At 38.2% G+C, this 122,506-nt stretch overlaps 6 protein-coding genes, 1 long non-coding RNA gene and 2 other non-coding genes across 9 annotated transcripts; 6 read left to right on the top strand and 3 right to left on the bottom strand.

Annotated features, from left to right (window-relative positions):
• Positions 1-23,541: 23,541 nt before the first annotated feature.
• Positions 23,542-25,945, bottom strand: LOC127080843 (methylesterase 17). Its single transcript, XM_051021133.1, has 4 exons — positions 25,526-25,945; positions 25,294-25,434; positions 24,424-24,558; positions 23,542-23,989 (listed from the first exon to the last, which is right to left on the bottom strand). The coding sequence occupies exons 1-4, from the start codon at positions 25,793-25,795 to the stop codon at positions 23,708-23,710; spliced, it is 828 nt and encodes a 275-aa protein (XP_050877090.1). The 5' UTR covers positions 25,796-25,945; the 3' UTR covers positions 23,542-23,707.
• A 17,784-nt stretch (positions 25,946-43,729) lies between these two features.
• Positions 43,730-43,836, top strand: LOC127088567 (small nucleolar RNA R71). The gene has a single exon (XR_007790398.1). It is a non-coding gene; the product is annotated as a small nucleolar RNA R71 (small nucleolar RNA).
• Positions 43,837-56,302: 12,466 nt separating this feature from the next.
• Positions 56,303-56,409, top strand: LOC127088403 (small nucleolar RNA R71). Its single transcript, XR_007790241.1, has one exon. It is a non-coding gene; the product is annotated as a small nucleolar RNA R71 (small nucleolar RNA).
• A 23,441-nt stretch (positions 56,410-79,850) lies between these two features.
• Positions 79,851-83,050, top strand: LOC127080842 (uncharacterized). Its single transcript, XR_007788054.1, has 5 exons — positions 79,851-80,225; positions 80,898-81,852; positions 82,021-82,068; positions 82,239-82,443; positions 82,533-83,050. It is a non-coding gene; the product is annotated as an uncharacterized LOC127080842 (long non-coding RNA).
• A 1,157-nt stretch (positions 83,051-84,207) lies between these two features.
• Positions 84,208-88,265, bottom strand: LOC127079480 (uncharacterized). Its single transcript, XM_051019857.1, has 3 exons — positions 88,086-88,265; positions 85,736-86,816; positions 84,208-84,287 (listed from the first exon to the last, which is right to left on the bottom strand). Exons 1-3 carry the CDS (start codon positions 88,263-88,265, stop codon positions 84,208-84,210), a joined length of 1,341 nt encoding a protein of 446 aa, XP_050875814.1.
• A 3,989-nt stretch (positions 88,266-92,254) lies between these two features.
• On the bottom strand, positions 92,255-96,843 carry LOC127079479 (uncharacterized). Its single transcript, XM_051019856.1, has 3 exons — positions 96,757-96,843; positions 93,237-94,109; positions 92,255-92,413 (listed from the first exon to the last, which is right to left on the bottom strand). Exons 1-3 carry the CDS (start codon positions 96,841-96,843, stop codon positions 92,255-92,257), a joined length of 1,119 nt encoding a protein of 372 aa, XP_050875813.1.
• Positions 96,844-103,375: 6,532 nt separating this feature from the next.
• Positions 103,376-105,906, top strand: LOC127079478 (uncharacterized). Its single transcript, XM_051019855.1, has 4 exons — positions 103,376-103,683; positions 104,190-104,205; positions 105,094-105,180; positions 105,259-105,906. The coding sequence occupies exons 1-4, from the start codon at positions 103,376-103,378 to the stop codon at positions 105,904-105,906; spliced, it is 1,059 nt and encodes a 352-aa protein (XP_050875812.1).
• Positions 105,907-107,671: 1,765 nt separating this feature from the next.
• LOC127079477 (uncharacterized) lies at positions 107,672-108,909 on the top strand. Its single transcript, XM_051019854.1, has 2 exons — positions 107,672-107,750; positions 108,284-108,909. The coding sequence occupies exon 2, from the start codon at positions 108,292-108,294 to the stop codon at positions 108,907-108,909; it is 618 nt and encodes a 205-aa protein (XP_050875811.1). The 5' UTR covers positions 107,672-107,750; positions 108,284-108,291.
• Positions 108,910-117,302: 8,393 nt separating this feature from the next.
• On the top strand, positions 117,303-119,485 carry LOC127080841 (COP1-interactive protein 1). Its single transcript, XM_051021132.1, has 2 exons — positions 117,303-117,358; positions 117,892-119,485. Exon 2 carries the CDS (start codon positions 117,900-117,902, stop codon positions 119,319-119,321), a length of 1,422 nt encoding a protein of 473 aa, XP_050877089.1. The 5' UTR covers positions 117,303-117,358; positions 117,892-117,899; the 3' UTR covers positions 119,322-119,485.
• Positions 119,486-122,506: the final 3,021 nt, after the last annotated feature.

Here is a 122,506-nt window from a genome sequence, read left to right as displayed (position 1 = left end):
CTATTACTTTGGTGCAACTCTCGATTGCACCCTGATTTGGTATTCTAACCCGTTCGCTGAATTTTGCAAAGGTTCATATGTCCCGGGAAAAGATTGCTGTTTAGGTCTCCCACTTTATTTGTGGGATACCTTTGTGGAGACTCACCCTAAGTGGCCTAATTAATTTTAATGTGTTCATTTTAATGTCTTAATTTTAATGTATTAATTTTAATGTATTAATTTTAATGCATTGATTTTAGTATGGACTTAATTACTTAATTGACTTTAAAATATGACCTTTAAATAAGTGATCTTGGACCTCTCTTTGCTGCCTTACGGTATTACGGTATAATGGTCATGTCCCGCGAATGTGGGGATACACTTAGCAAAGACCCTTCGATTAAATCATCATAAAATAAATCATGGTCCCTCGGATGTTGCCTTCGAAAATACGATTTTGTCCCTCGATGACCCTTCGGTGTAGCCTACGGTTAAATGATGATCGTCCCTTCGAATGCTAAGGTATCCTTACAACTGTTGCCTTCAATGACCTATCGATGACCCTACAATGACCCTTTTACATCCCAAGGATAAAACTACTTACTTCTCAATAGTCAGGACAGTTTTACCCTCATAAGGATAGGAAATGCCCGGAAAGACCTCGGACAGGTATAACCTTAATTGCTCATTCATAACAAAAAAATACTTTTCACACCTTACACCTTTCAAACATCTTTTGGAAAATCATCACTTAGCATACATCCGTACTAGGATCATTGCCGAGTTATATTTTTCTAAACTACTTTCAAAAACTATACGAGATAACCACTTTGTATACATTCATGCAAGAATCATTACAAAGTTAAATTCTCATTTTCAAAACATTTTTCACACATTTCTCAACCACCTTTTTCAAACTAGAAAACATAAATGATTGAGCAATTAAGAGCCCATGGATAACCATGGATACAAAGGGTGCTAATACCTTCCCTTTGTATAAAGTACCTCCCGAACCTAAGAATTTAAAATTAAGGTCTTTCCTGTTCTTTTCCACCTTTCCTTATTGGATAAAAGAAAAGTCGGTGGCGACTCTTGCTATCCGCGACATTGCGATTAAAAATCCAATAAAGTCCAGTTCACCGTATGACAGAACTGGCGACTCTGCTGGGGACTACAAAGAGAGGTCCATCTTAAAAAAAAAAAAAATATCATTTATGTTTTATTATTCCTTCTTTTAAGGGGGCTTTGAATGAAAGATCCTACACCCGGATCTAGTGTACCTTAGGTAAGTAGCAATAGATCATCGCGACTATCCGGCGTATACTGGAATGGTCAAAATGATAGCTACGGTTAATGTGACACTTTGGTTGTCCTGATGGTCCTCATGTTATTTGAGGAAAAATTTGGCTTCCGCGTGGTGTCATCAAAGCATTAACCAGACCTTTAGAACCCTAATTGACTCATCCTAGCCATTAGAAAGTAGTGAGATAACTGGCTTCGGTTCCGACTGAGGTTGGTTGATACTCGATACTACACTCTTTGAGATTGGACTTTAGGGAAGCTTCGGTCAACCACTTGGTGTTGCACTGAAGTGGACCTAAAGAAAGATCGATGATCTGAGATCCTTCTAGAACCCGGTTACTATTCTAGGACAGGTTGAACCAACTAAACTTCAGTGGGGAGGGTACTTACCTATGGAACTCATGCAAGCCTTAAAACTTAGGAATGATTGTTGTGTGACTTGCTTGTGCTTGTTATTTATTTAACCTCATAACATCATAACATCATAACATCATAACCTCATGACATCATAACATTGTACTAACCATTTCAAGGACTTAGGAATTTAGCTTTGCTCTGTTGAACAGGTTATGGCTTCCAGGAAGACCATCCGGATCAATTTTGTAGCAATCTCTCCTCAACTCAAGGATTTAGTGTCAGAACTTCCCGATCATGCTCAGTTCAGCAAGAAACACGGTCATCTCCTCAATTTAGTTACCACTGGTTTCAAAGAAGATATGATGAGAGTCCTATTCCAGTTCTTCGATCCCAAACATCATTGCTTCACTTTCCCAGATTATCAGTTGGTACCCACATTAGAAGAATTCTCCCAGCTGCTTGGGATACCTATCCTGGATCAAATACCTTTCAGTGGTTTAGAAAAGAGGCCAAAATCTGAAGAAGTTGCCGCAGCTTTACACATGACGAAGTCCGACATCGAAGCTAATTGGGTAACAAGGAGTGGAGTTAAGGGTTTACTTGCCAAATTCCTGACAAATAAGGCCCGAGAATTCTTAAAAGTTATGAACGTCCGTGCTTTCGAAGACATCCTGGCATTGCTAATCTATGGCTTGGTGTTATTCCCTAATCCAGACCAATTCATAGACATGAATGCTATTAAGATATTTCTCACTCATAACCCTGTACCTACCTTGCTGGGAGACATTCTGCATTCCCTCCACACTCGTACCATGAAAAGGCAAGGGACTCTCATGTGCTGCATACCTCTATTGTCTAGGTGGTTTATTTCACACCTCCCTCAATCAGTCTTGAAGAATGAGCAAAATCTGAGATGGTCTCAAAAGATAATGTCACTCTCCCATTCAGACATCTGTTGGTGTCCTCAGTTCAAGGAAAATGTTACCATCATTGATCGTTGTGGCGAGTTCCCTAATGTACCACTCCTGGGGATAAGGGGAGGTATTACTTATAATCCTGCCTTAGCCCTACGTCAGTTTGGGCATGCTCGAAGAGATGGTCCACATGAAATGATTATTCAAGGTACAGTGTTTGACTATGACAATGACTCTCAAGGTCTCCGCCAAAGGTTTGTACGAGCTTGGGGCATGGTGAAAAGAAGCAATTTAGGAAAGAAAAATTCTATTCCTATGGAGCCTTATCTCAGATGGGTGCGCGCCAGAGCTCGCGAACTTGTCATGCCATATCTTGCGGTCGGACCATTGACTGTTGAATCAGAGGCCGAAGGAGCTACTTCCCAGATCATTCCTTATCCAGATATGCCTACTGATGTTGAGGAATTGAAAAGATCCTGGACCTAGTTGAGAGAAGAGAGAGATACTTTCGAAGCTCAGTTCAATGCAGAAAGGAAGAAAGTGTTAGAGCTCACCAGTCAGCTTAATGAGGAACGAAGACTCAATGCATATCTTCGCCCGAAAAGAAGTCGCCCCTGGGAGACTTGAGCTTTGTATTTTTACTATTATTCCTTTTGTAATGAACATTGAAAAAAGTAGCAATAAAACATTTCCCTCTTGTTGGGGATTTATGCAGAGTAAAATTCCAAAAGTCCTTGAAAACATTTCGTACATTGCATCGCATAACATAACATTGCATAACAGGTGTTCTAAAGGACCATATTCTCACGGTCTGCCTCTTAAACAGAAAAATGGATCTCGAACAGACTGTCAAAGATCTCCAGACTCAGAATTCTCAATTCAAGGAGATGATGTTAAGCTTATCCAAGGGGCAGGAGGAACTGAAGGCTCTGTTGTTCGAAAAGAAGAAAGACAAGAAAGCCGTGAGTTTCGTTAACCCGGGAAGAAGGCGTAAAGGACAGGCTACGGGAATCAAATTTGGAATCCCGAATGGTCCAGAAGAGGGGGCGGAGAATGACTCAGAGGAAGAGAATGCTGATTTCTCCAACCCTGAGGATGACGACGAGGACTATGAAAATGAACAGTACTCTCCAAGAGATGATAAGTACAAATTGCTGGAAGAACGCATGCTAGCTATGGAAGGTCAGAAGACGCCTGGTCTAGATTTCGAAAGTTTGGGTCTGGTCTCCGATGTGACCATTCCCCGCAAATTCAAAATCCCCATTTTCACTAAGTACGATGGTGCATCCTGTCCTCAGATGCATCTAAGGGCTTATGTGAGAAAGATTCAGCCGCACACTACTGATAAGAAACTGTGGATCCATTTCTTCCAAGAGAGCCTGTCTGGCACACAGTTGGAATGGTATTATCAGCTCGAGAGCTCTGACATCCGCACCTGGACTGATTTAGCGACAGCCTTCTACAAGCAGTACCAGTACAACTCTGAGTTAGCACCTACCCGGCTACAGTTGCAAAATATGGCCATGGGATCTAAAGAAAGCTTCAAAGAGTATGCTCAGAAATGGAGAGATTTGGCTGGCAGAGTCAAACCCCCTATGACTGATCGAGAGTTAGTGGACATGTTCATGGGTACACTGACTGGCCCATTCTACAGCCATCTACTGGGAAGTTCTTCATCAGGTTTCACTGAACTTATACTGACAGGTGAACGGGTAGAGAGCGGCATTCGAAGTGGAAAGATACAGGCAACTACTTCTGCAAGCACCAAAAAGTCCTATCAGGGAAAGAATGAATCAAATGCTGTGTACAGTGAAAGGAAGCATAACAAGAAGAATCGTGACCATATTGTTGGGGCAGTTACAATTGCCGCCCCGCCAGCTCAAAACTTCCAGCAAAGACCAGACAGACCAAGAAGGCAGTTTACCAAGCTCAATATGACTTTAGCACAAGCACTGCAAAGTATGCTAAAGGGAAACTTAATCACTCTCAGAGGTCCTCCTGCAAATGTCAACACTGCTTCGCCTCGTTACAATCCCGATGCCAGGTGTGCATATCACTCCGATAGCCCCGGGCATGATACAAATGATTGTTGGTTGTTGAAGAACAAAATTCAGGATATGATCGACGCTGGGGAAATTGAGTTCGAGCCTCCGGAGACTCCTAATGTCATCACTGCCCCTCTGCCTAATCATGACAAGACTGTCAATGCTGTGGAGGATACTGATAACGATTATGACTTGGATAGCTGGATTCTCCCAATAATTGATGATGGACTCAATAATTGGAAGGCTGAAGACACTATCCCGATTTCCTTTAGTCAGGAGTAATTGTTATTGCTATTTTAGTGTTTCAAAGCATTGTGTCTAGGCCCGGGGCATAATAGCTAATTTTTCAAGGGTTTTGTCATTTTCATAAGCATATTCATATTCAATAAATCAATGGACTTTTTGCATTCAAATATTGCGCTCTTTATCTTTCCTGTCATTTTTCAAACAAGCTATGTTTTCTTGCACACACCCACGTAACAATTTGTCGACCCATATCCACTCTGGATCTTGTTGATAATAGTTCTACTACTGTTCATTATGACTTTGAAAATCCGATCTACCAAGCCGAGGATGGAAGTGAGGAAGGTTGTAAAGTCCCTAGAGAACTTGCCAGACTGTTACTACAAGAAGATAAGACCATACAGCCGCAGGAGGAATCAATTGAAATTGCAATGGGTACTGAAATAGACAAGAAAGAAGTCAGAGGTTTCTTGGGGCACTCGAATTACATTGCCCGATTCATCCCGCACTTGACTGCAACTTGCAAACCCATCTTCAAATTACTAAAAAAAGAAAAATCAAGAGATGGTATGGAATGATGAATGACAAAATCAAGAAATATCTCCAAGAACCTCCAATTCTGATGCTGCCAGTTGAAGGAAGACCTCTAATCATGTATTTGGCCGTGTTAGAAAATTCAATAAGGTGTGCCGGGGCAACATTACGAGTCTGGTCGAAAAGAGCATGCCATACACTGCCTTAGCAAAAGGTACCGACTGTGAAACAAGATACTCACAGCTCGAGAAAGCTTGCTGCGCTTTGGCTTGGGCTGCTCGCCGACTAAGACAGTATATGTTGAATCATACCACTTTATTGATTTCTAAGATGGATCTTATCAAATATACATTCGAGAAACCTGCTGTCTCCTGAAAGAGTTATCACTGATGATGGTATTAAGCTGAACTCTGCATGCAGTTCAAAATAAAACACCATAACTCTTCTCCGTACCGGCCAAAGACGAACGGCGCCGTGGAGGCTGCTAACAATATCAAGAATATAACAGTAACATACAAATACTGGCATGAGATGTTACCTTTTTCTCTTCATGGTTACCGCACTTCGACAGGGGCAACCCCTCTCTCTTTAGTCTATGGAATGGAAGCCGTTTTACCAGTGGAAGTTCAGATCCCCTCTCTAAGAATTGTGAAAGATGCAGGCTTAGATGAGGATGAGTGGATTCAAACTCGACTCGATCAGATAAATCTGATTGATGAAAAGAGGCTTGCGGCTGTTTGTCATGGGTAGATATATCAGAAGCGCATGACCCAGGCATTCAACAAAAGGTCAAGTGACGAGAGTACCAAATCGGCGACTTAGTTATCAAGCGTATCGTTCTACCACAAGGTGATCCCAGGGGCAAATGGACTCCCACACACGAAGGGCCATTTGTAGTTAAGAAGGTATTCTCTGGTGGAGCCATGATGCTTGCTACAATGGACGGCGAAGATTTCCCGCATCCTGTGAACGCGGACATAGTTAAAAAAATACTACGCATAAAAGAGACCCGCTAGGTCGACGTACCTAGGCAAAAGTAAGGGCATCCCGGCAAACCAAAAGGGTTCGGGCAAAAATTAGGGATATATAAAAAAAAATGTACACCCGGCAAGTCGAAAACCTGAAAAGGCGGCTTGGGCAAAAAAGGGTATCCTGGTGGACTGAAAACCTGAAAAGGCGGTCCAGGCAAAAATTAGGGATTAAAGCGTATGACTATGCCCCGTTCTCTGTCAGCTTCACCCAAGTTTCGAGGGATTGACCAAGCCAATCACTTCTATCCGACAGCAAGGGATGAGATGCTCGAAGACATAACGACAGTAGTAGGCTTAAAATCAATAGGACTTCTTCCACATAACTTTCTCTTTGTTTTCGGCAATTTCCTCTTACTAGGATTTCTGTCTCCCTTACACAAGTTGCCTGTTTATGGGCCCTCTTTCAAAATCAATACAATTTTATCTCCAAAAAAGATGCTTTTGTTTTCACTTTTTCTGTTTTGTTTGCGTAAATGTCCATTGATTTAATTTGAATTGACTTATGCATTTGAATATGATCAATATTTACCAAAAATACATGCCTAGAATAGTAATGGCAGTTACTAAGAGACTTCAGGATCGTGGATAAGGTCTAACCCTGCTTCCCAATGAATTCGTTGCTAATTCTATTCCCCGGCAACGCCAATTATTCCCCAGAAGAGGTCGGCACCACCAGATAGACAGGTCATCTCTTCCATCCCCAGCCAGGCTCTGTTGAGTGGTTCCATCGTCAGACAAAAATCAAGTATCCCCCAGCTAAGAAAGGGTCGTCAATACAAATATCTCCGACCAGAAGACTGAGATTTATTCCCCCAGTAGAGTCCCCTGGAAGAACGTTTCAGACGCATAGTGCATTCATTACATCATTTCACATCACATACCTACATACAATTTTCATTCCGCATCATATACATTACATCATTTCATAACATATACATGCACACAATGCTCGCATTTATTCCAGACGCATAATTCACTCATCACATCATTTCACAGCACACGCATGCATACAACATTTGCATCTCATGCATCATGGCATGGCATGAAGCTAACTTTATTTTTCAGGTTAACTATCCTCTTGATACAATCAACACAAAGGTCCATTCAGACGGACATCTGTATCAATTACATTCAGGATTCAACTACACCTTTCAGATATACTCCATGTCAACATTCATTCTGACATCCTCCCAACGATGGCATCTATAAGCCCATCCCAGACATTTATCGCCAATACAACATATACAAATACTATCAGATATAGCCTAGCGTACGGTTCATCCTGATTCAGCTCAACATATGACCCCTTCAACTCAGATACGATCTAACGTATGATCCATTCTGACCTTCAACAACTCAGATACGATCTAGCATACGATCCACTCTGATCTTCAACAACTCAAGTACGGTTTAATGTACGACCAAGTTAAACCTTCATCTTCTCAGATGCTACCTTCGGACAGGTACATTTCTGAATGGTAGTCTAGTATACGGCTACTCCCTTACTCAGATGCTACCTTCGGACAGGTACATTTCTGAATGGTAGTCTAGTATACGACTACTCCCTTGCTCAGGTGCTACCTTCGGACAGGTACATTCCTGAATGGTAGTCTGGTATACGGTTACTCCCTTGCTCAGGTGCTACCTTCGGACAGGTACATTCCTGAATGGTAGTCTGGTATACGGCTACTCCCTTGCTCAGGTGCTACCTTCGGACAGGTACATTCCTGAATGGTAGTCTGGTATACGGCTACTCCCTTGCTCAGGTGCTACCTTCGGACAGGTACATTCCTGAATGGTAGTCTGGTATACGGCTACTCCCTTGCTCAGGTGCTACCTTCGGACAGGTACGTTCCTGAATGGTAGTCTAGTATACGACTACTCCCTTGCTCAGATGCTACCTTCGGACAGGTACATTTCTGAATGGTAGCCTAGTATACGGCTACTCCCTCTTCAAGCAGATTCGGCCTAACGGACGGCTCTATCTGCAACTCAGAAACGATCTAGCGTACGATCCGTTCTGATCTTTCATCCCCATCAAAGTCATCTGCCTAACGAACAGCTCACTCTGGTATTCAGATACGGTCCAGTGTATGATCCATTCTGATCCCTTATCCCCAGCAGTATATAGCATACTCTGACTCCCCAGCGAAGTCAACAGCATGATGGGTGATTCACTATACGATCTAGCGTATGACCCGGTATGACACCCATGTCTTCAGACATTGTCTAACGTACGACGCAATCTGGGAATCTCCTCTACCTGGATGGCATCTTTAAGCCCATCTCCACCAAGACTAAGTGGCAAGTGCAAAATTTTGGGGCATTCTAGTGTTCAATAATCTTTCACCTCTAGACCACGAACGGCACATACCATTCTACTCTCTCGGTTCAAGAATATTGAACAGGGGCAGCTGTCATACCCCAAAATTTGCCCATTAATATTTCAAGACATTTCAGGGCACTCCGACTCATTTTTATGACACTTAAAGGATCAAAGGCCCAGCTCGCGAATGACCCAAAATGGCCTACTCGCTACACGCTCACCTAGTGATAATATGAAAGTGGTTTATTTGGAAGCGGAGGAAAAGGGGTGCAAAAAGGAAAGAAAACGAACCAAACAGCAAAGCCCAACCCAAAGTACAAGAACACGGGCGTGGCATCTGTGACGAGCGTCACAGAGGCTGTGACGAGCGTCACGCCTCACACACCCCTGTGACGGGCGTCACACATGGTGTGACGAACGTCACACCATTCCCCTACTTTGTGGGCGCAGGCAACGCTTCGGAGACTTGAAGATCCGTTGGGCCCTATATCCACGTACGTGTTGAAGACTTTTTTTTTTGGCAACAGGCATGACCTAATGACAACAATATAAATAGCCGCCTTGAAAACCTAAAAGGGGGAGCTCTTTCCGAGATTCTTTTTCCTTTGCCGTTTTCGCCTTTGCATTTTTTCTTCTTTTCCAGCAGCTTAGGCATTGTGTTTTACAAGTGCTACACTATTTCTTTTGCAATTCCGGATTCCCTTTTGGTATTTAGTTAATTCTTTTCGCACAATAGTTTCTACAACGGAAACTATTGTGTGCCTTTTTACCGAATCTAATCTTACGGCGGCAGCAAGGTCACCTCCGCTCAATTCTATCCGATCGGCCAATTCAAGGTTGCGACTCAATTGCAAACAGGTTTGCGTTACTATTATCGCTTTATGTTCCTAATTCACATGTGATATCATAATTGAGATTCATAAATATATTTGAGGCTTTGCATGTAACTTAAGTATGCCTGGATACTTTGAATTGTTGTAATGGATGCTGCTGTTCTTCGTCCTATTTTGATCTTTGCCCATCTGACCTGTTTTATCATAACCATGCTTTGTTTACCTATTACTTTGGTGCAACTCTCGATTGCACCCTGATTTGGTATTCTAACCCGTTCGCTGAATTTTGCAAAGGTTCATATGTCCCGGGAAAAGATTGCTGTTTAGGTCTCCCACTTTATTTGTGGGATACCTTTGTGGAGACTCACCCTAAGTGGCCTAATTAATTTTAATGTGTTCATTTTAATGTCTTAATTTTAATGTATTAATTTTAATGTATTAATTTTAATGCATTGATTTTAGTATGGACTTAATTACTTAATTGACTTTAAAATATGACCTTTAAATAAGTGATCTTGGACCTCTCTTTGCTGCCTTACGGTATTACGGTATAATGGTCATGTCCCGCGAATGTGGGGATACACTTAGCAAAGACCCTTCGATTAAATCATCATAAAATAAATCATGGTCCCTCGGATGTTGCCTTCGAAAATACGATTTTGTCCCTCGATGACCCTTCGGTGTAGCCTACGGTTAAATGATGATCGTCCCTTCGAATGCTAAGGTATCCTTACAACTGTTGCCTTCAATGACCTATCGATGACCCTACAATGACCCTTTTACATCCCAAGGATAAAACTACTTACTTCTCAATAGTCAGGACAGTTTTACCCTCATAAGGATAGGAAATGCCCGGAAAGACCTCGGACAGGTATAACCTTAATTGCTCATTCATAACAAAAAAATACTTTTCACACCTTACACCTTTCAAACATCTTTTGGAAAATCATCACTTAGCATACATCCGTACTAGGATCATTGCCGAGTTATATTTTTCTAAACTACTTTCAAAAACTATACGAGATAACCACTTTGTATACATTCATGCAAGAATCATTACAAAGTTAAATTCTCATTTTCAAAACATTTTTCACACATTTCTCAACCACCTTTTTCAAACTAGAAAACATAAATGATTGAGCAATTAAGAGCCCATGGATAACCATGGATACAAAGGGTGCTAATACCTTCCCTTTGTATAAAGTACCTCCCGAACCTAAGAATTTAAAATTAAGGTCTTTCCTGTTCTTTTCCACCTTTCCTTATTGGATAAAAGAAAAGTCGGTGGCGACTCTTGCTATCCGCGACATTGCGATTAAAAATCCAATAAAGTCCAGTTCACCGTATGACACCATGATAAAGTTCAAACACGAGGTGTTTGTTGAATTTAAGAAATTCAGAATCAAGGCTGAGAAACAAAGTGGTCAGACTCTGAAGATTCTCAGAACTGATGGTGGAGGTGAGTATAAATCTACAGAGTTCAAGAAGTTCTGTGAGGAGAATGGAATTGAGCATGAAGTGACTTCTGCATATACTCCTCAACACAATGGTCTTGCTGAAAGGAGAAACCAAACTTTGCTTGATATGGCAAGGAGCATGCTGAAAGAGAAGAAGCTTTCTAACACTTTGTGTGGAGAAGATGTTACCACTGCAACATATGTACTCAACAGGTGTCTAACCAAGAAGATGAAGGAAATTATTCCTTTTGAGAGATGGACTGGAGATAAGAAAAGTGTGTGTCACTTTAGAGTATTTGGTTATGTCTTTTGTAAACACGTTCCAGATGCTACTAGAAAGAAGCAAAGTGATGTTACTGGTGTGGTATCACAATATAGGTTCCAGATGAAAGTCAATGAAGATATTCACTTTGAGTTATTACAGTTTGATGATGATATCATGATTCTAGAGGAATGATCTTGGTCTAATTTATGTAGTATTAAAGAATTTTCAGGGGAATTGAGCTAGCTTCAGGGTTGGATGTTAACTTTCATAAGAGCAAGTTCTTTGGGAGCAATATGCATGACTTCTTTCTTGAAAAAACTTCTTCTTTTCTATCTTGCAGTATTAGTAAATTTCTTATCATATTCTTGGGTATTCCTTTAGGTGCGAATCCAAGGAGAAAATGAAGGAGAAGAGCGATCCAAAATGCAGCGGAATTAAAAAAATTTCTCCTTTAGTGATCCTTACGAATGAGCATGATCAGTGATAGAATCGTTACCTCTTTTGGTGATTGAAACCTTTGATGCAGATCTACGGAGCGATCACGAATGTTGAATGGTGACAACGCCTCTACTCAGTCCACATGAACAGATTCCTTCAATCTCAGTGCTAACTGCTACGAGTGAAGGCTTTTAGTGTGTGTGTGTGTGTGCGTGTGTGTGTGTGTGTGTGTGTGTGTGAGAGAGAGAGAGAGAGAGAGAGAGAGAGAGAGAGAGAGAGAGAGAAACGAAGTTACAAATACACAAATGCTTCTACACAAGGGTTCTATTTATAGAACCACTTGTGTGGGCTGCAAGCTAAAAAGCCCACTTAAGTGTATGTGGCCCATATCTTATGATATGCCAAAATCATTTAAGTGTATGGTACCTTACCATATTTCGTATTCTACTTAAGTACACCATACCTTACGATGTTCTACAATTCACTTAAGTGCACCGTACCCTACGGTGTTCCTTAGTTACTCTATCTCTCATCAATTCGTCCTTTTGTGTGTGACCCTGTAGGTTTTCGCGACATTATCAATTATATTAAATCACGTATTTAACATAATAAATAGTGAGAGGTATCTAGCACACATCACTGCTACCCGAGACACGAAAATGTCATGTGATTTGACAAATCCTTTTCTGATAATACTTATGTGTATAATTACCCATTTTCCCTTATGTCTATATTGAACACAAGGCATAGACCGTGTTATCCTAGTCCAATTCAATATTGGGCCCATAGACATTTATCCTGTTATGCAGGATCGGCAAATTCCATCTAGGTCACCCATGTCCCTCAGCATGTTTCGTGGAGTACCCATCAACTGTCTTTATGGTCATCCAGTTACGAACAATGTTTGATCAACAATAAGGCACTCGACTCTACATCTAGGGTACATAGTGGTTTCAGGTCAAAGGGTGGTATACACCATTATCACCATGAGAATAACTTATGACACTTAGCATAACTTTCTATATAGTATTCTCATAGAGGGTCAATCCATTATAAATATTACTCTCAATATTCATACTTATGTTTAATACTTGATAACTCCTTATCCATGATCCATGAGATGTGATCATCAGTCTATATACATAATAGTCTTAATGCTTTAATGTTATGCCACTTCACAATAAGGCTCGACTACGGATACTTTAATAATAGTGTTCTTATGTTTAATGGGATCTCATGATTAAGTCACACTTGATACATTAAATGGACTAGCTATTCTAGGGACTTTATTAAACAAACATAATAAAGAAAAAGCCTTTTATTATTAATAAATAATTTGATACAAGTACCAAAAGTATTGGCCTCTAGGGCCTACACCAACAATCTCCCACTAGCACTAGAGCCAATCGGGCATACCCATAATGCCCATAGATCTAGTATGGCCATCATGCTTCTGTTGCGCAAGAGGCTTTGTCAGTGGGTCAGCAATATTGTCAAGTGTAGGTACTCTGCATATTTTCACATATCCTCTATCTAGTATCTCTCGAATAAGGTGATAACGCCTAAGTATGTGTTTGGATCGTTAGTGAGATCTAGGCTCCTTAGCTTGTGCGATAGCACCATTGTTATCACAATAGAGATCAATGAGATCCACAATGTTAGGAACTATGCCAAGTTCACTAATGAACTTTTTGATCCAAACAGCTTCCTTTGCTGCACTTGCGGCAACAATATACTCAGCCTCGATTGTAGAATCAACAACTGTATCTTGCTTTGAACTTTTCCAGCTCACAACGCCACCGTTTAAGCAAAACACATAACCAGATTGCGATCTAAAGAAATCCTTATCTGTCTGGAAGCTAGCATCGGTGTATCCAATTACAACAAGCTCTTCCTGACCTCCATATATCAAGAATGAGTTCTTAGTCCTTCTCAAATACTTAAGGATATTCTTGACAGTTACCCAATGAGCATCACCGAGATCAGATTGGTACCTACTCGTTCCACTTAAAGCATACGAGACATCTGATCGAGTACATAACATGGCATACATGATTGATGCTATTGCAGATGCATATGGAATCTTATTCATGCGATCCCTTTCTTCCTTAGTTGAAGGGGATTGTGTTTTTGATAGACATATGCCATGTTGCATATGTATGAATCCTTTCTTGGAATCATGCATATTAAAGCGTCTCAACACTTTGTCTATGTATGTACTCTGACTTAGGCCAAACATTTTTTGTGATCTATCTCTATAGATCCTGATTCCTAATATATAAGATGCTTCACCCAGGTCCTTCATAGGAAAACATTTCCCCAACCAAGACTTTACTTGTTGTAGGGTAGGGACATCGTTTCCAATGAGTAATATGTCATCTACATATAATACCAGGAAGACGATCATGCTCCCACTAACCTTCTTGTAGACACAAGGCTCATCTTCATTCTTGATGAATCCATATTATTTTACTATTTCATCAAAATTAAGATTCCAACTTCTGGAAGCTTGCTTCAATCCATAGATTGATCTTTGTAACTTACATATCTTTTGGGCTTCTTATGGTATGTCAAATCCTTCAGGCTGTGTCATGTACACATCCTCAAGAAGATTCCCATTAAGGAAAGTAGTTTTAACATCCATCTTCCATATTTCATAATCATGATATGCAACGATAGCAAGTAAAATCCGAACAGATTTAAGCATTGCAATTGGTGAAAAGGTTTCATCATAGTCAACCCCATGAATTTGTTTATATCCTTTTGCAACCAGTCTTGCCTTATAGGTATGTACCTTACCATCCATGTCAGTCTTCTTTTTGAAGACCCACTTGCATCCTATATGGTTAACTCCTACAGGTGGCTCTACCAAGGTCCAAACTTGGTTTGTGTACATGGAATCCATTTCAGATTTCATGGCTTCTAGCCACTTCTCAGACTCGGGACCAGTTATGGCCTCTTGGTAGGTCACAGGCTCATCTTGATCCATGAGTAATACATCACCTTGATCAGTTATAAGATATCCATATCTCTCAGGTAGGTGACATATCCTGCTTGACCTACGCCGGTCTTGTCTACTTGAGCAGGTTGCTCTTCCATAATTACTTGTGTTTCCTACTCTAATTCCTCCATAGGTGTATCAATGCTTTGTGATTCTTGAATTTCTTCAAGTTCTACTTTCCTCCCACTGATTCCTTTTGAAATGAAATCCTTTTCTAGGAAAACTCTAGTTCGAGCGACAAACACTTTGCCCTCAGAAGGATTGTAGAAGTAATACCCTCTTGTTTCTTTAGGATATCCCACAAATAAGCATTTGTAAGATTTGAGCTCAAGCTTAGTTAAAATTTGTCGTTTCACATAAACTTCGCAACCCCAAATCTTCATGTAAGACATATGTGGTTTATTACCACTCCATATCTCATATGGTATCTTCTCAACCTTTTTGGATGGAACACGATTAAGTGTGTAAGCTGCTGTCAATAGTGCATGTCCCCAAAAGGAGTTTGGAAGATCGGCGTGACTCATCATGGATCGGACCATGTCTAACAAGGTTCGATTTCTTCTCTCAGATACACCATTCCATTGGGGTGTTCCAGGAGGAGTAAGTTGGGATAGAATCCCACACTCTTTTAGATGGTCATCAAACTCTAGGCTTAAATACTCACCACCTCGATCTGATCGAAGAGTTTTAATATTCTTACCTATTTGGTTTTGTACTTCATTCTTGAATTCCTTGAACTTTTCAAAGGACTCTGGTTTGTGTTTCATTAAATACACATAACCATATCTACTGAAATCATCAGTAAATATGATGAAGTACTGAAAACCTCCTCTGGCTGGTATGTTCAATGGTCCACATACATCAGTATGTATGAGGGCCAAAAGATCATTAGCTCTTTCACATTTTCCTGTGAATGGAGACTTTGTCATCTTTCCAATTAAACAAGATCTGCATGTCTCATATGATTCATAATCAAAAGAGTCCAAGAGTCCATCTTTATGGAGTTTGGAAATGCGTTTCTCATTTATATGGCCTAATCGACAATGCCAAAGGTAAGTTGGATTTAACTCATTAGGTTTCATCCTTTTAGTATTAATGTTATAAATAGGCATTTCAAGATCAAGGACATATAGTCCATTGTTCATTTGTGCAGTAGCATAGAATATATCATTCAAATAAATGGAGCAACAATTGTTCTTTATTATAAATGAAAAACCAAACTTGTCCAAACAAGAAATGAAAATAATATTCCTGCTAATTGTAGGTACATAATAACAGTTCTCTAACTGAATTATTAAACCACTAGGTAAAGTCAATACATAAGTTCCTACGGCTAAAGCAACAACCTTTGCTCCATTGCCAACTCGTAGGTCAACTTCACCTTTTGCCAAATCTCTACTACTTTTTAGCCCCTGCACATTGGTACAAATGTGAGAACTGCATCCAGTATCTAATACCCATGATGCAGAAGTAGATAAATTAATTTCAATAACAAAAATACCTGAAGTTGAAGTCTCTACTCCATTCTTCTTATCTTCAAGGTACTTTGGGCAGTTTCTCTTCTAGTGTCCGATCTTACCGCAATGGAAGCAGATGTCTTCCTTTGCTATGCCTCCACTAGGCTTTAAAGCAGGAGCAGTGGGTTTGGGTTTGGTAACTTCCTTCCCTTTCCCTTTATCACCCTGCTAGGTGGGTCTTTTGTTCTGTCTCTTTCCATTTTCGATCATCAGAATGGACTTCCCTTTTGAATTTAGATTCTTCTCAACACTTCTTAACATGGCTAGCAGTTTAGGAAGAAATTTGTCCATATTATTCATATTAAAGTTAAGTAAAAATTGACTGAATCTATCTGGCAATGATTGCAAGATCAAATCAGTCGCAAGTTCCTTTTCGAGGGGAAAACCCAACCTTTCAAGGTTCTCCACATACCCAATCATATTGAGCACATGGGGACCTACAAGGGCTCCCTCAGCTAACTTTCCTTGAAAAAGGGCTTTTGAAACTTCAAACCTTTCATGCCTTGCCTGCTCTTGATAGAGCATCTTTAGGTGTTCGATCATATCGAACACTACCATATTCTCATGTTGCTTTTACAACTCTGAGTTCATGGTAGCTAGCATGAGGCAAGCAGTTTCATTGGCATCATCGACATGCTTCTTATAAGCATCTCTTTCTGTCTTAGGCGCATAACTAGGAGGTTCCTGTTCAGGAACAGGTTTCTCCAAGACATACAACTTTCTATCATGTTTGAGGATAATCCTCAGATTTCGGTGCCAATCCATAAAATTTGTCCCAGACAATTTTTCCTTATCAAGGATTGATCGTAAAATGTTGTTAGAGGTGTTTGTTGTCATGGTAATCTACATGAAAATAATGAAAATATAAGTATCAATAAAATATTTAATTAGACCTTTAATTAAATATGCTCCCACTATTTTACTCAAAACAAATGACCCTCACCATTTGATTCGGAAAATCCCGTTGGAAGATTTTCTAGTGGGTCGAGATCCACATTTCACTTTGTTTTAAGTCCGCATAGGCGGATTACACAAAACTAGGTTATTTAGGTAGGAACTCCTTCCAATTGTATCTAATACAACTCTCGAATATTTTAGTTGGGTGAATAACTCCTTATTCCAATCCATCACATGGATCATTTCCAACTCTTGCTTCTAAACATATATAATCTTATTATAATTTGTTTAGTTAAGTTTGACCCATTATTTTAGCAATTGGATATTACAATTATCCCATCGCACCTTACTAATATAGAATATGCACCTCGCGTAGGCGAAATCTACATTATTCGATACTAGTCTTGATGAGTGCTAAAACTTGGAAAGCATAAACTTAATATTTAATTTGAGGGAATTTGCAATTATTCTGATCTCACTGACTTATTTATCATATAAATCGTCTCTCACATGCATCAACATACATTCACATGCATCAACATACATACAAAATAAAACAGTTATGGCCCCTAGCGCAGTTGTTCTCCCAAGCCAATGAGAGAACCTAGGCTAACCTAACAACGATCTAAGCTTCTCCAAGCAAGATCTTCAAGGTTGTCCTCCTTTGATATTGTATTCTTCTCTTTCTTCATAACATTACATTACATAAAAGAAACTCGTTTTACATACGAGGGAGTGAGATGAGAAAGGAAGTTACATTAAGAGATTAAAAGAGAGGCACGACACGCAGGTCGTATTTTAAAATCTCAAAACAAAATAAAAGAAAACTAAGGCCATAACCGATCACCACAAGACAACAATAATAAACATACTATTATTATTAATTTAAATTCTGTTAATTAAATAAACCAAATTAAATTTTGACGACCGATCACTCTACGCAAAGTTAGCTGAGGGTTAAATTTCGGCGACTGTTAATTTAAATTCTTTTAATGAACAATTCATTTGAAATCGACGTCGATTTTCGTATCAACACTTGATACTTTAAAGCACAACTCTTGCGCAGTCATAACCCTAATCGCATAGCTCTTTGACAACACAACCCTTGTACCATCATGAACCCTAATGCACCAATTTCAGACCGTCAAACACACCTCGATTGTTAATTCAGTATGATTGATCAACACGTCATTGCTTCACCATACTAATGCTGGATCAAGAAGCAAATGACCATTGACCGCTCAAAGGAAAACAACCATTAAGTGTTTGAATGAACGAAATAGAAATAGTATATCATATATACCATATTTTGCATCAGGATTACTTATATCATATATATAACTTGATCGATCTCAATTGCGTAACCTATAGACGATCGATGTATCGCTGCTTCACCATACTAACTTCGGATTCCGAAGCATAGTCAACATCAATCATCCAAATCGTACACACATGTTGCCAAATTTAATTACTCGTTTATTCTTTGATTCATTCTGTCTTTTAATCATATTAATACAAAAAAATACAGAAAATAAACAGCTATCAGATGCATGGTTTCGTAAGTGGCTCTGATACCACTGAAGGAGAAGAGCGATCCAAAACGCAGCGGAATTTAAAAAAATTTCTCCTTTAGTGATCCTTACGAATGGGCATGATCAGTGATAAAATCGTTACCTCTTGTGGAGATTGAAACCTTTGATGCAGATCTACGAAGCGATCACGAATGTTGAATGGTGACAACGCCTCTACTCAGTCCACACGAATGGATTCCTTCAATCTCAGTGCTAGCTGCTACGAATGAAGACTTTGAGTGTGTGTGTATGTGTGTGTGTGTGTGTGTGGGTGTGTGTATGGGTGTGTGTGTGTGTGTGTGTGTGTGTGTGTGTGAGAGAGAGAGAGAGAGAGAGAGAGAGAGAGAAATGAAATTACAATTGCACAAATGCTTCTGCACAAGGGTTCTACTTATATAACCACTTGTGTGGGCTGCAAGCTAAAAAGCCCACTTAAGTGTATGTGGCCCATATCTTATGATATGCCAAAATCACTTAAGTGTGTGGTACCTTACCATATTTTGTATTCTACTTAAGTACACCGTACCTTACAATGTTTTATAATTCACTTAAGTGCACCGTACCCTACGGTGTTCCTTAGTTACTCTATCTCTCATCAATCCGTCCTTTTGTGTCTGACCCTGTAGGTTTTTGCGACATTAGCAATCATATTAAATCATGTATTTAACATAATAAATAGTGAACGATATCTAACAACACATCACTGCTACCCAAGATACGAAAATGTCATGTGATCTGACAAATCCTTTTGTGATAATACTTATGTGTATAATTACCCTTTTTCCCTTATGTCTATATTTAACACAAGGCATAGACCGTGTCATCCTTGTCCAGTTCATATTGGCCCCGTAGACATTTATCCTGTTACGCAGGATGCGAAAATTCCATCTAGGTCACTCATGTCCCTCAGCATGTTTCGTGGAGTACCCATCAACTGTCTTTATGGTCATCCAGTTACAGACAATGTTTGATCAGCAATAAGGCACTCGACTCTACATCTAGGGTACAAAGTGGTTTCAGGTCAAAGGGTGGTATACACCATTATCACCATGAGAATAACTTATGACACTTAGCATAACATTCTATATAGTATTCTCATAGCGGGTCAATCCAGTATAAATATTACTCTCTATATTCATACTTATGTTTAAGAATTGATAAGTCCTTATCCATGATCCATGAGATGTGATCATCAGTCTATATACATAATAGTCTTAATGCTTTAATACTATTCCACTTCACAATAAATCTCGACTACATATACTTTAAGAATAATGTCCTTATGTTTAATGGAATCTCATGATTAAGTCACACTTGATACATTAAACGGACTAGCTATTCTAGGGACTTAATTAAACAAACATAATAAAGAAAAAGCATTTTATTATTAATAAATAATTCGATACAAGTACTAAAAGTATTGGCCTCTAGGGCCTACACCAACAGAAAAGCCTCATGGAATTACATTTTGAATAAGTTTCACTGAAATCTTATTGTATGGAGAGGAATTGAGCTTTCCATTTGTGGTAGGATTGTTTTATTAAACTTAGTTTTGAATAGGTTCCCAATCCATTTATTTTCCTTCTTTAAGGCTCATAGACTTGTGAGAGATTATTAAGTTGCAAATGGATTTCTTATGGGGTGGAAAGGAGGGGAGGAGGAGAATTAATTTGTTGAGTTGGAATAAAGTGTTTCTTGATAAGTCAATTAGTGGTTTAGGAGTTAAACTTTGTGAATTTTCAACACAACTCTCTTGTCCAAATGGAATTGGAGGATGTTGAATGATAAGGAAGGTATTTGGTAAGAATTGATTACTTTTAAGTATGGAGATTTAAAATCTCAATTTACTGAAGATTTACATCGAGTGATTGGTAATAAAGACTCCAATTTATGGAAGGATATTAATTTGCTTGGCCTTTCTCATGTGGATGATCTAAGAGTAGATGTTTGGTGCTAGATGGTGGCATTGTGCCTCTTTAGTTATTTATCGTTCGAGTCTTAGTGGAGTTACTCTGATATGTAGCACTAGGGAATAGACTGTGCTATGCTTTCTTTTGTTACATGTCTTATTTCTTTTGAGAGTTGTCGAACCACTTTCTCATTTATTGTCGTCTAGGATTATATGTTAAACTTATTGGTTTTCCGTTAGTTATTTTCTGAAAGTTTTATTTATGATTCATTTATGCTATGGTGAAGCATGCATGACACTCTATTTGTTGAGTTATATTGAATTATTTTATTAAATGCCGAGTCTAGGAAATAGGGTGTTACATATTGGTATCAGAACATGCCGGTTCATCCGACCATGTTTTATGATGTTGTCTGTTCCTTAAGTATGCGATAGGTGTATGAACACTATCGATGCAATATTTCTTCTAATTTCTGTTTACTGGTGTGCAGAGAAATGGTTGGAAGAAATGATCGCGCAATCGCCGATGCTTTGAAGGCTATGGCTCATGCCTCATGTGACAGGTGAGGCGAATCAGGCCCTGCAGAATCAGAATGGGATGACATACAAGTTCGAAGGGCCGAGAATGTTCCAGAAAAATTATCCTACGACTTTTAAAGGGAGGTACGAAGCAGAAGGTCCTCATGTTTTGTTGTAAGAGATTGAAAATATCTTTAAAGTGTTGGGTTGTTCAGACGCACATAAGGTCTTGTTTGATACTCATATGTTGGCTGAGGAATCAGAGTATTGGTGGGACAATACTCATTAGAGGCTTGAAGCTTCAGATATCGAGATCACATGTAAAAATTTCAAGACTGAGTTTCTTGAGAAGTACTTTCTACTGATGTCCGTATCAAGAAGGCGATTGAGTTCGTTGAGCTGAAGCAAGGAAACATGACCATTGCCGAGTATATGTTGCAAAATTTGAGGAGTTGTCGAGGTTCTACCCGCATTACAATGAGGTAGGAGCTGAAGGTTCCAAGTGTATCAAGTTTAAGAGTGAGTTGCGTCCAGAAATTAAGCAATTCATCATGTACCAGAAATTCGTCGTTTCTCGGTGCTAGTGAACAAATGCATGATATATGATAAAGATATCATAGCTAAATCATGTTTACTACAAAAGTGCTAGTTAGAAAAATAATAAAAATCAATTTCGTAGGAAGACATGATTTTTCCCTATGAATTCATTCTACTTAAAATAATTTTATTCGGGTTGTAGCTGCTAATTCTAACAAATTTACTATCGTGATACAAATTTAAGGTAAATTTTTAGATATTTACGAGTTTTAATTGATACCAATACTTTTTATGTAAAATATATTTAAAATTTTAATTTATCTTAAATGAATTATTAAAGAACAATGACATGACATTCTATGAATGAATGTCTATGGATGTATATGATGGGAGGTACCCAACCAAACTCTAAAATTACCGAGTGTTCATCAAAATTTATTTCTTTTTCTAGATATCAAATTCAAGTGGTAGAGGGATTCAGGGCGTGATTTGAATTGCTCTTAAAATAAAATAAAATAATATTTATTTAATCTATTTTGAATTGATGTTAAAATATTTTTTTTTGAATGATAATTTATTTTTAAATTTTAAATTACAATTGTTTACTATAAAAATGTAGTAAAATAATATGGTTGACGTAAAATATAATGTAATATTTTAAAAATTAATATTATGAGCCATAAATAATTAATTATATTTAAAATTCACAAAATAAATTAAATTAAACTAACTAATAGTAAAAAAATTTAAAAATTAAAAGAAAATAGATTTATTATAAAAAGTATTAAAATATTTTTATACAACTTGGTTTAATTTTGAAAACCTAATGCGATTCGAACCATTTTTATAATAGAACATTCAAATATATTTAATAATATTTAACGTCCTATCATTTATGTTTGATAATTGTCATTTCTAATAGTCATAATTATAATTAATTATTATTATAAAATTAAAATAAATTTATTGATCACGTTTTTTTACTTTTTTTTAACAAATATGCAAATATGCACAATGAACAAATGTGATCAATGTTTAAGATGATTTAGAATAAAATTAATAGTTAGTCAATTTAACGGTGATTGACGCTGAATTTAATAAGGAGGATTACGGTTTGATCTCCGCAGTTGCGATTCAGAAAGAGATTGCAACCACTTGATGCTATCTCTCAAATCGGATTTATCAGTCAAATACATTGAATTATGATGATAAAAAAGATTTTTTTTACATAGAATGGGCCATTGCTTTGATTCCGTGGCCAACACACCACATGGACTATGAGGGCACTAAGCTGGGTGAGCATCTCTTTGTCAGTCAATAAAAAGAAGAAGCAGAAGGAATATACAATCGCACCTAGCTAAAAAATTAAGTGAAATAAGTTGTTATTGTTTATTTAAAAAAATATTATGTCAAATTAAATAAACTCAACTCTTTACAATTTTTTCTTTTTTGCAATTCCGAAACCAAAAATAAAAATAATATTTATATTATGAAAAAATAAATAAACAAATAATATATAATTTTATTTTTATATTAATAAATAAGATATCGCGACTTTGAATTCATATCCTTAGTATATTATATTCATGCAGAATTAACAAGCTGATTAAAGAAACAACATTCATAAGTAGCACATGGCAATGCTCACTTGCAATTCTCTTTTGATCATCCTTGACTAATTTTGGTAATACTTATCTGAATGTTTTATGCAAATGCATGCACGGTGAGAGGTAAGAGACTCATACAATGTAAGTGGTCACAAGTTCATTTCCAAACTTTTATATAAGAAAAAAAATTAGTTAAAAAGAAGAAAGTTTTTTTTATAGAAATGGACAAAGAGATTCCTTCTAAAAGCAAACAAAAACAAAACCATGAAATTGATTTTCATAACCAAGCAAAATCCAATAGACACTCATTTTATTCTTTTTTTAATAAAGTCCCCCATACCCACCCATTTTATTCTAGTACAACAATTCTTTTGGTCTTCACATACTAGAAAAACGTGGTGGTTATTATTGTGTTAAATACCTACCTAGTTGCATCCAACGTCAAAAGCTGCAACTTTAATAAGCAATCCAAAGAGTAAAAATGGAGCAGAGAAGAAGGGACTATGGTCACTATCCAGTTCATACACACTACTTGGTGGCCACCTATTTATCATAGCTTCCTGTTGCTTTGGTTTTATCACATTGTCTTGCTTTGTCCTTATGTACACACGTCCCACTTTCTCCACTTCAACATTTCCTCTGAATTTCGCACTCGTTAATGCCAGCAATGGCCCTGGCCTCAGCAGCATTGCAGCTAGCGTTGAATCCTGACCAACACACAGATATAGATATCAGACACGACATGCACACATATATCTGACCTGACCGTTATAATTTTTATAATAAGCAATTTGTTTTTGTGAATCTATATGTACAATTTTAGACATGGTTGGAAACCTATATAATTACAAATAGTGTATAGAATGTTTGCCAAAATTGTTTTTCTTTGGAAGGTTATTGTTTTTTGTACAAGAAAATTGGAACAAATGGTCCTACATGTGAGAAAAGCAGAGGATGAAATTAAGCATAAACAAAGCATTTGTCATGAGCCATGTGGGTGTACCCTACATTTGAACAGTTTCATAGAAAAACGCATGCACATGATGTTTTTTTTTTTTAATTTATTTTTATTGGAGATATAGATACAAATTTATAAAGCATTTATTTAATATCTAGTTTTTTATTTTATTTTTTTATGTACCTCGTGAGGGGTTAGAGGATATAAGATTTTGCGTTGAAGCTGTTTCTTTATCAAAGCACTTGTTGGAGGCTTGTCCTGTCCCAATCCAAACCCCAATTCATAGACATCACCAAACTCCGATAAATCTGGTACTCCCTATTTGCCACAAACCACAAACAATTAATTTATCTACATACTCACAATTTCTAGCTACTATTTTTTTAACACGATGTTAGCAATAAATAATGATTAGTACAATGATTGCTATTTTATAGGGGCAATGAATGTCACAAAATTATTGGTGATGAATGAGAGTAGACACGTTTGGAAGACAAACACATCAAACTTTACTAGATTGATGATTGCAAATATAAAGACTATTATCTTTGCTCGTGCACATTCTATCTCTAGGCTCCTACAACTCAAAGATTGGGTTGGCGTTAGATACCTTTTCATCATTTTGTTTTGATCTAAAATATAAATATAGTAGTTAAGCCAACTTCAATCGGTAGATAGCTATGCAGAGAAATCAGATATAGAGTGCGGATTTAAAATCGCAGTTAATGAAATATAATTTAGAATAAAATATTTGACTTATAAATCAATCATGTACTCATTTTATTGACTCTAATAAAAAAAACAGCTATATAAGAGTTGCCTGAAAACTAGCAATATGTTTGTTTGTGTGAAGACAGTTGGCAACCAAATATTGTAACAAGAACATCATACTTGCTTGCTGTAAAGGAAAATCTTGAAGATTTTTGAATCCAATAATACACATCACTATCATAGTATACTAGTCCCACCCCCAATACTTTATGGTATTATGAACTCGTATGAATCTTAAAACATGCTAAAAAACAGAACATAGAGTTCATGAAAATGACTCACATCTTTAAGATCTTGATCGGTTGAGTATCCAAATTTTAGCATAGTTGCTGCCACATACACTGCTAGACGAATTTTATTTGGAAATTTGTGACAGGCCTCAGTAATACTCAACCCTCCTGCACTATGCCCCACCAATATAACCTATGATTCATTCATGTATATTATTAGTATTATAATAAGGTTAAGGAATCAAAATCAAAATAAATAAAAAATATATATAGAACTTATATACCTTTTCATTATCTGGTAAATCAGATAAGAAATCAATAAGAGGTTTATTATAATCATCAAAAGTTAGAACAGAATCAGCATGAGATTGATCAATTCCACCACTTTTAAGGTCTATGCATGAAACTTTGTACCCAGAATTCTCCATCAGGCAAGAGATTTTGTACCAGCACCAACTTCCTCCACTTATGCCATGTACAAACACAAAGTGTTGTTTCAAAGGAATAGTAGAATTAGAATCAACTACTCCTTCTTCTATCTCTCTCACAGCCATGGCTTTTTCTTCTCACCTTCTTTTGTTTTCAATGTTGTTGGTGAAACCAATATATAGCTATATAATCAAAGATAAGAATAAGAATAGTTTTATTTTAAGGGGTTGTGACGTTTCCTCTTTTTATATATCCTAGTCAATATTATAGGAATGGGATATTATAACTATTCAAGGCCGGGTTCATATAGGTATAGATAATAATAGTAATATTATACTAATGATATATAAAATGTTTTTATTGCGTTTGGGTGAGTTCTAATATATATATGATCAGAGGTTTGAAAATGTCAACATGAACAGTTTGATATATTATTAAAAATATAAAACTGAGTGTTGCATAAGACTGGCGTATGACGCACTCAGAGATGGCCAAAGCCAATATGGATCAAAATTTCAAAGTAAAATAATATGTTTTGCTTTTCAGAACTCGGGTGGGTAGCATTTTTGATTTTTTTTAGATTGATCAAAATTTTAACATTTGAGCTATATTGATTGGATTGAGTTTAAAATAATTTTATACATGTAAAAATATATATATTACATTAAATGATAATTAAAGAGAATTATTGTAAAAATCAAATTTATTTATATCAAAATTTTAGCAATATATAGCTGATAGTAGGGGTGAAAAACTGACATGTTCGTCCTGTTGAGACCCGTCTCACAAAAGCCTAAAAAAAAGGTGGGGTGGGACGAGAATACTTGAGGGACTACGTAGTGTTATATTTGTAGGGAGATTCTTATAGGAAAACGACTAGAGGACGCCCAAGGAGAGGCGATGATAACGCATCGCCCAAAGGGAAGTATCGCCTTACCCACAAGGTCTTCCTATCGCCCATCGTGGGAAACGTGGGAAAATACATTTCTGGGGTAGCGAGAAGTCAGGTTCATTAACTGACTCACGACCTTCAAGGAAAAGAGATTCAATGGTTCAGCATTGACTGAATGGACGATGACCCTTCCCAAGATAACCTTAGGCCCTAAAAGCCTCTATAAATACACATCCCTTGTAGGAGGAAAATGATGAATCATTACACCCTAAAACATAGCACTTAGCAAGATCATAACTCATATGATCACACCCCTCAAAGGCTTATACCCAAATACATCGTCCATCTATAGAGCATATCATCTCACGTGAGCATGACTCCTAAAACCACTGTAAAACACCATCTTACAGGGTTTCTCGTCATCGTGGGCAGACCCTAACCACCATACGATATAATATACCTACTAAGGCCTCTGAGTCCTGCTTCACTTGCAGGAGGAGCACACACAAATGCACTTTTTGACCAATACATCAACGATACCTAAAAAATAGAGTACCTTCTCCCAATCAAAGGTCATTTTTGAGAGGCATACCTTCCCCATTATCCACCAACTGAGATAATTGATCGTTTAACCACTGACTCTAACTTACCCTCATTCATTCCCTTAATCTACCCAAATTCCTCCACCATACTAATACCCTACTTCCTCCACACTTGATACACCCTCCTTGACCTCTGTATTTTGCTTCTAACACCTTATACCTCAAACCCTTATGATCAACATGCAACCTCCACCCCCAATTATCTAACAAAGATTAATTGAACTTCATTACTCACCTAACCCCAAACTCACATGCCATTCTATCTGAACACACTTTGTCCTACTTAATTCTATGGATCTTACGAGAACTCTCACCCCCTAAAAAGTCTCAGATAAGGATTGGAATAATACATGCATGAGCAAAGAAGAAGAAAAGATAATAAATCGACAGAGAGCTCAAAACATATTTGGTGAATACAAGACAACTGCCCATGGACAAATTTATTCTTTTCCCCTTTCATAACTTCTTTTTTATTCTCTCTATCAAATGATTCCAGAACGGACGTCGACTAGGATTACCCCCAATTGGTAGTCCAAAATACAAAAGTGATATATGATAAATTTACTAATTTAGCACTATTGATGTCTCCTTCAACCAATATTCCATAATATTAATGTTAACTAGCAAAATCTTATGAAAATTAACCTTTAATCCTGAGATCATTTCAAACATGATCAAAATCTCCTTTAAAGTTCTGATATTTTTCTAACTCATATGCTCATAATCAAAGTGTCATCATCAAATTGCAAATGAGAAATTATGAAATCAAAATTTGTGTCATTCCTCCACCCTATAAAGTAGTATGTGTTGACTGAAGTATTCAATATAACATTCAAACCTTTTCCCGTAACCAATAACAATAACTATGACAGAGGGTCACCCTGCCTTAGCTCTTTCTCCATCCCAAATTCTTTAGTTTGACTTTTGTTAATGAGGACCGATGTTGAAACTGATTACATACACTCCATAATCCATTTCCTCCATCTACATGGGAACCCCAAGTTTCCCATCACCTCGTCTAGATACCTTCATTCTACAAAATTATAAACCTTTTTAAAATTGACCTTAAACATGATCAACTCCTTTTATGCTTCTTTGTATCATCTACTATTTCATTCACCATAACAATACCATTGAATATTTGTCGCCTCTTTATAAAAATTGATTGAGTCTTAGATATAACATTACCAATAACTAGCCTTAGACGATTAGCTAGAACCTTAAACAACACTTCATACATACACCTAACCAAAGATATCGACCTAAAATCAGATGACCTTTGAGGATTGTTGATTTTAGGAATTAATGCATTAAAAAGTTAATATCATATGGATTTGGACTTTTGAAACTATCATAATCTCACGTAACTTTTTTCAGCTCCTCGTCTGAAAATGGTCTAACTAGATAAGACACCTCATAGTCGGTCATTAATCTCCTAAAGTTGAAAAAGACCACAATAAACAACAAAATTATTGATGCGTGTTTTTCGCAAGTATACGAATGCGTCAGAGTAACATAAAAGATTGCCGAATCCACATAGACCAAGTGTCAATCTATCGCTATCTATTGTTACGGTGTTTATCTAAGATAATCGAAACAGGGTTTTTAAGAGTGCACAATGAAAAATAAAGTATTAAATAAAATTCAATCAATAAAGACAGGTTCGAATGTAATTCACATAATCAATTAATAATCCAAGTACTTGCTAATAGAATTACTTATGGGCAATGTTTCCTACTTTGAAAAGAACCAATTTAACGGGAACTGTCGCTTTCGCGTATTCAGAATCGAGTTGTACTCCCTAATCAAACCCTCTTATTGTCACTTATAAAAAGGCGCGCATTGCGTTAGAGTAGTAAACCTATTTTTAAGAAATATAGTGTCTTGACTAAGTTGAAAAGTATTTTGACCTGGATTTCTTAACCAAAAGAGGTTCTCACGAACCAAACTCTAAACTTATAAACGCGTCCGAAAATAATTTTAAAATCACTTTTCTTTTTAAGTTAAAAACTCCTAATGAACTAAACAAAGCGCTTTCGCTGTATTTGAAATAGTTAAAAACAACTAAGTTTAAACAGACGTCGGAAGGCTTTCGATCTTACCCAACGAAAATTAAGTGCGGGAAAACTTAAGTTGAAAGTCAAAGTAGCCCTTAAGTGTTTCTACGAACAATTGTATGGATTATCGGTTCAATTACAATCCTTACATTCTAACCTTTACAGGTTTAGCCAAACATGGTAAAGTAAAATTGCATTTTAATTTTTATCATAAAAAACGGATAAATAAAAAGATAATAAGTGTGAGTGCGGGAAAGTAAATAAAAGTAGTGCGAGTGCGGAAAGTAAATAAAAGTAGTGTGGTGCAAGAAATAAATAAAAGTAGTGCGGTGCAAGAAATAAAAGAAAGTAGTGCAGTGCGAGAAATAAACAAAGTAAAGTGCGAGTGCGGGGAAGTAAACAAAATAAAGACAGTGCGGAAAAGTAAACAAAATAAAGACAGTGCGGGAAAATAAAGTAGACAAAGGTAAAGTAATAAAACCTGCTCCAATCGGAGGGTCGAATAAAGTGCGTAACAGAAATGAAAATGGCGGCAGGATTAAACTTCCTTCCAAAGTGCTCCAAACTCGATTACAGACTCGATTACACAGTGTGGCAACACTCCGATGTGAAGCGATTACCACTTTTACACAATACTGATATATGCCTAGTTGTAACTAAGTTTGGATCATTAAACAAATGAGATCAAGGTTCTATTTATAGGCAAGAAAAGAACATGGAGATTACAAGGATGCCCCTGAGTTTGAAAATAGGCGGGAACCATTTTGTTCTTGTGGCGCCCGCCACAGGAGGAAATTTGCATCCCCAAGTGGAGATCGTGGGGGACGTGGCAGTTGAGGAGAAGTTGAACTGGGACACGTCATGGCTGGACCCATGACGCCAACCACAGTGGGAGCCACAAGTGTAAAATACTGTTTTTTGGCTTTTTAGCTCATTTTCGCTCCTTTTCTCGATCGGGGTTCCGATTAGATTGGAAACTTGAAAACAAAGAAAAGCATAGTAATAACATAACAAAATAACAATAAAACAACTAAAATGCATGCGAAATCGGAGTCAAAAATACGGTGAGTTTTAGTGTCATCAAATTCTCCCACACTTAAACCCTTGCTTGTCCTCAAGCAAAACACTTAAAAGCTCAAAGAAGAAAAACCGGTGTCGACGAGTGATTCGGGCTAAAAAGGCTTCAGTTCAAGTCGGGATGCAGTGATAGGTACTAACTGAGTGAACCAAGGGTATCGTGATGACACTTATCCGCAGACACGGACATAAACTCCATTCCTATATTAACCAACCCATATTATCCCACAATACCTAGGCCTACCTCTTCATCTTTTTTTGGGTCCTTTTCGTTCAGACGCAATCACATTAAACCCGTTATCCGTACATGCTTCATAGTAGAGTGACCGATTAGTGAATCTGATTCTAAACATGGGGTTTCTGGCACATAAATCTGTGTAAACCCTTTTATTTGACCCAAATGCAGTTGTGGGGGATCGGATCGTAATCCGCCCTACCGAGTTCAGCGCCAGATACCTCTGAACCAACTAATAGTGGGTGAGTTTTTCTTCTTTTTCTTTGGCAGCAAATTTTTACAACTTTTTGGTTTAAATGACCTTGTGAGGGTCACCTATCCCAAAATTTGCCTTTTTCTTTATTTATTGTACTAGATCATTCACTTATGTTCATCGGTCCCCTACGTAGAGGATGCGTAGGTCGGAGATGACTGCTAGAATAAACTACTGAGGACTATACTGAAATGGTGATTAAGGCCATGGTATATGGGGTTTCGGGAGTGATTCCTATATTCATGAAGTCTATGGTGCTAAAACGATACTGATGTTTCAAAAAGTTCTCCCAAGTCACCACATCCTAACTCAAACCTGTCTTAAAGCCCCAAAACTTTCAGAACAACACCGTTTTCTTTTGCAAAAATGTTTTGGTAGGGCTAAAGGAATGGGGAGATGAGGATGTACTAAAGATACACTGTACTGGTGACTCGTCAGACACATGTATTTTCTAAAACACACTAACTAAACAACGAAATAAAACAAAGTAAACAACTAAAAAGCAATAAAAATAAACAATCTAACTAAAAACAGCATAGGGAAATAAAAAGCGACAAAATCTCATCCCACACTTAAATCGAACATTGTCCCCAATGTTTCGAAATAAGATAAGGGGAGAGTAACCTGTCACACTACTACTGACCACTGGTCCCTTCGCCATCCTGAGGTGGACAACGGGATCTACTGCGACGACGGTCTCTCCAGTCCATCCTGGCCGATAAGGCATCCTGAGCAGTCCTCACCTCTCAAAGGTTGCCTAAAATGGAACCCTGAGTGGCCTCTATCAGCGCAGAATGCTGACGGTGGTAGTTCTGCTAGTGTGATTGCTCGTTTGTGATCGCAAGCAGGGTCTGTGAAACAGTCGCATATGATCGATCTGGCCTTCGTTGCGATTCTTGCATGAAGCTCATGTTGTCCGCCAATTGTTGTTGAATGGTAGAGAGTAGGTCATCACGCCTTTGTTCTCTAGCCATGTGGTCGCTGATGCTTGTCGTGGCTATATATAAAATATAGTCTGTCGGGTACTTGACTGTAAGTGCACAGTCTAGTCGCTTTAGTTTTAAAAGATATCGATTCCACAGGGACCTATGGTCAAATTAGTGCTGCTAACGTCACTATGTTTAGCTAAGGGAATAGATTAGTAAGAGTTCGGGGGTAATATAGTAAATCTAAGGGAAATTTCCGGTTTTAAGAAAGAATTAAAGGAAGGGAATCAGTATGCAACGCATTAATCGTCAGGGATTCGATAAGTCACCGGTGAATAGTTTAAATGCCAAATATCTCTCAGTAGAAACTGTTTATTTAAAAGACTTTATCTCACACTCTCGTGGTTGTTGATTTGGCCTATAACTTTAAGTCAGAATGTACGCTCTCGCTGTCCCATTTGAAGTCAAAATTACTTTTTGAAAATAAATAAATTCTAATTGTTTTTAAAGTGCTCTCGCTGTTTTTAAACCCAATGCCTAATTTTTACTATCCAGCTCGAGCCTCACGCTCTCGCAATTGTTGTTTCTCACCTTAGTTAATTTCCCACTTTCGTAGCAAAATCGTATTAAATAGCTTTTCACGCTTTTGTGATAAAGTTAATTAAATTCATATTAAAAACTTCAGCCTAAAAGGTTATTTGAGAAAAAGGGTTTTCACCGGTTATTATTAAATCCCATCAAATTAAGATGCTACATACCGATACCGGTAGTTTAGCCGGACATATTAAATAAGGCAATCGCAAGGCATAAACAGATTAACTCAGTGGCAAACATGCTTATAACAATAAATGGGCAACAATAATAACAATTCAATAAAAACCTGGATATCGAAGTACAGAGTATAACGATTCTTGGAGCACTTGAGCAGTTGATCGCGACTTTATGAGTCGAATTTGGGGTACAAACTGCAAGTGCACAGTTCTATCGCGTAGTTTTAAAAGATATCGATCCCACAGGGACTTATGAATCGATACACCGTTTTCTAAGGTTACTTCGTAAAGCTAAGGCAGATAATACTTTGATTGTTTGGGGAAAAGTTAAAACTAAAAATAGGATCTAAATTAAATATCAATTAAGCGGATATCGGTATGTAGTTCGTCGTAATTAGGGAATCAATTCTTCGTTGGTTTCTTGGTTTTAAAACAAATCCTTTCAGTAGACACTATTGATTAAAAGTCTTATCTCAAACTCTCGCTCTGTTGAATAAACTATGATTTTATATTAACGTAGCTGTCACTTATTAGTTAAGTCAAAAACCACTTTTTGAAAACAATAGAATCCGTAGAAACTCTTTTTAAGAAAACACTAATCGTTTAAACACCCTTATCTCAAACTCTCGCTCTGTTGACTTAGGTTATATAATTAAATTCAAATGCTTAACTCTCGTCCTCACATTCAACCTTTAAAAATACTTTTTGAAAAAGATTAGAATTTAATTAACTCTAAAAATTGCTCTCGCCCTGATCTAGAATTAATGTCCAATTAACACTATCCAGTCAAAAACTCAAACTCTCGTTCTGTTGTTTTTAACTTTTTTATGTCTTTTACTTTCGTACAAAAACCTTGTTATTAAACCTGTAAATTGAGACCGTGAAAAGAGTGATTTTAATTTTAAACTTAATTAAACCAATTTAGTTTTGATTCCTTCATTCCGCTTACTTTACATACCGATACCTAAATAAATTAGCTAGACATGCTAAACAGACTTAAATAATTATCATGCATAAACAAATTCATCTCAGGCAAATAATATAAATAAACAGTAAAGCAGGGCATATATAAATTCAAACAATAATTAAAGAACCTGAGTAATTAACAGCAGTCTTGAAAACTCCACCACAGACCGGTTGGATTTGTTCTTGAATTCTTCAATCAAACAGAAAAATAAAAGCGAAGGAATAAAAAACTAGATTCTAACGTAAGGTTAGATCCGGTGAAAGGTACACAATAGTTTCCGGTGTAGAAACTATTGTGCGAAAAACAATTAATTAAGTGCTGAAAGCTTAACTGGAAAAGAAAATAAAAATAAAACTGCAATTAAAAGCAAAAACAATAAAGAAAAATAGTGGTATGCTTGCACGGCTGGAAGAAGAAAAATTGCACGACGGAGGAAAATTGAACGAACCGAGAGCTTTTCCAAAAGCTACTATTTATATTGGTACTTTTTGTAACTGCTTCCAAGGGTTTTCCGTGTACATAGCCTTCACGTTGAAAACGGTCAAGCGTGATAGTAGGCTTCAACGTGGTCTGTTGCGTTCCTTGTGCCAAAAATATAGGAGAATGGTGTGACGTCCGTCACACCATGTGTGACGCTCGTCACACAAGTGGGCAAAGCGTGACGCTCGTCATAGGTGCAACGCCTGTGCTTTCTGGGCTGGGCTTTGGCTTTTGATATTTGCTTCTTTTCATTCCTTTTTGCACCTCCTTTTGTTCCTTTTTTACTTGTGCTTCAAATAAACCACCTGGGATAAATAGAAAGAAAATACCGCGTAATATCTAATAAAATGAAATAAATTGAAGTGAATAATAATATAATTTAATTAAATTGAGTCCTAGAATGTTATATCATTTCATGTTATCAAACTCCCCCATACTTAGATCTTTGCTTGTCCTCAAGCAAAATACAGTGTAGAACTTGTTTTAAGAATTTAGCCAGATGAAATTCCAAAACACACATCAATTCGTACTAGGTTGCAAGTAGATTTCGTTTTAAAGTATCTTGAGTCTAATCTCGACAGCAAGGACTACCGCTACCACATCAAATAATCTCACCTCATGCAAGCCAGTTCAATTCATGCTATTATAGCTAGCCTGGTTCTTTTACTCTTATTTCACCCGTTTTCATTCTAGCGAAATCACATTAAGCCCTTTATCGTTTCACGCACATAGTGGAGTGACCGGTTAGTGATTCTGATCCCCTTTTTAGCTTGAATCTCTGGTACATGAGTCAGATAAATTCGTTATTTAGTCCATTGCGAATTGCGGGGGATCGGACCGTAGTCCGCCCTACCAAGTTCAGTACCAGATACCTGCTGAACCACCTCATAATGGATCTTTCATATTATGCTTTTGTATGATCTGCAACCTTTAGATTAAATGATCTGGTAAGGATCACCTAACTTAGTTAGTGCATTTCCTGATATATATTTTTTTATGTTACTTTGGGAATCATTCACTTATATTCATCGGCCCTCCACGTAGTTTGCTATTAAGATGGTGCTGACTTCTCGTATAAACTACTCGGGGTTATTATAAGGTTAAAAATCCAGGGACTTGTATAACAGCTGCCTTTCTGATCTAACATGTTGAGGTTTGTTTAGAGTGTCGGGGCGGTAATAGTTTTAGTCTTAATTTGTCTCAAGTTTGATAAAATAAGCAACCTTTATACTTACTGAGTGTGTTGAATATTTGTTATGGCTCATGAAATTTTTTGAGGGAATAGATAATAGAAATTTTTCACACTAGGGACTTAACTTAAAATAAATCTATATTATAAGAAATATATATTTTTTTTTATAAGGGAAATAACAATGAAAAGAAAAAAGAAAGGTACATACTTGAAGAAGGGAGGATAGAAAGAACACGGTTTTCCCCCTCATACTTAAATGAAACATTGTCCCCAATGTTTTAATGGAAAGAAATGAAATACAAAAAGAAAGAAAAAGGAATCAATGCTGCCTTCCGCCTCTTGTTCTTGGGCCTGGTGATCGTTGATGTACTTCTAAGTTGTCAAACCTGCTAAGCAAATCAGTGAACCGCTGGTCGGTTATGGCATTCCTCGCTTCTTGTTGTTGTTGCATTTGGCGCATCATTTGCATCATTTCGAGATTCTGTGCTTGCATACCATCAATAGCATCCATGATGTCGTCATTGGTTGCAGGCCTTCTTCGTCGACGACGTCGTGAGGATGGGCCAGCTGCATTATCAGAAGGGTTGAGCGGGACTGATTGTTGTGCAGGAATCTGATCACCGTGCTCCATTTCTTCAAACTCGTCGGTGGACGGGTTTGCTTATGCAGGCTCGGTAGCTTCGGGAGCATTAAGATCATAGATATGGCGGTTGGGATTGGTGACATCGGTTAAGGCAATGTTGGGTAGAACAACGCTTGGGACCTCTTGGTTGTTCACCATAAGATAATACCCTCCGCCTATCCTGTTCTTGATTAGGAGGCTGGACCGACAGTAGCCTATGTCCATAAATAGGGGAGGTAAAGATTCTAAAGTTTGGAGTCGGTCCCCTAGGTTTAAGCCAAGTGCTATGGTGGTGATTAATCCACCAGTTACAAAAGGTTGACGGCCTCTAGCACATAAGGTGCGGATATGATGAAATAGGAAGGAGGCGGCGTTTACCTTAGCATTCGGTTCGAAAACGCATTCGAGGAAGAATAGTTCCTTTGCGTTGACCTTGTTGTTGTTCGGTCTTCCAAAAACTGTGTTTTGTAGGATGCGGATAAAGTACCGGATAGTTGGGTTATGAATATGGGAAACAAGGAGCTCTTCCCAGTTATTGGCATCTACACCGGATATTTTCCTAAAGAGGTCGAAAGCGGCAACTGTGTTCCAGTTTAAGTTTGGAGGGATTCTGGGGTAGACTTGACCTTCTATGGGGAATTGTAGCATGGTGCTCAAATGGTTTTGGGATAGGGAGTATTCGGTGTTGAACATACGGAAGGTTGCGGTACCGGTTAAGAATTCGTCTTCACCGGTGGGAGTGTTATACGCATATGAACTTAAAAATTCTAAGGTTAGGGAGGGGTAGGTAGGTTGATTATGAGTGCATAGAAAGGTTAGATCGGCAAGGCGGAGCATCCACTCGATACCTTGAAGTAATCCTAATTGTTGTAAACAAGTTGAATCAGGATACCTGGTAGAGGTGACACCTCGTTGTTGGAAACGCTCGAATTGCTCTCTTTGATAGTTATCATCTTCAGATCGGAAGATGATGTTTCCAAAATTTTGATTTCCCGCCATACTGATGAATGAGTTGGAAGAAGTAATTAGGAAAGAAAAGAAATATATTTGATTGTATAGAATAGTTGTGATGTAGGAAGAAAGGTATGGTGGGTATTTATAGGAAAAAAATTTGAAGTTGGAAAGGAAGTGGTTGAAAAGTAAATAAATGTGGGTTAATGTGAATAAATGGGGAAGGTAAAAAGGTGAAGTGGTGTAACGGTCGCCACCCAACGGCTAGTAACGTTAACATGGTCAGACGGTGTCACGCTCGTGACAGGGGCGTGACGGGCGTCACAAGCCCTTGGCGTGACGTCCGTGATAGATTGTGTGACGCTCGTCACACAGTCATTCTGGCATGGTTACTGCTTGCGTTCTTCATAATGATTTTGGTAATTTATTTTTATTATTTATTTTGTTTTGCTTCAGATTATTTTATTCTGCTATTTAAATTTCCCTGCATGCTACTCTACTTTGTATAATAGTGCATAATTATATTTTTCATTAATAAGTTATGTAGTAAACAACAGTAGAGAGCATTATTGACAGATATTGCATAGTTCATAATAAAGTAAAATAAATCAATAGCTTCATAAAATAATCATAATGTAACATTGGAAGAAAAAAAAACAAAAATGCGAAAAAGAAACAAACACGAGCATAATTTGAAATAACATTAATGAATAATCTAACTTAAAACTAAATAACTAAGAAAAACAACTTCTATCCATCTGCATGATCTCTGGCCGGAGGAGCAAATAAGTTAACACGGTTTAGCAACTCGTGAAACTGATTTGTCATACCGTTCATGTATCCCAGAAATTCGTGTCTCATGTTAGCGAACTCTTCTCTGAGGGCGTCTTGTTCTGACATCAAAGCTTCAATGGCGGTGTTATAATCAGTTCCGGGCATATGATGTCTAAGGTCGGGTATTGCCGATTCTTCGGTCTGAACAGGTTGAGGAGGAGGATCAATATCATAGTAACCAGATGGTGTCTGAGGGTCGGATTCAGCATAAGGAATCTGGTCATCACAGATTTCATAGTCCTGGATGGATTCAGTGGATCTAGTAGGAGAGGGGGTTTCGTTCAGATTATAGAGCCAGTTATTGCGGTTATGAACACTAGTCCTAGGATCGGGCATGGTGAATAGGCAAAGAACTTGGTTATTAATTATAAGCTCAAACTCGTCAGACCCTAGGTTTGCTATAAACATAGTGTTGAAGAGGAAGGGTATACTCATAATAGTAATGCCACAAAAAGGGCTTAAGTCAAGCATAGGCTGATGTAATCCGATAGCATTACCAATCATGGTTATCAAACCGCCTATTCGAATTGGTGCTCGTTCATCTTGGATAAGGTGGTCTAAATTTGCCAACATAAAAGTGGCACCGTTTACTGGACGGTTCTGGGAAGCACAAAATATGATGAAGAGTTCATCACGTGAAACTGTGGTACTGTTTGGCTTCTTCCCAAATAAGGTGTGGGTCAGGATCTTATGGAAATAACGAAAGGCCGGGTTATGTATGTTTCCGGAGAGAAACTCATGTTCCTCGGGATCGTCATTTCCAGTCAAGCTTCCCCAAAAGTGTTCAAGTTCTCTATATTCAAAAAGTTCTTCTTGGCTCACTGTAAATGTATCAAAGGAGGTAGGGAAACCTAAAAGGTTGGTAAAGTCTTGAATATTAAATTGGTACTCCATGTTAAACATTCTGAACTGGATGAAACCTCTGCTTATTCCTTTTCCATGGCTGGGTAGATAGATCAGGGAACTAAGGAATTCTAGTGTTATTCTCCGGTAAGTGACGAATTGTCTACGGATAGGAGTTTTTCCCATCCTATCTGACTCAGCAAATACAGGACACTCTCTCTTAGTCCAAGGGCAGTCATTGCCCAGTCATCAGCATACAGGCTAGGTAGCATCTCTCTCGTGGCTAGTTCCTCAAACTTTTGTTTCTGAGCTTTCCCTCTGAATTTGATACCCATACGATCAATTTGTCCCATCAGGTTAGTGTTAGCTAGAGAAAAGAAAAACAAGAGTTAGTCAGGATTTGGCCAAATGCCGAAAAAAGAAGAAAAAAGTTTTTTTTTTTTTTTTTTTTTTTGTTTTTTTTTAATAAATTAAAATAAATTAAGAATGAATACTAAACAAAATTTAAAAGAATAATTAAGGAAGAAATGAACATATAAATATTGGTGGGTTGTCTCCCACTAAGCGCTTTGTTTAATGTCGCAAGCTCGACATAAAAACTATCAATTATAATCTATAAGTTCTGGAGGCATTTTGTCTAAGTGTAAGACTTGCGAATCTTCATTGTTTTCTGCATAGTGATAATGTTTTAGACGTTGCCCATTTACGGTAAATGGTTCCATAGATTTGCCTTTAATTTCTACTGCTCCACTGGGAAAAACATTGGTGATTTGAAAAGGACCTGACCATCTAGATCGTAGTTTTCCCGGGAATAACTTTAGCCTAGAGTTAAATAAAAGGACTGTATCGCCTTGTTTGAAGATTTTCCTTGATATGCGCTTGTCGTGCCATTGTTTTGTTCTTTCTTTGTAGATTCTGGCATTTTCGTAAGCGTCTCTTCTGAGTTCCTCTAATTCGCTTATATCAAGGATTCTCTTTTCGCCGACGGCCTTATAGTTTAAATTTAGATTTTTAATAGCCCAATAGGCTTTATGTTCTAATTCTACCGGGAGGTGGCAGGATTTTCCATAAATGAGCTTAAATGGAGTTGTCCCTATGGGAGTTTTGTAGGCAGTTCGGTAAGCCCATAAAGCTTCTGGTAATTTCAATGACCAGTTTTTCCTTGAAGTGGCGACTGTTTTCTCTAGTATCTGTTTAATCTCTCTGTTAGACACTTCCACTTGCCCACTGGTTTGAGGGTGGTAGGGTGTCACTACTCTATGTCTTACGCCATACTTAAGAAGTAGTTTTTCGAGTACCTTGGATATGAAATGCGATCCACCATCACTGACTACTATTCTTGGGACACCAAACCTTGGAAATATTATATTCTTAAAGAGTCTAGTTACTACTCGTGTGTCGTTTGTTGGAGAAGCTATAGCTTCAATCCATTTCGATACGTAGTCAACTGCCACGAGTATGTATTTGTTGCCGAAAGAGGATGGAAAAGGTCCCATGAAGTCTATTCCCCACACGTCGAAAATCTCTACTTCCAAAACGCCCTTTTGTGGCATCTCGTCACGTCTAGATATGTTTCCTGTGCGTTGACATCTGTCACATTTCTTAATAGCTGCATGTACATCCTTCCATATATTTGGCCAATAAAAACCGGCTTGTAGGATTTTAGAGCAGGTCTTGGATGTACTTGCATGTCCACCATAAGGAGCGGAGTGACAGTGTTGGATTATTATTTCTACCTCTTCCTCGGGTATACACCGACGGAAAATACCGTCGGGGCCTCTTTTGAAAAGTAAAGGGTCATCCCAGTAATAGTGTTTTATGTCATAGAAGAATCGTTTCTTCTGCTGGTAGGATAAAGTAGGTGGAACTATTCCGGCAGCTAAATAATTGACGAGGTCAGCGTACCACGGTGTAACAGATATAGCTAAGGTGGTTTCTACCTGTTTATCACCGTTATTTTCTTCCAAAGTAGCTATAAGCTTATCGTACGAGAAATCATCGTTAATTGATGTTCTTTCCGGTTCAAGGTTCTCAAGTCTAGAGAGGTGATCTGCTACTACGTTTTCAGTTCCTTTCTTGTCTTTGATTTCCAAATCGAACTCTTGTAGCAACAGGATCCACCTTAGGAGTCTAGGTTTAGCATCCTTTTTTGTTAAGAGGTATTTGATAGCAGCGTGGTCGGTGTAGATGATTATTTTGGCTCCGACCAAGTAAGAACGAAATTTATCTAGCGCAAACACTACTGCTAGAAGTTCTTTCTCGGTTGTGGCGTAATTCATTTGTGCTTCATCTAGAGTTCTACTTGCGTAATATATAACGTGAAGCTTTTTATCCTTTCGTTGTCCTAAAACAGCACCTACAACGTAATCACTGGCATCACACATTATTTTGAATGGTTCGTTCCAATCTGGTGTCTGCATTATGGGTGCGGAGATCAGTGCTTGTTTAAGCGTTTGAAATGCGTCTAAACATTTATTGTCGAATATGAATTCAGCATCCTTCATCAATAGCCCGGTCAAAGGTTTAGTTATTTTAGAGAAGTCTTTAATGAATCGTCGGTAAAAACCGACATGTCCTAAGAAGCTTCGTACTTCTCTCACAGTTCTCGGAGGTTGAAGGTTTTCGATTACCTCTATTTTGGCTTTGTCTACTTCAATTCCTCTGTTCGAGATGATGTGTCCTAAAACAATTCCTTCTTGTACCATAAAGTGGCATTTTTCCCAATTGAGTACTAGGTTTACTTTTACACATCGCTTTAGAACTCTTTCTAGGTTTTCAAGGCATTCTTCAAAGCTTTGTCCGCATACGGAAAAGTCATCCATAAATACTTCCATGATGTTTTCGAGAAAATCGGCGAATATTGCCATCATGCATCTTTGGAAGGTTGCAAGAGCATTACACAATCCAAACGGCATTCGTCTATAAGCGAAGGTACCAAAAGGACATGTGAATGTTGTCTTTTCTTGGTCATCAGGATGAATTGGTATATGAAAGAAACCTGAGTAACCGTCTAGATAACAGAAATGAGAATGTTTTGCTAATCATTCTAACATCTGGTCAATGAATGGTAAAGGGAAATGATCTTTTCGGGTTGCTTTGTTTAGTTTCCTATAGTCAATGCACATTCTCCATCCCGATTCGATTCGTTTGGTTATAGTTTCTCCTTTTTCATTTTCAATGACTGTTATACCTCCTTTCTTTGGTACTACGTGTACATGACTAACCCATTTGCTATCAGATATAGGATATATGATACCTGCCTCTAATAACTTGGTTATTTCCTTCTTCACTACCTCACTCAGGATCGGGTTTAGTCTCCTCTGGTGTTCCCTAGAAGTTTTACAGTCTTCTTCTAGCATGATGCGGTGCATACAGATAGAAGGACTTATTCCTTTAAGATCGGTGATGTTGTATCCTAGTGCGGTTGGATATTTTCTTAAGATATGTAGGAGTTTTTCTGTTTCGAGTCTTCCTAGGTCAGCATTAACTATCACTGGTCGTTCAAGTTCTAAGTCTAGGAATTCATATCTCAGATTTTTGGGAAGTGTTTTCAGGTCTAGGGTTGGTTTCTTAAGGCATTGCGTAGGGTCCGGTGTTATTGCTAAACATTGGTTAAGTTTGTCTTCTGCAAGATAGTCAGATGATTTGTCTTTTTCTAACTCTGTTTCTTTTATGCATTCATCGATGATATCCATGAAGTAACATGTATCTTCTATTGCAGGTGCTTTCAAAAATTAGGAAAGAATGAACTCAATTTTCTCTTCTCCTACTTCGAAAGTGAGTCGTCCTCGTTTTACGTCTATGATTGCACCGGCAGTTGCTAAGAATGGTCTTCCCAGTATAATGGGTGTAACTTCATCTTCTCTAGTATCCATAATTATAAAATCGGTTGGAATGTAGAATTGACCTATGCGTACTGGAACGTTTTCAAGAATTCCTACAGGATATCTGACGGAACGATCCGCTAGTTGCACAGACATTTTAGTTGGTCTTAATTCTCCCATTTCCAGTCTCTTGCATATGGATAAAGGCATAACACTAATACCGGCTCCTAAATCGCATAAGGCTTTGTCAATGACAAATTTTCCTATGTGACAGGGTATAGAAAAACTACCTGGGTCTTTAAGTTTAGGAGGCATATTCTGGATTATAGCGCTACATTCAGCGGTGAGTGTAACGGTTTCGCTATCTTCAAGTTTCCTTTTATTAGAAAGAATTTCTTTCAAGAACTTAGCATATGAGGGCATCTGCGTAATAGCTTCTGTAAACGGAATTGTGACGTTTAATTGTTTTAGTAGGTCAACAAATTTTTTGAATTGGCCCGCATCTTTGGTTTTAATAAGCCTTTGAGGGTAAGGGATAGGTGGTTTATAAGGTGGTGGAGGTACATAAGGTTCCTTCTTTTCTACGGTTTCCTTATTACTCTCTTCCTTTTCCTTAGTTTCACTTTCCTCAGTTGACTTTTCAGAGTTTTGGTTTTCTATCCTTGGGTCAGACGGTCCTTCCACTTCCGTTCCACTTCTCAGTATAATTGCATGAGCGTGGCTTCTCGGGTTAGGTTGGGGTTGGCCAGGAAATGTACCAGTTGGGGAAGCAGTAGGCGCTTGTTGTTGAGCTACTTGTGATATTTGCGTTTCCAGCATTTTGTTATGGGTAGCCAGGGCATCTACTTTACTTGCTAGTTGTTTAATTTGTTCGCCAGTGTGTACATTCTGGTTTAAGAAATCTTTATTGGTTTGCTGTTGAGAGGCTATAAAGTTTTCCATCATGATTTCCAAGTTGGATTTCCTAAGGGCGTTATTGTTAGGTGTAGATGGGATCGGCTTTTGATATCCCGGAGGTATAGCTGGGGCTTGATTTGGAGATTGTCCAGGTGCGTATAAAGCATTATTACTCTTATATGAAAAATTGGGATGATTCTTCCAATTTGAGTTATAGGTATGCGAGTAGGGGCTTCCTTGAGCATAGTTTACTTGCTCCGCTCGGATTCCTGTTAGGAGTTGACAATCTGCAGGAGTGTGACCTTGGATTCCACAGACTTTGCAATTCTGAGTTATGGCAACCACGGTGGCTGGAGGTGATACATTTAAACTTTCAATTTTCTGGACCAGAGCATCCACTTTTGCATTAACATGATCAAGGTTACTTATCTCGTACATGCCAGTTTTCGTTTGAGGTTTTTCCACCATTGTTCGTTCGCTTCCCCACTGATAGTGGTTTTGAGCCATGCTTTCGATAAGTTGGTAAGCGTCAGCATATGGTTTGTTCATTAGTGCACCACCTGCGGCGGCATCTATTGTTAACCTCGTGTTGTACAAGAGACCATTATAGAAGGTATGAATTACTAACCAGTCTTCTAAACCATGGTGTGGACAAAGTCTCATCATGTCTTTGTATCTTTCCCATGCTTCGAAGAGAGACTCGTTATCTTTCTGTTTAAATCCATTTATCTGGGCTCTTAACATAGCTGTTTTGCTTGGCGGAAAATATCGGGCAAGAAAAACTTTCTTCAACTCGTTCCATGTGGTGACTGAGTTGGAAGGAAGAGATTGAAGCCATCTTCTAGCGCTATCTCTTAACGAGAAAGGAAAAAGACGAAGTCGAATAGCCTCTGAAGTGACACCATTAGCTTTAACAGTATCAGCGTATTGGACAAATACGGATAAATGAAGGTTTGGATCCTCGGTAGGATTTCCAGAGAATTGATTCTGTTGCACTGCCTGCAACAGTGAAGGTTTAAGTTCAAAGTTGTTTGCTTCGATTGCGGGTGGAGCAATACTCGAATGCGGCTCATCTTGCGATGGAGCGGCGTAATCTCGAAGAGCACGAGCTGGTTCTGCCATCTCGGGTATCGAAGGGAAAATATTTTTGAAATCAGGAAGTTCGACAGGAGGGAGATTGTTTGCAGCACGATATTCCTGAATTCGCCGTAAGACTCGGAGATATAGTTCGATATCGTTGATTCGTAAGTAGAACGGCTCGCCTTGTGAGCGAGTGTGTGGCATACAAATCAACGAAAGAAAGAAAAGAAAAAGAAAAGCCTTAGTCTCTATAGCGTAACAGAAGAGTTACGATATCGACTAAATAAAAGTCCCCGGCAACGGCGCCAAAAACTTGATCGCGACTTTATGAGTCAAATTTAGGGTACAAACTGCAAGTGCACAGTTCTATCGCGTAGTTTTAAAAGATATCGATCCCACAGGGACTTATGAATCGATATACCGTTTTCTAAGGTTACTTCGTAAAGCTAAGGCAGATAATACTTTGATTGTTTGGGGAAAAGTTAAAACTAAAAATAGGATCTAAATTAAATATCAATTAAGCAGATATCGGTATGTAGTTCGTCGTAATTAGGGAATCAATTCTTCGTTGGTTTCTTGGTTTTAAAACAAATCCTTTCAGTAGACACTATTGATTAAAAGTCTTATCTCAAACTCTCGCTCTGTTGAATAAACTATGATTTTATATTAACGTAGCTGTCACTTATTAGTTAAGTCAAAAGCCACTTTTTGAAAACAATAGAATCCGTAGAAACTCTTTTTAAGAAAACACTAATCGTTTAAACACCCTTATCTCAAACTCTTGCTCTGTTGACTTAGGTTATATAATTAAATTCAAATGCTTAACTCTCGTCCTCACATTCAACCTTTAAAAATACTTTTTGAAAAAGATTAGAATTTAATTAACTCTAAAAATTGCTCTCGCCCTGATCTAGAATTAATGTCCAATTAACACTATCCAGTCAAAAACTCAAACTCTCGTTCTATTGTTTTTAACTTTTTTATGTCTTTTACTTTCGTACAAAAACCTTGTTATTAAACCTGTAAATTGGGACCGTGAAAAGAGTGATTTTAATTTTAAACTTAATTAAACCAATTTAGTTTTGATTCCTTCATTCCGCTTACTTTACATACCGATACCTAAATAAATTAGCCAGACATGCTAAACAAACTTAAATAATTATCATGCATAAACAAATTCATCTCAGGCAAATAATATAAATAAACAGTAAAGCAGGGCATATATAAATTCAAACAATAATTAAAGAACCTGAGTAATTAACAGCAGTCTTGAAAACTCCACCACAGACCGGTTGGATTTGTTCTTGAATTCTTCAATCAAACAGAAAAATAAAAGCGAAGGAATAAAAAACTAGATTCTAACGTAAGGTTAGATCCGGTGAAAGGTACACAATAGTTTCCGGTGTAGAAACTATTGTGCGAAAAACAATTAATTAAGTGTTGAAAGCTTAACTGGAAAAGAAAATAAAAATAAAACTGCAATTAAAAGCAAAAATAATAAAGAAAAATAGTGGTATGCTTGCACGGCTGGAAGAAGAAAAATTGCACGACGGAGGAAAATTGAACGAACCGAGAGCTTTTCCAAAAGCTACTATTTATATTGGTACTTTTTGTAACTGCTTCCAAGGGTTTTCCGTGTACATAGCCTTCACGTTGCAAACGGTCAAGCGTGATAGTAGGCTTCAACGTGGTCTGTTGCGTTCCTTGTGCCAAAAATATAGGAGAATGGTGTGACGTCCGTCACACCATGTGTGACGCTCGTCACACAAGTGGGCAAAGCGTGACGCTCGTCACAGCCTTTGTGACGCTCGTCACAGGTGCAACGCCTGTGCTTTCTGGGCTGGGCTTTGGCTTTTGATATTTGCTTCTTTTCATTCCTTTTTGCACCTCCTTTTGTTCCTTTTTTACTTGTGCTTCAAATAAACCACCTGGAATAAATGGAAAGAAAATACCGCGTAATATCTAATAAAATGAAATAAATTGAAGTGAATAATAATATAATTTAATTAAATTGAGTCCTAGAATGTTATATCATTTCATGTTATCAGCAGTCCTCCACAAGTCGGTAGGCTTTGCTTCTTCAATACAGATTACTACTTAAAATTAAACAAAGGTGTAGTAGTTCCCCAATGTAGGAAACTACTACTATGGCTAACTGAAAAACTAACTGGAAAAGGGAAACTATGAAAAGAATGACGAATACAATAAGGCAATGGAAACAAGGTTGCTGGAAAGAAAGAAAAAAATGTTGAATGCTAAAAACTGGAAATTAAATTGCAGAGCGTCAAATCAAAGTAGGTGTCCCCAATTTTTCCCAATTGAGTCCTTTATATAGTGTCCATTAGGTCTTGGTAGTTGAGGAATTCAAGGAACACTTGGTCTTGAGAAAGGAAATTGTGGGAAACGTTTGTTGGAGGAAATATAGGCACTTTTGGGTGCCTCTTGCTGACTGCTTCAAAGCGCAGTTTGTGGCCGTGTGACGCTCGTCATGGGCCTGTGACGGTCGTCACAGTCTGGGCCGTGACGAGCGTCATGAATGTGTGGCGATCATCACATCAGCAAAATCTGCTTTTTCTGTTCTTCTGGTTTTTCTATGCTTTTTTACTTGTTTCTTCTTATTTTTCTTCCTTTTCTTCATTTTGCTCTTTAATGCATGGAGATTTAAATACCTGCAAAAACAACACGAATACTTGCGCAAAAATCGGGATATTAATCGAAATGATGTGATTTCTGAGTGTAAATAAAGGCAATTATCTGATGTGTTTTCGCGTTATCAAACTCCCCTAAACTTGAATCTTTGCTTGTCCTCAAGCAAACACAATTTGAAAAATAGAATTTAAACGCAGATACATTACCTGTTGTACGTGGTTGTCAGGTGGATTGTTAGGATGTCCGATATTGAGTGAAACACCAAAGATACTGTGATGACACGAGCTTTCAGCTTTATCATAGATCTCTCCTTTACACAAGCCAGTTCGAATCATGCCATTATAGCTCGACCTAGTGTCTTTGTTTCTATTTCACCCGGGTTCATTCTAGCGCAATCACATTAAGCCCTTTGCCTCCGCACGCACTTAGTGAAGTAGCCGATTAGTGACTTTGATCCTTTTCTTGGCACGAGGGTCTGGTACACTAGTGTGGTACCCCTTTATATATCCCATTTGAAGGTTGTGGGGGATCGAACCGTAGCTCGCCCTACCGAGTCCAGTACCAGGTACCTCTGAACCAACCAACTGGGGTTTTTATTCCTTCTTTTTGCATAACTTTGCAACCTTTTGTAATGGTTCTTTTTATCAATTTCTTGATAGCAACAGTATGAAGGAGTTTCTTGATTTGTAGGCATCAAACACTTATATTCATCGGCTCTCCGCGTGGTTTGCGCTTGAGACGGTGCTGACTGCTAGTATAAACTACTAGGGGTTAATCTAGAATGGAGACTTAAGGTGTCGGTATAATGGTTATTCAAACCGATCTCGTAGAAATAAGGGGTCTAGGGTGTCGGGACGGTATCAATCTTGTTAGATCTTTCTCGGTTTTCCTGACAAAGCCTCCTCGGGACAACCTATGTACTTGTAGGGTATGCATTTAATCTTAAGGAAAAATTTTGTTATGCAAAAATATGTGTAAATGATTAAAAAGGACAAGCAAAAAAATTTGTATTGGCTGAAAATATTAGCAATAGAAATAAGTAGAGGAGTGATAAGGATTTCCTCCCACATTTGAAAATTACATTTTCCTCTATGCGACAGAATACAGAAGTAAAAGGGAAAAGAAACAAAAAATCACTGCTCATCATTACGCGGTTGGCTTCTTCGTGCTCTGGATCTTGCTCTTGCGCGCTCACCTCGTCCTCGCTGGGTAGGATCCAATCCTACGTGCTGAGTGTACTCCTGGATGGCATCTATGCGATAAGTCAGGGCACTCATCTGGTCTGAAAGTTCCGCCATCCCCTGATCATGCCAGTGAGTATAATCGTGTTGATCCCGCTGCATTTGCTGGATCGCTTGCAGCATTTCTGTTTGGCGGTCTTCCATGATTTGGTTGTGTCTCAACATCTCGGCATAGATGTTTTCCATGGAGGCGGGTCTTCGTTCGCTTCTTCTTTATCCTCGGGAGGAGGTCTCCGCAGCGTGCTCTTGAGATGGTTGGGGCATGCCTCTGTCAAGCTCTTCTTCGACTTCATCTGTACCATTACCAGGGTTTCCATCAGTTGGCTCGGGGGCCTCCAGATCAAAGGTCCAATTTGTCATTTCTCTTGGATCTGTGCGGTTCCTGTTGGGCATGATGATGCTCTTTACTGTCTTATTTCTGACAACAGGATGATACTTCCCATCATCTCTTGCTTTGATTAGGTGCGAGGCACGACAGTAGTCGATGTCGAGGAATTCTGCTTCCAGGGCTGGTAAGTTAGCTAGCCCATCTCCCAGGTTCAAGCCCAACGCTATGGAGGTGATAATTCCCCCACAACAAAACGCCTGGCTTCCTCTCATGCAAGCAGCCTGGATGTTGGCTAGTAGGAACGGAGTAACATTGAACGCAATTTGGGCAAACACACAGTGGAGAAGGAAAAGTTCCTTAGAGTTTACCTTGTGGTTGCTGACTCTTCCAAAAACTGTGTGCCCCAGGACTCTGTGAAAGTATCTGATGGCTGGGTTGTGGATGTAGGTTGCGTTAAGCGTATCCCAGCTCGTTGCGTTCATGTTGGTGAGGTTGTGCCAAACTTGGAATGCTATATCAGACCATCCTTCTGGAATGCAGCAGTGGATTCCTTCTCTATGTCGGAAACCAAGCATTCTCGCTATCAAGGTTTGATTAAGGGAATACTCGGTGCCGAACATTCTAAATGTGGCTACACCAGTGAGATATTGGGTAGCGCCAGGTGGAGTGATGTAAGAGTAGGAACTTAGAAATTCCAGGGTCAACGCTTCGTAGGTTGGTTGCGGTGTGGTACAGAGCTACGTTAAGCTGGAGGCAATTAGCATCCACTCCACACCCTCCAAAAGTCCTAACTTCCTTAGGCATTCATGGTCCACATACCTCGTGGCTTGAACGGAGCATTGGTAGAATTTGAGGTAGTTGCTCCTTTGGCGTTCGCTGGCTTCTCCATCGCGGAATGTGACGGTTGATAGGTCGGGAGTGCCTCTTTCTTGACGGGCCATTTGATGAGTTGGATGTAACTATTGGTATTGGTGGGTGAGGTGGAAGGTTTGTGAGTTATGCGCTCGCAGAAAAATAGTGAAGAATTTAATAGATGATGATCAGAATATAGGAGAGCGAATATTGGTGAGGAGAAAAGGGAGAAAGAGCGCCTGCTTTTATGGTGAGCTCTCTGGAATTCGTGACGGTCGTCACAGGGGTGTGACGGTCGTCACGAGCAACGGATGCGTAACGGTCGTCTGCAACGGTCACTTGCTCGTAACAGTCACTTTCATGTGTGTGACGATCGTTCCAGATTCGTGACGGTCGTCACGTCTGTGAGACGAACGTCACCCTATAGTGACCGTCGTCACGCGCTGAATTAAAAAATTTCCTCTAACACAGATTGCAGAATAGCAGCATAAATAATAGCTAAGCAATATGAATTTAATAGCTTAAATGCAGAAATAAATAAATAGAAGAAATAAGCTTAATTAAATAAAGAGCAATTGAATTAATAAATTGAAATTGGATGTATCATAGAAAAAAAAATGTAGCGATAACATAGCAAATGAAAACAATAGAACAAAAGTAATGCAATAAATAGAAGTGCTCCTCCCCACACAAAACAAAGCAGTGTCCTCATTGCTTAGTGCGAGTAGGAGAAATCAGTGGTCAGAAATTTCAGCCACGTTTTTGTCCCAATGCAGCAACAACTTCGTTCAGATAATGAAACTGCTCAACGGCTATATCCATCAGGTCTAGGACATCAAAGCGTATGAGCTTTATCTCTTCTTTCACAATGGTGATGTCAGCTTGGAAAGTATTCAGACGGGTGATGAGCATGGCATGATTATCAGCACAAGATGGAGGAACCGGTTCAGCTATGTTATAATAGTTGGGAGGTGTTTCAGGGTCAGATTCTTCCTTAAGGATAGGGTCATTAACACACTCATATTTGGGCGGTGTAGCGGGAGGTGAAGGTGGATCGATAGGGTGTTCCTCTAAGTCATAGAGCCAGTTATCTCGGTTGTGCACACTCGTTTTCTCTTGGTTAGGCAAGGTGAAAAGTCGAACCACTTCATTACTGATTAGATAATCAAAGGTATCCGTCCCAATGTTACCTATGATTATGCGGTTAAAGCAAAAGTCGATATCCATTGGGCGGATGTTTCCAAAAGGTATATGCTCATAAAGTGGGCGTACAAGTCTTATAGCGTCTGCTATCATGGTAACTAGGCCTCCTATGATTAGTGGGGTACGGTTATTCTTAGCAAGGTGGACAAATCTTTCCATCATGAATGATACTATATTGACGTGTCGACCTTGATCGACACACAGCAGGATGAAGAGTTCATCTCGGGACACTAATGTGTTATTCTCTTCCTTACCAAATAAGGTGTGGGCTAGTATTTTATGAAAATAGAGGATAACAGGGTTATGGATCTTTTGTGAGTGCATCTCATTCGGGTTTGGGTTAGATTCTCCGGATATGCAACCCCAGAAGTCATCGAGATTAATGTCATCGATAAGGTCCTCCTGGCGGGTAGTAAAGACGAAAGGGCCGCTAGGGAATCCTAAGAGGTCAGCAAGGTCTCGACGGGTGTAGGTGAAGTGCATGCTAAATAACCTAAAGGATATTAACCCTTTGTTAAGTCCGTAACCATGTTCAGGGATGTATACAAGGGAACTCAGGAATTCTAAGGTTAGGTCACGGTACGTGACAAACCGCTCTTAATGGCTGCGTTCTCCCACCCCAGCTGGTTAAACATATATAGGATGCTATCTCGGATGCCTAATTTATCCATGGTCGGTCCATCATAATATATGGTCAATGCCATATTCTTCCTGGCTAGATAATCATACCGCCTGCGTTGAACTCGGCCTCTGAAAACTATCTCTGGTTGTTGCATGATGAATGTAATTAACTAACTAATTAGTAATTTTCCTGTTAGTCAGTATCCAATATATCTAAGTTAGTTACTAGAAACAACAAGAGTGACTGCAAAGGATCAAGAAGGGGGAGCAAACAAAAATAATGAAGAAAAATTAAAGAAAGGAGAAACTAGATAGTAAGAAAAATAACGAAAAGAAATAAGGTGGGTTGTCTCCCACTAAGCACTTTGTTTAATGTCGGAAGTTCGACAGTAGGGTTGCGTTGTACTAGGTTTGGGGTTGAGCGAGCAGCTCTATGAGTCTGAGAATGTTCGAATAGTCTCTAATTTCTATGTTATGATAATGCTTTAAGCGCTGCCCGTTTACTATGAAAGGGTCACTATTTCTACCTTTTATTTCTATTGCACCACTAGTGAGGACCTTGGTGATCTCGAAAGGGCCAGACCACCGAGATTTGAGTTTTCTTGGAAATAGTTTAAGTCTTGATTTAAATAGCAACACTACATCGTCGACTTTAAACTCCTTCCTAGAGATGCGTTTGTCATGCCATCTTTTGGTTCATTCTTTGTAGATCCTGGCATTCTCGTAAGCGTCCAATCGGAGCTCTTCTAATTCGCGGATGTCCAGAATCCGTTTATCGCCTGCGGAAGTGTAGTTGATGTTAAGGGTTTTAATTGCCCAATACGCTTTGTGTTCCAGTTCTACAGGGAGGTGGCATGATTTACCATAAACTAGTTTGAAGGGTGTGGTTCCTATCGGGGTTTTGTAAGTCGTCCGGTAGGCCCACAAAGCTTCGTTTAGCTTGGATGACCAGTCCTTTCTGGATATTCCTACGGTTTTCTCAAGAATTTGTTTTATTTCTCGATTCGAGACTTCGACTTGCTCGCTAATTTGTGGATGATACGGTGTTGCTACGCGGTGCCGTACTCCGTACTTCAGAAGGAGTTTTCGAAATATATTCGATATGAAGTGGGAGCCACCGTCACTAACTACTAGTCTCGGCACACCGAATCTGGGAAAGATAATATTTTTGAATAGCTTGATTACTACTCGTGTGTCATTTGTTGGAGAGACTACAACCTCGATCCATTTTGAGACATAGTCGACAAAAATGAGTATGTATTTATTACCAAAAGAAGCTGGGAATGGTCCCATGAAGTCAATCCCCCATACGTCAAAGACTTCGACTTCTAAGATTCCTGTTTGTGGCATTTCATCGCATCTTGAGATGTTGCCAGTGCGTTGGCACCGGTCGCATTTTATAACCGCGTTATGGACGTCTTTCCATAGGGTAGGCCAAAATAGGCCAGATTGTAGGATCTTAGTGCAGGTATTTGAGGTACTTGCATGCCCTCCATAGGGGGCGGAATGGTAATTAGAGATTATATCATCGATTTCATCCTCAGGAACACATCGACGGAAAATACCGTCGGTCCCTCTTTTGAAAAGAAGGGGTTCATCCCAGTAATATTGTTTTAGGTTATGAAAGAACTTTTTCTTTTGTTGATAAGATAGGTCCGGCGGAAGTACTCCGACGGCTAGGTAGTTGACGAAGTCAGCGTACCATGGCAGAGTTGCATTCGCGTGTACGTCTTCCACGGATTCTTCTATTTCTGTATCGCTTAATGTTAGTTCAGACATATCACTTTCCATTTGGGCTATGAGTCGCTCGTAAGGGAAATCGTAATTAATTGGGGTTTGGTCAGGCTTGTTCCCTTCGATACGAGATAAGTGGTCTGCTACTACGTTCTCAGTACCTTTCTTATCTTTTATTTCTAAATCAAACTCTTGTAAGAGCAGGATCCATCTTAAAAGTCTTGGTTTGGCATCCTTCTTACTTAACAAATATCTAATAGCAGTGTGGTCGGTATAGATGATAATTTTCGCCCCCACCAGGTAGGAACGGAATTTGCCCAATGCAAACACAACAGCTAGAAGTTCTTTCTCAGTGGTGGCGTAGTTCATTTGGGCAGGATCAAGTGTTCTACTCGCATAGTAAATAGCATGAAGCTTCTTATCCTTCCTTTGTCCTAGTACTGCGCCCATTGCGTAATCACTCGCATCGCACATGATTTCAAATGGTAATCTCCAGTCAGGTGGTTGCATTATGGGTGCGGTGATTAAAGATGTTTTCAGTTGGTTGAACGCTGTTAAGCATTTTTCATCAAATATGAAGTCATCGTCCTTCATTAATAATCCTGTAAGTGGTTTGGCTATTTTTGAGAAATCTTTAATAAAACGTCGGTAGAAACCGGCGTGTCCTAGAAAGCTTCTTATCTCCCGAACGGTTTTCGGAGGTTGAAGGTTCTCTATAATTTCGATTTTAGCTTTGTCCACTTCAATTCCTCTGTCAGATACCACGTGACCTAATACAATTCCTTGTTGAACCATAAAATGGCATTTCTCCCAGTTTAGAATGAGGTTTACTTACACGCATCTTTCGAGTATCATTTCGAGGTTAGATAGACATCCTTCAAAACTCTGACCGCAAACAGAAAAATCGTCCATGAAGACTTCCATGATGTCATCTATAAAATCTGCAAAGATTGCCATCATGCATCTTTGAAATGTTACGGGAGCATTACATAGGCCGAATGGCATTCGTCGGTAGGCGAATGTACCATAAGGGCATGTGAAGGTAGTCTTTTCTTGGTCGTCAGGATGGATTGGGATTTGAAAGAATCCTGAATAACCGTCTAGATAGCAGAAGTGAGAATGCTTAGCCAGTCGTTCAAGCATTTGATCTATGAAAGGTAAAGGGAAATGATCTTTACAAGTGGCTTTATTCAATTTTCTATAGTCAATACACATTCTACTTCCGATCACAACTCTTTGTGCTATGGATTCGCCGTTCTCGTTCTTAACAACTGTAACACCTCCTTTTTTGGGTACTACATGAACGGGGCTAACCCATTGACTATCTGAGATTGGGTATATCATTCCTGCGTCTAGAAGTTTCTTTACTTCATCCTTGACTACGGTACTTAGAATTGGGTTGATCCTTCTCTGGTACTCTCTAGAGGTTTTACAGTCTTCCTCCAGCATAATACGAAGCATACAGATCGAAGGACTTATTCCTTTTAGATCAGCGATGTTATATCCCAACGTTGTTGGATACTTTCTTAGGACATCTAATAGTTTCTCGGTTTCCATCTATCCTAAGTCAGCGTTGACTATTACTGGTCTTTTCAGTTCAGTGTGTAGGAATTCGTATCTTAGGTTCTTTGGTAGTGTTTTTAATTCCAAGTCAGGTTTCTTTGGGCATGGCATGTGGTCGGGCGTAAGTGCTAAGCATTCGCTTAGACTTTTGTTTTGGTATGGTTCATGCCAATGGTTGTCTTCGAGGATTGGAGGGATTTGGATTTTCATTATTTCAAAATACATGGTTTCTTCCATCTCCATCTCTCTCACGCATTCGTCTATGACATCAAGCAGATAGCAGGTGTTGTCTATAACTGGCACTTGTAAGAATTGGGTTAAGATGAATTTAACCTTTTCCTCTCCAACTTCGAATGTCAGCTTACCTCTCTTTACGTCTATGATGGCTCCGGCGGTAGCCAAGAATGGCCTTCCTAGAATGATAGGTGTACTGGCATCTTCTTTAATGTCCATGATTATGAAGTCGATAGGAATGTAAAATTGACCTACACGAACTGGGACATTCTCAAGTATACCGACAGGATATTTTATCGAGCGGTCAGCTAATTGAACGGACATCTTTGTCGGTCTTAACTCTCCCATACTGAGCCTTCTACAAATGGTTAGGGGCATTACGCTAATGCTGGCTCCTAGATCGCATAGAGCTTTGTCTATGACGAGCTTTCCAATGACACAAGGTATGGAGAAACTACCCGGGTCTTTTAGTTTGGGAGGCATGTTGTTCTGGATTATGGCGCTACACTCGGTAGTGAGTGTAACTGTTTCATCATCCTCAATATTTTTCTTATTGGATAGGATTTCCTTAAGAAATTTGGCATAGGAAGGCATTTGCGTGATGGCTTCTGTAAAGGGTATCGTAATGTTTAATTGCTTCAGAAGCTCAACAAATTTCCTAAATTGATTCGCAGTTTTAGAACTTTTGAGTCTTTGAGGATACAGAATGGATGGTTTATAAGGAGGTGGAGGCACATAAGGTTTCTCTTTCTCTTCGGCCTCCTGGGTATTATCTTCTGTTTCCTTTGGTTCATTCACATGCTCAGTTGAGGTTTTATCTGGTTTTTGGTACATGGCAGGGTTTTGGAGTCTCGGATCTACGGGTCCATCTACTTCTTTTCCACTTCTCAGTATAACGACATATGCATGTCCCTTCGGATTAGGTTGCGGCTGTCCAGGAAATGTTCCAGCTGGAACGGCTGTAGATGCTTGATGTTGAGCCACTTGTGAAGTCTGTGTTTCAAGCATTTTATTGTGGGTGGCTAAAGCGTCTACTTGATTCGCTAGTTGTTTAAGTTGCTCGCTAGTATGTATGTTTTGGTTCAAGAAGTCCTTGTTTGTTTGAGCTTGAGTAGCTATGAAGCTTTCCATCATCAACTCGAGATTTGAGTTCCTAGGCATGTTAGGAGCATTATTGGCTGGTTTTTGATATCCAGGCGGAACAGTTGGTGTTTGGCCAGGTGCATAAAGGGCATTGTTATTCTTATACGAGAAATTGGGATGGTTTTTCCAACCAGGGTTGTAAGTATTTGAATAAGGATTTCCTTGTGTGTAGTTCACTTGATCAGTTGGGACTCCTGCTAATATTTGTCATTCTTGTGCAGTGTGTCTAGGGTTTCCACATAGCTCACAGTTTGGAGTTACAGCAGCCACGGTGGCTGCGGGTGGTATGGTTAAGTTATCTAATTTTTGGACAAGGGCATCTACCTTCGCATGAACATGGTCAAGGCTACTGATTTTGTACATTCTACCCTTAGTCTGGGACTTTTCCACTGGAGTTCGTTCACCTCCCCATTGGCAATGGTTTTGGGCCATGTTTTCAATGAGTTGATAGGCTTCGGTGTATGGCTTATCCATAAGTGCACCGCCCGCAGCAACGTCTATTGTAAGTCTTGTGTTGTACAGAAGCCCGTTATAAAAAGTGTGAATGATCACCCAGTCTTCTAGACCGTGATGTGGACATATCCTCATTATGTCCTTGTATCTCTCCCACGCTTCGTAGAGAGATTCCACATCTTTTTGCCTGAATCCGTTGATTTGAGCTCTCAGCATAGCAGTTTTGCTCGGCGGAAAGTATCGGGATAAGAAGACGTTCTTCAGCTCCTCCCATGTTGTAACGGAGTTGGAGGGCAAGGATTGCAACCAAGCCCAGACTCTGTCTCTTAGAGAAAAGGGAAAAAGGCGCAGTCTTAGCGCATCTTGAGATACACCATTCGCTTTTACAGGATCCGCGTACTGCACAAACTTGGTCAGGTGTTCATTAGGATCTTCTGTTGGATTTCCAACAAATTGATGTTGTTGGACGGCTGATAAGAGTGAGGGTTTCAGCTCAAAATCGTTTCGATTAATAGCGGGGGCATCAATGCTGTTGTGAGGTTCTTGTTGAGATGGGGTAGCGTAGAATTTGAGAGGACGATTTTGTGGTACTTCGTCAGCCATGTTTGGTTTTTCTTCTGATTTAAGAGGAAATGAGATATCGGGAATACCGTATTTTTGTTGATATTCGTGTATTCGGCGTCTCACGTATAGGAAACGCTCTAATTCGGGGATTGGTGGTGCTAAGTTATCGCCTTGTGAGCGAGTACTTGGCATACAATCAGAGAAAGAAAAGGAGAGAAGATTAGTTTTTCTTTTTTCTTTTTTTTTTTACCTTAGTCTATACCGTGCAACGGAAGAATCGCACTATTCGGCTAAAACAGGTCCCCGACAACGGCGCCAAAAACTTGATGCTTGTCGTGGCTATATATAAAATATAGTCTGTCGGGTACTTGACTACAAGTGCACAATCTAGTTGCTTTAGTTTTAAAAGATATCGATTCCACAGGGACCTATGGTCAAATTAGTGCTGCTAACGTCACTACGTTTAGCTAAGGGAATAGATTAGTAAGAGTTCGGGGGTAATATAGTAAATCTAAGGGAAATTTCCGGTTTTAAGAAAGAATTAAAGGAAGGGAATCAGTATGCAGCGCATTAATCGTCAGGGATTCGATAAGTCACCGGTGAATAGTTTAAATGCCAAATATCTCTCAGTAGAAAATGTTTATTTAAAAGACTTTATCTCACACTCTCGTGGTTGTTGATTTGGCCTATAACTTTAAGTCAGAATGTACGCTCTCGCTGTCCCATTTGAAGTCAAAATTACTTTTTGAAAATAAATAAATTCTAATTGTTTTTAAAGTGCTCTCGCTGTTTTTAAACCCAATGCATAATTTTTACTATCCAGCTCGAGCCTCACGCTCTCGCGATTGTTAGTTCTCACCTTAGTTAATTTCCCACTCTCGTGGCAAAATCGTATTAAATAGCTTTTCACGCTTTTGTGATAAAGTTAATTAAATTCATATTAAAAACTTCAGCTTAAAAGGTTATTTGAGAAAAAGGGTTTTCACCGGTTATTATTAAATCCCATCAAATTAAGTTGCTACATACCGATACCGGTAGTTTAGTCGGACATATTAAATAAGGCAATCGCAAGGCATACACAGATTAACTCAGTGGCAAACATGCTTATAACAATAAATGGGCAACAATAATAATAATTCAATAAAAACCTGGATATCGAAGTACAGAGTATAGCGATTCTTGGAGCACTTGAGCAGTCCTCCACAAGTCGGTAGGCTTTGCTTCTTCAATACAGATTACTACTTAAAATTAAACAAAGGTGTGGTAGTTCCCCAATGTAGGAAACTACTACTATGGCTAACTGAAAAACTAACTAGGAAAGGGAAACTATGAAAAGAATGGCGAATACAATAAGGAAACGGAAACAAGGTTGCTGGAAAGAAAGAAAAAAAATGATGAATGCTAAAAACTGGAAATTAAATTGCAGAGCGTCAAATCAAAGTAGGCGTCCCCAATTTTTCCCAATTGAGTCCTTTATATAGTGTCCATTAGGTCTTGGTAGTTGAGGAATTCAAGGAACACTTGGTCTTGAGAGAGGAAATCGTGGGAAAAGTTTGTTGGAGGAAATATAGGCACTTTTGGGTGCCTATTGCTGACTGCTTCAAAGCGCAGTTTGTGGCCGTGTGACGCTCGTCATGGCTCTATGACGGTCGTCGCAGTCTGGGCCGTGACGAGCGTCATGAATGTGTGGCGATCGTCACATCAGTAAAATCTGCTTTTTCTGTTCTTCTGGTTTTTCTATGCTTTTTTACTTGTTTCTTCTTCTTTTTCTTCCTTTTCTTCATTTTGCTCTTTAATGCATGGAGGTTTAAATACCTGCAAAAACAACACGAATACTTGCGCAAAAATCAGGATATTAATCGAAATGATGTGATTTCTTAGTGTAAATAAAGGCAATTATCTGATGTGTTTTTGTGTTATCATTCGCGCCACATCTCCTCAGTAATATATAATCCAGGAACAAAACCTGCAAAAGAAGAAGATGGTGTGGTGTGTGGTGGTGAAGGGTGATGCGGGGACATATGAGGCACAGGAGATTGCTCTCTCCAATCAAACTCTTCATCAGTGTCGTGTCCCCCTTCATTAGGAACATTAGGAGGAAGTGGACCTAAAACAGGTGGAGCATCTAAAACATAGGTCCAGTTCCTTTCATTACGTACATCAGTACGTCTAGTGCACGGTAAGGCAACAGATGGGATAGTTACACCACGAATCATAAGCATGTAACCTCCCTCTCTTCTCACTCGGCATAATTTCATATCTTTTAGAAATTTAAGATTGATTATGCGAGGAGCTAAGGGAACTAAGGTAGCTATCTCATTGTTCAGGTTAAGAGCCCGAGCAATAAACGTAATGAGTCCTCCAAAAACAATAGGTACAGTTTTATTAAGAGTTAAAGCCATATGAGCAATCATAAACGGGACCGAATTAATCCTCCTATTTGTGAGGCTTCCTTGTAAAAATAGAAGCTCCCGAGCATTAACCTTGTTTGGATTCTCCCTGCCAAAAATAGTACATGCCAACAGATATCTAAAAACTCTGATGGTCGGGTTATGGATGGTTGAGGCAAGAAATCCTTCAAAAGAATTTATTGAATTATTAGACAATCTCTGCTAGAAGGAAAACACCTCAACTGACCAGTTTGAATCCAAAGAGGCCTCACAAATAACACCTTCCCCATGAGGAATTCCTAACAGACCTGCTAGTTCGTTGGTACTAAACTCATACTCAACAGCAAACATTAGAAATTTAACAGTACCAACTGTACTAGCAGTGTTAGGACTGACAGTATAAATTAAAGAACTTAAAAACTCGACTGTCAATCGCTCAAAGGTAGGCTCTCTGTTTACAAAAATAGTGTGCGAGCCTAAAAAATCTAACAAATGAAAAATACTGTGGTAGATACCTAAAGTATATAGACAGTTGTCGTCCACGTACCTCGTCGGGAGAATTTCCCGATTTTGCAACCTTTCAATAATCTTTCTCTGCCTATCCCCAGGTTTCCCTTCGCGAAGAATATATCCGTTGAACTCCATTGTTTTGCTCTTTGAATGTGTTGAAGAAGATGAAGATGGGTTTATATATAGGATGGTAAAGGTGGGATTTTTATGGATACTGATGGATGAAAATTAAAATAGAAGTTGGAAAGATAAATTTTATGGTGGGAAGATGATAAATGTAGGAGCTTTTGTGGGGTTCAAGGGAGTTTTTGGAAGAGGAAAAAATGGGTTTTGGAAGTTTGAAGGGCCAAAAATGGTGAACTATGTGAATCTGCCCCGCATATACCAGACGCCGTGGCGGGCGCCACAGGGTCTATGGCGGGCGCCACAAGAGCAAAATTGATCTGGGCCGAAATTTGGAGATTTTGGTATGGGCTTCTTCATGCTCTTTTTGGTATGGGGGTCCGAATAACATTTTCATTGTTTTTCCTGATAGAATAAAGCTTGCACAATTTATGAAAATAAAATTTAAACATTAAACAAACAAGTAAATAAATAAATAATACTATTAGACTATAATATGAATATAAAGGAAATAACACACATATATAAATATATATATATATATATATATATATATTATATATATATATATATATATATATATTATATATTATATATATATATATATTTATATATATATAAGGAAATAAACACACATATATAAATATATATATATATATATATATATATATATATATATAATATATATATATATATATATATATATATATATATATATATATATATATATATATATATATATATATATATATATATATATATATATATATATAATATATACGGAAATATCAAAGTGCTAACATAATTTGAAAATGTACCAAATGCGATAATATAAAATAAGTCTGGGAAATGCGAAAAATAATATAAGCATAAATAAGAAAAGGTAAACGAGACGGTAAGCTCAAACAGCAGGGGGCTCCTCTGCCTGACTGGATCCACGAAGTACGGCTATCTCCTGACGAAGCTATGTTATCTCTTGGTACAAACAATCAGCCTCAGTAGCATGTGTAAGATCGGATACCGCCATCTGTAAAGTAAGGTCAGCCACCTCCTGCCTAAGCTCGACAGTCTCTCTGTGACACTCGGCAATCTGCGTGCGGACATCTGGGGGCTGCAAAGATAAATTATTAGAGAGCACGGTAATCCTGGGTGAAAGCGGTGTAGGAGTATAATCAGCAACATGAGGGGATCTAGGCTCCTCAACAGTCTCTCCATGACCTTCCAAAGCATAACTCTAGTTAGCTGGGTCATGAACATTGGTCATCATCGGGTCTGGCAGTGTAAAGTAGTGTACCGTCTCGCTATCAATCAATAATCTGAACTGTCTGGGATTGAAAGAGGATCTCTTCATCAATCCTCTGTTCAAACAGAAATCAATATCCATAGTAGTATAGCCACAAAAAGTCCTGAGATGGAGCAGCTTGCGGGACAGGCCTAAGGCAATGGCAATCTGCGTGATAATCCCTCCTACATGAATAACTCCCTTTGATGATCTGGCAACACTGCTAAGGCCACACAGCAGAAAGTTCCCACATGCCACAGGGCGTGACTGGGATGCACAGAATAACAAAAATATCTCCTCCTCACTCAGCAGAGTCTCAGCATCTGGTCTTCCAAGAAAAAAAGTGCGCCAGTATCATCTGGAAATACCTCATAGCAGGGTTATGGATAACCTGGGACAACTGAGTGGAAGGATCATGACTCCCTCCACCAGAGATATCACTCCAGAATTTCTCCACTTCCCTACTCAGAAAGTATCCCATCGGCGTCTCAGGGATATCGTCGGGGGTAGTCTGAAAACCTAATAAGTCACCGAACTCTTTCTGGCTGAAAGAGTACTCAGTCCCGAATAGCCTGAAAACAACATGTCCATCTGGTCCGGAGTAAGGATCATAAGTAAACGAGCTGAGGAACTCCAAAGTCAGGTTCCTGTAGGTGTTGTTCATGTCATCAGTGAATTCATCCCATTGGAGTTGGTGCACAGGAATCTGATGCTCGGCTCAATGCCTAGGGCTTCCATGCAATCCTGGTCCGGATAGCGTGTAGGTGTCATAGGGCGCTGGTAGAGAACTATGTAACGCTCCCTCTGGGCGTCATCTCTGAAAGTCACGTGCATGTCATCAAAGTTCTGCATCCTGCAAAGGTTAGGGAAAAGGATCCTGAAAACACAAACATTGCAAATGCTATTTAGTCATGACGAGAATATGATTAAAAATAAAATAAAGTAAATAAATGCAGAAAAAGTAAAATAAGATAAGAAAACCGTGGGTTGCCTCCCAAGCAGCGCTTGTTTAACGTCGTTAGCTTGACGATCAGAATTTATACATATGTCGTAGGAATTGGTGGATCTATCAGAGTGTGGCTGGAGTAGTCTGTTGAAATGTTTCCTCCTTCATAGGGCTTCAGTATTTGCCCATTTACAATGAATGGACTACATGTTTCGTTCTTAATTTCTACAGCTCCGGATCTCAGAATCTTAGATACTTTGAAAGGGCCAGTCCATCTTGAACGCAGCTTCCCAGGGAAAAGTCGTAACCTAGAATTGAACAGGAGAACAGGGTCGCCTATATTGAAATATTTTTTTATAATTCTTTTGTCATGCCAAGCTTTGGTTCTCTCTTTGTATATTATGGCATTCTCGTAGGCAGATTGCCTGAGTTCTTCCAGTTTGTGGATGTCAAGGATACGTTTTTCACCAGCGGTCACGTAATCCAGATTCAAAGTTTTAATGGCCCAATAGGCCTTATGCTCTAATTCAAAAGGTAAATGACAGGATTTTCCATAGAATAGTTGGTAGGGAGTTGTTCCTATAGGGGTTTTGAAAGCGGTTTTGTAGGCCCATAATGCTTCTTGGAGCTTCTGAGACCTGTCTTTTCTAGATATAGAAACAATTTTTTTCTAGAATTTTTTTTATCTCCCTATTGGATACTCTTACTTGGCCACTAGTCTGTGGGTGGTATGGTGTTGCTACTCTATGTCTAACTCCATATTTGCTTAAAAGTTTATTAAATATTCTTGATATGAAGTGCGATCCTCCATCGCTTATGACTAAACGGGGTGTTCCAAATCTGGGGAATATATAGTTTTTAAATAACTTGATCACCACTCTAGTTTCGTTTGTGGGTGCAACTATAGCTTCAATCCACTTAGACACGTAGTCCACACCTACTAAGATATACTTGTTTCCTAAGGATGGTGGGAAAGGTCCCATGAAATCTATACCCCAAACGTCGAAGAGTTCTACTTCTTGAATGTTTCTTAGAGGCATTTCGTCACGTCTTGAAATATTTCCCATGCATTGGCATCTATCACATTTGACAATGCAAGCATGGACATCACGCCACATGGTAGGCCAGAACAGGCCAGCTTGAAGAATCTTGGCGTATGTCTTAGAGGTGCTCGCATGTCCACCATAGGGTGCAGAGTGACAATGCTCAATTATACTTTTTACCTCCTCTTCTGGAACGCAACGGCGAAAAATGCCGTCTTTACCCCTTTTGAAAAGGAGCGGCTCGTCCCAATAAAAGTTTCTCACATCGTTAAAGAACTTCTTCTTCCGGTGGTAGTCAAGATCAGGGGGTATGATATCAGCAGCTAGATAATTAACAAAGTCTGCATACCATGGTACGTTACTTACAACTAAGGACTTTTGGAAGTGCTCATGAGGGCCTAGGCTATCGTCTTCAATGGCTTCTAGTTTAGCTATCAGTCTATCATAGGCAAAATCATCATTTATGGGTACGAAGTCTGGTTTCAGGTGTTCTAGCCTAGAAAGGTGATCGGCTACTACATTTTCAGTGCCTTTTTTATCTCGAATATCTAAATCAAACTTTTGTAGTAACAGAATCCATCGGAGTAACCTGGACTTGGCATCTTTTTTACTTAATAGGTAATGAATGGCAGCATGATCGGTGTAAACTATAATTTTGGCTCCTACTAGATAAGATCTGAATTTGTCTATAGCAAAAACTACGGCTAGTAGTTCCTTTTCAGTTGTTGCGTAGTTAAGTTGGGCGGCGTCTAGGGTTCTACTAGCATAATAAATCACATGTAATTTTTTATCTTCCCTTTGTCCTAGAACGGCTCCAACGGCATAATCACTAGCGTCGCACATTATCTCAAAAGGTTGTGACCAATTAGGGGGTTGCATAATGGGTGCCGAAATCAACGCTTATTAAATGCTTCATTACATTTTTCATCAAAAATGAATTCAGCATCTTTCATCAAAAGGCCAGTTAAAGGTTTAGTTATTTTAGAGAAGTACTTGATAAAACGCCGGCAGAATCCAGCATGTCCAAGGAAGCTTCGGACTTCTCTGATGGTTTTGGATGGTTTTAGATTCTCTATGACTTCTATCTTAGCTCTATCTACCTCAATACCTTTTTCGGAAACTATATGTCCTAAAACAATCCCTTCGGTAACCATGAAATGACACTTTTCCCAGTTTAGCACAAGGTTCACCTCCACGCATCTCTCTAGGATTTTCTCAAGGTTAGCAAGACAATTGTGGAAATCAAATCCGCAAACCGAGAAATCATCCATAAATACTTCCAAGATACTATCTAGGAAATCTGCAAAGATTGACATCATGCAGCGTTGGAAAGTAGCTGGGGCATTACAGAGTCCGAATGGCATTCGTCTGTAGGCAAAAGTTCCATAAGGGCATGTAAAGGTAGTTTTTTCTTGATCTTCGGGGTGGATAGGTATTTGGAAGAATCCAGAGTATCCATCTAGATAGCAAAAGTAAGAGTGTCTGGCTAGACGCACCAACATCTGGTCTATAAATGGTAAAGGGAAATGATCCTTCCTGGTTGCTTTATTTAACTTCTGTAGTCTATGCACATCCGTCATCCTCCTTCTACCCGTTTTGCTACATGTTTCCCCTTCTGATTTTGCACTAATGTGATGCCTCCCTTTTTAGGTACTACATGCACAAGGCTCACCCACTTACTATCCGAGATCTGATAGATTATACCTGCCTCAAGTAACTTAAGAACTTCTCTTTTAACAACATCACTCATTATAGGGTTTATTCTTTTCTGATGTTCTCTAGAGGGCTTTGAATCTTCTTCGAGCAAAATCCGATGCATGCATACAGATGGGCTTACCCCTTTCAGATCAGAGATATTATATCCTAAGGCTGAGGGATATATTCGTAAAACATCTAAGAGTTGGTCTGTTTCCCCTTGGCTCAAGGTAGCACTGACTATAACTGGACGATTCATCTCTTCATCAAGAAACTCATATCTCAAGTTCTTAGGCAGTTCCTTAAGTTCTAAGGTTGGTTTCTTAGGGCATGGCATAGGATCTTGGCTAAGGGATAAACATTCGTAAAGGTTATCATCGATGTAGGGCTTCCTAAAGTTATCATCTTCCAGTATGAGAGTTGATGGCAACTTAATTGTTTTTATGATTTCTTCTTGTTCTATTTCCCTAACGCATTCATCAATGATACCTATGGCATAACATGCGTCTCCCATCACAGGTTCCATAAGAAATTTTGAAAGTATAAATTCTATCTTCTCGTCACCCACCTCAAAGGTCAGCTTTCCTCTCTTGACATCTATTATGGCTCCTGCAGTTGATAAGAATGGTCTACCTAGAATGATTGGTATATCATCATCCTCTTTAATGTCCATGATAACAAAATCAGTAGGGATAAATAAATGACCTATCCTAACAGGGACATCTTCTAATATGCCTATCGGATGCTTAACAGATCTATCGGCTAATTGAAGTGACATCTTAGTAGGTTGTAATTCTCCTAAGTTTAACCTCTCACAAACTGCTAAAGGCATTAAGCTCACACTAGCTCCTAAGTATAGAAAATCTTTTTCGATGACATGACTTCCCAAAATACAAGGAATGGAGAAATTTCCAGGATCTTTATCTTTTTTGGCTAACTTATTCTTAGAAATAGAATTGCATTCCAAGGGCTTCGGATCGTCGAGTCTACGTTTGTTGGTAAGGATGCCTTTGAGAAACTTTGCATAAGAAGGTATTTGGGTGATGGCTTATGTGAAAGGGATTTCTACGTGAAGTTTTTCTATAACCTTAATGAATTTCTGATACTGGTTATTGATCTGGGTTTGTTTGAGTCTTTGCGGATATGGTATCGATGGTTTGTATGGCGGGGGTGGTACATAAGTTTTGTCTTTAGGTTCTTCTCCTTTTTCTTGACCTTCCTGTTTTTCAGATTCCTCTGGTTCCTTCACTTCGTCCGTGGGTTCGGTATATTCCTTAGAAGTTTTGGGTTCAAATCAATCTTGGGTTAAATGGCTCATCATAAGCGGTCCCATTTCGTAGGGTAACGACATTGGCTTGTCCTCTCGGATTTTGTTGGGGTTGTCCAGGGAACTGTCCTCCAGGTGTAGTCTGGGGGGATTGGTTTAAGGCTACCTGAGAGATCTGGGTTTCAAGCATCTTATTGTGAGTAACTATTTGGTCAACCTTGGTTCCTAACAGGGTAATCAGTTTGTTAACGTGAATGTTCTGGTTCATGAACTCTTTGTTTTGTTGGGTTTGAGCAGTGATAAAATTTTCCACAATTTTCTCAAGGCTCGGCTTTGGTGGCACAGGTTGCATAGGTTGATTTGGTCTTGGGGCTTGGTAACCTGGTTGTCTCGGAGGTGCAGTATTTTGGATAGGGTTATTGTTCTTATAGGAGAAGTTCGGGTGATTCCTCCATCCAGGGTTGTAGGTATTCCAATATGGGTTCCCTTGGGCGTAGTTCACTTGCTCAGAGTTAATTTCGCTTAAGAGAATATATTCTACAGATTGGTGTCCTTTGGTTCCACATATCTCACAATCCGACGAAACTGCAGTTGCAGTATTCAGGTTTATGCACATATGCTCAACCTTGAGGGCCAACGCGTCCATTTTAGCTTGCATCATGTCTATAGAGCTTAACTCATGTACTCCTCCTTGGGCTTCCTTCTTTTCAACTGTCGCTCGTTCAACTCCCCATGATTGATGGTTTTGAGCCATATCTTCGATAAGGGCACTAGCTTCAAGGTAAGGTTTGTTCATCAGTGCGCCACCTGCGGCAGCGTCGATGGTCATCTTAGTGTTATAGTGAAGTCCATTATAGAAGGTCATATTATTGTCACTTATAAAAAGGCGCACATTGCGTTAGAGTAGTAAACCTATTTTTAAGAAATATAGTGTCTTGACTAAGTTGAAAAGTATTTTGACCTGGATTTCTTAACCAAAAGAGGTTCTCACGAACCAGACTCTAAACTTATAAACGCGTCCAAAAATAGTTTTAAAATCACTTTTATTTTTAAGTTAAAAACTCCTAATGAACTAAACAAAGCGCTTTCGTTGTATTTGAAATAGTTAAAAACAACTAAGTTTAAACAGACGTCGGACGGCTTTCGATCTTATCCAACGGAAATTAAGTGCGGGAAAACTTAAGTTGAAAGTCAAAATAGCCCTTAAGTGTTTCTCTGAACAATTGTACGGATTATCGGTTCAATTACGATCCTTACATTTTAACCTTTATAGGTTTAGCCAAACATGGTAAAGTAAAATTGCATTTTAATTTTTATCATAAAAAACGGATAAATAAAAAGGTAATAAGTGCGAGTGCGGGAAAGTAAATAAAAGTAGTGCGAGTGCGGAAAGTAAATAAAAGTAGTGCGGTGCAAGAAATAAATAAAAGTAGTGCGGTGCAAGAAATAAATAAAAGTAGTGCGGTGCAAGAAATAAAAGAAAGTAGTGCAGTGCGATAAATAAACAAAGTAAAGTGCGAGTGCGGGGAAGTAAACAAAATAAAGACAGTGCGGGAAAATAAAGTAGACAAAGGTAAAGCAATAAAACCTGCTCCAATCGGAGGGTCGAATAAAGTACATAACAGAAATGAAAATGGTGGCAGGATTAAACTTCCCTCCAAACTTGATTACAGACTCGATTACACAGTGTGGCAACACTCCGATGTGGAGCGATTACCACTTTTACACAATACTGATATATGCCTAGTTGTAACTAAGTTTGGATCATTAAACAAATGAGATCAATGTTCTATTTATAGGCAAGAAAAGAACATGGAGATTACAAGGATGCCCCTGAGTTTGAAAATAGGCGGGAACCATTTTGTTCTTGTGGCGCCCGCCACAACATCATGGCGCCCGCCACAGGAGGAAATTTGCAGCCCCAAGTGGAGATTGTGTGGGACGTGGTAGTTGAGGAGAAGTTGAACTGGGACACGTCATGGCTGGACCCATGGCGCTAGCCACAAGTGTAAAATGCTGATTTTTTGGCTTTTTAGCTCATTTTCGCTCCTTTTCTCGATCGGGGCTCCGATTAGACTTGAAACCTGAAAACAAGAAAAACATAGTAATAACATAACAAAATAACAATAAAACAACTAAAATGCATGCGAAATTGGAGTCGAAAATATGGTGAATTTCAGTGTCATCAATTATCGTTAATTTTTTTACACAAATCCATTTAAAAAAAAAGATTGAAACACAACAACATCTAATTAGAAAGGTTGTCATCTTAACTTATCTTAGTTTTTTTGGGGTGAAGAAGAAAACATTTGAGACCAAATACTGTTGAGAATGTATCAAGTGTGAGTAGTGTGGGTAATAGTCTCATATTGGTTGGAAATATGGATACTTGAGCATTTATAAGTGAGCGAACCCACCCACCTATCGCCTTAAGGTTTTAGGTGAATATATGGTGTTTCTCTCACAAAGGTGTTGCTCTAAAAAAGAGAATAGGTCACACTATGTTCAATGCTCCCTAGTAAAAAACTCCCTCAATATCTGGTATCAAGAGCTCTGGTTTAAGAGATTCATGGGAAGAAAATTAAGATGGCAATGGATCATCCAAGCAGACATTTGATAACGTGAAACTATACCGTTTATTTTACTCGATTTGTATGCATTTTAGTATAATTTTGTGTATGTTTTATTGCATTTTGTCGGTGTTGTTGCCCTGTTTTAGGTACTTGTCGATGCAGAACTCACATGTGAGACAGAAATAAAGAAAAGAGAGGAAATGAAGAAAAATGGGAGAAAAGAAGAAAAGCATTGAAAATGCAAGTTCTGGGCCTGTGGCATTCGCCATGGGCTTGTGGCGTTCGCCACGACCCCTTGCCACGTCACTTCAAAATTTTAGTACCATAGCGTTTGCCATGGCCCTGTGGCATTCACCACAGGCATACAGTGTTGTTTTTCAGCAACTGCACATAACCTGGTCAAAAGTCCCCTTATTTTTCCTCAACCACTTCCACACGAATTTAGGGAAGTTCAAATCCTATTTCACCAGTATAAAAAGGCAGAACCAAAAGAAAAAAAAGGCATCCAAGTTTTTATCATGTAATTTTGATTCTTAGCTTAAGCAGAAATACCTTAAAAAGTGATAGTTCTTCCATATCGGGAGGATATTGCACCTTTTTTCTTAAGTTTACTTGTTGCTTGGATCAAGCGTGCCGACATCGTTGTATTTTCAAGTTGTTATTTGTACTAGAAGAATTCTCCAAAGTTTAATCCAGATATTATTATTCATCAGGTTTCTTTTAATTTCTTAATTCTTTACTTTCCGCTTTCATTTGGCCTAATTGCATGATATTATTTGTATGCTTGTAATTCTGAATTTTGATCATGATTATGTTTATGTTCAATAACTATAACTGTATGATTAAGTTTAAAACCATGTCTGGATAAACCTTTCGACATCGCTATGTAAGGATCGTCGTTTCGATGGGATTCAGTAATAATTAATGATAATTTTTATAAGTTATTTTTTTGGTTGTGGTTTCCAATTCTAATTTAAAAAGGTTTTTGCACGAGAGTGAAAAGTCATTAAGGTTATAAATCAACAGAGTGAGAGTTTGAGATTTTAACCAGATAGTGGTTTCTAGGCATTAATCCTAAACACAGCGAGAGCACTTTCAGATTAATTAGGATTTATCAATATTAAAAAATTACTTTTAATTAAGGTGGATGAGCGAGAGCAAAACATTTTGGCTTAGAGTATAACCCGAGTCAATAACACGAGAGTGTGAGGAAACGTCTTTTAATTTGATATTTTCTACTGAAAAGTGATTTATCTTATGTTAATGTTAATTATTTACCGAATCCTCGAAGAATCATGTAATTTACATATCGATGCCTCTTTACTAAATACTTTCATTATATTATTATTTCCCGTTCAATTTTATTTCTAGTCTCCCTAAAAAAAAGAAAACAATCATTAGCCTTAGCTTTACATAGTAACTTTAGATAACGATAGTTTGGTTTCTGGTCCTTTGGGTTCGATATCTTTTATACGACATACTAAGTCGCGATTGAGTTTTTGGCGTCGTTGCTGGGGACCAATTAAGTCAATATCGTAACTCCATTATTGCATAGTATAGACTAAGGCAACTACTTTCCTTTTATTTGTTTCGGTTGCATGCCAAACACTCGCTCACAAGAGAACGAGTTAGAACAACTGATAGACGAAGTCGAGCGTTATATTAGACTAAGACGCTGAATCATAAGATACCATTTAAAATACAACCTTCCTGATCCTAATATACCCGAACCAGATATGGCTTCCCTTGTTAACCTTCCTTTAAGGGACTATGCTGCCCTATCTCAGGACGAACCACACAACATCATTGCTGCCCCTGCCATTGACCGAAATGATTTCGAATTAAAACCTTCGTTGTTACAAGCTGTACAGTAAAACCAATTCTATGGCATCCCTACAGACGACCCGAATCTCCATCTGTCAGTATTTGTGCAATATGAAGATATAGTAAAAACTAATGGTGTTAATCCCGAAGCAATACAATTACGTCTTTTTCTCTTTTCTTTAAGAGACAGAGCTAGAGCTTGGCTCAAGTCTTTACCGTCCAATTCCATAACTACATGAGACGAATTAAGGAAGGTCTTCTTAGCTAGATATTTCCCACCTAGTAAAACGGTTATGCTAAGAAGCCAAATCAATGAATTTAGGGAAAAAGACAACGAATCACTTTTCGAAGCATGGGAGAGATATAAGGACATGCTAAGGATTTTCCCACATCATGGGCTTGAACCATGGATTATTATCCACACCTTCTATGGTGGTCTCTCCTATAACACCAAATTAAACCTAGACGTTGCAGTTGGCGGCGCTATAATGGATAAACCATATGAAGAGGCTTATCAACTTGATGAAAATATGGCACAAAATCACTACTAATGGGGAGAAGAACGCACTTCTATAGAGAAACCTCAACTGAAAGGAGGTATGTACGAGGCCAGTGGCATATATCACATCAATGCTAAGGTAGACGCCCTAACTCAAAAGATTGAAAGTTTGACAATAACTCCCGCGGCCACCGTGGCTGCCGTAGCCCCAAGCTGCGACTTATATGAAGTACCTGGACACAACGTTTCGAAATGCCAACTACTAGAAGGCATCACACCTGACCAGTTAAACTACACTCAAGGAAACCCGTTGTCGCACCTTGAAAAAATAAGAACACGACTTAGCGAAATGCAACCGCACGCTCGCAATGATGGACTGAACAGAGTCGTCATCGACCTTTATTTATTCCTAAAAAGGAAAGGGGATATATCGATAAAACCCAAGAAAGAACGACAATGCTTATGGTCATCACAACCAGTATCAGGGTTCGGGAGTCGATTACGTAAGGGGAAGGTATTAACACCCCCCACGTCCGTTGTACTCAACGGGAACCATTAGGTTAGTTGTGCGTTTTAATGTTAGTTTGAAATGTTAGGCTTATCAAGTTATTAAGAGGGAAAGAATAATAGGATCAAAAGAAAAGAGAATATGTTTTTGGATTTGGAAACAAAGGGGACTAAACCTAGGTTTTTTATTAATGTGTCTGACAAGATTTCGTAATCCTGCTCCTACGTATCTCAATAGAGAACTCAAGGCTTACGTAGTTCTGGGTAAAAAATATTTGTTTGTTGGTCGATATTAGCAAAATCTATATTGTATTAATCGACCAAAAAACATAATTTTACCCAAAACAGATGAGGAGCGGACGTATACCACACATCAAATGGATTTATAAATCAACATTCGGAAAAACGTCATTTATCTCAATTCAACAATTGTGGATGAAGAATTGCTTTACGTCATCTTAAGACAAGATGTCTTTCTTTTATGAAAAGGCTTTAAAGATCGCACATCGGTGAAGAAAAGAATTTGATTGGTTGAAAGTATTTTTGGGTTTGAAAGACGAGTATTTATGACTTGCATGCTTTTACAACTTGGGTCTAATACTCGGGACTACGTCCTTTCACCAAGATAATCTTTTTCTTTCAATTTTATTGAGAAAAGAAGTTTGAATATTTACAAGTGTTTTGAAGATAATACAAATACTTATGGCTTGCAAGCTCTTACAACTTGGGCCTAATATTCGGGATTACGACTGGATATTTCATCCAGGTAATCTTTTTCTTCCGACTTTTTATTGAAAATGGTTTGAAAGAAAAGGCTAATGTAAAGGTTTGAGATTAAAATGATTGAAGTATGGAAGTTTGAAATCAAAGGAAGTTGAATGGATACCCTCACAAAGACTTGATATAAAAGGACCCTAAAATAAGTCGACTATAAATAAATAAATATATAAATAAATAAATAATTTTCCTTTTTGACGCATTTAAAAATTAAGAAAAATGAAAATAGAATAAAACCAACAATGTTTTAAAATGATTTGAATTAAAAAGGGGATACAAAAATGATTGATCTAAATCAAAAAAAGTTATGAAAATAAAATAAAATAAAAGAATGATGATTCTATGAAAATGAAATTAAAGAAATCAAAACCTGCAAAGGCCAAAGATCGAACCAAGGGCCTAGTGGGAAACAGAAGATGTCTCAACCACCAGGCCATGAACGGCTAGTTGGAAAATATATTCACCCAGTAATATAAGACATGAAACTTAAATGGAATTTTTAAATAAAAAAAAGGAAAACGGGCCGTGGACAAAAAGCCCAAAGGGGAGGCCACACTTGAGCTTCGGGCGCGAGTCAGAAGATCCGGGTCAGGCCTCAACTGACCCGGCCGAACTAAACAAAAAAACACAAGGGTTCATCACTTGGGGATGAAACCCTAGCCGCGCGAACATTTCTTTTACCTCTGCCAAAAGAGACAAAGATCAAACACCATGGCCGAACTAGCTCAAATCTCTCCGTCCAACAATGAGACCCCTTCTGCCGTGACCGTTCAAGCAAAACTCAGTCCTACCCTCATGAACCAAACCCTCACGATTTTGAAATGGCCTCACCCTCACGATTTCGAAACATCCTCACCCTTACGACTTTGAAACGGCCAGCCAAAACCTCCACGGCGGCCGACTCTAACTCAACGGCGGCCAAGTTCAACGATTTAAAACCGGCCTCAACCTCTAATCCTCGTCTCACCCTTTGTTCGAATAGGAAGCAAATCGTACAAATCTCAAAGATTCACACGCGTCGACAGCCGATGAAGCGAAAAAGTCTCGACTAAGGATGTCACAAAAAATCGCAAAGAAAAAGCTAGCAGCAAAAGGGAATAATATAAGGTTTTATGGAAGAAGGTCTTCTTACCCCAAAAGATGCAGGTAAAGTCTTTTATGCATATTTATTGCAATTCTCTTTGAGGTTGTTCTTTGAAACGAAACTTGTAATGCTTGGTGGTTTCTCTGTCTGTATCCAAATGTTTAAAAAATGTGATATTTTTGTTCTTCTTCCTTCTTAAGAGAAAAAATGTTGCTAGTTATTGTGATTTTCAATTTTTGTGTTTGATGTGTGGGTATCACTTTTTGTTTAAGCTTCTATTGTTATTCCTGTTTTGATTCTTGGCCTTGTACCTTCTTCCTAAAACTATGTTAATGTTTGTTGTTTCCTCTGCTCACACAAGACAAAAATTCTGCCAACAAACAGGGATGTTGTTGTCCTCATGGATGAAGTGTTCACGCGGGACCACCCTTGCAAGCTTGGGAGCTTATTATTATTTTTATTTATTTTGTTATAAAGAAGGAAAAAAAGAAACCTTGATGTAATAAGGGATTAAATGATAAGATTTAAATTTGTAAAACAAAGATTCCTACTATGTCTAATTTTTGAAATCTTGAATTGTTATCCTAATACTTTATGAAAAATTCATGTTAGAAAGTAATTAATAAATAATAACCAATTAGCACCTAACTTAATATATTTTTTTAATTTTAAAAAAAAACAAGTATAGCTTCATTTGGTGAAACTAGAACTTCAACGCAAGTGCAAAATGAATTTCTAAACATCTGTACTCAAAGAGATGCAAAACAATTATCAATGTAATGTATGTTAGATGGTGCATGAATGAATGATGATGTCGTCCCAATTGACTTAAATCAACTAAGAATCTAATGAGAATACATAGCAAAAACTTAAATTATCAACCTAACAAAGATTAAATGAAATTCAAACCAATGTTGATTATGGATATGTAAGGAATAGAAAAATGCAAGATCGATCAAAATAAATAAATTAAATTAAATAAATAAAGCAAAATGACTATTAATCCTGAATTATGCACGAAATATGAAATCCTCACGACCCAGATAACCATCAATTCAGATAATGAGATGTAGATGAATGAACGTTTACAGATTAATGACTTTAGGTGGGGAAAAATTTAGGGTATGACACCCATGCTCGAATACTTACAATCCAGGTTGGAAAAACCATCCCAACTTCTCTTATAAGAATAACAACACCATGTATGCTCCAAATCAACCACTTCCCGGTTACCAGAAGCCAACTCAGAGTGCACCTCAAGCCACTCCTCAAGCGCCTAGAAAATCCAATCATGAGTTGATGATGGAAAACTTTGTTGCTTATTAAACGCAATAAAATAAGGAGTTTATGAACCAAAACGTCCATACCTCAGAATTAGTGAAATAATTAGCAACTAAAGTAGTTTCTTTGGCTACTCATAACAAAATATTGGAAACTCAAATTTCTCAAGTAGCCCAGAAACAAGCAACTACCGTAGCTCCAGCTAGAACTTTTTCTGGTCAACCACAACCTAACCCGAAAGGTCAAGATATTGCTATCACATTGCAAAGTGGGACGGAGTTAGATGGACCCGTTGACCCCATAACACAAATTCCGCCAATGGCTCAGAAAAATTACCAACCTGATAAACCAGAGGTAAAAGATGAAATCAAAGAGGCAGTTGAGAAGGAGAAGCCATACGTGCCTCCACCATCATATAAACCGCCAATCTCTTACCCTTAAAGACTAGCTAAGTCCTAAACCGAAGGACAATTCAGGAAGTTCGTTGAATTCTTGAAACAACTTAATATTACCATCCCTTCCACCGAAGCTATTACACAGATGCCCTCATATGCCAAGTTCCTAAAAGAAATCTTATTTAACAAGAAGAAACTTGAGGATGATGAGACACTGACACTTAATGCAAAATGTAGTGCTATCATTCAGAATAACATGCCACCTAAACTAAAAGATCTTGGCAGTTTTTCCATACCCTGTGTGATAGGGAAGTTTGTAATAGACAGAGCCCTCTGCGACCTAGGAGCTAGTGTGAGTTTGATGCCATTTTCTATCTATGAAAGACTCAAATTGGGAGATTTAAGACCAACGAGAATGTCTCTCAAACTATCAGATCGTTCTGTTAAGTATCCCATAGGAATGCTAGAGAACATTCCCGTACAAGTCGGTCAAGTCTTTATCCCTACCAATTTCATAATAATGGACATCAAAAAAGATTCTAACATCCCAATTATCTTAGGAAGATCCTTCCTAGCAACTGTCGGTGCCATTAAAGATGTGAAACAAGGAAAATTGACTTTCGAAGTGGGAGAGGAGAAAATTGAATTCATTATATCGCAATTTCTAAAAGCACCCGCCATAGACGACATGTGTTATTTCATGGACATCATTAATGAATGTATAAAAGAAATAAAAATGGAACCATTCGAGGATACTGAAATCCTAAAAATCCCAGCACCACCCATTCTTGAGGATGACCAATTGAAAGAACCATCCGTAGATGACAATCTAAGGGAATGTCTAGCATTAACTCCAAATCATATGCCATGCCCGAAGAAACCATCTATAAAACTTAAAACACTACCGAAAAATCTGAGATATGAATTCCTGGACACAGAGCTTAAGCAACCAGTAATAGTCAACACCGATTTAGGACAAATGGAAATTGAAAAACTATTACATGTGTTAAGGAAATACTATAATGCCTTAGGCTACAACATCTCAGACTTAAAAGGAATTAGTCCATCTTTGTGCATGCATCGTATTATGCTGGAGGAAGACTCGAAAACCTCTAGAGAACACCAGAGGCGACTAAACCCGATTATGAGCGATGTAGCTGAAGCTAGCGAAAATATACCCGAACGTATCACATGCTCAAACATACAACAGAGTCGCCATCGAACTTTATTTATCCTCAAAAAGAAGGGAAAACATCGATAAAACCTGGGGGGAAGAGATATATTGGGTAAGGGAGTCGGTTATGCAAGGGGAAGGTATTAGCACCCCAAACATCCATGGTACTCCATGGGAACCGTTTTGATTGTTCTCGCTTGATTAGGTGTTATCTAAAGATTACTCGCAAAAGAATGAAGGGAAAGGAAAGGAAATAGATAAAGTGCTCGTGAGGATTGGGGCCCTCATGCCTACGTATCCTCATAGTGCAATGAGGAATTTAGAGGTCTGTAGTTCAGAGAACTAATGGTGTGAGATGGAAAGAAGTGTGATAGAGGTATGGTCTGAACCAAAGGATAATATGATTTGAACTCCAACACGGGGTGAAAATGTGAACCCAAGAGTAAAAATGGTATGAACCAACATGTGAGGGCCTACAACATCGTATTGGAATAACCAAAAAAAAGAATGAATTAAGTGTTTGATTACATAATACAAACAACTCTTGGTTCACAACGAGGTACAAGATGGAGCACAAAGGTATATTGTACTTGGCTCAGAGATAACTGGTATATCACATGAAGTGAATGAAGGTAGATTATGAACGTATTATGGAAATGAATGGAGTGAAGTGACCAAAGTCACGGAATTTGTATCTGGTGATAAATGATTAAAAAGGTATAGTTTGAAAATGAAAGTCAAGGTATATTGGAATCCATAGGAGAAATAGAATTTGTACCATAGAGGGAAAGGTGGCATGAACCACAAGTGAGGGGTCTAAGACATGGTATCACTATATGGTTTGTCGAAAAAGAAGGAATTAAATGTCTGGGTACAAGTCAAACAACTCTAGGTACAAAAGCGGACTATTCAGTGTCCTAAAAGGGTATGTATGGAATTCCAAAGAAAATGTATTTCAATGTCAAAGGAATAATATGTCACTGGGTGAATGGTTTATGACCGAAGGTAGGTAATGAATTGTGAAAGATATGGATGGTTCCCTAAGGCGAAGGAGGAATAATTAGAAGTATGCTCGCCAAGGATTCGCATCCTCGTGCCTACGTATTCTCATTATGCAATGAGAAAATCAGAGCAATCGTAGTTCGGGACTACGAAAAGAGAGAAAGAGAGATATACAAAGATGAAGATTATAACTTGCACCAACAGAATGGTATCGAGGGAGCTCACGAAGATAACTGGCTTCGAACTCAAGAGTAAAACTGGTATGAACCAACACGTGAGGGCCTACAACATCATATTGGAATAACCAAAAAAAGAATGAATTAAGTGTTCGATTGCATAGCACGAAAAACTCTTGGTTCACAAGGAGGACTATTCATTAAGCGTCCTAAAAGGATGAGTATGAGACCCACCAGAAAGTATTGTTGGGTGCAAGGGAGAGTGTATCACTTACTGGGGAACAAACAATTTGAGATCAAATAGAAGAAGTATCTTGAATCCATGAAGGAATAAACTCTGAACTGAAGAGTAAAGGTAAACCAACAAGTGAGGGGCCCGAGGCATGGTATCACTATAGTGGAATAACCAAAAACAAAGGAATTAAATGTCTGGGTACAAGCCAAACCACTCTCAATTCACAAGACGGACTGTTCATTAGGCGTCCTAAAAGGATGTGAATGGAATCCAAGGAACAATGATATTTGATCTCAAAAAGCTGGAATTGATTGATGAAAGAGTGATGGATTAATAAATAGGGTAGCTCACGAAGAAACTGGGTTCTCCTGCCTACGTACCCTCATTGTGAAATGAGGAAATCAGAGCTTTCGTAGTTCATCCCACTAGGGCTGAAAAGAAATTGATTGGAGGAAAAATAAATGAATGATTGAGATTGAATTGAATAGGATGATAAATGAAGTAAGGGAGTGAAGTGATAAGAGACTTGACAGTCGATTGATAGGAATCACACTGAAGTCTATGAATAAGGGCGACCACTTTGAATATTTGGGGCATACGCCCCATACGCAAAGTCGTTCTAGACAAGGGTAGGAGAGGCTCCCTCTCATCATTCCTTATTACTTAAGACTTGAAACGCATGATACTTCTCTTGACTGACAAGTTGCTAGTGAAGAACCTTTGTTGTCGATCCTTGTGTTGACGTTGAACTTGTATGAAGAAGACTTGGTAGTTTAATCGATTCGTATTGTACTAAAGTATATGAATAAGGGTGAACGCTTTAAATATTTGGGGCATACGCTCCATACGCAAAGTCGCTCTAGACAAGGATAGGAGAGACTCCCTCTCATCATTCCTCATTACTTAAGGCTCGTTTCGTACAATTTGAATCGTATTTACCAAGTGTTGACCTTTGACTTGTCTTGTATAATCCACTGCTTGGTGTGACTGAGGATGCCTTGATTGAAGATCTTGAGTTGAGGCCTTGTGTACCACATCTTGGAAGAAAAGTCTTATTAAGTGACCAAGGATCTTTTGGTCACTCAATTTAGACTGTGGGATTATATAAGTTCAAAGGATTTAATTAATCAAAATTGCTCTTGATCAATTTAATCGGGGGGTTTTGTTTTAGTTTTGAAGGGAACTAATATGGATCTAATTGAAGTTAGTACTTGTTAGAACTATCCTAAGGGAGCATGCATTAGAAATTGATTGAAAATTTTAAGTTATATTAGAAATTCTAAGGGAGCATGTCAAAATATTGATTAAAATTATGATTAAAATTCTATATTAAGTCCTACAATTATTGCCTTCTAATCCTAAGGGAAGCATGTAACTTTCAACACAAAAATACCAAAATAAACCTAAAGGGGCAAATTGGTCATTTACCAAAAATATGTCTAATTTTATTCATGGCTTAAAAGAGATTCTAACCTAAAGTTGAATTCTAATCCTACTGTTGAGAATAGTGAGGTCCTAAATTAAGCAAAACATATTCTAACTTCAATCTAATTAAAATTCCTAATTAAATTCTAATGAAAAATCCTCAAATGTGAATTAAACCTAATTATTCTAAAATGTGAATTCATCCTAATTAAATTCTAAAAAGGGAATTAATCCTAATTATATTCTAAAAATAAATTAATCCTAATTATATTCTAAAAAAAGGAGTTAATCCTAATTATATTCTAAAAAAAGGAATTAATCCTAATTATATTCTAAGAAGGAATTAATCCTAATTCAAATTATCTAAATCAACCTAATTAAGCTAATATTATTCTAATTATAGTGCAAAAAAAAAGTTAAGAAAATAAAAGAAAACAATTAAAGTGGAGGTGTGAGTTGAAGCTGGAGTTGTAAAACAGAATTGGGTTACTGGGCTGTGAATTGAGCCCAAAGCTAATTTTTGTGTGCAGGAAACACTGCCCAAAAAACTGGGGGTATGCGCAGTAAAAGCATCAGTGGGCTTCTTGAGCCCAAAATCGAATTTGTCTCGCTAGCAAAATGAAAGGGGATGCATGTTGTGAAAGAAGAAATGGGCCTCTGAGCCCAGTGCCTCAATATTTTCTTCAGATAAGGGGGTGCGTGCTGAATTCACAAGGTGAATCAGTAAAAGGCTAATGGGCTTATTGAGGCCCATTCCAATTATTTGGTAAACGAAGGGGGTGTATGCTGAAACAAAAAACTGTGGGCCTCAGTATTTGGAGCCCAAATGCACCTCCTTGTTGACTTGTACAAGTCAACAGGTTTGAAAGACAAATCTCACGCACTCACTCTCCCTTACTTAATCACGCCGTCCTTGGCCGCAAGCCACCGCGGCGGTGGCCGTCGCCGACGGTGGTCGTTGCCGGCGGCGGTGGCAGTCAAAACCTAACTCCTAAACACCTATCTATGCGCAGAGACGCGCTGATGATGAAAACAGGATCCATTTGAGGGATTGATTCTTGGATCCACCGAATCGAGAGGGTTTTGGGAGGAACCCTAGGATTCTAAACTCAAATTAAATGGCCACCAACAAGAATTGGTCCTCACTACCATGGGGGTCGATTTCCTAACCTAAGTACTACAGCTTAGCATATTCAAAGCAAGAAAACATCACATCATGGCAATGGACTTACCAGAGAAGATGACCGGAAAATTTCACAGGTGAGTTTTCTTGAGTATGATTCGTCCTCTTTTATTCTTCCTCTCTTCTTCTTCTTCTTCTGGAACTTCTTGGAATTGACAGCAATGGAAATGATGAGGTTCAACTCAAGAAAATTGAAGCTTCAATGACATATGAAAATGAGCTTTGAGTAAGGTGAGAGAGAGATAGTTGTAAAAGTGAAAGTGAGCTTGTGTGCAGAAAATCCAAGGTTCTCAAATGATGGTGATGAATGTGGTTAAATAGGCTTTAGGCTTGGGTTGAATTAGGCTTGGATTTAATTATGTTCAGGTTAGGAGTTAGTTGGATTCAACTCACTAAGTTCATTGTGAAACTCAGTTAGTTAGAATCAACTCAGTTAGTTAGATGACCTCTGACTGGATGTGTAGGTTAGTGTTTAAATGGAAATGAACTAAAAAGCTTTTGTAATGACTGGTTGAACAAGTTGCACTTAAGTGGGATTGGTCCATTGATTTAAATGATGACTGGTTGGTGACTTGTAGAACATGTTCCCACTTGGTTAGTGAATTGGATTAGGCAAGTGTTATGTTATTAGTTTGGATGGTATAGGTTTAGGTCTCCACTGTTTTTCATATGCTTGCTCTTGTTTCCTTTGAACCGCATTGGCTTGTTGTGACTTGTTTGGATATTGTGCTATGGGTTTTGTGGTGCAGGACTTGTGTTCAGTTTGGTGTAATGTCAAGATCAATGTACATTGTTGCAACACAAGCAAATTCATTGCAAGTCCACCGTGATGGTTGTTGGCATTGCTTGATGACAGGTTTTGGTGGCTTGATGCAAGCTTCACACTGTTGCATTGTAGAATTGTTTATGTATTTCTATTCTAACTTGTAGAGTGGCTGCATATTTTTGTGTGCTTTGAATTGATGTTTGTTGAGAAATGAATTATGGTTTGTAGAATTGATTGCTTCATGTTACTACTCATGGTGAGTTATCCAATACTCTGACTTAGTTTGCCTTGCAGTCACAATTTCAATATGTTAAATCAGGTCAGTCTGGAATTCACTCTTGAGCTGATTATGCCATGCCTTGTTTTCTATGTAATGGTAGAAACCCTGTTGACTGAACTTGATGATAGATACAATAGGTAATCTACTGCAGGATTGCCTTGCTTGGCTTGATCATTGATGTTGGATTGCAGGACTGATGCAGATCTGTGGCCCTGTTTGGCCTTCTTGATTTTTGTTGTAACATGAACAACCTGGCCTTCTGGATGAAGCTTGCAATAGGTCTTGTTTTCTCATGTTGATGAAAGTGACTTTGCTGATTTAAGTCCAATTACGCTTGGAGATATGTGCCAAGATGGATGAATATTGCTGCATTTTGAGTGCAACTTGGATACACAATTCAGAAGCTGGCCCTGACCTGGCTTGTGCGCTACAAGTTATGAGTTTCTATCCTGACTTAGATTACTGTACACTGAATTGTTTCTTGCTGTAGATGCTTGTTGTATGTTGGAGATTCTGGTTTGGTTTATTGCAGCATGTCCTGATGTCTCAAGCTGCTGAAATGCAATTTCCCGGGTGTTCTTGGTGCTGGCTTGATGCAGGATCAATTCTCTTATGTTTCCATATTGTGGATCATGATGATTTGCATGAATGTCATGAGGTACTTCGTGCACTAGTTCTTCTAGGTTTTCTTGATTGTTAGTGGTCATGAAACTATGTTTGGATGCATGATTGTCATGATGATGTTGGTTTACAAAATTGTCTTTTGGTTCTGTTACATAGCTGATGACTGGTATGCTTGATAGTTTATTGGCATATTCCATGACAGGACCCTGGTTGTTGCAAGATCATGATGGCAGAATGTTAAATGGCAAATGTAAGTGTAGCATTTCATGATCTCAAGGTTTGCAACAATTCTGACCTGGATAATGGTTAAGCTTCCGATTGCTTGCAAAATGGTCTTGTCAATCAGGACATGGTGATTTGCAAGGCGCTTGTGGTTTTTCAGCATGTTCAATGTCCATATGTGGTTGTGGTCTGTTGCAGGCATTGCAGGTTGGCATGTTCCATGATGTAGGTTGGTTAAATGGTTTGTCATGGCTACTTAGTGTATTGCAAGTTTGCTGTTTCATTCATGACTTGGCCTATTGGATAATTTTGCTGCATATTTGGTCTTGGCAAGGATGTGAGTTTGAGTATTGGTCAGGTTTATGCTTGGTCTGCTACAAGGTCTGTCTTGGTCAATTGTATTGTAAGATCTCCATGACCTTGCTTTTGTTTGGTTGCTTGTAAAGGTTTATTTTAAGCTCATGAACTTGGTTACTTTTATGTTGAATGCAGGTCAGGTTCATGTGTAATATTCATGGCTTGGCTTTTATGTTAGTCATGATTTGTTTTGTGCAAGTTAGGCATTGCAGCAAGATGGAAGTTAATGGTCAAAGCAAACTCCAAAGGTTCAAGGTATGGCCAAGCATCAACAAAGAAGAAATCAAACTCACATGGTTAGATCAAGGAGAAAATGGACATGGAGAAATGGAATGAGAGTTAGGGCCAGCCACTTAGTGATTAGGGATGACCAATGGCATAGGTTTGACTTTGGTCAAAGTTGACCAAAAAGTCAATTGTTGACCAAAGTCAACAAATGGTCAAAATTCAATTTTACTTGCATTTTTCTTGTAAATGGACAAAGAATTATTGGTCAGGGTGAAATTTAGGGGTTTTGGACTTTGGGTTGACTTTGGTCAAAGTTGACCAAAAAGTCAACTATTGACCAAAGTCAACATTTGGTCAAAAATGTCAAGACTTGTATTTTCTTATGTAAAATCAAATGTAATGGTTTAAAATGAAATGAAATGGATTGAAATGGTTTGAAATTGGTTTATTTTATGACTTGGACTTTTGAAAAAAGCTTGACTGATGATGTACATGAACAAAGCCATCAGGTAAGACCATAAGATTAGGGTTTTGACATAGTGTCCATGTAACAATGGCATGACCAACAAAATGGCTTGAAGCACAAGGAATTAGGACCAAAGACATATCCTCCACCATATGGATAGACTCAAGGAATTGAGACCAAAACATGCCCCAAGAATGGTTAAGCCCAGCATAATTGACAAAGGGTTGAGGGGTCATGAATGCACAATTGGGCCACCAAGTTTATCTGATCCACCCTCTCCCAGATTAGGATTTCCCTGAGGCTTACCCCTCAAGCAAGTCCCTTGCATTAAGTCATAAGTTCCAATCATCAATCCTCTTACATCAGGGTTTTGAAGACCCAGACAAGGGCTATGGAAGCTTCATGAGATCATGTCTTGAGTAATTAGGGCTTTGAAGACCCCAAAGGATTGGCCACACCTTTGTTGAAATCCATCCTTCACTATCCTCATTAGGGTTTCACATTCCTTATGCTGATGATGTGATCAACCTATGCCTTTGGACTTTGATACCTGTGTGAGCCCTAGCTTTATGGGCCCAAGTTTCTTTTGAATCCATGAGGAATGATGCATGTGGATGAGTTATGGATGTATGCAAGTCATCTCCTGATCAAGTGATTGGATACATAGGTGACAAAGGGGAGGGCAAATTTAGGGGAACAACAGTTGCCCCTATTTAATCTTCTTGGACATGAATACAGGAATAGCAGAAGCTTTTCAGGTATTAAAGGTAGAAGAGGATTAAATACCTATGTGCCCGAAATTTGCCAGACCAAATGATTGGCGTTAATACCAGGGTGGAGGATATGTTTTATGCAGTGCATGAGGTATGCTTATAATTTCTTATGATGCATGTTTTCACTGGCTTGTGGTATGTAGGGATGAGTCTTTATGGTGATGGGAATTTCGACTCGTCATCGAGAATTAGAACACGATTGCCGAGCAGTTTTAATTGGTGCCAAAGCTGCTATCACGGAATCCCCTGCCTGTTAAGGAACACTGAAAGGCTGGAGTCCCCATGGTTCCCCAGCCAATTGAATGTCACAGGCATCCAAGCAACATTATTGTTGAGCCATCAATCACCTATCAGGTTTATCGGATTTCAACGGTAATGCAAATTGTTTCTCTTTAATGTAGCTTTTTATTATTCCCCGGAATTCTAAAGCATTATGTGATTAAGACAAGTCAATTATTTTGCATACAAAACATAGAACAACACATTTGATAGAATAAACTGAATCTTATTGATATGGAATCTGTACAGATGTTGAGTACAAGGATGCAAATGCTCTTAATGAGGACGTTGCAAAAATTGAAAAATAATTGAAATGGCAATGGGAAATATTTTTGTATGATTTTCTCCATTGATTACAACATTGGCCTTAGTCTACCATATAATCTGAATCCCAAGACCTTGCTTCGGCTGACGGTGATTGGATCGGTCTTTGACCCTCTGATATCTAGCTTGTAGCGTGTAGACTCAAGGATCATAGTCAATGCCTTTATCCCTAACTTTTACCTGGATCTTTCAATTCTTTTTTTCCACCGGGATGCTCCTTTTTGCCTAAGCCGCCCTTTCGGGTTTTCGGCTTAGCGAGCTTCATATATATTCCCTAACTTTTGCATGGACGAATCATTTTTTGGTCCATCGGGATAGCCATTTTTGCCTAGATTCACCTTGCGGAGGTTAATCTAGCGGATATTTTTTGACTATGTCTGGGTTCACTGGCGAAGGAAAATATTCCCCATCCATTGTCGTGAGGATTAGAGACCCACCTGAGAAGGCCTTTTTGACTACGAAAGGTCCCTCATAGTTGGGAGTCCATTTGCCTCGCGGGTCTGAGTGAATGGCAGAATATCTCTTGAGCACGAGGTCTCCAGCGTGGTATGCCTGAGGCAGAACCTTCTTATCAAAATCTTGTTTGAGACGTCTTTGGTATAACTGACCATGACAGACACCCGTCAAACGCTTCTCTTCGATTAGGTTCAGCTGGTCATACCGAGATTGAACCCATTCAGCTTCATCAAGATTTGCCTCCATGATGACCCTGAGTGAAGGAATCTCGACTTCGATCGGTAGGACGTCCTCCATTCCATAAAACAGAGAATACGGAGTTGCCCTAGTGGATGTGAGGACTTAAGTTCGGTAACCATGCAGAGCGAAAGGTAACATCTCATGCAAGTCCTTGAATGTCTTGACCATCTTCTGGATGATCCTCTTGATATTCTTGTTAGATGCTTCGACGGTGCTATTCATCTTGGGCCGGTATGGTGAAGAGTTTTGGTGCTCGATCTTAAATTCTTCGCACAACTCCCTCATCATAGTGTTGTTGAGGTTACTGGCGTTGTTAGTGATGATTTTGCTAGGTATCCCATAGCGGTAGATTATCTCTTTCTTGATAAACCGGGTAACCACTTGTCGAGTGACATTAGCATATGAAGCAGCCTCGACCCATTTCGTGAAGTAATCGATAAAGACTAGGATGAATCGATGACCATTGGAAGCTTTGGGTTCTATCATCCCAATCATATCGATGCCCCACATAGAAAAAGGCCATGGAAAAGTTAGAACATTCAAGGGAGTTGGTGGCACAAAGATCTTATCACCATATATCTGGCACTTATGGCATCTTTTCACAAAGTTGTAGCAATCCATCTCCATTATTGTCCAATAATAACCAGCCCGGAGAATCTTCTTGGCCATAGCGGGACCCTTTGCATGTACACCCTCGCAGCCTTCGTGTATGGACCTTATGATTGTACTAGCTTCATGTGTGTCCACGCATCTGAGCAGTACGAAATCATAATTCCTCTTGTATAGTACATCACCGTTTAGGAAGAACTTAGAAGAGAGTCTTCTCAGAGCTTTCTTATCGGTAATGGATATACCCTCGGGATATTGTTGTTTCTCCAGAAATGTCTTTATGTCGTAGAACCAATGCTTATCGTCAGGATCGGCCTCAATTGCTAGACAATGTGTTGGTTCATCTAAGTGGTCAATTTGGATGGATGGTGCTTCATTCTTCCATTTGACTTTGAACATAGATGCCAGCGTAGCCAGAGCGTCTGCTAACTGATTTTCTTCCCTAGAAATATGATGAAAGGAGATTTCATCAAAATAAGGTATCAGTTTTCTGATGTGCTCTTTGTAGGGTATTAACTTGCTATCCCGAGTCTCCCAATCACCTTTCACCTGACTGATTACCAGAGCTGAATCAGCGAATACCTCAAGGATTTTGATTCTCAAGTAGATTGCCGCCTCTAAACCATAGATACATGCTTCATAATCTGCCATATTGTTGGTGCAGTCAAAACATAACCTAGCAGTGAAGGGGATGTGGAAACCAGTTGGAGAAGTGATAACAACAACTATACCATGACCTCGGGCATTGGAAGCACCGTCGAACACGAGCGTCCATCGCGATCCTGGTTCAGGGCCTTCCTCAAGGCTTACCTCGAAGCCTGGCATAGTAAAATCTTTGGTAAACATGATGTCCTCATCTGGGAAGTCAAACCTCAACGGTTGGTATCCTCCGACAGGCAGGTGAGCGAGATAGTCAGACAAAACACTCCCTTTTATTACTTTCTGGGTCACGTACTGTATATCGTACTCGGTTAGCAACATTTTCCACTGGGCAATTCTACCAGTAACAGCAGGCTTTTCAAATGTATATTTTATTGGATCCATCTTGGATATCAATAAAGTAGTGTGGCAAATCATATATTGTCTCAGGCGTCGAGCAACCCAAGTCAAAGCACAACAAGTCTTCTCTAAAAGTGAGTATCGGGTCTCACATTCAGTGAATTTCTTACTGAGATAGTAGATAACATGTTCTTTCTTGCTTGTGTCGTCGTGTTGACCCAAAACGCATCTGATGGATTCATCCAACACTGTGAGATACATAATAAGCGGCCTACCCGGAACCGGTGGTACCAAGATTGGTGGTTCTTGCAAGTACTTTTTTATTTTATCGAATTCCCCTTGGCAATCGTCGTTCCACACAATCAATTGGTTCTTTCTCAATAATTTGAAAATCGGTTCACAGGTAGCTGTCAGGTGAGATATGAATCTGGAGATGTAATTAAGTCGCCCAAGGAAGCCTCAGACATCTTTTTCTGTTCGGGGAGCTGACATATCTTGAATGGCTCGAACTTTGTCGAGATCCACCTCGATACCCTTCTGACTGACTATGAAACCCAGAAGTTTACCTGATCGAACTCCAAAAGTGCACTTAGCCGGATTCAGATGCAGTTTAAACTTTTGGAGTCTGACAAACAACCTTCTCAGATTAACCAGGTTATCTTCCCCAGTTTTGGATTTGGCAATCATGTCATCCACAAAAACCTCAATCTCTTCATGAATCATGTCGTGAAATAGTGTTACCATGGCACGTTGATATGTTGCCCCTGCATTCTTCAAGCCGAATGGCATGACTTTGTAGCATTAAGTTCCCCAAGGTATGATAAAGGTTGTCTTCTCCATATCGTTTGGTGACATATTTATATGATTGTACACGGAGAACCCATCCATGGAAGAAAAGACGAAGAATTGAGTTGTGTTGTCAACCAAAACATCAATATGAGGCAAATGGAAGTCATCCTTTGGGTTGGCTCTGTTGAGGTCTCGATAGTCCACAGACATTCTGACCTTTCCATCTTTCTTAGGAACTAGAACGATATTAGCAACCCATTGCGGATACTCAGAAATGGCTAAGAATCCAGCATCTAGCTGCTTTTTAACCTCTTCCTTGATCTTGAGTGCCATATCGGGTCTGGTCCTTCTGAGCTTCTTCTTGACTGGAGGACATTCGGGCTTGAGCGGTAGGTGATGTTCAACAATGCTGGTGTCTAACCCTGGCATATCTTGATATGACCAAGCGAAGACGTCGACATATTCACGTAACAGATCTACCAACTCAGAGTGTACATGCTTGGCGAGAGATGCCCCAACTTTTACCTCTTTTTTGTCAGTTTTAGAACCCAAGTTAATGACATCCACTGGTTCTTTGTACGGCTGAATCTCTTTCTCTTCGTTCTCAAGGAGTCGTGCTAGTTCAGCTGGTAATTCACAATCTTCCTCACTGTCGTCTTCAGCTTGGTTTATTGGAAGTCCAGATTCATAGTTGATTCCAGCCATGTCGTAATCAGTGGTTTTGTTTGCTATGCATATGATGAGCTTATTTTAGTATGCTTCTTTTTTGAGAAAAAGTGGAAAAAAGAAAAGAAAACTTTTGCCATTTCGTTGTTTTTAGTGAAAACGGAAAATAACTGAAAGAAAAAGGAACACACGTTTCGTATGCAAAAAGTACTTTTATTTATTCATATAATACTTTTAAACATGGGGGCCCTTACAAGCTATCCTCTCGTCTCGGGCAGGGACGAGGGACGGAGAAAACAAAATGCATTACGTTTTTTCCGAGTACACCATAGGGATCACGGTGGCCGTCCAATTGGGAAGCTTGAATCCTGGAGGACATCTGTGGACGAGGCTAGGTGCCCCTGGCTTGTTACCACTGGACTCTCCAATGGCCGCCACTGTATGCTCACTTTGATAGCCGGCACTGCTGAACTTGACCGGATTGAATTGCTTTTTCTTCGGACTCACCTTGCGTGTTGCCGGGTGATAACCGATACCAAACCTGACGCACTTTTCTGCCACATTAACAACCTCGCCCCAACCGGGAAGCATGCCTTTCTCCAATGTCTGATTGGCACTTTTCACTGAGGATAGGATGGTAGTGGATGATTGATTGTTGTTGGCGAAGGCGGAACTGACATCTTCAAATTCTAGACAGTGAAGCGGGACACAGTTACCAGTTTGTCATCTATCAAGTACTTCAACTTCTGGTGTAAAATAGAAGTGACTGCCCCAGCGGCATGAATCTATGGTCTGCCCAACAAACAACTGTAGGCTGGGTTGATGTCCATGACTTGGAAAGTGATATCGAACTGGTGTGGTCCAACACAGATAGGAAAATCGACCTCCCCAATTACCTGCCTTCAGGAACCGTCGAAAGCTCTAACAATCAATGCATTGGTTCTCATCTCGGCCCCCTTAAACTGTAATTGGCTTAATGTAGATTTTGGCAGTACATTAAGCGAGGATCCAGTATCAACAAGCACTCGTGATAAGAGAGAGTCAGTACATGTGACCGAAATATGTAGTGCTTTGTTGTCGGCCTTTCCCTCAGGAGGTAACTCTGCTTCATTAAATCCTAGATACCTACTGGCGGTGATGTTAGCAACCACGTCGTCAAATTGATCGATCGTGATATCTTGCATCACGTGAGCGGTATTTATAACTTTCAGCAATGCTTTGCGGTGAGCCTCAGAACTCAACAGCAAAGACAAAATTGATATCTTGGAAGGCGTTTGGTTCAACTGTTCAACAATCTTGAAGTCACTCCTTCTGATTAGTTTGAGGAATTCCTGACTTTCCTCAAAGGTGATACTCTTCTTGTGATCATCAGACTGTTCTTTTTCAATCATCGGCCCTTTACCCTTGGAGGCTTCGGCATCTACAGCTTTATCATTGTCGATAAGTCTCGTCAATACCGGAGCAGTCGTCATGGTCAGAATGGTGAGTATAGTTGTCTTTGCCTGCGGAGTCGGTCTAGGAGTTGCCTTATCTTTAGGCGAGACAATTGTGGGTGCTGGAGACACCCTAGGAGTGTATTTGGGAGAAAATACACTGCCACTTCGGGTCATGCCTCCCGCTCCAGCGATGTTGACGATCTTTGTATCAGGAATGTGAATTTCTTTTCCTCCCAAATACGTTGTGGTCTCATAATTCCAAGGCACTGCCTTGGTATTCTGATACAGAAACGGAGTTGGAACACGGAAATGGATCGACTGAATACTCTTGGTAGGAGCTTCAACCTTTTTATTCCTATATACAATTGTTATCAGTTCAATTACTGCCACCTCTTATGCGGCTTTGGAGTTGGAGAACTGTACTAACCCTTGATACATCAATTCTTGCACACATTCTCTCAATTACTTGCAACCATCCGGATCAGACTCGCACACTGAGCAATCATTATGCACTCCTTCTAGAAACCCAAACTTTTCAGGTTTTCTCAACATAACGGATAACAAAGTTCTCAACTCATCGACCCACTTCACCGGTTCGGAGGATTCTTCTTCAATGACGACACTGGTCGTGGGACCATCATGATTAGGTAGGGGGTTCGTCTTTACATTCGGATTTTCCTCCGAGAAGGTCAAGATCTTCTTATCAATCAAGTCTTGTATTTTGTTTTTTAACGGCCAGCAGTCTTCGGTGGAATGTCCCACGTGACCGGCGTGGTAGGTGCATGAGGCGTTGGGGTTATGTTTATAATGGTAAGGCGGCACGGCCTGAGGGATTTCTTTTGGCACAATGGCCCCCACATGGACCAAGTATGGTACAAAATAAGCATATGGTACTGGGATCTTATCGTACTAAGCGTGTTTGCCATAGTTTCCTCTGTTATTCTGCCCCTGATTCTGCCTTCTATTGTCACGGTTGTATTGTCGATTCTGATCTTTCTGAGTAGGAGCTGATTGTTGATTGCTTCTCTGTGGTTGATACTGGAAAGACGGTTGTTGGTATTGAGCTACGGTGACATACAGATATGGATAGTACGACATAGAGGCCATCGGAACTTGATATTGGAGGCGAGCCTTCGCCATAACAGCATTTGCCTCCCCCTCCTTCTTTTTAGCGAAGCCCCCATGCAGTCTCTTGTTGATTGTCTGTTGTATGGTCGTGTCTGTTATCTTCCCCGATTTCAGCCCACTCTAAACACGTTCCCCAATGGTAACCATATCGAAGAATTTTGTTGATGAACTGCCAATCATCTTTTCAAAATACAGCTCTTGCAGCGTACCCATGGAGATATCAACCAAATCATTGTCAGATAGTACTGGTCGAACCCTAGACGCCATTTCGCGCCAACGTTGAGCATACTCCTTAAAGGTTTCATTAGATCTTTGCGACTGGTTCTATAGTTGAAGCCTTGTTGGAGCCATGTAAAGGTTGTACTTGTATTGTTTCAAAAATGCTTCGGAGAGGTCCCTCCATGACCGGATCTTCGAGCGCTCCAAACTCATGTACCAATCCAAGGAAGCCCCAGTCAGTCTATCTTGGAAGCAATGAATCAGGAGGTTGTCATTATCAATGTGCGAAGCCATGTTCCTGCAGTACATAGTGAGATGACTGCGGGGACAGCTAAGGCCTTTGTACTTGGGGAGGTCCGGCACCTTGAACTTTTGGGGCAACACCACGTTCGGGACTAAGCAGAGGTCTCAAACGTCTATGTCGAAAGAAGAGAAGCCCTCAATGGCCCTTATTTTGTTGTCCAAGAGATGGTAATCCGCAGGTCTGGCCGGATCAACAGCGGGGGGAGCGACCTGACTGGCCGGTCGAGAGGCTTCGGGGGCGATTGGTGCAAGCATATTCGGGTTGAACCACATTGGCGGGTAGGAGAAACCTGGTGGCACAGTCTGAGAGGCAGTAGCAGGCTGAAAGTATTGCATTCCAGGTTGAGCATTGGGGGCCTGAGGTGCCCCTGTCTGCATGTACTGGGATGCAGGGTTCATCATCATGGGCACAGAGTTTGCCCCTGGGTAGCCAAAAGGGACGGTCGGGACCTGACCGGTGCTCGCAGCTTGAGCAGTCTGACTGGAAAGTTGAAAGTGAAGGCGTGAGCCTCGGTAGTCTTCTTCATCGTTAGGGAGGTCGTCAGGGACCTGACCCTGGTTGTCATTCGGATTAGCAGCAATGACCGGAGTAGTTTGGAGAGTGGGGAGAACCCAAGGGAAACCAGTGTTTCCAACAGCAGCAGCAAGAGTCGAGTGAGGGAAGAAAGCTCCCCCACTAGCGAAGCTAGCAGCAAGGTGCGGGGGCATTCCCCACTGATAGGCAGCAGCAAGCCTAGCAGGGTCTATGGGGACCACCTGACGGTTCCCAGAGTTAGGCACCACAGTTTTTGCCGGAGGGTCGACGGTAGTGCCAGCAGTGGTATCAGGGATGGTCACCCCAGCATCACGGGTGATATTGGCAGCAGCAGAGGCAAGGTTCCTCTGAGATTGAAGGAGCTCAAGGATGGTCTCCATGTTGCCCCTGAACAAGTTCATCTCTCCTTACATATGGGCAAGAGATTCACGGACAACAGCGTTGTCGGCTTCATATTCGGCCATGATCTTATATTTGCTGGAACGTGTGTAGTACCGATGACGAGTCGTCGTTGTTGCTGCAGCAAAACGGCGAGTGTAAGCATTTTGTTTTCTATCGACTTTATGCTATGAATGTAATATATGCATGTTTAACAAGTATAAAAAAATATGATTTCTAGGGTGCCAGTGTGCCAGTATGCATACATAGTCATACAGTGAGCAGGGATAAGACAACAGAGGTATTTCAACAAAATCTCTTTTATTTATTTGAATGACAAATAGTACAAAAACTCCTTCTGCGATTTCTCCAATAGGTCCTGTAGAGATTTGATTTAACCTTGGTAGTCAATCTCCCGCTTGCAGGCTCGATACTGGGCTTCGGCTAACTCTTTCTTCTTGTTCACAATGGTCTCAAAAGACCCTTTCAGAGCATCTCCCACCTTTCTCCTTTTGTTTTGCTCAATCTGGATATCAGTATCTGCTTTATTAAACCTTTCCCTCTTCTGACTGAGGCTGGCCTTCAGGGTGTTCTTTTTTTAGGTGACTTTCATCAGGCTGGAACAGAGACAAGCATTCTCTTTTCCCAACTTCTTGATGATTTCCTTGAGGAGATCCACTTCATAAGTGACGGCGGCAGGCGGCTTAAGGGTTTTGATACACATGGAAGGTTCCCACGGGTACGACAGTTTGATCATCTTGGCCCTTGACTTCACCCAATCAGCATAGGAGGTAGTCACGGTACACAGTTGCTTGCCTAGATCTTTCTTTCCCACTCGTTGTATTTTGCCCCATGCTCTACGCACTTTCTTCATCAGCTTTGGACTCTCAACCCCTTCGGCTAAATCAGCTCTTCCAACAAACGGTCTTCAGGTTTCTCTTTGAGCGAATATCCCAACTGTCGTAGTGAGAGGACAGGATTATAGTTTATCACACCCCCTTTTGTGCTAACGAGAGGGACGTTTGGGAACTCCCCACATCGGAATATCAACTCCACTCTCAAGTAATCAAGACTAAACCAGATGACGTCCTCAGCATCTAATGACATCAACCTTTGCGACCATTTCAGATCACCGACATTATCAACAAACGGCCCTTTCTTTGGGAGATGGGACACAATCCATTTCTGAAGCAAAGGCATACAACAAGTGATGGTTCCCCCTTTCTTCATATTTCTCCAATGGAAGGAGAAGAATACATCAGCTAGTAAGGTAGAAACCGGGTTCTGGGAGATGAATATGGTGATAGCGGTCTTGTCAATGAAACTTTCAACATTCGGGAATAACACCAATCCATAGATGAGTAATGCAAAGCTGGCGTAAAATGCGTCCCAACTTCCACTGTTGGCAAACATCGTGGCATTCTCGAATAGGAATTTGGACGGTAGGCCCTGCGTGTTACCCTTGACTCGGAGAGTGGCCTCGACTAGATCCTTCTTCATGCACAAGGCCTGAACTATATCCGCAGAATCTGGGAAGTCTTCATCAATCATGTAGGGTGCTTGGTTCTTGACTGGCAACTGTAGTAGATGAGCAAACTCGTCTAGTGTGGGAGCTAGAAGAAAGTCTTGGAACGTGAAGCAGTGTAAGGTAGGGTCATAGAACTGTGCGAAAGTGAATATCAACCCTGAATATTCCTTGGTGTTTAAAACCCTCAACAGATTGCCATAGGCTTGCTTGAAGGCTACTCTGTAATCTTTGGTAAGGCACTCGCTGAGCTTCCTCGACTTATCGACCTTGGAGTCTCTCAATTTGTACTCATAGGTTTTTCTCTGGTCGGTCTTATCCATGGTTGCACTGACACTAGCAACTGGCACAGTAGTTCCCTGAAAAATGAAAATGTAACATGTAATGGTTAATGCAATGATGTAATTATGTTATGTGATGCAATGATGGCAGGATGTCACATAATCAGAATTCTGGCATTCACTGGATAAACTGAATAATCTGTTTGTTGCAGGTTTAAAAGTTCAACGTATACACAAGAACACGGGTATGAAGAGTCTTGGTTTCCTGCAAGAAAGACCCATATCCCCTCACAGGTGTGTACTATCCTCAAAGGGTGATCCTAAAAGGTCCCTAGAGTCAACAACCCAATTTGAGATACCATTGTCTTGGACGAATGACTCATCGGACAATGATGCTCCCAAAAGGATCTACTCTAGGTGTGACATATCGTGTCAACCATAATCGCGAAATAACTTCACGAAGGTCAAACACGACTCTAGTCATGTTACTATCTTGTGTGTATACTCAAGCTCGGGTATAGAGCTTCACTCTCATGTAAACAACCCAACCCAAATAGAATATACAAATATCTAGGATGACAAAATGCAATAATAAAGCAAATAAAATAAAGCAAGTAAAGTATAAAGATGAACACCTAGAAACTAGCGAGAAAACAACCTAAACTAGGCTCGACTCCTTTTAGCGACTAGGAAATACTCCCAGTAATAAAGTATCCCCAGTAGAGTCGCCAGCTGAAGCTAGCGGAAATATACCCGAACGTATCACACGCTCGAACATACAACAGAGTCGCCATCAAACTTTATTTATCCCCAAAGGGAAGGGAAAACATCGATAAAACCCGGGGGGAAGAGATATACTGGGTAAGGAAGTCGGTTATGCAAGGGGAAGGTATTAGCACCCCAAACATCCATGGTACTCCATGGGAACCGTTTTGATTGTTCTCGCTTGAATAGGTGTTATCTAAATATTACTCGCAAAAGAATGAATGGAAAGGAAAGGAAATAGATAAAGTGCTCAGTGAGGATTGGGGCCCTCATGCCTACGTATCCTCATAGTGCAATGAGGAATTCAGAGCTCCGTAGTTCAGAGAACTAATGGTGGGAGATGGAAAGAAGTGTGATAGAGGTATGGTTTGAACCAAAGGATAATATGATTTGAACTCCAACACGGGGTGAAAATGTGAACCCGAGAGTAAAATTGGTATGAACCAACACGCGAGGGCCTACAACATCGTATTGGAATAACCAAAAAAAGAATGAATTAAGTGTTTGATTACATAGTACAAACAACTCTTGGTTTACAATGAGGTACAAGATGGAGCACAAAGGTATATTGTACTTGGCTCAGAGATAACTGGTATATCACATGAAGTGAATGAAGGTAGATTACGAACATATTATGGAAATGAATGGAGTGAAATGACCAAAGTCACGGAATTTATATCTGGTGATAAGTGACTGAAAAGGTATAGTTTGAAAATGAAAGTCAAGGTATATTAGAATCCATAGGAGAAATAGAATTTGTACCATAGAGGGAAAGGTGGCATGAACCACAAGTGAGGGGTCTAAGACATGGTATCACTATATGGTTGGCCGAAAAAGAAGGAATTAAATGTCTGGGTACAAGTCAAACAACTCTAGGTACAAAAGCGGACTATTTATTAAGCGTCCTTAAAGGGTATGTATGGAATTCCAAAGAAAATGTATTTCAATGTCAAAGGAATAATGGTTGCTTCATTTTACAATTGTGGTGTGTCCTTTAGTAAATACAAAAAAAAACGCCCAAAAATAAACTATTACCACGATTAACACTATGATCGTTGTAAAATTGGTGTTACGAAAGGTCTATTTTGTAGTAGTGAGAATCTAACTGAAATTTTGCACACAGAGAGACACTCAATAAAATATCTAGTCTAGAAGTTGTTAAATAAAGTAAAGATCCAACCATACCTCTATACAACTTCTAACAGATATTGGTGTTGTTTTTGTGTCTGCTTAGATTGTAGGTTGGATGCATAGGAGTTGTCATGATCTTGCGGTTATATAGCTTGAACTTCTTTAGAAGCTCCTTTGTGTATATTGTCTGATGAACATATACTCCATCCTTGCATTGATTAATTTGAATACCAAGGAAGAACTTCAGCTCTCCCATCATACTCATCTCAAACTTAGCCTGCATTGTCTTTGAAAACTCTTGGCAAAGGAAAGCGTTATTTGAACAAAATATAATACCATCTACATAAACTTGAACAATTAAGATATCATTTTTAAGTGTATTTCTGAAGAGTGTAGTGTCTACTTGCCCTTTTTGAAAACCATTTTCTAACAGAAAATTACTCAGTTTCTCATACCAAGATCTGGGAGGTTGTATGACTCCATAAAGTGATTTCTTAAGTTTGAAAACATGATATGAGAGGACTTAATCCTCAAACCCAGGTGGTTGTTTTACATACACTTCTTCAGAAATGACTCCATTTAAAAATTCACTCTTAACATTCATTTGGCATCAAATAATGCCATGATTAATATCATAAGAGATAAGTAACATGATTGCCTATAACCTTACAATAGGTGCATAGGTTTTAGAGAAATCTATACCTTTTTGTTGGTTGTAGCCTTGAGCTACCATTATAGCCTTATTTCTTACCACTTATCCTTGCTCATTCAACTTGTTTTTGAATACCCATTTTGTTTAAATAATGTTATTTTTAAAAGGTTTGGGTACCAGATCCCAGACATCATTTCTTTGAAATTGATTCAACTCTTCTTGCATTGCCACAATATCACCATCAACAGAAGTGGGTTTAGTCATGGAGAGTAATCCTAACATTGAAATTCTCTTATCTAAAGACAGACATTGTTTTTCTAGGACTATATTTGATTTAAATAATTAACTCTTATGGATGAGAATACTTGTACTTGAAGGTCTTCTTGGATTCTGATGCATTTGAGGAGCCATCTTGAGCTTTTTCAGAATCTTCAACATCTGAATGAGCTTCTGAGGTTGGATCAACTTCTAAAATTCGAATAGCTTCTGAACATCCAGCTTCTGATGGATTGTTAGCTTTTGAAATTCCATCTTCTAGACCTCTATCTCTTAAGGTGTCTTCAAACACACATGTTTTTTTTAAAAATTGAACTAGCTCTGACATTTTACTATCAGGCTCTTTATCATCAAATTTGATGTGTATTGAATCTTCAACCATATTGGTTTCAAAGTTATACATGTTGGAACAAGTTTAGTTCTACAACTATCCTTAAGTTTTGATGATAACAAAGTGTAGAGAACAATTTTGTACTCTAACTATTTTGGTGAGTATGCAGAAAATTGGAAATAAACTCTGACTCTGAAGATGTCTAGAATCTGAACCAATGGATAAAAGCGTGTTCAAAAACAAGTAAACTCCAAAGTATCAAGTCAATGTTTCTGAATATAAACCATTCATGCAAACTCTGATTAAAGGTTATGAATACCAGCTTGTGAAAGTCTCATAACCCAGTACTCCAAACACTCTAAAATCTCACAAGTTCTGAAGGTTAACTCTAATCTATACTCAAGCTTCAATCCACTTGCATAAGAACCCTCTCACTAGAAGATTTACATCAAAAGGTCAATGTTGTTTTATGTGACAGAAGTATAAAATAAAACCTACTTTCTATGTAAAGTATTGTACTTTGTATCAAAGAAACTTCTTTCATCCCATCAACCTCACCAACTCTCTGCTGCAAGAGCCACTCTATTGTTGCATATGAAGTGACCTTCATACAACATTCACATAGAGGATCGTCCATCTTCACATCCCAATGAATCTATTTGCTTCTATATAAATAGGTCTTTGAAGATTGAAAAGATAACAAGATTGACATACACGCACTGAACAAACATCAACGCTTACACTCAGGATATGTGTATAGAAAAATATAAAAGAAGTGTTTCTCACACTCACACTTAGAACAAAAACTTATTGAATATTATCGTTAAGTGTAATACTTGGTTTAAACTTGTGTATCTGCTTATTTAAGCATCTTGTAAACATCAGAACATGTTATATTAACTTTGGTTTATTTCTTTGAGTGATTAGTCTTAGTCTGAATACTCAAGAGGTCATTGACGGTTAGTCTTTGATTTGCAATTTCTTGAGAGACTATGGGATAGTCAGAATTATCAAGAAGTCTTAGACAATTGGTCTTTGATTTGTATAATCAATTTGATTATTGGATTAAATCATTATGGAATGAGAAATCACTCAGGCGGGTGGACTGTACGTAGCTTCATTAACAGCGAACCAGGATAAAAATACTTGTGTTCTTATCTTTATCGTTATTTTTTATTATTTGATTTACTGAGTGCCAAAAGTTTTTAAATCCATAAACCCAATTCAAACCCCTCAATTTCTTGTGTTTCTTACACCTTCAATACACTCGGTATGCCTTTGAGCGTTCAAAGTATCATAAAAAGATACCCTTTTGAGCTTTGGCATTAAATTTCTAAGATAAACTTTATTGTTCAAGATGTAACATGTACATCCAAACTGATGAAAATAAGAAATGTTTGACTTTCTTCCTTTGAACAACTCATATGAAGTCTTGTTCAGAATAGGTATAATATAGATTCTATTTTGGACATAACATGATGTGTTTACAACTTCTGCCTACAAGTACTTAGGTAAGTTGTTTTCATGGATCATAGTTCTGACCATTTCTTGTAAAGATCTATTCTTTCTCTCTACAACTCCATTTTTCTATGGAGTTCTAGGATAAGAGAATTCATGGATATGCCATGTTTTTAACAAAAAGTTTCAAATGGCTCATTTTCAAATTCTTCTCCATTATCACTTCTTACTTTCAAAATACTTGATTCCTTTTCAGTTTATACTTGTATGCAGAAGATGTTGAACATATCATATTATTCATCCTTGGTTCTAATGAGTTTAACCCAAGTCCATCTGCTATAGTTATCAACAATAACTAATCCATATTTCTTCCCATTGATTGATGTTATACTAACGGACCAAACAAGTCAATCTTAAGCAATTATGAGGTCTAGAGGTAGAGACAATGTTTTTAGATTTGAAATAAGTTTTATAAATTTTTCCTACTTGGCATGCTCCACAAAGAGCATCTGAGTGATAATTGAGTTATGGAAAACCTTTAACAAGTCTTAACTTTCTAAGTTCAGAGATTAATCTCCAGCTAACATGACCTAACCTTTTATGCTAGAGCCATTTCTCATCACTCACTGATAGAAGGCAAAGTACCTTTCGATGAACTAATTCATAAAAATTAATTTTATAAACATTATATTTCCTCCTATCTTTGAACACTATGGACTTGTCATATTCATTCATGACTAAAAAATTGTTCTTATTAAACATGACTTCATAACCACTGTCACAAAATTGACTAATGCTTAGTAGGTTATGTTTAAGTCCATCTACAAGCCAAACATTATTAGTTGAGATAGAGGAGTTACCAATGATCTTTCCTCTCTGGTTTCCTCCAACTCTCATAGTTCTTTCCTTTTTCAAAGTTAGGGTTTGGAACATATGCTTTTCTCATGTCATATGTTGAGAGCAACCATTGTCCAATTACCATGACAGTTTTCATGCTTCTTCCTTGAAGCATATACGTAGACATTTTTTTAGATTTAGGTATCCATAGTCTTATGGGTCCTTTAGGGTTAGTTCTGACAAGTTTCTTCTTGTTTTGTACCTTTGCTCTCATATGGTAAGGCACATGATCATTCAAAACTTTTGATTTAAAAGAATGTTATCTTGAATGGATCTTGGCCTTAGGTTTTGAACCTTTCATAACCTTAGCTCCTGATGTCTTAGGTTTGGGTTTCTTCAAAACCTTTGACTAGATTCTTAGGTTCTGGTTTCTTCCAAACCCTTGATTTTAGAATCTCAGGTTCAGGTTTCTTCAGAACCCTTGACTCAACAACTTTAGGTTATGACTGGTTCAGAACCTTTGCATTTTCAGAAGCATGTACAAAATAAGAGTCAATCCCTTTCCTAACAGAGCTTAAAGAATAAGTATTTGTTGGTTACTCAAGGTTTCAAACCTTGGATTAAAATATTTTGTTGAGTAACCAAGACCTTCCCATTTTGCTTCTACTTGCACCATAAATCATGTATACAAGTTTAGTTATATTGAAGCCATTTATGATAGACTCCTAAAGAGTCATTTCATGCTCATCAAGGGATTTATCACACACTTATTATACTAGAGTAGGGGTGGCAAACGGGCATGCCCGCCCCGTTTAGGCCCGCCCCGTAAAAGCCCGCAAAAAAACGGGGCGGGGCGGGGCGGTCATAGTTGAGGATGTGGGCCTAAAACTTAGACCCGCCCCGCAAAAAAGTGAGGGCGGGGCGGGGCGGTCATAGTTAAGGATGTGGGCCTAAAACTTAGACCCGCCCCGCAAAAAAGTGAGGGCGGGGCGGGGAAAGCCCGCGGGAACTGCACTCTTTAAGCCTAAAAATGCAAAAATTTATGTAAATACACATGCCCGCAAAAGCCCGCGAAAAAAACGGGGCGGGGCGGGACGGACATATTTAAGGGTGAGGGCCTAAATCCTTGACCCGCCCCACACAAAAATGCGGGCAAAACAGGCATGCCCAGCGGGACGAGCCCGTTTTGCCACCCCTATACTAGAGCAATATGTTCTTTCTCTAGAGCTTCATGTTTTCTTTGAAAAGATTTTATTTCATCCTTCAAAAGATCATATTACTTTTTCAATATTTTCATGTGTCTGGATCTCTCTTGACACCGACACATAAGGTCTTGAAGGAAAGTAATTATATCATAACGAGATATATTAGAAAATACCTCATCTTCTTCTTCAGAATCTGAACCAGAATCTGAGTCAGATTCTGCTTCAGAAGATGTAAGAGCCATCAAAGCAAGGTTTGCTTGTTGTTCATCCTTTTCAGAGTCTTCTTCATTGTCAAGTTCATCCCATGTTTCCATGAGACTCTTCTTGAACTTGTTTATGAAGTTGTCCTTTTTAAAGCTTCCATTCTTTGAGTTGTCCTTTTGTAGTTCAAGATAGTCAGCAATGAAGTGACCAGGCTACTTGTAGTTGAAACATCCCTTTTGATCATTCTTCTTTTCTCTTGAACTTGATCCTCTAAAACCACGACTTCTACCAAATAACCTCTTGTTCTTATTTTCCAAGTATTGAAACCTTTTAGTGATAAAGTCCATTTCCTCATCATCTGAATCTTCTTCAGATCCTCCTACATGTGAAGCTTCTTTATAGTCCCAAACTTGAGGAGTCGTTGCAGGTTTAGCAACAGATTTCAAAGCTAGGTGTTTACCGTCGAAATTGGTAAAAAAAAGCGCTAGTCTTCTAAATTCTATATTTTTGGTTACTCACAGGATCAACTAGATTGATCCTAGGACATGTGCTTTAATTCTCTTCAAGTTTTATCACTTATGAATATTTCGACAATGCTTTTTTCATTGAAAATAATGTTGACGTTTGTAAAGAAATGCATAAACGTAAATTTCAATGTAAATAACTTTTTAAGTAACTTTACAAGGAAAGTAAATTAAATAATTGTAAATGATTCAACACAAAAGTAATATTGGTGATCACACGTACATTGCATTCAAGAACTCGTTTCTCAACAACACAGATGCTTTGAGTAATATAGGAGTTTTTGTACAAAATGGAACACCTTTAATCCTAATCATTAAGATCCTTATTTATAATAAATCAAAAATGACGGTAACAAGTGGTATCTTCTCCAAAAGATGACACGTTTTCGCTTGCATGGACTTTGCCACTTAATGCCTTCCACGCGTCTTCTCAAGAAATAGATAAGGCCAAAAAATGGTTATGAGCCTTAATTTGAATCATTCTTGTCGAACGCAATTCCAATACGGATACCTTCGTCGAAAAGTGAATATGAATCCAAGAATATTTCTAAGTCTCGGACCAAACCTTCCTCATCAAAATCACAGCTCCGACTACGCCTTCCCAACTTTTTCTGTCGAAAACAATATATTTTTGTCCAACGTCGAAATTCCAGCTAACAAATTGCCCCCCAAAAATGTCATTTTCGACTATATGGAAAAAAGGGATTTTTTTTGAAATATTTCGATGCAACAACATCTTTACTGCTATGATGTCATGGTCATCATGACCACCTTTCTTCAAACATCTCATCGAGACACGCAAAAAATCTCAGTTAATCATTACACCCATATTTCCTAGGAGATCGTGGGCCACACCAACTGCTACCGTCTGATCATGTTTCTCCGATTTGACATGCGTTCCACGATCTTCAACAGTTGTCAATGTTTTGAAATGAAACGTTTTTTCATCCCACTATAAGTACCTCACTTCACATTCTTTCTGAACTTTTCTCCATTATCAACAAGAAAAACTCTTCCTCTTCTCTCTAAAAAACCCCAAACAAAACAGATTTCTTCCACATTTTCATCATCAAATGGCGTCAAAAATCAAGAACTCAAAATATTCCAAGAAACAAATGTCCATCCCTCATGCTCACAAGATTTTGGGTCCTAAAGTTGTGGGAAACCAACAGTACATTTCGGAGCCCCCTCTTGAAGAAAAGAAATGACGCATTTATCAGTCACATGTATTAATTCTTATCTCAATCTTTGGTAAAACGCGTGCAATTGCAGGCCTTTTACCAAATATTAATTCTAACTCTGAAAGACTCAAATAGTACTTTCCAACTTATCATCGAACCAAACCAATAGCTAGTAGGAAGAAATTGAAAACTAGTGGTGAGACTGTGAGCACTGAGCCAAATACTATAGTCGATACCCAAGCAAAGTCTTCGACTAATCCTATAGAAAAACCTATCAACTTAGATTACATGAGCAACACTCTCGGAGTGTTTCGCTCTTGCCCCTTATCGAAAGATCCTAAAGTATACTTGTCTTGGCTTGTAAAAATAGAAAACCAGAAAGCTCAAACTTGGAAAGAAATGGAAATCTTCGACATGATCCAATTGTTGAAGGTTGGCCCTGGCTATTTCCAACCCATGTTGTTAACTTTCCTATATTTTTGGGATAGTACTCATAACAACTTTCACTTCCCTTGTGGAATGTTGACTCCAACCCTTTTCGACGTTGTTGATATCACTGGTCTTCGACCAATTGGAGATACTTTCGATCCCAACTACATAGCCGAGGATACCATTGGCTTCAATGGAAATCGAGCTACCTTCACCCTCTATATCTCAGATCACCACAATAAAGATACTGAATAAATCTTTGATGAAGAGCACATCGTCTTCCTCGCACTCTGGCTATCTTGATGTGTATTCTGCTCGAAATCTTTGCAAGTGGCGAATAAATTCTTGACTATGGAAAACCAATTACATGTTGGACATAAACTCTGCATCAACCAGATGGTTCTAAGTTGTCTTTACGAGTATTTAGGAGAAGGTGTCGAAACCCTCAAGAAGATTCAACTAGGACCGAACCTACTACTTGCTGGTCCATATTGGTTGCTTCAATTATGGCTTAATGCTACCTTCGAAACATCATTATCATCCCACAACATAATCAATAAAGAGGATGACGACATCAAAAATAGAAGATTCGAAGGAACACACCTTGTCCAACTGACTCCTAATGATGAATGGTTGAACTTACATAAAAAATTTACTGGGTAAGTGATGATGTATGCCAAACACTACAGTTTCACTCCTTCTATGGCTCCCTTCTCCAACAGGACTCATGGTCCAGAGTGGTTCACTAGGAAATTCCCTTCTCCTTCGAAAGATCAAGAGGCAGAAATACTATCCATATAGGACGCGTTTATCACACCCAAGTTAATTGCAACAAGGCTCAGACCTTCGAAAAACCAGATAATCCTCCTTAGCTACCAACCCAATCTTGTCTCTCGACAGTTTGATCTTAACCAAGTTATGTCTAAACCAATCTTCAATAAGAAAAGCAATGTTGTTCTCTATAACATGCACCACACTAAATCCGAATGCAACAAAGATATGTCTCATTATGTTGGCACCACACAACTCACCCCTCATTCCATTTAAACCATCATACTACTGCGCTGAAGAATATGACACTTGGTGGAGAAGTTATTATTCCGCAGAAATGTTCGATGTTCCTGCTTTCACTCAGCACCTAACCACCACTTTTTCTTTTGTACAGGACAGATCCAAGAAAGGTATTTTGACTTACATCAAAGAAATCCAAGAATTCCAAAAATACCTTTGAGACTGCCTACAAACCTGATGAGCTCTATTGAACCATCCATGATGTAGCAGTAACTTTGAGAGAAAATTTTACAAAGAAACTCCCTGATTTAAAACTACTTTCGTATGACAAATACGAACAAAGGTATGAGTTGGGTTTTAATCTTTACCATCCAAAATTCTCTCGACTACTAACTACTCATTTCAGCGTGGCTTTTCTCCCCCCTTTTCCAAATGGTTCGTCTTTGGGGATTTTGTGAAAATTCTTCGACAAGACTCTCAAAAAATGGCCCAACGGGTGGTTCATACTAAGCACACTCTGGACAGTTTCAAAGGTCATCTTCATATTGACATAGAGCATTTTCACATACTCTCTCTAGTATATGAAGGTGTGGAGTAGAAGGGTTTCTTGATTTACTTCTTCTTCCAACAATTACTTAACACCCTTCTCACTTGTGATCACTATTTTGACCTTCTCCTCTTTTAGCCGTCGAAAGAAAACAGGTACAGGGTCCGGCGAAGAAAGCTTCTGGCTCCGCCAAGGACGAATGCCAAGAAAAATAAATCACCAACACAATAACAAAGGTATACTTCATGTGTTATTATTTTTCTTGATGTATTATCTTTGTATGCTAATTCTTATGTTATTTTCAGGTAAGTCGAAAACCACCTCCAACTCCAAAGAAACGAAAGATTAGCCATCCTAAGGCTCCAACTATTGAATCAGACGATAATCATCTCTCCCCACGGATACCTCCAAACCTGCCAAGAAGAAGAAGAAAGCGAAAACTTCTGACGCCACCTTTCATCCAAAAACCAACATTATCAAAATCAAGTCAACAAAACTTGTTGCTCAAAAGGTGATTAATGTTGATCCTGAACCTACTGCCAAGAACCCTGAACGAATCGAGAGTGATAACTCCAGTCCTGGTGTTGATGCTCTTAAGGTAATCTAATTTCGCCTTATCTTTCTAAGCCATCTTCCCTTTCCTTTTCGACTTAGCACAACTCGATTTCTTTTGCAGGACGGCACAGACGGTACTGAACAATCAAGCATTAAGCATGTTATCCCTGGGAATTCCAATACTCATTTGCACCATCCCTTATCCAACAAAGATTCAAACAAAGGGTCAACGAGCGAAGTGAATAAACCTGCTGACAAACAACAAGAGGTTTCTCCTCCAAAGAACACTACCCAACACTCGCAAACCACTGGCTCCGATAGCGAAGATGGAGAAGAAAAAGAGCATCACCTCATAGATATCCCGGAAACCATTGATATCCAAAATCCAAAGGAAAATGTCCAAGACAAAACAGACGACTCTTTGCCAAAAATCCTCAACCAAGGCGAAGATGTCCTAGACAAAGAGGAAGACGAAGATGAAGATGAGGATCACTCTATGTTCGATATCCCTATTGACCCTCTGGAAGAAGAAGAGGATGGTAATGCGAACCCAAGTGACGTACCTACCAACAACCAAAACCTTGGCTCTGCCAAAGCTTTCAAAACCCCTTCGACTAGTACAATTGTTGCCTTCTCTCTGGAAGAATTGGAGACCTTAAATAAGAATAAGCCAACAGAATATTTGAAGGCGATCATGAGCACAAGGGGTAGCTCGACTGATAAATTCTCAAGTTCCTCCACCGTTTTCTGGTGGTCAGTCTACAAATGAGCTTGTTGACGAACTGCTCAAAAAGATCAAGAGAAAGTATTTGGTGTTAACTTGATCCAAGTCCTAGAAAATAATCCCACTGCCTGCTTTGGGATCAAGGATCTGTTTAAACAAGTGGACATCTTAACCACTCCTTCAGAATATGCAGATATCATCATGGAGCTTGGGCTACTTATTGATCAAGTTAGCGCAGACCTCAACCGCAAAAGTGAAGTTTCGAACAAGATTCATAACGAAATGAGTTCTCAAACAGTTGAATGAGATGCGGCCACCAAGTCTACCAACAAAATTTTAGAATTGGAAAAGGGGTTTGAACAAAGTCAAGAAGAATTCGAGACTTACACTACCAATATTATTGGGAACTACAAATCGAAGAGCTACATGCTAAAATAAAAAGGCCAAAGAGCGTCAGGAGGAGATTCCAAAGTTTGACCGCGAAGAACTTGACAGTGAAATCAAGGTAGGTGTGGATCATGTCGAACAGGCCCAAGCTTTGGGAAAAGAAATTGATATCCTCAACTCCAACCAGTTTGTGATCGATCGTCGTATGTTACTCTTAAATACGAAGTATGAACGCGTGAAGGTTGCTCTTCCTTCTTAATTCATTTTGCTTACTCATGCCACAATTGTTTGAATTTTTATTTCGACCCTGGAATTTGTAATGTAATGACTTCAACCATTTTGGCACTTTCTGTATAGTTACCACTTTGACTTCGATTTTGCATGGGTATTATTCGATTAATATTTCAATCTCCTGAAGTGCAGGTTTATATTTTTTCAAATACTTCCCATTTACTCTTAGGATTCTTCGATCTCCAGTTAACCCTTCGATCTCATATGCATTATTAGAAAAAATTTAAACAATTTGGAATAGACCTTCCCATTTTGGGGACCATTTACCCAATGTCTTATCCCTTCAATCCATAAGTAGAATTATTGTCCAATAAAATCATCTCATTCCAGGATACAAATCAAACTTCTCTCCAACAATACCTTGACAATTAAATAGGTAGTACATTATCATCTATTATAAAAATAAAATTGTATGATAAAAACTAGTTTTAAATCAATAAAAAAAATAAGTAAGCCCGCATTTCAGAAATTATTTTTCTATTATAATTTTTAATGTCAATAATAATTAACAATAAAAAATTTATTATTAAGGTATGATTTTATAATATAAATTAAATTTTAAATATATTTTTTATTTTCTTTACCAATTTTTGTATATCTATTTTCTCTTAAATTGGACTAAAATATTTAATGAAAAATTAAAGAGTATCATACTAAAAAAATTAATAAAGTGTATATATTTCTTTTGTCAAATATTATAATGGTTGAAATTCATTATTTATAGGTGAATAAGTAGGATGGGTTATAAGAGAAGGGAGGAGAATGTATCTTTTATAAGAGAGAGAGAGAGAGAGAGGATCTAAAATTTTAGGTGAGAGAAGTGTATTTTTCTGATATTTTGAAGTAACAAGGAAGACAGATGTACAATTTAACAGTAAGAAAGATGATAGTGTAATATGATCCTCTTTTAAGGGAAACTAAATTTAGATATATATCTTATATATAATAGAGAGAGAGAGAAGTGTATATTTTAATATATAGAAAAAAGGAATATACTATACTATGCGCATTGTAAGGAATAAGTTTGTAACAAAAAAAAAGACCCGGTAATATCTGCATATAGTGAGTGGCACATCCCTATTCCATGGCCAACACATCACATGAACGTATATTTAACAAACATCGTAAACCCTAAACCCTTCCATATCACTAAAGTAAGTTTTCTCTAAACCTACTGCCTATTTCCATCTCTTCACATATTTGATTGCTGGGTATGTCTCCTTCTCTACTTTATCACTATAATATATTAACTTCTATCATTTGTTTTAATTGGTATGAAATTTTCAATATTTATTTTAAGATGATGAATACTTTGTTTTGCATTAGTAATCTTGTATATAATAATCACCCGGTAATATTATTTTATAACTGGTTTTCAGAGTGTAGTCTAGATTATTGTATTTATGTGATGATATGTTATTATGGTTTGATCAATAGCTTGAGTTTTGAATTGTTGATGATTGGAATAGAAGGTTTGCATCTTTTTATTCTTTTATATACAAGACATATGATATATATGAACCATAAATTACTCTTGCAGATATTTTTTTATAATATGTTTATTATTTTCTTGTTATTGTATGTAATTAGTCCTGACATATTATTATATTTTGAGCAACATGTTGATTTGATTTCTGATTGTAGTAAGTTGAATAAGAAGTATGCACCTTTTTATGGTTTTTATTTTTCTAGTAGTGTATAGTTCTTATAATTATAGAGTTCTGATCATTGATTTTATTATTAGAATCACAGATGGAAGAATCTTGTGATGGAGAGAGTGAAGCGATGCTGCATCAACCTCTCAATATTGACTTGCCTTCTAGCTCTGACATTGATGTTAGCTCTATGGTTTCTATGAAGGAGGGTTGTGAATCGCCTTTTTCGTCGTGGGATTCTGAACCCGAAAACGATATCTCGCCCAAGAAATCCCTTCAGGATACTAACCTTGAAGGAAACTCTCTTGATGTGGAAGAGAATAACCGTTTTGTTGGGGTGGAAAACGTAGATGATGGCTTTTTGTGCGAGGTGGACAATAGAAGTTACGACGAGTTGCTCAAAAAGTTCATTGAAAAGGAGGAAGAGCTGAGAGTTTCCAATTTAAAGCTTCAACTTTCGGAGCAAGAGATTGTCAAGTTGGAGGTTCAAGCTGAGAATAGGGAGATTCAGATTAATGATGTGTGTGAAAAATTGGAGTTGAAAGAGGAGGAGTTGAATGAACAAAAGAAGCTTTTAGAAGAAGAGATTTTCAAGTTGAAGAATCAAATTAAAGAAAATGAGAACCAACTTGATCTGAATAAGGAGGAGTTGAAAAAAAAACTGCTAAATTGGATACTCATGTTCCGAAAATTTTCGACAAGATTAGAAATGTGACGGAACAACTAGAAGCGGCTCATAAGAAACTCAAGATTTCAACCGATGAAGTTGAAGTTTTACGAAAGGAACTTGGTATTAAGTCATCTATGAATAATCAATTGCAATGTCAGATTAAAGAGGAAAAGAGAAATAGGTATATATTAGAAAACTTGGTTATGAAGAATGACGATGATAACATTAACCACAAGGAGGAGTTGAGAAAATTGAATGGGAGCCTGGCTGATTCGCGTATTTCGTTCTTTTCTGAGAAAAAACAATTGACTCTTAAACTAGAGGATTGTGAGGCTAGAAACAAGGTATTAGAACAAAAAGTTATACAAAATGAAGTTGAAAGTTTGAATCATTTTAAAGATGAAATCAGGTATTTGAGAAAAAGACTTGCTGAGAGAAAGAATGAACTAGAAGCTGCAAATAGGAAATCAGAGAAAGTAATGATTGAAATAGATGAAGCCAATGTCAAGATTGATAAGCTTAAGGCTGAGATATGTTCCCGCGACGATGAAATATCAGATATGAAGAAATGTATGAACGAGATAAGCGCGTCGCGAGAGGAGCTGGTGGTGGACTACAAAGCTAAATTGAATGAAGAAAATGAGTTGCAATTGAGAGTAGATGAACTTGAAGAAACGGTGATTGATCAGAATGGTGTGATCTGGAAAATGGCTGAGGAGAAGAAGGAGGCAATTAGAGAACTATGTAATTCACTTGAGCACTATAAGAGTGGATATAATGAAGTTATGCAAGCATATGAAAGTTTATATGCATCGCGGGGCACACACTGTTTTAGCTTCCTAGTTTAACATTTAGGTGTGTCTTGTGTCCTGTTGTTTGATTTTGTTTTGTTTGGTAGATTTTGGATGTTATTGGTTTTTTCATATTTAGCTCTTATTCATTTATGCTATGCACCTTAACATTAGATAATAATGTGTTTCCTCCTATTGATTGTAGTAGGAGAATCAATCACTTTGAGAGTTGAATTTTTGGTTTTCTTGTTTTTTGAGGTTACACCAAAGCTGCAGCTCTAGCTCTTTGTTTTGTTTTTGGTTTTCATGTTTGCATATTAAGGGTCATCAAAGATTAAAATGTCTTTCTCATTATTTATAGGACACTTCCGATAGTTTTTTTGATTGATACGGAATAAATTTTTGCATTTTTACAGTTTTTTTTAAATATTGTATGATTTTTTATTGGATTTATAAAATTTTGGTATATTTTTATCTGAATTTTTAAAAATCTGATAATTTATACTCCTAAATTATATGATGTTTTGATAATTTCATGCAAATTTAAAAAAATTAATGTCGTAATTTAAGAAAATTATGAATAATTTTATACTATTATCATTCATTTATTATAAATAAAAGAGAAATTAAAAGAATTTGAAGAAAAATAATAATAATTGATAGATGCTATATTGAGAAAAATATCATTAATGTTGAATTGAAATGTAAACTGACAATGTTGTTAGAATTTAAAAAAAAAACATCTTTATATTTTATAATTATTTGAATTTTTGAAATTTTTAGTAATTCATATTCAATAAAAAATAAAATTAACACTATCAGATTTTTTATCGGTATAAAATCATTTTTTTCAAAAATCTATAACATTATATCAAATATTTGAAAATCTAGAAAAAAATATATGATTCAACACCAATTTATTGGTTTTTTAAAAATATCTAGTATAAAATCTTAGATTTAAATATATATATATATATATATATATATATATATATATATATATATATATATATATATATATAATTCTACATCTCTTTTTAAAAAAATGTAAAATATATGCTTTTACGATTTTTTTACTCATAATCCAGTTTTTCAAAAAAGAATCTCAAAATAACTCACATTTCAGGTAATTTTCCAAAATAACTCACTTTGAAGAACTGGTGTCAGATGAATTGGTGTTTGCTCTCTAAGTTAAAGAGGTGACGCCAATTGGATTGGCTACGCACCTATGTGTTAGGTTTAAGAAGAGGCGTCAATTGGTGTGACACATATGTGTTGTGTAACTTTTTTGAAAAACAAAGTACATTTTATATAAAAGTCGAAATCTGACCAATTGGTATTAATATTAATATATGTTTACATACGAATATCAAAAAGATTAATGTCATTGACCAGGATGACCTAACCGACCTCTGGTACCACATACCCTAGCTACTCGAACGCGTGGCCCTAATCCACGTTGATGATTCACCCCAGGTGTTTGAGTATTTGAGGGTCCAGGAACATCACCACCACCTGTAGGAAATTTCCAAAGATATTCAGACAAATCTGCATAGTCCTATGTATGCAATGAAGCATTACAGTCATAGCTGAGTTCGTGACCCATGCCAGAATAGTTGGGTTGTGTTTGAGTTTTTGGAGGGCGACCAGGACGATTGAAGGAGCGACATCGATGTGAATGATGCGTCGAGAAAAGGTTGAAATTGTTGTTGTTGTGTTTGGTAGACATATGGTTGTTACATGTTTTGGTTTTGTGATGTTTGAGCTTCTTGGCTATAGTAGGAGGAGGGACAGTTAGTGTTAAATGATCGCTGAGTGTTTTGGCTAAGGCGGTTATGGTAGGGTGATGTGCTGGGTACATATCGATGTTGGGTGTCTTGATGATGATCTTCATGTTGGTGGTGGTACGGGGTATGCTCTTGGTACTGTGGTAGGGTGTTTGGCATGTTAAGGTTGTAAGTTTGTCTGTTTGTGGGTCGATAATTTTGATGGGTAAGGGATTGTGAGTAACCAGTCTGGCAATGTTGTGGGGGGTTAGATGTTGAACCTTCTTGTATAAGTTATCTTGCATGGGTCGTATAGGTACATATCCTTGACGAGGAACTCAAATCCAACCGATCTGTACCAAGTCATATAATTATGAGTTGGTTTTTCTTCGGTTTGCATCACAGCGTTAGTTAAGACATGGTCTTGCCGGTGCTTCCATTTTTGACACTCAGATCTAGCGAAGCTTTACCCTGGGTTAAAGTTCTATTGGTCGTTAATTTTTTGTAGATTCCACTATCCAAGGTTTGTTAGGGGATTTGAGATGTGTTGAAGCATACTGAACTGCAATTTAACACAGTCACTATGGTGCATCTCCACAGTGGTGAACCTTATGGTCGGTGTGCATGCAGTCCAAACGGTTGCATCTTTGTTGTTGATTTCATGGTCATGATCCAAGTTTAGATATGGACGTCAAATGAACTGAAGTGTAAAAACATATTAGATTATAAAATGGGTCATATTATAGAAAAATTATTACAAATTAAGTCGGTTAGTGATAATACATATGTTGGTCGAAGGTGATCCAAGAGATTGCGATATTGGGTAATACAGTGTCTAGGACATCTATTGTAACTCATACCACGAGCTGACCATCTGTACCAAAAAAGTAAATATTTTTTTTGAGATAATAATCGGTAAAGTAAGTAAATATCATTAATTGTTAAGAACTTACTTTTGTGCGTACGGAAATGTGAACAAAGACCCATCAGTGAAGGTGAGTATAATAATATCTCATATCGTCACACGATATAATTATATTCCCTCTTACAAGAAAGTGTGGATAGAAAGGACAAATGTTATTGAACGAGTATTCGACAACTAGGAGGATTCATACAAAGAATTGTCACGGTTTTTATGGGCACTTAAGACATACACACTAGGGACTGTTGCAATTATGGAGACATTGCTAGCATTTATGCCAGACGGAACTTGTGTTGGTGGAAATATAATATTTTACCAACTCTTTTGGGCATTTCAAACACGCATCAAAGGTTTTGCATTATGCAAATCTATTATTCAAATTGATGGAACATGGTTATACGAAAAATACAAGGGCGCCTAACTTATGGATGTTGCACAAGACGACAACAATAATTTCTTTCACATTACCTTTTCTCTGGTTGAAGGTGAAACCGCTGGTAGTTGGGGTTTCTTCCTTAGTCATCTCAGAACACATGTCGCTCTACAAGTCAATCTCTGTTTGATTTTAGATAGACATGTTGCTATTAAGAGTGCTTACAATAACCAGGATAACAGATGGTATATTCCTCCTATTACCCATGTCCATTGCATTAGACATATCGCACAAAATCTCATGCATGCAATCAAAGACAAGAACCTTCGCAAAAAGTGGTGAATGCGGGCAAGGTATGCTCTAATTCAGCTGTCATTTCAGCATTACCGTGACAAAATTAGATTGTCAAATGCAGGTGTAGGAAGGTGGGTGGATAACATACCATTAGATCAATGGACAAGGGCATTTGACAGAGGATGTCGATGAGGCCGTGACAACAAACCTTGAGGAATACATGAACGGCGTCTTCAAAGGCATCAGAAATCTACCAATAACTGCATTGGTTGGCATCGACCTTTGCAACCAGAGGCGAAAGATGGAGTGCAGTGTTAATGTTAGGTCAATCATTCAGTGAATGTTGTATGAAAGTGATGAAAGAGAAAACTATCAAAACTAGCACACACGCGGTTACAATCTTTGACAGTCATGGGAAAAATTTCAGAGTACAGTAAACAATGGACCATAATGAGGGAAGGCTAAATTTATCATATGATGTGAGACTAAACAGAATTTGGTGCGACTGTGGCAAGTTCCAGGCCTTTCGTATACCTTGCTCTCATGTCATTGCGGCATGCGCACATACTCGCCAGGATGCTTATAGTCATCTATCTGATGTTTACAAGGTCATTATCGTCATGAATGTCTATAACGAAAGCTTCTCATTACTAGAAATGGAGGAATATTGGCATCCATATCAAGGGGACATAGTTTGGCACAACGATGAGATGCGAAGAAAGAAAAAGGGACGACCAAATAGCACGCGTATTAGAACATAAATGGATACGGTTGATAAAATGATAAGATTATGTAGTACATATCGTCAACCCAGACAAAATAAGAAATAATGCACCAATCTTGGATCAACCTCTGCATCATAATTTAGTACCTCCTTTCAATTTTTGTAACCTCTGATTTTGATATATTAGTAACTTTTTGTTACAACAATGTTAACAACAAGCATCACTCCAACTTAAAAACACTTAAAAATAAATAGGTCTGAATAAACAACACAAACAACAAATATCAAATAGATAAAAAGTACTTAACCACAACATTTCTAACTGATTACAACAATCAAACTGATATCATTTGGTACAAACATCATTTCCTCGCATCCTTATCATTTTTAACTCGCACCCACCCACGTACGACATCGTGTCTCTTATTACTTCTAATTTTTCACCTTCAGGTATGTTTCTGTCTAACCAACGAGCCAACTTCCTCTGTAGTTGCTTGAAACAACAGATGTTCCAGAAGAGCATATCCATCGGAGGCTGTCTCTCGAATAAATCATTTTCACATAGCGGCGACGAAGACGAACCATGTTTGCAATATAATGAAAAGAGATGTGGAAAAATGAATCACACAACACATCTATTTATACAAAAAAAATACATAATACACACAGGAGTCAGACCAATTGGTGTCTCCTCTCATTCTTTACACATAGGCGTCAATTGGATTGGCAGCATAATGTGTTGTAGTCAATTCAATTGGCGTCTCCTCTTTAAAATTAAGGATAGGCGCCAATTCATCTAGCACATATGTCTTGACTTTTTTTTTTATTTGGAAAGTTGGGTAGTTTGAAAATTAATTTGAAATGTGGGTTATTTTGGGAAAAATTGAAAATTTGGGTTATTTGAGTAAAAAAATTATGCATTTACACTAGATTTTTGAAAATCCTATTAAAACTAATGAGTTTCTCCAAAAGTTTGAAAATTAATTTGAAATGTGGGTTATTTTGGAAAAAAAAATTGAAAAACTGGGTTATTTGAGTAAAAAATTCTGCTTTACACTAGATTTTTAAAAATCCTATTAAAACTAATGAGTTTCTCCAAAAGTCTGATTAAAACTTATAAATTTCACAAAAATATGGTACATTATACATAAATACGAGAAACATACAATATTTTTTTAAAAAACGTAAAAAATTACAAAGAATATTACGATAAACGCACAAATATAATCTCTCTTTTTTGGTTTGGATTATTATCAATGAAGATGGCCAGTTTAGAAAGAATTTACCTAGCACTCTATAGTTGTATTTGACAGTCATAAACCACTGGCTCCGATAGCAAAGATGGCGAAGAAAAAGAGCATCGCCTCATAGATATCCCAGAAACCATTGATATCCAAAACCCAAAGGAAAATGTCCAAGACAAAACAAACGACTCTTTGCCAAAAATCCTCAACCAAGGCGAAGATGTCCTAGACAAAGAGGAAGACAAAGATGAAGATAAGGATCACTCTATGTTCGATATCCCTATTGACCCTCTGGAAGAAGAAGAGGATGGTAATGCGAACCCAAGTGACGTACCTACTAACAACCAAAACCTTGGCTCTGCCAAAGTTTTCAAAACCCCTTCGACTAGTACAAATGTTGCTTTCTCCCTGGAAGAATTGGAGACGTTAAAGAAGAATAAGCCAACAGAATATTTGAAGGCGGTCATGAGCACAAGGGGTAGCTCGACTGATAAATTCTCAAGTTCCTCCACCGTTTCTGGTGGCCAGTCTACAAATGAGCTTGTTGACGAACTGCTCAAAAAGATCAAGAGAAAGTATTTGATGTTAACTTGATCCAAGTCCTAGAAAATAATCTCACTGCCTGCTTTGGGATCAAGGATCTTTTTAAACAAGTGGACATCTTAACCACTCCTTCGGAAATTGCAGATATCATCATGGAGCTTGGGCTACTTATTGATCAAGTTAGCGCAGACCTCAACCGCAAAAGTGAAGTTTCGAACAAGATTCATAACAAAATGAGTTCTCAAACAGTTGAATGAGATGCGGCCACCAAGTCTACCAACAAAATTTCAGAATTGGAAAAGGGGTTTGAACAAAGTCAAGAAGAGTTCGAGACTTACGCTACCAATATTATTGGGAACTACAAATCGAAGAGCTACATGCTAAAATAAAAAGGCCAAAGAGCGTCAGGAGGAGATTCCAAAGTTTGACCGCGAAGAACTTGACAGTGAAATCAAGGTAGGTGTGGATCATGTCGAACGGGCCCAAGCTTTGGGAAAAGAAATTGATATCCTCAACTCCAACCAGTTTGTGATTGATCGTCGTATATTACTCTTAAATAAGAAGTATGAACGCGTGAAGGTTTCTCTTCCTTCATAATTCATTTTGCTTACTCATGCCACAATTGTTTGAATTTTTATTTCGACCCTGGAATTTGTAATGTAATGACTTCAACCATTTTGGTACTTTCTGTATAGTTACCACTTTGACTTCGATTTTGCATGGGTATTATTCGATTAATATTTCAATCTCCAAAAGTGCAGGTTTATATTTTTTCAAATACTTCCCATTTACTCTTAGGATTCTTCGATCTCCAGTTAACCCTTCGATCTCATATGCATTATTAAAAAGAAAATTAACAATTTGGAATAGACCTTCCCATTTTGGGGACCATTTACCCAATGTCTTATCCCTTCAATCCATAAGTAGAATTATTGTCCAATAAAATCATCTCATTCCTGGATACAAATCAAACTTCTCTCCAACAATACCTTGACAATTAAATAGGTAGTACATTATCATCTATTATAAAAATAAAATTGTATGATAAAAACTAGTTTTAAATCAATAAAAAAAATAAGTAAGCCCGCATTTCAGAAATTATTTTTCTATTATAATTTTTAATGTCAATAATAATTAACAATAAAAAATTTATTATTAAGGTATGATTTTATAATATAAATTAAATTTTAAATATATTTTTTATTTTCTTTACCAATTTTTGTATATCTATTTTCTCTTAAATTGGACTAAAATATTTAATGAAAAATTAAAGAGTATCATACTAAAAAAATTAATAAAGTGTATATATTTCTTTTGTCAAATATTATAATGGTTGAAATTCATTATTTATAGGTGAATAAGTAGGATGGGTTATAAGAGAAGGGAGGAGAATGTATCTTTTATAGAGAGAGAGAGAGAGAGGATCTAAAATTTTAGGTGAGAGAAGTGTATTTTTCTGATATTTTGAAGTAACAAGGAAGACAGATGTACAATTTAACAGTAAGAAAGATGATAGTGTAATATGATCCTCTTTTAAGGGAAACTAAATTTAGATATATATCTTATATATAATAGAGAGAGAGAGAAGTGTATATTTTAATATATAGAAAAAAGGAATATACTATACTATGCGCATTGTAAGGAATAAGTTTGTAACAAAAAAAAAGACCCGGTAATATCTGCATATAGTGAGTGGCACATCCCTATTCCATGGCCAACACATCACATGAACGTATATTTAACAAACATCGTAAACCCTAAACCCTTCCATATCACTAAAGTAAGTTTTCTCTAAACCTACTGCCTATTTCCATCTCTTCACATATTTGATTGCTGGGTATGTCTCCTTCTCTACTTTATCACTATAATATATTAACTTCTATCATTTGTTTTAATTGGTATGAAATTTTCAATATTTATTTTAAGATGATGAATACTTTGTTTTGCATTAGTAATCTTGTATATAATAATCACCCGGTAATATTATTTTATAACTGGTTTTCAGAGTGTAGTCTAGATTATTGTATTTATGTGATGATATGTTATTATGGTTTGATCAATAGCTTGAGTTTTGAATTGTTGATGATTGGAATAGAAGGTTTGCATCTTTTTATTCTTTTATATACAAGACATATGATATATATGAACCATAAATTACTCTTGCAGATATTTTTTTATAATATGTTTATTATTTTCTTGTTATTGTATGTAATTAGTCCTGACATATTATTATATTTTGAGCAACATGTTGATTTGATTTCTGATTGTAGTAAGTTGAATAAGAAGTATGCACCTTTTTATGGTTTTTATTTTTCTAGTAGTGTATAGTTCTTATAATTATAGAGTTCTGATCATTGATTTTATTATTAGAATCACAGATGGAAGAATCTTGTGATGGAGAGAGTGAAGCGATGCTGCATCAACCTCTCAATATTGACTTGCCTTCTAGCTCTGACATTGATGTTAGCTCTATGGTTTCTATGAAGGAGGGTTGTGAATCGCCTTTTTCGTCGTGGGATTCTGAACCCGAAAACGATATCTCGCCCGAGAAATCCCTTCAGGATACTAACCTTGAAGGAAACTCTCTTGATGTGGAAGAGAATAACCGTTTTGTTGGGGTGGAAAACGTAGATGATGGCTTTTTGTGGGAGGTGGACAATAGAAGTTACGACGAGTTGCTCAAAAAGTTCATTGAAAAGGAGGAAGAGCTGAGAGTTTCCAATTTAAAGCTTCAACTTTCGGAGCAAGAGATTGTCAAGTTGGAGGTTCAAGCTGAGAATAGGGAGATTCAGATTAATGATGTGTGTGAAAAATTGGAGTTGAAAGAGGAGGAGTTGAATGAACAAAAGAAGCTTTTAGAAGAAGAGATTTTCAAGTTGAAGAATCAAATTAAAGAAAATGAGAACCAACTTGATCTGAATAAGGAGGAGTTGAAAAAAAAAACTGCTAAATTGGATACTCATGTTCCGAAAATTTTCGACAAGATTAGAAATGTGACGGAACAACTAGAAGCGGCTCATAAGAAACTCAAGATTTCAACCGATGAAGTTGAAGTTTTACGAAAGGAACTTGGTATTAAGTCATCTATGAATAATCAATTGCAATGTCAGATTAAAGAGGAAAAGAGAAATAGGTATATATTAGAAAACTTGGTTATGAAGAATGACGATGATAACATTAACCACAAGGAGGAGTTGAGAAAATTGAATGGGAGCCTGGCTGATTCGCGTATTTCGTTCTTTTCTGAGAAAAAACAATTGACTCTTAAACTAGAGGATTGTGAGGCTAGAAACAAGGTATTAGAACAAAAAGTTATACGAAATGAAGTTGAAAGTTTGAATCATTTTAAAGATGAAATCAGGTATTTGAGAAAAAGACTTGCTGAGAGAAAGAATGAACTAGAAGCTGCAAATAGGAAATCAGAGAAAGTAATGATTGAAATAGATGAAGCCAATGTCAAGATTGATAAGCTTAAGGCTGAGATATGTTCCCGCGACGATGAAATATCAGATATGAAGAAATGTATGAACGAGATAAGCGCGTCGCGAGAGGAGCTGGTGGTGGACTATAGAGCTAAATTGAATGAAGAAAATGAGTTGCAATTGAGAGTAGATGAACTTGAAGAAACGGTGATTGATCAGAATGGTGTGATCTGGAAAATGGCTGAGGAGAAGAAGGAGGCAATTAGAGAACTATGTAATTCACTTGAGCACTATAAGAGTGGATATAATGAAGTTATGCAAGCATATGAAAGTTTATATGCATCGCGGGGCACACACTGTTTTAGCTTCCTAGTTTAACATTTAGGTGTGTCTTGTGTCCTGTTGTTTGATTTTGTTTTGTTTGGTAGATTTTGGATGTTATTGGTTTTTTCATATTTAGCTCTTATTCATTTATGCTATGCACCTTAACATTAGATAATAATGTGTTTCCTCCTATTGATTGTAGTAGGAGAAACAATCACTTTGAGAGTTGAATTTTTGGTTTTCTTGTTTTTTGAGGTTACACCAAAGCTGCAGCTCTAGCTCTTTGTTTTTGTTTTTGGTTTTCATGTTTGCATATTAAGGGTCATCAAAGATTAAAATGTCTTTCTCATTATTTATAGGACACTTCCGATAGTTTTTTTGATTGATACGGAATAAATTTTTGCATTTTTACAGTTTTTTTTAAATATTGTATGATTTTTTATTGGATTTATAAAATTTTGGTATATTTTTATCTGAATTTTTTAAAAATCTGATAATTTATACTCCTAAATTATATGATGTTTTGATAATTTCATGCAAATTTAAAAAAATTAATGTCGTAATTTAAGAAAATTATGAATAATTTTATACTATTATCATTCATTTATTATAAATAAAAGAGAAATTAAAAGAATTTGAAGAAAAATAATAATAATTGATAGATGCTATATTGAGAAAAATATCATTAATGTTGAATTGAAATGTAAACTGACAATGTTGTTAGAATTTAAAAAAAAAACATCTTTATATTTTATAATTATTTGAATTTTTGAAATTTTTAGTAATTCATATTCAATAAAAAATAAAATTAACACTATCAGATTTTTTATCGGTATAAAATCATTTTTTTCAAAAATCTATAACATTATATCAAATATTTGAAAATCTAAAAAAAAATATATGATTCAACACCAATTTATTGGTTTTTTAAAAATATCTAGTATAAAATCTTAGATTTAAATATATATATATATATATATATATATATATATATATATATTATATATATATATATATATTACATCTCTTTTTAAAAAAATGTAAAATATATGCTTTTACGATTTTTTTACTCATAATCCAGTTTTTCAAAAAAGAATCTCAAAATAACTCACATTTCAGGTAATTTTCCAAAATAACTCACTTTGAAGAACTGGTGTCAGATGAATTGGTGTTTGCTCTCTAAGTTAAAGAGGTGACGCCAATTGGATTGGCTATGCACCTATGTGTTAGGTTTAAGAAGAGGCGTCAATTGGTCTGACACATATGTGTTGTGTAACTTTTTTGAAAAACAAAGTACATTTTATATAAAAGTCAAAATCTGACCAATTGGTATTAATATTAATATATGTTTACATACGAATATCAAAAAGATTAATGTCATTGACCAGGATGACCTAACCGACCTCTGGTACCACATACCCTAGCTACTCGAACGTGTGGCCCTAATCCACGTTGATGATTCACCCCAGGTGTTTGAGTATTTGAGGGTCCAGGAACATCACCACCACCTGTAGGAAAATTCCAAAGATATTCAGACAAATCTGCATAGTCCTATGTATGCAATGAAGCATTACAGCCATAGCTGAGTTCGTGACCCATGCCAGAATAGTTGGGTTGTGTTTGAGTTATTGGAGGGCGACCAGGACGATTGAAGGAGCGACATCGATGTGAATGATGCGTCGAGAAAAGGTTGAAATTGTTGTTGTTGTGTTTGGTAGACATATGGTTGTTGCATGTTTTGGTTTTGTGATGTTTGAGCTTCTTGGCTATAGTAGGAGGAGGGACAGTTAGTGTTAAATGATCGCTGAGTGTTTTGGCTAAGGCGGTTATGGTAGGGTGATGTGCTGGGTACATATCGATGTTGGGTGTCTTGATGATGATCTTCATGTTGGTGGTGGTACGGGGTATGCTCTTGGTACTGTGGTAGGGTGTTTGGCATGTTAAGGTTGTAAGTTTGTCTGTTTGTGGGTCGATAATTTTGATGGGTAAGGGATTGTGAGTAACCAGTCTGGCAATGTTGTGGGGGGTTAGATGTTGAACCTTCTTGTATAAGTTATCTGGCATGGGTCGTATAGGTACATATCCTTGACGAGGAACTCAAATCCAACCGATCTGTACCAAGTCATATAATTATGAGTTGGTTTTTCTTCGGTTGGCATCACAGCGTTAGTTAAGACATGGTCTTGCCGGTGCTTCCATTTTTGACACTCAGATCTAGCGAAGCTTTACCCAGGGTTAAAGTTCTATTGGTCGTTAATTTTTTGTAGATTCCACTATCCAAGGTTTGTTAGGGGATTTGAGATGTGTTGAAGCATACCGAACTGCAATTTAACACAGTCACTATGGTGCATCTCCACAGTGGTGAACCTTATGGTCGGTGTGCATGCAGTCCAAACGGTTGCATCTTTGTTGTTGATTTCATGGTCATGATCCAAGTTTAGATATGGACGCCAAATGAACTGAAGTGTAAAAACATATTAGATTATAAAATGGGTCATATTATAGAAAAATTATTACAAATTAAGTCGGTTAGTGATAATACATATGTTGGTCGAAGGTGATCCAAGAGATTGCGATATTGGGTAATACAGTGTCTAGGACATCTATTGTAACTCATACCACGAGCTGACCATCTGTACCAAAAAAGTAAATATATTTTTTTGAGATAATAATCGGTAAAGTAAGTAAATATCATTAATTGTTAAGAACTTACTTTTGTGCGTACGGAAATGTGAACAAAGACCCATCAGTGAAGGTGAGTATAATAATATCTCATATCGTCACACGATATAATTATATTCCCTCTTACAAGAAAGTGTGGATAGAAAGGACAAATGTTATTGAACGAGTATTCGACAACTAGGAGGATTCATACAAAGAATTGTCACGGTTTTTATGGGCACTTAAGACATACGCACTAGGGACTGTTGCAATTATGGAGACATTGCTAGCATTTATGCCGGACGGAACTTGTGTTGGTGGAAATATAATATTTTACCAACTCTTTTGGGCATTTCAAACACGCATCAAAGGTTTTGCATTATGCAAATCTATTATTCAAATTGATCGAACATGGTTATACGAAAAATACAAGGGCGCCTAACTTATGGATGTTGCACAAGACAACAACAATAATTTCTTTCACATTACCTTTTCTCTGGTTGAAGGTGAAACCGCTGGTAGTTGGGGTTTCTTCCTTAGTCATCTCAGAACACATGTCGCTCTACAAGTCAATCTCT

Source organism: Lathyrus oleraceus, chromosome 5, assembly GCF_024323335.1.
Source record: "Lathyrus oleraceus cultivar Zhongwan6 chromosome 5, CAAS_Psat_ZW6_1.0, whole genome shotgun sequence".
NCBI lineage: Eukaryota > Viridiplantae > Streptophyta > Magnoliopsida > Fabales > Fabaceae > Lathyrus > Lathyrus oleraceus.
Note: the sequence above shows the minus strand (reverse complement) of the source record. Positions and strands in the feature narration are given on the sequence as shown.

Coding starts and splice junctions, on each gene's coding strand:
- LOC127079477 (XM_051019854.1), top strand. CDS start 108,292: ATGGAAGAATCTTGTGATGGAGAGAGTGAAGCGATGCTGCATCAACCT.
- LOC127079478 (XM_051019855.1), top strand. CDS start 103,376: ATGGAAAACCAATTACATGTTGGACATAAACTCTGCATCAACCAGATG. Junction 105,181..105,258: donor CTGGTGTTGATGCTCTTAAG/GTAATCTAATTT, acceptor TTTCTTTTGCAG/GACGGCACAGACGGTACTGA.
- LOC127080841 (XM_051021132.1), top strand. CDS start 117,900: ATGGAAGAATCTTGTGATGGAGAGAGTGAAGCGATGCTGCATCAACCT.
- LOC127079479 (XM_051019856.1), bottom strand. CDS start 96,843: ATGACTAAACCCACTTCTGTTGATGGTGATATTGTGGCAATGCAAGAA. Junction 94,110..96,756: donor GAAATGATGTCTGGGATCTG/GTACCCAAACCT, acceptor TTCATTTTTCAG/GGAACTACTGTGCCAGTTGC. Junction 92,414..93,236: donor AGTTCCCAAACGTCCCTCTC/GTTAGCACAAAA, acceptor TTACATTCATAG/CATAAAGTCGATAGAAAACA.
- LOC127079480 (XM_051019857.1), bottom strand. CDS start 88,265: ATGGCTGGAATCAACTATGAATCTGGACTTCCAATAAACCAAGCTGAA. Junction 86,817..88,085: donor CTAAAACTGACAAAAAAGAG/GTAAAAGTTGGG, acceptor TTGATATCCAAG/ATGGATCCAATAAAATATAC. Junction 84,288..85,735: donor CCATAAGTGCCAGATATATG/GTGATAAGATCT, acceptor ATAATGCTTTAG/AATTCCGGGGAATAATAAAA.
- LOC127080843 (XM_051021133.1), bottom strand. CDS start 25,795: ATGGCTGTGAGAGAGATAGAAGAAGGAGTAGTTGATTCTAATTCTACT. Junction 25,435..25,525: donor ATTTACCAGATAATGAAAAG/GTATATAAGTTC, acceptor AATGAATCATAG/GTTATATTGGTGGGGCATAG. Junction 23,990..24,423: donor ATCCTCTAACCCCTCACGAG/GTACATAAAAAA, acceptor TGTGTTGGTCAG/GATTCAACGCTAGCTGCAAT.